Source organism: Phyllobates terribilis, unplaced genomic scaffold, assembly GCF_046119375.1.
Source record: "Phyllobates terribilis strain yellow unplaced genomic scaffold, ASM4611937v1 Scaffold_8__6_contigs__length_399053987, whole genome shotgun sequence".
Classification (NCBI taxonomy): Eukaryota; Metazoa; Chordata; class Amphibia; order Anura; family Dendrobatidae; genus Phyllobates; species Phyllobates terribilis.
In genome coordinates this window covers 69,026,112-69,170,290 of record NW_027362768.1, presented here as the reverse complement: position 1 = coordinate 69,170,290, position 144,179 = coordinate 69,026,112, and the positions used below count along the sequence as shown (strand labels likewise).

The following is a 144,179-nucleotide window of genomic DNA, read 5'->3' as shown; positions in this document are numbered from 1 at the left end:
ATAACGTACTGAGAATACAGGGGTGTGTGCTCACTTAAGCTGAGCGCTGTATGTATAACGTACTGTTTATACAGGGGGGTGTACTCATTTAAGCTGAGCGCTGCATATATAACGTACTGAGTATACTGGGGGTCTACTTACTAATGCTTAGCGCTGTAGATGTAACACACTGAGGATACAGGGGGTGTACTCACCTACACTGAGCGCTGTATGTATAATGCACTGTTAATACAGGAGCTGTACTCACGGTTAGTGCTGTATGTATAAGGTACTGAGGATAGAGGGGGTGTACTTATTTATGCTGAGCGCTTTATATATAGTGTACTGAGAATAAGGGGGGTGTACTCACTTACGCTGAGAGCTGTATGTATAACGTACTGAGAATACAGGGGTGTGTGCTCACTTACGCTGAGCGCTGTATGTGTAACGTACTGAGAATACAGGGGGGTGTACTCACTTATGTTGAGCACTGTATGTATAACGTACTGAGAATACAGGGGGGTGCACTCACTTATGCTGAGCGCTTTATATATAGTGTAAAGAGAATACGGGGGGGTGTACACACTTACTCTGAGAGCTGTATGAATAATGTACTGAGAATACATGGGGGTGTACTCACTTAAGCAGAGTGCTGTATGTATAATGTACTGTTAATACAGGGGGTGTACTCACTAACGCTGAGCGCTGTATGTGAAACGTACTGAGAATCCAGGAGGTGTTCTCACTTACGCTGAACGCTGTATATATAATGTACTGAGAATACAGGGGTGTACTCACGCTGAGCGAATACAGGGGGAAGTACTCACTTATGCTGAGCGCTGTATGTACAATGCACTGTTAATACAGAGGGTGTACTCACGCTTATCGCTCTATGTATAACGTAATCAGAATACAGGGGGTGTACTCACTTATGTTGAGCACTTTATATATAGTGTACTGAGAATATGGTGGTGTAATCACTTACGCAGAGCGCTGTATGTATAACGTACTGTTAATACAGGGGGTGTACTCAGTAATGCTGAGCGCTGTATGTATAACGTACTGAGAGTAAAGGGGGGTGTACTCACTTATTATGAGCGCTGTATGTATAACGTACTAAGAATGCACGGGATGTACTCAATTACGCTGAGCGCTGTATGTATAACGTACTGAGAATACATGGGGATGTACTCACTTAAGCTGAGTGCTGTATTTATAATGTACTTACAAAACATGGGGATGTACTTACTTGTGCTGAGCACGGTATATATAAATCACTGAGAATACAGGGGGGTGTACTCACTTACGCTGAGCGCTATATCTATGACGTACTGAGATTACAGGGGGGTGTACTCACTTAAGTTGAGTGCTGTATATTTAACATACTGAGAATACAGGGGGTGTACTCACTAATGCATAGCGCTGTATATGTAACATACTGAGAATACAGGGGGGTGTACTCACTTAAGTTGAGTGCTGTATATTTAACATACTGAGAATACAGGGGGGTGTACTCACCTACACTGAGCGCTGTATGTATAACGTACTGAGAACACAAGGGGTGTACTCATTTAAGCAGAGTGCTGTATGTATAACGTACTGAGAATACAGGGGGGTGTACTCACTTATGCTGAGGGCTTTATATAGAGTGTACAGAGAATACAAGATGTGTACACACTTACGCTGAGAGCTATATGAATAACATACAAAGAATATAGGGGGGGTGTACTCACTTAAGCAGAGTGCTGTATATAAAATGTACTGTGAATACAGGGGGGTGTACTCACTTACGCTAAGTGCTGTATGAATACCATACTGAGAATACAGGGGGATGTACTCACTTACGCTAAGTGCTGTATGAATACCATACTGAGAAAATAGGGGGGGTGTACTCACCTACGCTGAGCGCAGTACGTATTATGTACTGTTAATACAGGGGGTGTACTCACTAACGCTGAGCGCTGTATGTATTATTTATGTACTGTTAATACAAGGGGTGTACTCACTAACGCTGAGCGCTGTATGTGAAACATATTGAGAATCCAGGAGGTGTTCTCACTTACGTTGAACGCTGTATATATAATGTACTGAGAATACAGGGGTGTACTCACTTACGCTGAGTGCTGTATGTATAACGTATTGAGAATACAGGGGTGTACTCACACTGAGCGAATACAGGGGAAGTACTCACTTATGCTGAGCGCTGTATGTATAACGTACTGAGAATACAGGGGAAGTACTCACTTATGCTGAGCGCTGTATGTATAACGTACTGAGAATACAGGGGTGTGTGCTCACTTAAGCTGAGCGCTGTATGTATAACGTACTGTTTATACAGGGGGGTGTACTCATTTAAGCTGAGCGCTGCATATATAACGTACTGAGTATACTGGGGGTCTACTTACTAATGCTTAGCGCTGTAGATGTAACACACTGAGGATACAGGGGGTGTACTCACCTACACTGAGCGCTGTATGTATAATGCACTGTTAATACAGGAGCTGTACTCACGGTTAGTGCTGTATGTATAAGGTACTGAGGATAGAGGGGGTGTACTTATTTATGCTGAGCGCTTTATATATAGTGTACTGAGAATAAGGGGGGTGTACTCACTTACGCTGAGAGCTGTATGTATAACGTACTGAGAATACAGGGGTGTGTGCTCACTTACGCTGAGCGCTGTATGTGTAACGTACTGAGAATACAGGGGGGTGTACTCACTTATGTTGAGCACTGTATGTATAACGTACTGAGAATACAGGGGGGTGCACTCACTTATGCTGAGCGCTTTATATATAGTGTAAAGAGAATACGGGGGGGTGTACACACTTACTCTGAGAGCTGTATGAATAATGTACTGAGAATACATGGGGGTGTACTCACTTAAGCAGAGTGCTGTATGTATAATGTACTGTTAATACAGGGGGTGTACTCACTAACGCTGAGCGCTGTATGTGAAACGTACTGAGAATCCAGGAGGTGTTCTCACTTACGCTGAACGCTGTATATATAATGTACTGAGAATACAGGGGTGTACTCACGCTGAGCGAATACAGGGGGAAGTACTCACTTATGCTGAGCGCTGTATGTACAATGCACTGTTAATACAGAGGGTGTACTCACGCTTATCGCTCTATGTATAACGTAATCAGAATACAGGGGGTGTACTCACTTATGTTGAGCACTTTATATATAGTGTACTGAGAATATGGTGGTGTAATCACTTACGCAGAGCGCTGTATGTATAACGTACTGTTAATACAGGGGGTGTACTCAGTAATGCTGAGCGCTGTATGTATAACGTACTGAGAGTAAAGGGGGGTGTACTCACTTATTATGAGCGCTGTATGTATAACGTACTAAGAATGCACGGGATGTACTCAATTACGCTGAGCGCTGTATGTATAACGTACTGAGAATACATGGGGATGTACTCACTTAAGCTGAGTGCTGTATTTATAATGTACTTACAAAACATGGGGATGTACTTACTTGTGCTGAGCACGGTATATATAAATCACTGAGAATACAGGGGGGTGTACTCACTTACGCTGAGCGCTATATCTATGACGTACTGAGATTACAGGGGGGTGTACTCACTTAAGTTGAGTGCTGTATATTTAACATACTGAGAATACAGGGGGTGTACTCACTAATGCATAGCGCTGTATATGTAACATACTGAGAATACAGGGGGGTGTACTCACTTAAGTTGAGTGCTGTATATTTAACATACTGAGAATACAGGGGGGTGTACTCACCTACACTGAGCGCTGTATGTATAACGTACTGAGAACACAAGGGGTGTACTCATTTAAGCAGAGTGCTGTATGTATAACGTACTGAGAATACAGGGGGGTGTACTCACTTATGCTGAGGGCTTTATATAGAGTGTACAGAGAATACGGGATGTGTACACACTTACGCTGAGAGCTATATGAATAACATACAAAGAATATAGGGGGGTGTACTCACTTAAGCAGAGTGCTGTATATAAAATGTACTGTGAATACAGGGGGGTGTACTCACTTACGCTAAGTGCTGTATGAATACCATACTGAGAATACAGGGGGATGTACTCACGCTAAGTGCTGTATGAATACCATACTGAGAAAATAGGGGGGGTGTACTCACCTACGCTGAGCGCAGTACGTATTATGTACTGTTAATACAGGGGGTGTACTCACTAACGCTGAGCGCTGTATGTATTATTTATGTACTGTTAATACAAGGGGTGTACTCACTAACGCTGAGCGCTGTATGTGAAACATATTGAGAATCCAGGAGGTGTTCTCACTTACGTTGAACGCTGTATATATAATGTACTGAGAATACAGGGGTGTACTCACTTACGCTGAGTGCTGTATGTATAACGTATTGAGAATACAGGGGTGTACTCACACTGAGCGAATACAGGGGAAGTACACACTTATGCTGAGCGCTGTATGTATAACGTACTGAGAATACAGGGGTGTGTGCTCACTTAAGCTGAGCGCTGTATGTATAACGTACTGTTTATACAGGGGGGTGTACTCATTTAAGCTGAGCGCTGCATATATAACGTACTGAGTATACTGGGGGTCTACTTACTAATGCTTAGCGCTGTAGATGTAACACACTGAGGATACAGGGGGTGTACTTACCTACACTGAGCGCTGTATGTATAATGCACTGTTAATACAGGAGCTGTACTCACGGTTAGTGCTGTATGTATAAGGTACTGAGGATAGAGGGGGTGTACTTATTTATGCTGAGCGCTTTATATATAGTGTACTGAGAATAAGGGGGGTGTACTCACTTACGCTGAGAGCTGTATGTATAACGTACTGAGAATACAGGGGTGTGTGCTCACTTACGCTGAGCGCTGTATGTATAACGTACTGAGAATACAGGGGGGTGTACTCACTTATGCTGAGCACTGTATGTATAACGTACTGAGAATACAGGGGGGTGCACTCACTTATGCTGAGCGCTTTATATATAGTGTAAAGAGAATACGGGGGGGTGTACACACTTACTCTGAGAGCTGTATGAATAATGTACTGAGAATACATGGGGGTGTACTCACTTAAGCAGAGTGCTGTATGTATAATGTACTGTTAATACAGGGGGTGTACTCACTAACGCTGAGCGCTGTATGTGAAACGTACTGAGAATCCAGGAGGTGTTCTCACTTACGCTGAACGCTGTATATATAATGTGTAACATACCTGGCGGCGTCCTTGCATAGTGGTCCATCTCCCACTGTGCAAGAGCGCGCACTTGATCTCCTGTCCAGAATGTCTCTCTGGCTTCTCTCCATGCTGTCTGTTTGTGTCTGTTTCTGCTGCTTAAGGGCGGCGCCCGATCACTTCCTGCTTTTTGTACCTGCTGTGGGTCACACCTCTTGTGCGTCCTCAGCCTATTGCTGTCTGTCACCTGGTATATAGCTCAGCTGCGCCCATCTATTCCTGCCTGAGCATAGTGTTTCTTTCAGTGTGTGCTTGCACTCTGAAGGTGCCAGGTCCCGTTCTGTGTTCTCTTGTCTGCCTATCCTGGAGGCTGTATTTCCAGGCCTGTCTGAACACGCTCCTAGCCTGTTCCTCCTGCCTTCTAGGGGCCGATTACCTAGACCTGTTCCTGTATCTTGTCTGACCTGTCTGAACACGCTCCTAGCCTGTTCCTCTCGCCTTCTAGGGGCTGATTACCTAGACCCGCTCCTGTATCTTTTCTGTCCTGTCTGAACACGCTCCTTGCCTGTTCGTCCTGCCTCTCTGGGGGCCGTATTCCCAGACCTGCTCCTGTATTCCGCTGCAGTGTCGGTCTCCTCCGTACACTCAGTTCCAGTCTGAACTCTCTCCTATCCTTTACCTGTTTTGCCTCTATGTCCGTTCCCTTCCTTTTTCTGCAGAGTCTGAACTCGTACCTAACTCCTGCTTGTTGTCTCTGTACTCCCGTTTGTGAGTTTGTGGTCCACTCGCTACTTCACTGCAAGTACCCTGTGGGTGTCTGGCTCTGCCTTTCCCTTCCTGTCTGTTCCGTGTGAACAGAGCCCTGTCCCCCCTACTCAGCCTAGCCTGCTCTGACTCCTTTGCTCACCGCTCCGGCGGTTCTAGCCTGCTCTGACTCCTTTGCTCACCGCTCCGGCGGTTCTAGTCTGCTCTGACTCCTTTGCTCACCGCTCCGGCGGTTCTAGTCTGCTCTGACTCCTTTGCTTACCGCTCCGGCGGTTCTAGCCTGCTCTGACTCCTTGCTCACTGCTCCGGCAGTCCTGTCCTGCCCTGCTTCTGCCCGCTGCTCCGGCAGTCCTGTCCTGCCCTGCTTCTGCCCGCTGCTCCGGCAGTCCTGTCCTGCCCTGCTTCTGCCCGCTGCTCCGGCAGTCCTGTCCTGCCCTGCTTCTGCCCGCTGCTCCGGCAGTCCTGTCCTGCCCTGCTTCTGCCCGCTGCTCCGGCAGTCCTGTCCTGCCCTGCTTCTGCCCGCTGCTCCGGCAGTCCTGTCCTGCCCTGCTTCTGCCCGCTGCTCCGGCAGTCCTGTCCTGCCCTGCTTGTGCTCGCTGCTCCTGCAGCCCCGTCCTGCTCTGTTCTTGCCCACCGCTTCGGGCGTTCCCTCTCTGCTGTGGTTGTCTACCGCATCTGCGGTTCTGTGACCCAGTCTGTACTGGGTCTTAACCTTTCTGTGCTCCAGCCCGTCCTTTCGGCCAGTACCTCCCTGCCTGCATACTCGCCTGTATCCACCCATCTGCATACCTGTCATGCCTGCCTATACCCTCCAGTCTGTGCGCCAGCCTAACCAGCCTGATCCAGTAATCCCTGTGTGGGTCAACCCCCGTGTCCGGAGTTTGACCTGGAGTAGCACCTGGTCCCTCTGCCCGGTTTCTCCCTGGTGCACTGGCGTCGTATGCCGTCGTGCCATCTTGGTCGGATCGGCCAGATACTTAGTCACGCCCCTCCAGGCACTCTCCGGTTCATGGTCCAGTGGAATCACTACAATCACACGCACACGCCGCTCAGTCCGGGCGTGTGCATAACAGCATGCTCAGGCCTTGGTTCCCGTTGAGCCCCACGGCCTTCGCTCTCTGAGAAGTTTTCCAGCGAATGCATGCATTAAAATAAATAAATAAATATTTTTTTTTTCCTTTAGCTGAGTTCCAGGCGAATTACGCACCCATCCAGATGGATCTATCTGCTCTCGTTCCCGCGGATCCGCTACGTTATTATGGGGATCCTAGACAAAGTCGTGCATTTGTGGAGCAATGCATGCTACACTTCAAGTTCTACCCTCTATGTTTTCCCACCGATCGGGTTAAGGTGGCATTCATTATGTCTTACCTGGCGGGTGATGCCTTGGAATGGATCAACCCCCTATATGAAACACAGGATCCGATCCTCCTGGACCTAATGGCCTTCCTGGTGGCCTTTCTAATGGTCTCGATGATCCTAACCCGGAGGCTCCTGCTGAAGCTTCACTTCCCAATATCCCGGAGCAGCCCCAATGGGTAATGTGTGTGGGTAGCGCAATAGTCCTCCAGCCCAATGAGACTACTGCCCACCCAGAATCCTCACAGGGTGACTACGCTTTCCGGAATACTTCTCCCAACCTCAAGAGGCAGTCCAGACGTGCTAGACGTAGAGGCAAGCCGTCACGCCAGGGTCTGTCCTCCCTGAGACCTCCTGACCCCAACCTTGAAGTCCCTACTGAAGCTTCATCTCCCTGTATCCCGGAGAAGCCCCAACGGGTAATGTGCGTGGGTAGTGCACCAGTTCTCCTGCCCGAAGAGACTTCTGCCCATCCAGACTCCACACAGGAGAACTTCCTACACCCGGCATCAGATGCTTCACCCACTTTAACCGGTGTGCATGTCCAAGGATGCTCCAAAGCTGTGGTTACCTCAGAGTCTGTGCACCTCTACTACCTGGCGGAGGACCCCCTGTTGCCTCCTGAATCCTCCGGGATACCACTCGATGACAAATGGAGAGAGAATTCTCTACACCCGGTACTCGATACTTTGTCCGCTTCGTCCTGTGAGCCTGACAATGGGTACCCCGAAGCAGTGGTTACTCCCGAGTCTCTACACTCCTCTGACCAGGCGGAGGACCTCCAGTTGTCTCCAGAACCCTTCGGGGTGCCACCTGGTGGTAAATGGACAGAGACTTTCCTATATCCTGGATCTGATACCTCGCTTGCTTCGTCCAGTGAGTCCGACCTAGTGTACTCTGAAGCAGAGGTTACCCGTGAGTCTCTACACTCCTCTGACCAGGCGGAGGACTGCCAGTTGTCTCCAGAACCCTTCGGGGTGCCACCTGGTGGAGAATGGACAGAGACTTTCCTATACTCGGTACCCGATACCTCGCCTGCTTCGTCCAGTGAGTCCGACCTAGTGTACTCTGAAGCAGATGTTTTCTCTGAGCCTCTGCACTCTTCTGACCCGGCGGAGGACCTCCAGTTGTTTCCTGAATCCTCCGGGGTACCACCAGAAAACAAAGAGACAGTGACTTTTCCTCATTATGTACCTGATAACCCGTCTATTTCTTCCTGTGAGCTTGACAAGATGTACCTCGAAGCAGAGATTACCCCCAAGTCTCTGTCCCCCTCCAACCCGGTGGAGGACTTCCAGTTGTCTCCTGTACCCTCTGGGGTGCCACCTGAAAATATGTGGAGAGAGACTTCCTTGTGTGCTGTTCCTGGTACTCCACCCGTTTCGTCTGTTGCTAAGGGTGGCTGGATGGGAGGTAGCATCCTAGCTACCCAGAGGAGACCAGTTTTTCCGGTGGACAGGGGAAGTGATCTCTTCGAAGTGAAGAATTGGCCCTCGAATTCCCTGCGGAAGATTCTGGCAGGCCTGAAGAAGAGGGGGCGTAAGGGGGGGGGTACTGTAACATACCTGGCGGCGTCCTTGCATAGTGGTCCATCTCCCACTGTGCAAGAGCGCGCACTTGATCTCCTGTCCAGAATGTCTCTCTGGCTTCTCTCCATGCTGTCTGTTTGTGTCTGTTTCTGCTGCTTAAGGGCGGCGCCCGATCACTTCCTGCTTTTTGTACCTGCTGTGGGTCACACCTCTTGTGCGTCCTCAGCCTATTGCTGTCTGTCACCTGGTATATAGCTCAGCTGCGCCCATCTATTCCTGCCTGAGCATAGTGTTTCTTTCAGTGTGTGCTTGCACTCTGAAGGTGCCAGGTCCCGTTCTGTGTTCTCTTGTCTGCCTATCCTGGAGGCTGTATTTCCAGGCCTGTCTGAACACGCTCCTAGCCTGTTCCTCCTGCCTTCTAGGGGCCGATTACCTAGACCTGTTCCTGTATCTTGTCTGACCTGTCTGAACACGCTCCTAGCCTGTTCCTCTCGCCTTCTAGGGGCTGATTACCTAGACCCGCTCCTGTATCTTTTCTGTCCTGTCTGAACACGCTCCTTGCCTGTTCGTCCTGCCTCTCTGGGGGCCGTATTCCCAGACCCGCTCCTGTATTCCGCTGCAGTGTCGGTCTCCTCCGTACACTCAGTTCCAGTCTGAACTCTCTCCTATCCTTTACCTGTTTTGCCTCTATGTCCGTTCCCTTCCTTTTTCTGCAGAGTCTGAACTCGTACCTAACTCCTGCTTGTTGTCTCTGTACTCCCGTTTGTGAGTTTGTGGTCCACTCGCTACTTCACTGCAAGTACCCTGTGGGTGTCTGGCTCTGCCTTTCCCTTCCTGTCTGTTCCGTGTGAACAGAGCCCTGTCCCCCCTACTCAGCCTAGCCTGCTCTGACTCCTTTGCTCACCGCTCCGGCGGTTCTAGCCTGCTCTGACTCCTTTGCTCACCGCTCCGGCGGTTCTAGTCTGCTCTGACTCCTTTGCTCACCGCTCCGGCGGTTCTAGTCTGCTCTGACTCCTTTGCTTACCGCTCCGGCGGTTCTAGCCTGCTCTGACTCCTTGCTCACTGCTCCGGCAGTCCTGTCCTGCCCTGCTTCTGCCCGCTGCTCCGGCAGTCCTGTCCTGCCCTGCTTCTGCCCGCTGCTCCGGCAGTCCTGTCCTGCCCTGCTTCTGCCCGCTGCTCCGGCAGTCCTGTCCTGCCCTGCTTCTGCCCGCTGCTCCGGCAGTCCTGTCCTGCCCTGCTTCTGCCCGCTGCTCCGGCAGTCCTGTCCTGCCCTGCTTCTGCCCGCTGCTCCGGCAGTCCTGTCCTGCCCTGCTTCTGCCCGCTGCTCCGGCAGTCCTGTCCTGCCCTGCTTGTGCTCGCTGCTCCTGCAGCCCCGTCCTGCTCTGTTCTTGCCCACCGCTTCGGGCGTTCCCTCTCTGCTGTGGTTGTCTACCGCATCTGCGGTTCTGTGACCCAGTCTGTACTGGGTCTTAACCTTTCTGTGCTCCAGCCCGTCCTTTCGGCCAGTACCTCCCTGCCTGCATACTCGCCTGTATCCACCCATCTGCATACCTGTCGTGCCTGCCTATACCCTCCAGTCTGTGCGCCAGCCTAACCAGCCTGATCCAGTAATCCCTGTGTGGGTCAACCCCCGTGTCCGGAGTTTGACCTGGAGTAGCACCTGGTCCCTCTGCCCGGTTTCTCCCTGGTGCACTGGCGTCGTATGCCGTCGTGCCATCTTGGTCGGATCGGCCAGATACTTAGTCACGCCCCTCCAGGCACTCTCCGGTTCATGGTCCAGTGGAATCACTACAATCACACGCACACGCCGCTCAGTCCGGGCGTGTGCATAACATAATGTACTGAGAATACAGGGGTGTACTCACGCTGAGCGAATACAGGGGGAAGTACTCACTTATGCTGAGCGCTGTATGTATAATGCACTGTTAATACAGAGGGTGTACTCACGCTTATCGCTCTATGTATAACGTAATCAGAATACAGGGGGTGTACTCACTTATGTTGAGCACTTTATATATAGTGTACTGAGAATATGGTGGTGTAATCACTTACGCAGAGCGCTGTATGTATAACGTACTGTTAATACAGGGGGTGTACTCAGTAATGCTGAGCGCTGTATGTATAACGTACTGAGAGTAATGGGGGTGTACTCACGCTAAGCGCTGTATATATAATGTACTGTGAATACAGGGGGGTGTACTCATTTACACTGAGCGCTGTATGAATACCTTACTTAGAATACAGGGGGGTGTACTCACCTACGCTGAGAGCTGAATGTATAACGCACTGCTAATACAGGAGGTGTACTCACTTGCGCTTAGTGCTGCGTGAATAACATACTGAAAATACAGGGGGTGTATTCACTTATGCTGAGCGCTTTATATATAGTATACTGAGAATACGGGGGTGTACTCACTTACGCTGAGAGCTGTATGTATAACGTACTGAGAATACAGTGGCTGTACTCACCTACACTGAGCACTGTATGTATAATATACTGAGAATATAGGGGGGTGTATTCACTTATGCTGAGCGCTGTATATGAAACGTACTGAGAATACAGGGGCTGTTCTCACGCTGAGCGAATACAGGGGGAGTACTCACTTTTGCTGAGAGCTGTATGTATAACATGCTGAGAATACAGGGAGGTGTACTCACTTATGCTAAGCGCTGTATGTATAACACACTGTTAATACAGGGGGTGTACTCACTTACGCTTAGCGCTGTATGAATAACTTACTGAGAATATAGGGGGTGTACTCACTTATGCTTAGCGCTTTACATATAGTGTACTGAGAATACGGCGGTGTACTCACGCTGAGAGCTGTATGTATAACATACTGAGAATACAGGGGGTGTACTCACGCTGAGCGCTGTATGTAAAACATACTAAGAATACAGAGGGGATGTAATCACTCACGCTGACGGCTGTATATATAATGTACTGAGAATACAGGGGGGCAGGGGCGTACTCACCGTGGGGCAGGGAGGGGCAGCTGCCCCCCCCCTAGAAGCAGGGCCGCACGCCACACACCAGGGCCGGCGTGAGCACCCAGCACACCCGGGCAAATGCTGGGGCCCTGAGTAGGCGGGGGGCCCTCACCGTCGGGCACCCCGCGCGCTATGGGACCCGTGAGTGGAGGAGAGCGCTGTCTGCGCCCGCTCCCCCCCCGCTTGCTCAGGGCCCCGACACCCGGCATAATACTTAACACTCCCCATTCCTACGCAGCAGCTCCTGCGTCCTCCGCGGCTGCTGCATTGTGACGTCTCAAGTCAGAGGGTGCGGTGACGTCTTTACACCGCGCTCTCTCCTGAGCAGTCACAGTGCAGAGCGTGACATCCTGCATGGGGCATTATAAGGGGGGCGGGTGACATCCTGCATGGGGCACTATAAGGGGGGGTGACATCCTGCATGGGGCATTATAAGGGGGGGTGACATCCTGCATGGGGCATTATAAAGAGAGGGGGTGACATCCTGCATGGGGCATTATAAGGGAGGGGGGTGTGTGACATCCTGCATGGGGCATTATAAGGGAGGGGGGTTGTGTGACATCCTGCATGGGGCATTATAAGGGAGGGGGGTGTGACATCCTGCATGGGGCATTATAAGGGGGGGTGACATCCTGCATGGTGCATTATAAGGGTGGTGGGTGTGACATCCTGCATGGGGCATTATAAGGGGGTATGACATCCTGCATCGGGCATTATAAGGGGGGGTGAAATCCTGCACGGGGCATTATAAAGAGAGGGGGTGACATCCTGCATGGGGCATTATAAGGGGGGGTGTGACATCCTGCATGGGGCATTATAAGGGAGGGGGGTGTGTGACATCCTGCATGGGGCATTATAAGGGAGGGGGGTGTGACATCCTGCGTGGGGCATTATGTGTGGGAGAACAGCCTGCATGAGGCATTATGTGTGGGGAACAGCCTGCATGGAGCATTATATGGGGGCCAATATCCTGCATGGCGCGTTATATGGGGGCCAGTATCCTGCATGGAGCATTATATGGGGGCCAGTATCCTGCATGGAGCGATACATGGGGGCCAGTATCCTGCATGGAGCGTTATATGGGGGCCAGTATTCTGTATGAAGCGTTATATAGGGGCCAGTATCCTGTATGGAGTGTTATATGGGGGCCAGTATTCCATATGGAGCGTTATATGGGGGTCAGTATTCTGTATGGAGCATTTTATGGGGGCCAGTATTCTGTATGGAGCATTATATGGGGGCCAGTATCCTGTATGGAGCGTTATATGGGGGCCAGTATTCTGTATGGAGCGTTATATGGGGGCCAGTCTTCTGTATGGAGCGTTATATGGGGACCAGTATCCTGAATGGAGCATTTTATGGGGGCCAGTATCCTGAATGGAGCATTTTATGGGGGCCAGTATTCTGTATGGAGCGTTATATGGGGGCCAGTATCCTGTATGGAGCGTTATATGGGGGCCAGTCTTCTGTATGGAGCGTTATATGGGGACCAGTATTCCGTATGGAGCGTTATATGGGGACCAGTATCCTGTATGGAGCATTTTATGGGGGCCAGTATACTGTGTGGAGCGATTCGCCGGTTTCTGAGCTATTGTGGAATTTACAATAGATATCACTCATGTAATGTAAGAAGTGAAATCTTTGCATTGTACTATATATATATTTCTCTTCGGTATCTGTGACCATGGCTTGCCCCCCCTAGTTTTGAACCTGGGTACGCCCATGCAGGGGGGTGTACTCACTTATGCTGAGCGCTGTATGTATAACGTACTGTTTATGCAGGCGGGTGTACTCACTTACGCTGAGCACTGTATGTATAACGTACTGAGAATATAGATGGTGTACTCACGATGAGCGCTGTATGTATAACATACTGAGAATACAGGGGGTGTACTCACTCATGCTGAGTGCTGTATGTATAATGTACTGAGAATACAGGGGGGTGTACTCACTTAAGCTGAGTGCTGTATATATAACGTACTGAGTATACAGGGGGTGTACTCACTAATGCTTAGCGATGTAGATGTAACCATACTGAGAATACAGGGGGTGTACTCACCTACACTGAGCGCTGTATGTATTATGCACTGTTAATACAGGAGCTCTACTCATGGTTAGCGCTGTATGTATAACGTACTGAGAATACAGGGGGAAAGCGGTGAGAATTACAAGGTTCAACTGGAAACCCGGAGGCTTCTGTACTTTCAGGGTGCAGTTGCCACATCCGCACTCAAGTCGACAAAAAGGTAACCATATAGGATCCAGGGAACTCCAGGTTGCCCAGAAAGATCCGAGGATACCGGCTTGGGACATTGTTTGGCGAGGCGCAGGGCAAGAAGGGTGATGACCAGCGCAGAAAGACGGCTGAGAAGGTCATATAGAGCGGGGTCCTGTCAGGCACTCTTGAAACACCTGAGAGTTTGCTGAACCCCTGCTTGGTGAACACAGCGCGACGTGTGAGGTTGTAATCCGGACAGTACAACCTGAGGAACTTAACAACTGTGAGTAAACTCTGAAGACTGCACCCCACTGTCTCTGTGAAGTTATTGCTGTACCATCACCCCTGCACTACACAGCCACATCTTTAACATATACACTGCCCTGGAGCTAAGCTCTGCCTGTGGCGAGCTGAACCAACTCTGCTGCACTAACATCGGCTTCAGAGGTTCTGCAGTGCAGCGGCGGCTCCATATAGCCGCATACCACAGGTTAGCGTCACGAACCGTACATAAAAACTATAAATCCCCTGTAAATATCCCCTTTTGATTGACCGACCTGAGTCACGGACCGGGTCACCGCCACTGTGACATCTCCCCTAGCGACGACCGGCCCAGCACCAAGTACCCCACGGCCCAGGGGGCATGTCAATAACGTACTGAGAATACATGGGGATGTACTCACTTATGCTGAGTGCTGAATATATAACGTACTTAAAATACAAGGGGGTGCACTCACTTATGCTGAGCACTTTATATACAGTGTAAAAAGAATACGTGGTGCGTTCACACTTAGGCTGAGAGCTGTATGAATAACGTACTGAGAATACATGGGATGTACTCACTTAAGCAGAGTGCTGTATCTATAACGTACTGAGAATACATGGGGGTGTACTCACAAGCAGAGTGCTGTATATTAGTGTTGAGCCACCCCCGTAGTGTTCGAGTTCGGTTCGGTTCGTCGAACACCCGTATGTTCGCCGAACTGTTCGTCTAACTGTTCGTCGAACACCTTCGAACACCGTTAAAACCAATGGCAGGCAAACAAAAACACATAGAAACACATAGAAAACACATAGAAAACACTTCAAAGGTGTCCAAAAGCTGACAAACTGCTCAGAAGCCACAACTAACACATGGAAAAGTGACAAGTACATATAGTCATGAGAAAAGAAAAGAGGTGGAGGAGTAAAAGGAGGGGGAGACACAGATATAGGCATGTCATGCCCTTCTAAAACCAAAAAAGTGCGAAGCCGACACGGCCAGTCCGTTCCTGCCCGTGCGACCTCCGTGTCGCCGGGTTTGTGCCAGAGCCGTGGTGGACCCTGACGGCCAGTCCCCCTCTCCCAATACTGGTGCCTGTCCGCTGGTGGGTCGAGCGAGCCCCCTGTGGTGGAGGCAGGTCTAATCTTTTTAATTTAAATTGTCTCTCTAATTTGAATGAGTACACTTTAAATCATTTTACAAGGATCTATTGGAGGGCAAGTCTCATGCCAGCAGCCGCGGTAATTCCAGCTCCAGTAGCGTCCACTAAAGCTGCTGCAGTTAAAAAGCTTTTATAAGGATCGAGCTTGGCGGTCCACCGCAAGGCGTCCTACCGCCAGTCCCAGCCCCTGTGCCTTGGGGTGCCTCCCCGATGCTCTTCACTGAGTGTCCTGGGGGCCCGAACCATTTCCTTTGAAAAAATTAAGTGTCCAAACTACAGGTGGTGTAGCTTGCTTAACAGCTGGGATAATCCGCTGACCAGCAGACACTGCTACTAGGCACAAAGTATTTCCTGGGCTAGATGAAGTTAAAAATTTGTAATTAGATACTCTCGTTGGATGCTGAGAAAGCATTCCATAGAGTCTCCTGGCACGCCATATATTATTCTCTTAAAAAGCTTGGGGTAGGGGTCTAGGGCAGGGTTCCCCAACTCCAGTCCTCAAGGCCCACCAACAGGTCATGTTTTCAGGATTTCCTTAGTATTGCACAGATGATGGAATTATTGCCTGTGCAGGTGATGGAATTATTGCCTGTGCAATACTAAGGAAATCCTGAAAACATGACCTGTTGGTGGGCCTTGAGGACTGGAGTTGGGGAACCCTGGTCTAGGGGACCCTTTTATAGGCAAAATCACGGCCCTGTATCGCAATACGTCACCTAGGCTGAAGATAAATGGAACATTTTCATCACCTTTCATAATCACCAATGGGACAAGGCAGGGATGTCCTCTGTCCCCTCTCTTATACATCCTAGTGACGGAGCACCTGCTCTCATCAATTCGCCATAACCCCAATATTAGGTGGATTGAGGTGGGAGGCACCGAGTACAAGTGCTCTGCATTTGCTGATGATGTCCTAGTATATATCACTCAATCACATATATCCATCCCTGCTGTTATGGCTGCAATAGATCACTTTGTTACATGGTCAAATTTTAAAATCAATGCAGCGAAGTCTGAGGCCCTCGATGTCTCCCTCCCCAAATCCATACAGGATTCCATGCAGTCCAACTTTCCCTTTGCCTGGCCCTCACAGGGTATCAAATACTTAGGAATTTGTATTCATAGAGACCTCTCCCGTCTATGTTATCTTAATTTTGGGCCCTTTATTGAACAACTCCATACAGACCACGGTTGGCAAGTTAGAACTGTAAGATTCACTACGTGAACCACTGGTGTTTTGTGGAAAAGCACATGTACACTGTGTTCCAAATTATTATGCAAAAAGTGTTTAGGAGTGATAAGGGAAGAATTTTTTTGTTTGTCAGTTAAACTCATTGATGGTGATGTGTGTCAGGGTTCTTTATATCACTGTAAGCAATTGCAGACACCTGTGTTAATTAGTTTGGCAGGTGTGTCCAATGAAAGGCAAGACTACTTAAGAAGGCTGTCCCACATTATTAAGCAGCCTACATTTTCTGCCAAAATGGGAAAGAAAAAGGATGTGTCGGCTGCTGAGAAGCAACAAATTGTGGAGTGTTTAGGTCAAGGCATGACTACAATCAACATTGCCAAGACACTTCATCCTGATCATCGCACAATCAAGAAGTATGTAGCTGATTCACAGTACACACGTGTGCGTGCTGATAAGGGAAAATTGAGGACTCTTTCCTACAGGCAATTACGTCAGGTTAAAAGAACAGCGGCAAAACAACCTTGTCATAGTAGCAGACAAGTTTTTGAAGCTGCTGGTGCCTCCAACGTCCCCTGAACAACAAGATGCAGGGTCCTTCAGAGGTTTGCAGCTGTGTGTAAGCCATCCTGTCGACCTCCTCTATCCACTGTACACAAGCAGAAACGGCTCCAGTGGGCCAAACAATACATGAAGACAGACTTCAAAACTGTTTTGTTCACCGATGAGTGCCGTCCAACGCTCGATGGTCCAGATGGATGGAGTGGAGGATGGCTGATTGATGGACACCCCATGCAAACACAGCTACGGCGCCAACAAGGAGGAGGTGGAGTAATGTTTTGGGCTGGAATCATGGGGAGAGAGATTGTCGGCCCCTTTAGGATCCCTGAAGGGGTAAAGATGAACTCCATAATGTATGTGGAGTTTCTCAAACAGCACTTCCTGCCATGGTTCAAGAAGAAGAACAGTGTATTCCGCAGCAAGATCATTTTCATGCATGATAATGCACCGTCTCAGGCTGCACATAACACATCTGCATCTCTGGCTGATATGGGCATAAAAGGGGACAAACTCATGGTGTGATCCCCATGCTCCCCTGACCTCAACCCCATTGAGAACCTCTGGAGCATCATCAAAAGGAGTGTCTATGATGGCGGGAGGCAGTTCACATCTAAGCAACAGCTCTGGGAGGGTATTCTGTCCTCATGCAAAACAATTGAAGCAGAAACCATCCAAAACCTGACAAATTCAATGGACGAGAGAGTTCAGAAGGTCCTTTCGAACAAGGGGTCCTATGTGCAAATGTAACATCACCTAGAATAAAGTTTTGAGTTGAAGACTGTTTGATTTCAGTTTCTAATAACCTCCTAATGCTTATAATTTCAAAAATAACCATTTTTTGTTCTTTATTAAAATGAAAAGGTTGATCGAAGAGTGTGGGGGATCGAAGAGTCAGGATTATTTTGAATTCTGACAATCTGAGGGTCATGTTGCAGGTAGTGCAGCAAGAAGGCACTCATGTGTCTTGCGCATCTATGAGCCCCAAAATTATTTTCCGGGCTAGATGCAGCTAAAAATTATTATTAATTTGAAAGCTGGTGGAGCTTAGTATAGATGGCCTAATAGAATCAGTACTGCAAACTGCTACAAGGCCCAAATTATTTTCCAGCCAAGATACAGATAAACATGATTAGTAATTTTAAATCTGGTGGAGTTTAGTATAGATGGCCTAATATAATCAGTACTGCACACTGCTGCAAGGCCCAAATTATTTTCCAGCCAAGATACAGATAAACATGATTAGTAATTTGAAAGCTTAAAACGGTTAGTGAGGTGATTTTAACAAATCATCAAGCTTTTACTCTCCCCAGGATGACACAGGGGTAGAAAAGTCGTTTCGGATCCATGATTTGTTCATCTTTATGAACGTGAGTCTGTCTACATTATCAGTGGAGAGCCGCGTGCGCTTATCTGTCAGCACACCACCAGCAGCGCTGAACACACGTTCAGACAGAACGCTGACTGCGGGGCATGACAAGATCTCCAAGGCGTAAGTGGCGAGCTCCGGCCATTTATCCAGATTGGAAGCCCAAAAACAGCAAGGGTCCAGTGACACAGTCATGGCTTCAATGTTTACTTGGAGATACTCCAGTACCATCGTCTCTAGGCGTTGACTATGTGTCAGACTTCTTGTCTCCTGTGGCCTTGCAAAGGATGGGCTAAAAAAGTGGTGAAACGATTCCACAAAATTGATGTTACCAGCAGATACTGTGTTTCTGTTACGTTTTAAGTGCTGAACACTCGACGGTCCCACGCTTGGCAAGTTGGTACTGTGAGATTCACTACGTGCACCACTAGTGTTTTGTGGAAAAGCACATGTAAGATTCTGCAACAGTCTCTGCTGATACTCCTGCATGCGTGCATCTCTTTCTATGGCAGGAATAATTTCTGCAAATTTACTTTTGTACTGGGGATCTAACAGTGTGGCAACCCAGTAGTCAGGATTATTTCTAATTCTCACAATTCGAGGGTCATGTTGCAGGTAGTGCAGCAAGAAGGCACTCATGTGTCTTGCGCATCCAGGAGCACCAAGTCCCTGTTGTGTTGGTGGCGAGGTAACAATCATGCTTCCTTCCTCTGCCCTCTCCCCCAACCTCGCACAACAGAAATGTGATCAAGGTCTCCCTCATCTGATGAGTCTTCCATCAGTTCGTCCTCCACTTCTTCCTGGGCTCCTGCACCTTCCTCACTAGTTTGGCTGCTACCATGCGCCCTGGTAAAACCATCTCCCCCACCCTCACATGCCTGCCGCCTTGGTGCTGCCGACCGTCTGGACCTTGCAGATGTTAGCCCTTCCAGATACAACTCCTCCTCCTCTACTTCCTCCACCTCCTCTTGTGCCACCACCTGACTCCGAATTCTGTTTAACATGTGCTCCAACATGTAAATCACCGGAATAGTCATGCTGATAATGGCATCGTCAGCACTAAACATCTTCGTCGCCATTTCAAAACTGTGCAGAAGGGTGCATAGGTCCCTGATCTGAGACTACTCCTCCAGCGTGATTTGCCCCACCTCTGGATCTCGTTGGCCCAGGCTATACGTCAGAACGTATTGCACCAGGGCTTGTCAGTGCTGCCACAGTCGCTGCAACATGTGCAGAGTTGAATTCCACCGGGTAGGCACATCGCATTTTAGCCGGTGAAGTGGCAGGCCCAACGACTTCTGTAGAGATGTAAGTCGCTGAGCTGCGGGATGCGAACGGCGGAAGTGAGCACACAGCGACCGTGCCCTCTGCAGAAGGCCATCTAGTCTGGGATAGTGGGCTAAAAATTGCTGGACAACCAGGTTCAACATGACGCAAAACACGTGAGCCATAAAAGGCACGTGTGTGACATTGCCCCGGCGAAGGGCCGCACCCAGGTTTGCAGCATTGTCACACACGGCCTTCCCTGGTTTCAGGTCCAGTGGAGACAACCATTCATGAAACTGGTTCTCCAGAGCTGACCACAACTCCTCAGCTGTGTGACTCACATTTCCCAGACATTTCAAAATAAAAACCGCCTGATGACGTTGAGCCCTGCTGCCAGCATAGTAAGGAGGTGTGCAGGATCCCTTCTGCACAGTTAGAAAGATTGTGGCATGACCAGACAGGCTTTGGGTGCAGGTGGAGGACCGAGAGGAGGTTGAGGAGGCAGAAGCAGTGGAGGAACTTTGAGATAAAGAGGATTGACGCACAACTCGTGGGGACGGCAAGACTTGGACAGCAGCCCCTTGTCCTGCTGCCACCATAGTTACCCAGTGCCCAGTCAGCGACATGTAACGCCCATGTCCATGCCTACTCGTCCAAGTGTCTGTGGTGAAATGCACCCTGTCACACACAGAGTTTCTCAAAGAAGCGGTGATGTTGTGTGCGACATGCTGGTGGAGCGCAGGCACACCTTTCTTTGAGAAGTAGTGCCGACTGGGCATCTGGTACTGGGGCATTGTGACGGACATAAGGTCTCGAAAATCCTCTGTGTCCACCAGGTGGAAAGGCAGCATTTCTGTAGCCAAGAGCTTGCAGATGGTGAAATTCAACCTCTTAGCTTTCTCATGGCTAGGAGGAAATGGTCTTTTACTTGTCCACATCTGAGGGACCGAGGGCTGGCTGTTGTGCTTAGATGGGGTTGAGAAGGGTGTCCCCGGCAAACTGCCGGTCTGTGAGGAAGATGCAGGCGGACATGTTAGGTTGCCTTGATCCAAAGCTGGTGCTATTGATGTCAGACAGCGCTGAACACCAGCTGGTGTTTCCACCTCCAAAGAAAATGATGACCTGCCAATCACGCTGGCTGTTGCGGGTAAAGAGGTGGCAGGTCTGCGTCCCAAAACAGGTGTGACTGCTGTCCCCCCAGTCACAGAGGATGAAGGGGCCGCAGATGCACAAGATGTGGCAGACGGTGGTTGGCCCGGCCAGCTAGGCCGCATTGTAGCACAGTGAGCTTTCCACTGCAACTTATGCTTCATATCCATGTGCCGGTTCATGCATGAAGTACTCAAACTATGTATTTTTTGGCCTCTACTTAGCTTTTGCTGACAAATGTTACAGATAACATGAGTTGAGTCATCCTTATAGATCTGAAAAAATGCCCAGGCTATGCAAGGCTTAGCACCCATGCGACCTGAAGAGCCACCACGACTTGTGATCAGAGGCAGAGTTGTGTTTGAGGATGCAGTTGTTGACGTGCTTCCAGTACTACGTCTCTGTCCAGGAAGGAGCAACCTGACCTCGTCGTCATTAGCATCTGTGACGCCCAGCTGCGCTTTTGCATCACTAGCATCCTCCTCCACCTCCTCTGCTGACCTCATCGACTGGCTGACTGTGGGTTGACAGTAAGTGGGATCTCCAACCTCGTCATCATCACCCTGTGTGTTATCACACCCGTCGTCCTCAGAGCCAACCTCTTCCTGCCCTGACAAAAAACTCAAGTTGTCACTCCAATCAGGTATTTGAGTCTCATCATCGTCTTCCTCATTGTCTCCACCAACAGGAGTTACAGTTTGGGAACGAGGGTCTACATTATGGTCAGAACCTTCTGCGTCTGGTCCTGGGTCCGACTCAAAGATTCTGGGCATCAGTGCAGATCATTTCCTCATCTGGATTCACAGAAGCTCTGGAGCCGACCTCTGATTCCCAGGCTATAGTATGAGTAAACAGCTCTGCAGACTCAACCATCTGTTCTACCTCATACTCAGACGGGCAGCTGGAGATTTGGGAGCTGTGAGGAAGCAAGTGCGATTGGGGTGACACCTCTGAGGACTGGAGTATTTGTGATGTTTATGTGGAGGAGAGCCCACTTAAAGGAGCACTTGATATCCGTTGAAGCACCTGCTGTTTTTGTGCCTCATCTGGAATTTGTAGCGATTGGCGTGGCCGTAAGAAAGGGATCTTATCACATTGTCCGCTAAAAGAAGTAGACATCTTAGTTTGGCTGGAAGATGGTCTTTCTTCTGCAGATGTTACTGTTGCTTTAACACCTACCCCACGGACACAAACTTTTTTTCCCTTCCCAACACACCTATTCCCCTTTCCACCAGCAACAGGCCTTTTTCCACTCATTTTGGTGGTTAACTAATTCACAACTCTGGAGTTGTTTGCACAAAAAACAATGGATGGGAACCAAGCTAGGCTGAGTGGCCAAACTGTGGTATGAATCCAAAAGTATTGGCTGGGTTAGATGCAGTAAAACAGTTTTATTACATACACAGGTGGTGGAGGTTAGTATAGATGGACTAATAGAACAAGTCCCACACACTGCTACAAGCCCAAATATTTTTTCAGAGCTAGATGCAGATAAAAATTATTTTGTATTTGCAACCTGGTGGAGGTTAGTATAGATGAACTAATAGAACAAGTCCCACACACTGCTACAAGCCCAAGCCCAAATATTTTTTCAGAGCTAGATGCAGATAAAAATTATTTTGAATTTGAAACCTGGTGGAAGTTAGTATAGATGGACTAATAGAATGATGCTATGCCCAAAAGGTTTTACTTGGCTAGGTGCAGTAAAAAAAATTGTATTCTATACACAGGTGGTGTAGCTTGCAACACAGATAGGCTACTCCACTGACTAACACACACTGCAAGAGGCCAAAAAGGATTTGCTTAGCTAGATTTAGCCAAATGCTGTAAAAAAAAACTTGCACAGCACTGGCACAGACCTGCCTGGCAAAAAGTGATAGGAACTGATGTAACCTAGCCCTGAAAAGGACTGCAATTACAATTAGTCTTTACTCCCACAATCTATCTATTTAAGAGCACAGACCTGCCTGATAAAAGTCGTAGGAAATGATATAACCTAGTCCTCAAAAGGACTGCAATCACAACTATTCCCTACTCCAAAGCTATGTGTAGATTTGTGCGAATATTGGCTTGAAATTAACAAAGTATAGCGCACACAGCAACAGCGGTGCCGTCTAACATGCAGCTGCAGCAGTGAGAAAATGGAGACTACGTGGAAAATGGCTGAGTCTTCTAGGGCAAGACATGTGACATACACTGCCAATGACACATGCCCTTGCTTGTGTGAAAAAAAGCAGTTCGCTCTGTGTGCGCTCTGCTGATAGGCTGACAGATTGCACCTCCCCACTGTAAATGCGGGAAAGAGAAAAAAAATGGAGATCTTCATTATTTATGCAGAGATCCATCCCATGCCCCTCCCCCCGTCCCGCTGTACACTCAAACATTAATTTTCAGCATTACTGAGAAAAAATCCAGTTATGATTTTGGTGCACGAACAGTTATCAAACATAACCTCGAACAGCCAAATTTTTTTCAAATTGTTCGTGTTCGCCGAACGGCTCGAACACCGCCCAAAACAGCTCGAATTTGAGATTGGCGAACAGTTCGAGTCGAACACCGCTCATCTCTACTGTATATATAATGTACTGTGAATACAGGGGGGTGTACTCACCTACGCTGAGCGCTGTATGTATAATGTACTGTTAATATAAGGGGTGTACTCACTAACGCTGAGCGCTGTATATGAAACGTATTGAGAATACAGGAGGTGTTCTCACTTACGCTGAACGCTGTATATATAATGTACTGAGAATACAGGGGGTGTACTCACGCTGAGCGAATACAGGGTGGTGTACGCACTTATGCTGAGCGCTGCATGTATAATGAACTGTTAATACAGGGGTGTGCACACTTACGCTTAGCGCTGTATGTATAACGTACTGAGAAATCAGGTGGTGTACTCACTTATGCTGAGCGCTTTATATATAGTGTACTGATAATACGAGGGGAGTACTCACTTACGCTGAGAACTGTATGTATAATGTACTGCGGATACAGTTGGGTGTGCTTACTTACGCTGAGCGCTTTATGTATAATGTACTGAGAATACAGGGGGATGTACTCACGCTGAGGGCTATATGTATAACGTACTGTTAATACAGGGGGTATACTCACTTATGCTGAGCGCTGTATGTATAACGTACTGTTAATACAGGGGATGTACTCACTTATGCTGAGCACTGTATATATAACGTACTGTGAATACAGTACATGGGACTATACTAGCTTATTCTGGCATTTGTTTTATCTAATCACTATAGTGCTAGCTAGCTTGCAGGCAGAAATAGAAACATGCATGAAAAAATAACTGTTTCAATTATACCCATGGTCATAATCCAAATAAAGACACATGATAGGAGCATATAAATTTATTATTTTAGTTCAGAACTGAGATGATTTTTTTGAGTCTAAGATCCAAAAAGCATAGAAAAAAAAATTACATTATTAAAGCAACTGATAGTCGTCAATCTTCATCGAATTCACGAATTTCCATATACAACTCTCTTTCGCACCTCTTTCTCCAAGTCCAATACCTTTTCATAAAAAGAGCGGCTGCTTGTGTAATCTAGATCCATCTGAAGCGGAAAAGAAACAGTGTAAATATATTGTGACATGCGCATCGTATTTAGATTAAATTTCACAAAAACCCTGTCTTTTATTACATGTACCATATTACTTATGTGCCCTGTCCGATAAGTGGGAGTGACTTCTATAAAAAGGGTTGTTTTATACTGTAAAGAGGCGTGACCTAATGTGCAACAAAAATGCAGTAGTAAATTTTTGTCACCAAGCAAGTAAACTAATAGATGGTGTAAACTTAGATTATAAAGATGCGTCAGTTTATCAAACAGTATGAACCACCCAATAGGATAGACGAGAAAGTGCTAAAATACATCAGTTTGAGTTTTCACTGTCCAAGGCTACGTCCCCATGATGTGCTTGATGCGTTTTTGAATTTGCGCATTTTTGTTGCATCAAAAACACAGCATTCTACAGTTTCAGCGAAGTAGATGGGATGTATAGAAATCTCATGGCCATTGTGCTTTTATTTTACTTAGCATTAACTGACCAGCGGTCTGCGTTTCTAATCCACAACATGTCAATTTCTCTTGAGAGTTCACAGAGTTATGTGCAGATTTTTCCCATAGGCTTGCATTAGATGCGGAAAATCCACAGGTAAAAAACGCAGTAGAAACGCATGCAATGCACACATGACTATCAATAAAGTTGTCAAAGTCAAATACCAGAAAGTATGAAAAACTAAGCAGCTTTATTTAAAACATGACATTCTAAAAAACGCGAAAAAAAACTGGAGAGTCAAAAATGGGATAAAAGTGCACTAAACCCCCCCCCCCAAAAAAAAAATAAATAAATAAATGAAAAAACAAGTAAAATAATTTACTTAAGTGCAGAAAATCTGCAACATCAAAACTTACAAAAAAAACCTCTTCATCTTGGGAACGTAGTGAAAAAGTATGTTCACACATGACATATATGTATGTTCACATCAGGACATTACTGCCCTTACTGGTGTATGCGACCTGGACCCGGGTCTTCCTCTTTCGGCTTTTGCTCATCGGGCCCCAGCGGCAGGATTCCACTGTTTCAGTAACTAAACGTGTGTCCTCGGGAAGTCTATAATCACAGACCGGCAGCGAACATCGGCGCGCGTGCCACCGGCATAGGACATCACTGTCATGTACCGGCATCTCAGATGGATGAGGGAGAGGATACCGCTGAACGGCAGCCAGGTAAGGAGAAACTGTTTTTTCTAAAGCCACACTATTTGTGCAGTATGGAGACGACATGGTGGCAAAATGGGAGAACACAAGGGGCCTGGAATGAGACATGTGGGGTTCAGAATGGAGTACATATGGGACCAGGATGAAGGGCATTATCACTGCAGAGGCTGATTATGGATATTACTGCAGTGATGTATCTTATTTCAGTGGGGGTTCCTCTAACTCTTCGGGGGTGACACGGTCACTTTTAATTTTCTTCATCTGGTGTAGTGTAGAAGTTGGGGGAAAATTGGGGAATTTGCTCTGGAAGTGGTGCTCTAGATAAATGTCTGTTAATTTCTGCACAGACTGGTCCTGGCTGGAAGAAGTGGTACAAAATAACAACATTTCAGAAAAGGAACATCATACCAACAGTAAAATATGGTGGTGGTAGTGATGGTTTGGCGCGGTTTTGCAGCTTCAGGACCTGGAAGACTTGCTGTGGTATAAGCAACCATGAATTCTGCTGTCTACCAAAAAATACTGAAAATGAATGTCCGACCATCTGTTTATGACCTCAAGCTGAAGCGCACTTGGGTTATGCAGCAGGACAATGATCCAAAACACACCAGCAAGTCCACCTCTGAATGGCTTAAGAAAAACAAAATTAAACCTTTGCAGTGGCCTAGTCAAAGTCATGACTTTAATCCGATTGAGATGCTGTGGCATGACCTTAAAAAGGGGGTTCCTATTCGGAAAACCTCCAGTGTGGCTGAATTACAATAATTTTGCAACGATGTGTGGACCAAAATTCCTCAAGAGGGTTTTAAGACTCATCGCTAGCTTAATTACAGTTGTTGCTGCCAAGGGTGGCAGAACCAGTAATTACGTTTAAGGGGCAATCACTTTTTTTTTTTTTTTTTTTTTTACACAGGGCCCTGTAGGTTTGGATTTCTTTTTCCCTTAAAATTAAGACCTGAATTTCTTTGAATCGTAGCATGATGTCTAGCTTTAGAGGATATTTTAGTCTACTTAACTTTGTCAGGCAGGTCCTATTAATTTCTCCGAGTACTGCAGGAATTAAGTCATAGCTAGACCATTATTTTTAATCTTTAAAGATTCCATAATAACAGGGTCTGTACCACAGGACTGGCGTATAGCAAATGTGCTGCCAATATTCAAAAAGAGGACAAAAACCGAACTTGGAAATTATAGGCCAGTAAGCTTAACCTCTACTGTGGGTAAAATCCTGGACTGTTTCCTAAGAGACGCTATACTAGAATATCTGAAGAAGAATAACCTCATGACCCAATATCAACATGGGTTACGAGGGACGGTTCTTGTTAATCTGATCAGCTTTTATGAAGAGGTAAGTTCCGGACTGGACCAGCTTTTGACACGGTTCCACACAAAAGGTTGATACGAAAAATGAGAACAATGGGGACAGAGGAAAATACATGTATGTGGGTTAAGAACTGGCTCAGTGATAGGAAACAAAGGGGGGTTATTAATGGAAAAAACTCAGACTGGGTCACAGTTAACAGTGGGGTACCACAGGGGTCAGTATTGGGCCAGCTTCTTTTTAACATTTATTAATGACCTTGTAGGGGGCATACAGAGTAGTATTTCAAGATTTGCAGATGACACTAAACTCTGCAGGGTAATCAATACAGAGGAGGACAATTTTATATTATAGGATGATCTACGTAAACTTGAAGCTTGAGCTGATAAATGGCAAATGAGCTTTAATGGGGATAAATGTAAGGTAATGCACTTGGGCAGAGGAAAGAAAATGTATAATTATATGCTTAATTGTAAAACACTGGGCAAAACTGTAACTGAAAAAGACCTGGGTGTATTGGTGGACGACAAGCTCACGTTTGGTGGCCAGTGTCAGGCAGGTGCTGCAAATGCAAATAAAATAATGGGATGCATTAAAAGAGGCATAGATGCTCATGAGGAGAACATAATTTTACCTCTATACAAGTCACTAGTGCGACCACACTTAGAATACTGTGTACAGTTCTGGTCTCCGGTGTATAAGAAAGACATAGCTGAACTAGAGCGGGTGCAGAGAAGAGCGACCAAGGTTATTAGAGGACTGGGGGGTCTGCAATACCAAGACAGGTTATTACACTTGGGGTTATTTAGTTTGGAAAAACGAAGGCTTAGGGGTGATCTTATTACTATGTACAAGTATATGAGGGGACAGTACAAAGACCTTTCCATTGATCTTTTTACTCTGAGGCCAGAGACGGGGACAAGGGGGCATCCTCTATGTCTGGAGGAAAGAAGGTTTAATCAATCACAGACGCGGATTCTTTACTGTAAGAGCAGTGAGACTATGGAACTCTGAGGCATGATGTTGTAATGAGTGATTCATTACTAAAACTTAAGAAGGGCATGGATGCGTTTTTTGAAAAGTATACTATTACAGGTTATATACAGTTAGGTCCATATATATTTGGACAGAGACAACATTTTTCTAATTTTGGTTCTAGACATTACCACAATGAATTTTAAACAAAACAATTCAGATGCAGTTGAAGTTCAGACTTTCAGCTTTCATTTGAAGGTATCCACATTAAAATTGGATGAAGGGTTTAGGAGTTTCAGCTCCTTAACATGTGCCACCCTGTTTTTAAAGGGACCAAAAGTAATAGGACAGATTAAATAATTGTAAATAACATGTTCATTTCTAGTACTTGGTTGAAAACCCTTTGTTGGCAATGACTGCTGAATTCTTGAATTCATGGACATCACCAAACGCTGTTCTTTTTCCCTTAATAATAAAGACCTTCATTTAAAACTTCACTTTGTTTTCACTTGTGTTAACTTTGTCTAATATTTAAATTTGTTGTGTGATCAAAAACATTTAGGTATGACAAACATGCAAAACAATAAGAAATCAGGAAGGGGACAAACTTTTTCACACCACTATATACAGAGCTCCAGTGTATAATGTCACTGGTGATCACTGCATTACCTGTACACTATACACTGTATGCAGAACTCCTATGTATAATGTTACTGGTGAGTCTCTGTATTACCTGTACACTGACAGTAAAACACTATTCTATGTACAGAGCTCCTGTGTATAATGGCACTTATGATAATATTAGTAATGTGTTTTTTTTTTTTTACTAATGATCAGTATTGTAGGTACCATCACATACTGTAACTATGTGGTGGTAATATGTGGTTTGGTCATGGTGTAGCAGTATCTGTTCCTTGTATGTGGCATTATTCGCATTCGGTCACTATGTAGTGGTAATATGCGATCTGTTCATGGGGTGGCGGTATTTGTCACTTGGTTGTAGAATTATTTGGTCACTATGTGGTGGTAATATGTGGTCAGGCAATGGTGTGACCGTATTTGACCCTCGCATGTGGTATTATTGGTCGTGTTAAAAAATGTATGTGACACATCCCAATAAAAATGGAAAATAAATAAAAATAAACCTAAATAAAGAATATTGGATATTTTAAAAATGTTAATATATTAGAGTAAAATAGGGCCCTGCCTGTGTTTTATTTGTCGTGGTGGCAGGCTTAAAGGGGTTGTCCGGTACTTTTTTTAAGCTGCTCAATGTATTCAGCATGTAGGAATAAGTATCTCTGTAAATATCTTGTGTTGCAAATAATGCCTGTGAGGGGCGCTATCACTGGCTTATCACGGGCAACATGTGACCCCCGGCTGCAGCCGGCGCTGACATACGCTTACGTCACGACAAGTCCAGGCAGCAGCCGAGGGTCCCTCTTCCGCGTTCCACCAGTGGCTGCTGGGTTGTGGGTGGGGTTATTCCCCTGGGTCACACCCAGCATCCACCACGCGCTCTCCCTCTCCCCATTCAATGGGAAAGCGCGAGGTGGATGCTGGGTGTGACGTGGGAAATAACCCCGCCCACAACTCAGCAGCCACCGCGGGGACCCCAGCGCTGAGTCATGCCTCACTTGTCGTGACGGGGTCACGTGATGCCTGTGAGCGGCAACTGATAATGCCTGTAAGCGGCACTATCAGCAACATAAGGTATTAACAAATATACTTATGCCCACATGCTGAATACATTGGGCAATTAAAAAAAAAGTACCGGACAACTTCTTTAATAAAATTTTTTAGCCAAAACAAAAGCTGATGGCTAATTGATATGGTGTTCAATGAAATCTATTAATGTGTGATTGGCGAGGACGTGGTGCAGAAGTGGAGTTTTTCTAAGAGTGGGCTGTGGAAGGCTCAAGGGGTGGCCGTGAATCTGGGGTGGAGCCTGAGCGGAGTCTCAAGAGGGCCAAAAAATGTTGCAAGTATAGGGCCCTGAAATTCCTAGTGGCAGCCATGTGTTAAGACATTGCAGGCATTTATTTCTGCAGCCACAACCTTAACTCTTAGCAGTAAATACACTATCTAAAACACAGCAAAAAGCTCTATTTTGTAGGTGGAAAATTCCATTTGGGTTAATAAAAGAAGCATTGAAGACTTACGAGTGCAGTATTTATCAGCATCACTATACAAAGCTATCTTAGGCCATGACCGTATAATACCAGTACTGGAAAAAAATGGTACCGGTGTCAGTGTTTTGGATCAGTATGCCATCAGTGTTTTTCCGGTATGATTTAAGAAAAATCAATTCCAAAGCTTCTGCTATATTTTGCAATTGTAAACACGTACAGCACACATATATGCCATCCATATGCTGTATGTGTTTTATACTGACCCATATACTTGTATTAGCCTTTGTCATCCCTGCTGCTGGTAAAAAAAATGGACATGTGTGCAGCACTATAGGTTATAATGGTACGCATGGTATTTGTGAAAAAAATGGATGCCAGCGTACAGGAGACACATGTGAAGGGGGCCTTATAATTCTGAGGATATTCTGCTAAAACTTAGCACCGCCCACATTAACCCCTTCCCGACCCGTGTCACACCGTTTGTGACATGGAAAACAGTTCGTTCCCGACCCATGTCACAGCGTCTGTGACATGGAGGGAAAGACCCCCTGCAGCGCCTGCGAGCGGGGTCGCTCAGGTGTCACAGTTGCTACTGCAACTGGACATCCTGAAGTCGACCCCCCGGGGGGTGGATTAACCCCCCCGTGCCTGGGACCCCTCCGATTGGCAGTTTCATTAAAAGTGAAAATGAAACAGCCAATCGGTATGAATTAAATATTTCACCAATGAAAATTGGTGTAATATTTAAATCTGGGCATGGCCTGATGCTTACAGCATCAGCCATTGGCTGGGGGGAGTGTCACCTCTGTCCCCCCCTCCCCCCAGATCTGATTGGGGGGCTAGCGTCACATGGATACTAGCCCCAATCAGATGTGGAGGGAGTTTTTAATGATGGCCGCAACTGCCCGTCCATGGATCGGGTGCCGGCCGTTGTGGACCCTCTGCTGCTGCCTCCTGTGGACCCTCTGCTGCTGCCCCCCCGTGGACCCTCTGCAGCTGCCCCCCCGTGGATCGCCTGCTGCCGCCGCTGATCGCCTGCTGCCGCCGCTGATCTGCATCAGGTAGTATTGCCCCCGCTCCCCCCCGACCCTCCCTCCACTCCACCCTGCCCCCCCCTCCACCCCCGACCCCCCCTCCACTTTCATACCTGCACCCCGACCTCCGCTCCCTCTGCTCCCTCTCCCACGTCTTCATCCACCGGCTGCTGCTCTCCTTCTGACAGCCGGTGGACTGTGATCACAGCAGCAGCAGGCTCAGTGTAAATGCCCTGCTCCTGTGATCAAACCCACCATCCCCCAGTCCCAGTGATATCACCCCCCACCTCCCAATAATCACCCCTCCCCCAGTGTTCACCCCCCCTGTCCCCAGTGTTCACCCCCCCTGTCCCCAGTGTTCACCCCCCCTGTCCCCAGTGTTCACCCCCCCTGACCCCAGTGTTCACCCCCCCAGTGTTCACCCCCCCTGTCCCCAGTGTTCACCCCCCCTGTCTCCAGTGTTCACTCCCCATCCCCAGTGTGCACCCCCCCATCCCAGTGATCATCCCCCCCCCCCGCAAACCCAGTGATCACCCCCCTTGCTGCTGCCGGCTCCTGCCCCAGTGATCACCCCCCTTGCTGCTGCCGGCTCCTGCCCCAGTGATCACCCCCCTTGCTACTGCCGGCTCCTGCCCCAGTGATCACCCCCCTTGCTGCAGCTGCTGGCTCCTCCATCTCTTCAGCCCCCCCCCTACGCCTGACAGCCCCCCTACGCCTGACAGCCCCCACACGTGACTGCAGAAGGTTACACCAAGCACACACACACACGTACACTCATACTATAATAAAGTTTTGATTTTTTTTTTTTTTTTTTTTACACACGCACACAGCACACAAAATGTCCCGCCCGTCCCACTCATCCCAGTCTAGGGCGTACTCAGCTTAGTAGGCTATGTCAGACCAACCTGACATACACTACACAATGGTGTCCACTAACAAATTGGAACCATGTTGCGTTTGGAGAGTCCCTGTGTGCCCAAACATTGGAGCTCCCCAACAAGTGACCCCATTTTGGAAACTAGACCCCCCAAGGCACCTATCTAGATGCATAGTGAGCACTTGAAATCCCCAGGTGCTTCACAAATTGATTCATAAAAATGAAAAAGTGGAAAAAAAAACACTTTTTTATTTTTACGGATTAATTTGTGAAGGACCTGGGGGTTCCAAGTGCTCACTATGCATCTAGATAGGTGCCTTGGGGGGTCTAGTTTCCAAAATGGGGTCACTTGTGGGGGAGCTCCAATGTTTGGCCACACAGCGGCTCTCCAAACGCAACATGGTGTCTTCTAACAATTTGAGCCGACAATTTGTTAGCGGACACCATGTTGCTTTTGGAGAGCCGCTGTGTGCCCAAACATTGGAGCTCCCCAACAAGTGACCCCATTTTGGAAACTAGACCCCCCAAGGCACCTATCTAGATGCATAGTGAGCACTTGGAACCCCCAGGTGCTTCACAAATTGATTCATAAAAATGAAAAAGTGGAAAAAAAAACACTTTTTTATTTTTACGGATTAATTTGTGAAGGACCTGGGGGTTCCAAGTGCTCACTATGCATCTAGATAGGTGCCTTGGGGGGTCTAGTTTCCAAAATGGGGTCACTTGTGGGGGAGCTCCAATGTTTGGCCACACAGCGGCTCTCCAAACGCAACATGGTGTCTTCTAACAATTTGAGCCGACAATTTGTTAGCGGACACCATGTTGCTTTTGGAGAGCCGCTGTGTGCCCAAACATTGGAGCTCCCCAACAAGTGACCCCATTTTGGAAACTAGACCCCCTAAGGCACCTATCTAGATGCATAGTGAGCACTTGGAACCCCCAGGTGCTTCACAAATTGATTCATAAAAATGAAAAAGTGGAAAAAAAAACACTTTTTTATTTTTACGGATTAATTTGTGAATGACCTGGGGGTTCCAAGTGCTCACTGTGCATCTAGATAGGTGCCTTGGGGGGTCTAGTTTCCAAAATGGGGTCACTTGTGGGGGAGCTCCAATGTTTGGCCACACAGCGGCTCTCCAAACGCGACATGGTGTCCGCTAACAAATTGAATGGAAAATCGGCTCAAATTGTTAGCGGACACCATGTTGCGTTTGGAGAGCCCCTAATGTGCCTAAACAGTGGAGCTCCCCCACAAGTGACCCCACTTTGGAAACTAGACCCCCCAAGGCACCTATCTAGATGCATAGTGAGCACTTGGAACCCCCAGGTGCTTCACAAAATGATCTGTGAAAACAAAAAAGTACTTTTTTTTTCACAAAAATTTTCTTTTAGCCTAAATTTTTTAATTTTCACATGGGTAACAGGATAAAATGCATCCTAAAATGTATTGGTCAATTTCTCCTGAGTACACTGATACCTCATATGTGGTCGTAAACCACTGTTTGGGCACATGACAGGGCTCAGAAGAGAAGGAGCGCAATTTGACTTTTGGAGCTAATTTTCCATTCAAAAAGTAAAATGGCGCTCCTTCCCTTCTGAGCCCTGCCGTGTGCCCAAACAGTGGTTTATGACCACATATGAGGTATCAGTGTACTAAGGAGAAATTGACCAACAAATTTTAGGATGCATTTTATCCTGTTACCCATGTGAAAATTAAAAAATTTAGGCTAAAAGAAAATTTTTGTTAGAAAAATAAAAATGTTCATTTTTTTCTTCCATGTGGCTTTAGTTCCTGTGATGCACCTGAAGGGTTAATAATCTTCTTGAATGTAGTTTTGAGTAGCTTGAGGGGTGCAGTTTTTGGAATGGTGTCACTTTTGGGTGTTTTCTGTCATGTACACCCCTCAAAGGGACTTCAAATGTGATGTGGTCACTAAAAAAAATGGCTTTGCAAATTTTGCTGGAAAAAAGAAAATTTGCTGATGAACTTTGAACCCTTCTAACTTCCTACCAAAAATTTTTTTTTTTTCAAAAATTGTGCTGATGTAAAGTAGACATGTGGGAAATGTTATTTATTAACTATTTTGTGTCACATCACGCTCTAGTTTAGCAGAATAAAAATTCAAAATTTGAAAATTGCAAAATTTTCAAAATTTTTCCCATATTTTTGATTTTTTCACAAATAAACGCAAATATTATCGACCTAAATTTAATACTAACATGAAGCCCAATATGTCACGAAAAAACAATCTCAGAATCGCTAGGATCCGTTGAAGTGTTCCAGAGTTTTTACTTCGTAAAGGGACACTGGTCAGAATTGACAAAAATGCCAAGGTCTTTAGGGTCAAAATAGGCTGGGTCCTGAAGGGGTTAATTGGAAGCTGCACAGACCTCAATTTACACTACGTAGTTTCGTAGTATTGATGTAGCCGGGTTATAGGAACATAGGCACTAATTCACTGGCTCTGACCCTATTGTTTTCAGGAGGAGTCTCTGAGCATACTCTCATCTAGAAAAAGATCATTGTGAAGAGAGGATGAGGTGAGCGGTTACCAGCACCTATTGTGATAAGTAAATCTTGTATTATCTACTGTGTACAGAAGTTATACATGTCATTGTAATACTGTATCATAATGAGACTGCTTAAAAGTTATCTGGAAAGAACCGCAAGTATGAACCTAGTATTAGGCTTAGATGCCAGAGTGAATATATATACATACACACACAGTGGGTACGGAAAGTATTCAGACCCCTTTAAATTTTTCACTCTTTGTTTCATTGCAGCCATTTGGTAAATTCTAAAAAGTTAATTTTCTCTCATTAAAGTACACTCTGCACCCCATCGTGACTGAAAAAAACAGAAATGTAGAAATTTTTGCAAATTTATTAAAAAAGAAAAACTGAACTATCACATGGTCATAAATATTCAGACTTTTTGCTCAGACACTCATATTTAAGTCACATGCTGTCCATTTCCTTGTGATCCTCCTTGAGATGATTCTACGCCTTCATTGGAGTCCAGCTGTGTTTAATTAAACTGATAGGACTTGATTTGGAAAGGCACACACCTGTCTATATAAGACCTCACAGCTCACAGTGCATGTCAGACGAAATGAGAATCATGAGCTCAAAAGGCAATGCCCAAGGAGCTCAGAGACACAGTTATGGCAAGGCACAGATCTGGCCTTGTTACAAAAGAATTTCTGCAGTACTCAAGGTTCCTAAGAGCACAGTGGCCTCCATAATCCTTAAGTTGAAGAGGTTTGGGACCACCAGAAGTCTTCCTAGACCTGGCTGTCCAGCCAAACTGAGCAATGGTGGGAGAAGAGCCTTAGTGAGAGAGGTAAAGAAGAACCCCAATATCACTGTGGCCGAGCTCCATAGATGCAGTAGGGAGATGAGAGAAAGTTCCACAAAGTCAACTATCACTGCAGCCCTCCACCAATCGGGTCTTTATGGCAGAGTGGCCCGATGGAAGCCTCTCCTCAGTGCAAGACATATGAAAGCCCGCATAGAGTTTGCTCAAAAACACATGAAGGACTCCCAGACTATCAGAAATAATATTCTCTGGTCTGATGAGACAAAGATAGAACTTTTTGGTGAAAATTCTAAGCGGTATGTGTGCAGAAAATCAGGCACTGCTCATCACCTGCCCAATACAATCCCAACAGTGAAACATGGTGGTGGCAGTATCATGCTATGGGGGTGTTTTGCAGCTGCAGGGACAGGACGACTGGTTGCAATTGAAGGAAACATGAATGCGGCCGAGTACAGAGATATCCTGGAAGAAAACCTCTTCCAGAGTGCTCTGGACCTCAGACCTGACCGAAGGTTCACCTTCCAAGACAATGACCCTAAGCACACAGCTAAAATAACAAAGGAGTGGCTTCAGAGCAACTCTGTGACCATTCTTGACTGGCCCAGCCAGAGCCCTGACCTAAACCCAATTGAGAATCTCTGGAGAGAGCTGAAAATGGCAGTCCACCAACGTTCACCATCCAACCTGACGGAACTTGAGAGGATCTGCAAGGAAGAATGGCAGAGGATCCCCAAATCCAGGTGTGGAAAACTTGCTGCATCATTGCCAAGAAGACTCATGGCTGTACTAGCTCAAAAGGGTGGTTCTACTCAATACTGAGAAAAGGGTCTGAATACTTATGAACATGGGGTATTTCAGGTTTTTCTTTAAGAAGTTGGCAAACATTTCTACATTTCTGTTTTTTTTCAGTCAAGATAGGGTGCAGAGTGTACTTTGATGATAAAAAAAAAGTGATTTTTTTTTAGAATTTACCAAATGGCTGCAATGAAACAGAGTGAAAAATTTAAAGGGGTCTGAATACTTTCCGTACCCACTGTATATGCACACATACATAGTATATACACACACATATACATATACACAGTACAGACCAAAAGTTAGGACACACCTTCTCATTTAAAGAAATTTCTGTATTTTAAGGACTATGAAAATTGTACATTCACACTGAAGGCATCAAAACTATGAATTAACACATGTGGAATTATATACTTAACAAAAAAGTGTGAAACAACTGAAATATATGTCTTATATTCTAGGTTCTTCAAAAGTAGCCACCTTTTGCTTTGATGACCGCTTTTGGCTCTTGATGAGCTTCAAGAGGTAGTCACCGGAAATGGTCTTCCAACAATCTTGAAGGAGTTCCCAGAGATGCCTAGCACTTGTTGGCCCTTTTGCCTTCACTCTGCAGTCCAGCTCACCCCAAACCATCTCGATTGGGTTCAGGTCTGGTGACTGTGGAGGCCAGGTCATCTGGCATAGCACCCCATCACTCCCCCTCTTGGTCAAATAGCCCTTACACAGCCTGGAGGTGTGTTTGGGGTCATTGTCCTGTTGAAAAATAAATAATGGTCCAACTAAACGCAAACGGGATGGAATAGCATGCCGCTGCAAGACGCTGTGGTAGCCATGCTGGTTCAGTATGCCTTCAATTTTGAAAAAAATCCCCAACAGTGTCACTAGCAAAGCATCCCCACACCATCACACCTACTACTCCTCCATGCTTCATGGTGGGAACCAGGCATGTAGAGTCCATCCGTTCACCTTTTCTGCGTCACACAAAGACACGGTGGTTGGAACCAAAGTTCTCAAATTTGGACTCATCAGACCATAGCACAGATTTACACTGGTCTAATGTCCATTCCTAGTGTTCTTTAGCCCAAACAAGTCTCTTCTGCTTGTTGCCGGTCCTTAGCAGTGGTTTCCTAGCAGCTATTTTACCATGAAGGCCTGCTGCACAAAATCTCCTCTTAATAGTTGTTGAAGAGATGTGTCTGCTGCTAGAACTCTGTGTGGCATTGACCTTGTCTCTAATCTGAGCTGCTGTTAACCTGCGATTCCTGAGGCTGGTGACTCAGATAAACTTACCCTCAGAAGTAGAGGTGACTCTTGGTCTTCCTTTCCTCGGGCGGTCCTGATGTGAGACAGTTTCTTTGTAGCGCTTGATGGTTTTTGCAACTGAACTTGGGGACACTTTCAAAGTTTTCCCAATTTTTTGGATTGACTGACATTCATTTCTTAAAGTAATGACGGCCACTTGTTTTTCTTTACTTAGCTGCTTTTTTCTTGCCATAATACAAATTCTAACAGTCTATTCAGTAGGACTATCAGCTGTGTATCTACCAGATTTCTGCACAACACAATTGATGGTCCCAACCCCATTTATAAGGCAAGAAATCCCACTTATTAAACCTGACAGGGCACACCTGTGAAGTGAAAACCATTTCCGGTGACTACCTCTTGAAGCTCATCAAAAGAATGCCAAGAGGGTGCAAAGCAGTCATCAAAGCAAAAGGTGGCTACTTTGAAGAACCTAGAATATAAGACATATTTTCAGTTGTTTCACACTTTTTTTGTGAAGTATATAATTCCACATGTGTTAATTCATAGTTTTGATGCCTTCAGTGTGCATGTACAATTTTCATAGTCAAGAAAATACAGAAAAATCTTTAAATGAGAAGATGTGTCCAAACTTTTGGTCTGTACTAATTATTATTATATATATATATACGAGAGTGGATAGGTGGGTGAGCACGAGAGGGGGGAGATTCTCAACGCTGCAAAGCCTGCCCCCACTGTGACATTACCGCCCTCCCGATACTAGCTATATACATCTATCTATCTGTCCAGTGTTTTACAATTAAGTATATAATTATACATTTTATTTCCTCTGCCCAAGTGCATTGCCTTACATTTATCCCCATTAAAGCTCATTTGCCATTTCTCAGCCCAAGCTTCTAGTTTACATAGATCCTCCTGTAATATAAAATTGTCCTCCTCTGTATTGATTACCCTGCAGAGTTTCGTGTCATCTGCAAATATTGAAATATTACTCTGTATGCCTCCTACATGGTCATTAATAAATATGTTAAAAAGAAGGGGGCCCAATACTGACCCCTGTGGTACCCCACTGTTAACTGAGACCCAGTCTGAGTGTTTTCCATTAATAACCACCCTTTGTTTCCTATCACTGAACCAGTTCTTAACCCACATGCATATATTTTCCCCTATCCCCATTGTTCTAATTTTATGTATCAACCTTTTATGTGGAACCGTATCAAATGCTTTTGAAAAGTCCATATACACAACATCCACTGCATTTCCTTGGTCCAGTCCTGAACTTGCTTCCTCATAAAAACTGATCAGATTAGTTTGACAGGAACGGTCCCTCGTAAACCGATGTTGATATTGGGTCATGAGGTTATTCTTCTTCAGATACTCTATTATAGCATCTCTTAGGAAACCCTCCAGGATTTTACCCACAGTAGAGGTTAAGCTTACTGGCCTATAATTTACAAGTTCAGTTTTTGTCCCCTTTTTGAAAATTGGCAGCACATTTGCTATACGCCAGTCCTGTGGTACAGACACTTATTATGGAATATTTAAAGATGAAAAATAATGGTCTATCTATGAGGTTACTTAATTCCTGCAGTACTCGCGGGTGTATCCCATCCGAGTCCAGGGATTTGTCAACTTTAGTGATTTTTAGACGCCGCCGTAATTCCTGTTGGGTTAAAACCTACAAAAGACAAAAATATATCGCATACCCTACCATCATTATATATAAATGTAAAGCAAAGTTGCATAATAAATATAGGGTACTTAGTGAACTATTTTTGATCAAAAAAAGTATACAAGCCGTCCCACCAGCGGCAAGGTGACCCTAAATTGGGACGGTACCTATACTGTCTATATTAAAAACCTTACTGTATATCAAAGTTGAAGTAATGCATATAAAAGGGTAGACAAATAGGACCGGGTCCCAACTCCAGACCACCTAGGCCCGTGGTAAGCTACATATATACTAATCAGCTCAACAAAGGGGATGCCACACCCTTAAATTGCACAGAATGCAAACTCCTGTTTCTTGCATGTCTACCATCTTAGACCTCAGTTCACATTGCTTGGTTTTTTGTCTTTTTTGCATTTTGTGCAATTTAAGGGTGTGGCATCCCCTTTGTTGAGCTGATTAGTATATATGTAGCTTACCACGGGCCTAGGTGGTCTGGAGTTGGGACCCGGTCCTATTTGTCTACCCTTTTATATGCATTACTTCAACTTTGATATACAGTAAGGTTTTTAATATAGACAGTATAGGTACCGTCCCAATTTAGGGTCACCTTGCCGCTGGTGGGACGGCTTGTATACTTTTTTTGATCAAAAATAGTTCACTAAGTACCCTATATTTATTATGCAACTTTGCTTTACATTTATATATAATGATGGTAGGGTATGAGATATATTTTTGTCTTTTGTAGGTTTTGCTTCTTTTTGCTAGTGTGAACATGCTCCTGTTTCTTGCATGTCTACCATCTTAGACCTCAGTTCACATTGCTTGTTTTTTTTTCCTGTTGGGTTAAGCAAGTGACATTTAATGGAGGATTTTTGTTATCACTAATCATGTTTTCTGTCATGCGATTTTCTTATGTAAAAACGCTTAACAAAAAATCATTTAGCATATTGGCCTTTTCCTCATCCTCATCCACCATTTCACCCAGACTATTTTTAAGGGGGCCAACACTATCATTTTTTAGCTTTTTACTATTTATGTAGTTAAAGAATATTTTAGGATTATTTTTACTTTCTCTGGCAATGATTCTCTCTGACTCAATCTTTGCTGCCTAGATTTGTTTTTTACAGAATTTATTTAATTTTCTATATTAATTTAATGCCTCATCACTACCTACTTGCTTTAGTTCTCTAAATGCTTTCTTTGTGTCACTTATTGCGCCCCTTACAGCTCTATTTAGCCATAGTGGTTTCCTCCTATTTCTAGCATGGTTATTCCCATAGGGTATATATTGTACACAGGTCCTGTTCAGGATGCTAATAAAGGTTTCCCATTTGCTTTGTGTAGTTTTATGTCTCAGGATATCATCCCAGTTTATTGCACTAAGATCATCTCTCAACCGTTGGAAATTTGCCTTCCTGAAGTTTAGTGTCCTTGTAATCCCTCTACTACACATCTTATTAAAGGTTACATGAAAGCTTATTATTTTGTGATCACTATTACCCAAGTGACCCCCAACTCGTATATGTGATATGCGGTCTGGTCTATTGGTTAATATTAGGCCTAGCAGTGCCCCCCTTCTTGTTGGGTCCTGAACCAGTTGTGAAAGGTAATTGTCTCTCATAGTTGTCAAAAACCTATTACCTTTGCCTGAACTACAGGTTTCTGTCCCCCAATGTATTTCAGGGTAGTTGAAGTCCCCCATAATAATGACTTCTCCTTGAGTTGCTGCTTCATCTATTTGCTTTACGAGGATACTGTCCGCTGCTTCCATTATTTTTGGAGACTTATAACAAACCCCTATCAGTAATTTATTATTTTTTCCCCCTCCCCTTATCTCCACCCACAGGGACTCTACATTTCCATTAGATTCACATATATTCTCCCGCAAGATGGGTTTTAAGGATGATTTTACATATAAACACACCCCCCCCTCGCTTGTTTGCACGGTCATTTCTGAACAGACTATAGCCCTGTAAATTAACTGCCCAGTCATAGCTCTCATCCAGCAACGTCTCAGATATCCCTCCATGTCATAATTATTTTCCAACAAAATTAATTCTAATTCCTCCATTTTGTTGGTGAGGCTTCTGGCATTCGTGTATATGCATTTTATGTATCTCTCTGTACCTCTATTCCTTCTTACTTTATTGACTGTTCTAACCCCACCACCAATTTCTTTATTTGTGCCCAGGTCACTATCTGTACTATCTTCCCCACCTATAAAATGAAAACCCCCCCCCCCAATCCCTAGTTTAAACATTCCTCCAACCTTCTAGCCATTTCCTCCCCCAGCACAGCTGCACCCTCCCCATTGAGGTGCAGCCGGTCCCTAGCATAGAGTCTGTAGCCAACTGAGAAGTCGGCTCAGTTCTCCAGGAACCCAAATCCCTCCGTCCTACACCAGTTCTTGAGCCACTTATTTATCTCCCTAATCTTCCGTTGCCTCTCTGGCGTGGCACGTGGTACAGGTAGTATTTCAGAGAATAGCACCTTGGAGGTCCTTGCTTTAAGCTTGCAGCCCAATTCCCTGAAATCATCTTTAAGGACCTTCCACCTACCTCTAACTTTGACATTTGTGCCAATGTGCACCATGACCGCTGGGTCCTCACCAGCCCCTCCCAGTAATCTATCAACCCGATTAGCGATGTGCCAGACTCGAGCGCCAGGTAGGCAGCACACTGTTCGACGATCCCTGTCTTTGTGACATATTGCCCTATCTGTTCCCCTAATAATTGAGTCCCCCTGTGAGGAAAGCCGGCCGGTGGGTGCAGCTCTCTGGCGCCCCCTTACCTCTCAGGTCAGTCAAGGTACTGCACCTAGAGAAAGTAGTGCCAGGAAGCTGCAACCAGCGCAGGGAACCCGGTAGAGTGTTATCCCTTCAACGTCACTAAACCGTAACGTCACTACACAGCACAACTCGCTAGCGCCCTCTTAGCCTCAGGTCAGTCAGGGAACTGCACCTAGGATAAGCGGTCGCCAGAAAGACTGTCCTGTAACCTACTGGGTATCGGGGCCCTCTGTAGTGAGGGCGGTATATATATCTTCCTTGGCCGCGCCAGGAATATATATATCTGAACCTCCGACAGTCACTACCAGCCTTCCCCAATCCCCAGTTGGTATGCTGCCACCAGTCCCTATTTTAGATATACGCCCAGTCCGTGAATGGGCCTATATGGGGTCAGGAACCAACCCTGGGTAGCGTTTTTGGCTTGAGCCGAGCTCACACGGACGTGCGTTTGTTATGCAGAATAAAAGGCAGGCCCACAATTAATTGAGGTAATTGATTATAATAATACACTAGATACACGATATACAATTAAATATACACAGGTATAAGGTCAGGCTAAAAGATACAACAATGGAATACAACACACAGAATCACCACAGCATATCAGTTACCGGTTTGTTGATTTTCTTGTGACGCAGGGAGAGGATTCTGCGGCCGCAGGCACGGTTCTTTGTTACAGGCTGAGGCCTACCACCGCATGGTCAAACTGCTCCTCCCCTTGGTGGCCTCAGCTGGTGTTCAGATGTTCAGCACCCAGCTCTTGGGTCAAGACTGAGTGATCTCTTGTCTGTCCTGCTATCTTACCTGCCCCGTCCCGTCCACTCCTGGTGGGGTCAGCTGGCTCAGTCTCCACCCTCAGGTCTAACTTCGATCAGAAGCCCAAATTCTAAGGAACCCAATAACTTCTTCTGGGATGGTCTCATGATACCCCCAGGGGTTCCCATGGATTCGGGCCACCGTGACCGACCTTTTGATATCAATTATGATACCATACGGTCCTCAGGAATGGCTCAGCGCTATATCTTGGCTTCCAGAGCACGTACAAACGTCTACCGCGGAGGCTTGTGTGCGCAATGGCTCCGGGACGCGTGATATTTTTTATTGGCCCATCCCACGCAACATGCGTGTACTATTCATGTTTCTATATCTTATGCCTCCATGCTTGTGACAGACAAAGAAACTAGTCCTATGGGACAAATGGTCAGAGTTACAGATGGACTAAGCACCCCCCTGCTGGCTGTATTTCCTCTCGAAGTCTTTGAAGCTCCTAGCATTCAAGTGTTAAGTAGGCCCTGGGGGCTTCTTATCTCACAGGAGCCTGGATGGGGGAAACTATCTAGTTGACGTTTTAACAGAAGGTCCCAAGGGTGGGGGCTGCTGAAGTGTGGCCATTCCTGGATATGATTTATCATTACCAAGAAGGCGGCTACGGGTTCATCACACCTCCCCCTATACGAGGGCGCGAGGGGGTAGCACATTCCTGTGTTCCCCTGTGCGTCCTTCTGCACCCTCCCCTTGCCGGGATAACCCGTCAGCGTTACCGTGGTCACGGCCTCTTCTGTGGCGAATGGAGAAGTGGTACTGCTGGAGAGCGAGGCTCCAGCGTAGCAACCTGCCATTCGACCCAGAGACCGTGTGTAACCAGCTGAGGGGGTTGTGGTCCGTCTCCACGGTGAAATGGCTCCCGTACAAGTAGGGCTTACTGTGGAGTAAGCTACCTCCCGGGGCAGTAGCTTCCTGCTCAGGTACAAGACAGGATGTTCCTGGCCTGTCGTGTTGACCTGACTTAGCACAGCACCGAGGCCAAAGTCACTGGCTTCGGTCTGTACCACAAACGGCCGGTCGAAGTCGGCAGCTTGCAGTACAGGGGAGCTACTTAGGGCAGCCTTGAGTGCCCCGAAAGCTGTCTCGCAGGCGACTGTCCAGTCGACTGCAACGGGCAGCTTCTTCTTGGTGAGGTCCGTCAGGGGCTTGGCCAGGGTGCTATAGTGTGGGACGAACCTCCTATAGTACCCGGCGGTCCCCAAGAAGGACATCACCTGCTTTTTGATCCTAGGAGTGGGCCAGGATGCGATGGCATCCACTTTCCCAGGTTCTGGCTTCAGAACCCCCCCGCCTACCCGGTGACCCAGGTAGAGGACCTCACTCATGCCCAGCTGGCACTTTTCCGGCTTGATGGTCAAGCCTGCCCGGTGGATCCGACCGAGCACCTGCCGCAGGTGCTCTAGGTGATCCTCCCAGGTGGGACTGAAGACTGCAATACCGTCCAAGTACGCAGCCGCGTACCCTTCAAGTCCCTCAAGCAGCGTATTGACCATCCGCTGAAAAGTGGCAGGGGCATTCTTCATGCCGAATGGCATCACTGTGGACTCGTACAGTCCAAAAGGGGTGATAAAGGCAGAGTGTTCCCTTGCCGCGGGGGTCAGAGGAATCTGCCAGTACCCCCGGCTCAGATCCATGATGGTCAGGTACTTAGCCCCGGCCATCCGATCGAGCAGGTCATCGATGCGTGGTATGGGGAACGCATCGGTGGCCGTTACAGCGTTGAGCCCCCGGTAGTCCACGCAGAACCGTGTAGTTCGGTCCTTTTTTGGAACGAGGACTACAGGCGAGGCCCACGCGCTGTTGGATGCCTGGATCACCCCCAGCTTCAGCATCTCGTCTATCTCTTGGCGCATGTTTCCCTGCACCTCGAAAGAGACCCGATATGCTGAACGCCGGATCGGCGGGTGATCGCCAGTGTCCACGTCGTGGACAGCCATCTCAGTCCTTCCGGGCAGGCTGCTGAACAGCCCCCGGAAGGGGTGCAGGGTGGCCCCCAGCTGGGACCGTTGGTCCTCCGTGAGCTGGTGGCCAACCCCCACATCCTCGATGGACCCACCCGCCTTGGCTTGGGTGAGCAGATCCAGGAGGGTTTCTACCTCTCCTTCCTCGGGAAGGTTGCACACTGGGTGGGCAGTCGCTTCCCGCTCATGATGAGCCTTCATCATGTTCACGTGGAAGGCCTTCCTCCTTCCACGGGCGTGATCCAGGGTGACCAGATAGGTGACGGCGTTGAGTTTCTGGTGCACGAAGTATGGACCTTCCCAGGCTGCCTGAAGCTTGTTCTGTGGTACGGGGACCAGTACCCACACTTTTTGACCCACCTGGTAGGTCCTCTCACAAGCATTCTGGTCGTACCACTGCTTCTGGTCGGCCTGGGCCATATTGTCCTGCACCAGCTTTGCCAAGGCCATCATCCTGTCCCGGTGGCGCACGACATACTCGATGACCGACACCTCGGGGGTGGCTAAATCCCCTTCCCATGCTTCCTTCACCAGAGCCAGGGGGCCCCGTACCCGTCGCCTGTACAGGAGCTCAAAGGGGGAGAACCCCGTTGAGGCCTGCGGAACCTCCCGGTAAGCAAATAGGAGGTGTGGGAGATAACGCTCCCAGTCTCTCCCGTGGGAGTCGACCAACATCTTAAGCATCTGCTTTAAGGTGCCATTGAACCGCTCACACAGGCCATTAGTCTGTGGGTGATACGGGCTGGCCACCAGATGTTGCACCTGCATTTGCTTACAGAGGGACTCCATCAGCCGCAACATGAACTGGGTCCCTCGGTCGGTGAGCATTTCCTGGGGGAACCCCACTCTGGAGAACATCTCCAGTAAGGCGGTAGCCACCTTGTCGGCCCGAATGGACGACAAAGCTACCGCTTCCGGGTACCGGGTGGCATAGTCCACTACCGTGAGTATGAAGCATTTCCCGGAGTGGCTGGGAGTGGACAGAGGTCCAATAAGATCCACAGCGACCCTCGAGAAAGACTCTTCGATGATTGGCAGAGTTACCAGTGGGGCTTTGGGGCGCGGCCCCGCCTTCCCCACCCTCTGACAGGTGTCACACGAACGGCAGTAGGCACCCACCGCGGCTCCCATCCCAGGCCAGTAGAAATGCTGAGCTATCCTGGCCTTGGTTTTAGCAATCCCTAGGTGTCCGGCCATCGGAATCTCGTGTGCGATCCGCAACAATTCCGCCCTGAACGGATAGGGTACCACTAACTGTCGGTCCCTGGGCCACGCCTCCGGTGAACCCTGCTGGACCGTTACCCGGTACAGCCGTCCCTGGTCCCAGACCACACGCTCGCAGTCTGACTCCATGAGAGGCTGTGCCGCCTGTTCCTTGAGAGCTTTCAGGCTGTCTGCTTCCAAAGCAGCCTGAAATTCCTGACTCGATGTGGCCAGAATCGACGAAACTGCCACATCCTCCGTCAGCCCCTCCGGGCATGTCACCTGGCCGCTGTCTGACCCGGCAGCCACTTGGTCAGAAGTGGGGAAGCCGTCGGACCTCTGCAAGGCTCCTTGGGCTCCGGCGCTCCCACTCCTGGTGACAGCGGCTATGACCGCTGTGACCGTGGGTAGTGCCCGCTTCCCCTCTGTTTCTGACCAAGCCGCCCGATCAGGCAGGCTTCCTAGGCCTTTGGACATCTCGGATGTGGGGAACTCCTGCCCTGGGGTCTTACCTGGCAGCTCCTCTCTTGGGACACCCCCACCCCCCATGGCCTGTTCCTCCCCCTGCAGTGGGCCTATACTCAGCGGCCTGGATACCCCTGGGAGCCCTACACTGCCGGTAGCTGCCCCCCTCTCCATCCCTGAGCTTCCCTCTACAGAATCCTGCCCGCCCCCTCCCTCACCGGAGGACAAGAGGTCACGGCACGCCGGCTGAGCACCTCTGCGGGCATCCCCACACTCCCCACCTGCTCTCACTAACCCTGTTTGTGTTGTGTCTGTGCAGGTGTTACCCTCAGGTTTCACTCCCTCCTCCTCAGCAGGATGCACACTACATACAACATGGTTGGCATTAGCAGCAGACAAATCAATACACTCTTGGGGGGCCGAACTTGGGGGTTCAGAGGGTACATACTGCGATACTAGACGCCCCAAGTCGGTCCCTAATAAAACATTTGCGGGAATATTTGGCGTTACTCCCACCTCCCGCATCCCCCTCCCGGCACCCCAGTCCAAATACACCATGGCAACGGGAAGTGCCGGCTCCACGCCTCCAACCCCGGAGACAGAAAGTCTTTCCTGGTACCAAGTCCTGGGGGGACACCACCTCAGGCCGTACCAGTGTTCGTTCAGCGCCAGTGTCCCGCAGTCCCATGACCGCAGAACAGCCTATGGTGACGGGTTGGATGTTGTCCAGGGACCTACCACCACCCCCTCCCACACACAAAACATTGGGCGCTCTCTGGGACTGGGATGGGGTCTTTTGGCGCTGGGGACACTCCGCCCTAAAGTGTCCTGGTTTGTTGCATAGATGACAACGTCTTACGTCTGGTCCTTGCCTGGAGAGGGCAACAGGGGGATACACCCCTTGTGTTCTAGGGGCCGGGGAAACAGGGGCAGGATTGGACTTACCCCCTCTCCAGGTGCTGCTGGCAGACTTCTTCAGCTCAGGCGACCTGTTATTGGCATACTCGTCTGCCAGGGCGGCTGTAGCAGAAGCCCCTGTTGGTTTTCGGTCACGGAGGAACTGTCGGAGGTCCTCTTTGCAGTTCCACAAGAACTGCTCTGTGACGAACAGTTCCTGGACCTCCTGGCGGGTAGTAAGCGCTAGACCCGAGGTCCAGTGCTCTGCGGCTCTCAACAGCGCCCGCATATGATCGGTCCAGGTGTCCTTGGGGCCACGCAGCAGGCTCCGGAACTTCTGGCGGTACGACTCGGGAGTGAGGTTGTACTGCCGGATCAGGGCCCGCTTGATGCAGTCGTAGTCCTGTATCTCCCCGGCAGGTAAGTCCCCCAAGGCATCCAGGGACTTACCCCTCAAACGGGGGGTCAGGTATCTGGCCCACTGATCCCGGGCCAGATGGTGCTGAAGACAGGTCCTTTCAAATGCCACCAGAAAGGAGTCCAGGTCTCCATCCTTCTCCAGTAGAGGGAAGTCCTCAGCTCGGACTTTGGACGACTTGGTCTCCTGATGGGTTAGTTGCTCTAGCGGAAGCCCCCGCTGGGCCAGGTCCAGTCGGTGCTGGCGCTCCGCAGCTCGCTCTGCACGCTCCGCAGCCTCCCGGCGCTCTGCAGCTTCACGCTCCGCAGCCCGCTCCGCAGCCCGCTCTGCACGCTCCTCAGCCTCCCGGCGCTCCGCAGCTTCGCGCTCCTCCTCCGATGCTGCCAGGAGGGTTTTGTAGACGGCATCGCCATGAGACCGGAGACTTGCCATAGCCGCTTGTAAAAGGGCTTGTGATCTGGACAGGCTGGGCTGGGTAGGTGGTGGGCAGCCCACTGCGGGACCGTATACTGGGGACTGGCTCCCTGAGGTGCCCGGGCTGGACTCCTCCTCGCCATGCGTAACATTGTCCTCCCCTCCTGCCACACGGACCGTAGCATTAGCCACCTGCAGGGTCTTGCTCCTGGTGCCCTCTGCCATCTTGGTAACCGACACCGCTGCAACCCTGAGTTTGCACACACCTTGTTATACTTTTAGCCTGACCGTCTAGCGTTGGGCTGACCTTAGACTCCAGCAGTGGAAGTTACCACTGGCAGTCTTTAGTGCCTGGGAGTAGGGGTCCCACAACACTATTATTCTGCAATCCCACCGCTCTGCCACCAATGTGAGGAAAGCCGGCCGGTGGGTGCAGCTCTCTGGCGCCCCCTTACCTCTCAGGTCAGTCAAGGTACTGCACCTAGAGAAAGTAGTGCCAGGAAGCTGCAACCAGCGCAGGGAACCCGGTAGAGTGTTATCCCTTCAACGTCACTAAACCGTAACGTCACTACACAGCACAACTCGCTAGCGCCCTCTTAGCCTCAGGTCAGTCAGGGAACTGCACCTAGGATAAGCGGTCGCCAGAAAGACTGTCCTGTAACCTACTGGGTATCGGGGCCCTCTGTAGTGAGGGCGGTATATATATCTTCCTTGGCCGCGCCAGGAATATATATATCTGAACCTCCGACCGTCACTACCAGCCTTCCCCAATCCCCAGTTGGTATGCTGCCACCAGTCCCTATTTTAGATATACGCCCAGTCCGTGAATGGGCCTATATCGGGTCAGGAACCAACCCTGGGTAGCGTTTTTGGCTTGAGCCGAGCTCACACGGACGTGCGTTTGTTATGCAGAATAAAAGGCAGGCCCACAATTAATTGAGGTAATTGATTATAATAATACACTAGATACACGATATACAATTAAATATACACAGGTATAAGGTCAGGCTAAACGATACAACAATGGAATACAACACACATAATCACCACAGCATATCAGTTACCGGTTTCTTGATTTTCTTGTGACGCAGGGAGAGGATTCTGCGGCCGCAGGCACGGTTCTTTGTTACAGGCTGAGGCCTACCACCGCATGGTCAAACTGCTCCTCCCCTTGGTGGCCTCAGCTGGTGCTCAGATGTTCAGCACCCAGCTCTTGGGTCAAGACTGAGTGATCTCTTGTCTGTCCTGCTATCTTACCTGCCCCGTCCCGCCCACTGCTGGTGGGGTCAGCTGGCTCAGTCTCCACCCTCAGGTCTAACTTCGATCAGAAGCCCAAATTCTAAGGAACCCAATAACTTCTTCTGGGATGGTCTCATGATACCCCCAGGGGTTCCCATGGATTCGGGCCGCCGTGACCGACCTTTTGATATCAATTATGATACCATACGGTCCTCAGGAATGGCTCAGCGCTATATCTTGGCTTCCAGAGCACGTACAAACGTCTACCGCGGAGGCTTGTGTGCGCAATGGCTCCGGGACGCCGTGATATTTTTTATTGGCCCATCCCACGCAACATGCGTGTACTATTCATGTTTCTATATCTTATGCCTCCATGCTTGTGACAGACAAAGAAACTAGTCCTATGGGACAAATGGTCAGAGTTACAGATGGACTAAGCACCCCCCCTGCTGGCTGTATTTCCTCTCGAAGTCTTTGAAGCTCCTAGCATTCAAGTGTTAAGTAGGCCCTGGGGGCTTCTTATCTCACAGGAGCCTGGATGGGGGAAACTATCTAGTTGACGTTTTAACAGAAGGTCCCAAGGGTGGGGGCTGCTGAAGTGTGGCCATCCCTGGATATGATTTATCATTACCAAGATGGCGGCTACGGGTTCATCACACCCCCACTACCAGCACCTGCCTGGCCTGCCCTGCTCTCCTATTTCCCTCCTTACTGGAGCTGACACTCCTCCGGCTTTCAGGGGACATGCCTTGCTGCAGCAGTGCTACCCCTGTACCGTCACCCCCCTCATCTGCCAACTTTGCAAACTTATTGGGGTGTGCCAGATCAGGACTAGCCTCCCTGGCACGCTTCCCTCTACCCCCCCTTCTATCACCCAGCTAGCGGCCTCACTGTCCTGCAGCTCCCTACTACCACCCTCCCCTACATCTACCCCAGTGAGCAGCTGCTCAGTGAGCAACAGACTTCTTTCCATATTGTCAATGGATCTCAGTGTTGCCAGCTGCTCATTTAGATCCAGTACCTGGGCTTCCAAACGCACAACGAGCACACATCTCGCGAAGCAGTATGCAACCCCGACCGGCGGGTCAGGGATTGCATACATGTGGGAAGATGTACACTGGATAGCATTGCCAATAATGTAGCTCATTTCCTAATGGGGATTGCACTAGACAGAAATGTTAAGGAAAAAGAAATGTACAGAATTAATAAAATACAGACAGCAATTCAGTCCAAATTCCTCCCTTCCAAACTCCCTGAATCCAAAGTCACTGAAAAACAAGTCACACACTTACTACCGTTTGCACTTACGCTCCAGTTACACTCAGCTTGTTCACATTCGCTAAGGAAGAAGATTTAAAGAGTTTTTTTTTTCCCTCCCCTTTTGCAGCAATGCACCCTACAGCTCAATGCACTTCCAAAGGCAAGTGCAGGAATTGCTGACACAATCCAGCCACGAGGCCTGGCATTGTCCTGCATTAGGAGGAACCCAGGGCCAACCCCACCAGCATATGATCTCACAAGGGGTCTGAGGATATCATCTCGGTACCTAATGGCAGTCAGGCTACACTCTGGCGAGCACATGGAGGGCTGTGCGGCCCTCCAAAGAAATGCCATCCCACACCATTACTGACCCACTGCCAAAAAGGTCATGCTGAAGGATGTTGCAGGCAGCAGATCGCTCTCCACGGCGTCTCCAGATTCTGTCACATGTGCTCAGTGTGAACCTGCTTTCATCTATGAAGAGCACAGGGCGCCAGTGGTGACTTTACCAATCCTGGTGTTCTGTGGCAAATGCCAAGCATCCTGCACAGTGTTGGGCTGTGAGCACAACCCCCATCTGTGAACGTCGGGCTCTCATACCACCCTCATTGAGTCGGTTTCTAACAGTTTGTGCACACACATGCACATTTGTGGAGGTAATTTTGCAGGGCTCTTGCAGTGCTCCTCCTGTTCCTCCTTGCACAAAGGCGGAGGTAGTGGTCCTTCTACTGGGTTGTTGTCCTCCTATGGCCCCCTCCACGTCTCCTGGTGTACTGGCCTGTCTCCTTTTAGCGCCTCCTGCCTCTGAACACTATGCTGAAAGACACAGCAAACCTTGCCGCAGCTAGCATTGATGTGCCATCCTGGATGAGCTACACTACCTGAGCAACTTCTGTGGGTTATAGGGTCCGTCTTATGCTACTAGTGTGAAAGCACAACCAACATTCAAAAGTGACCAAAACATCTGCCAGAAAGCATTGGTACTAAGATGTGGTCTGTGGTCCTCACCTGCAGAACCACTGCTTTATTGAGTGAGTCTTGATAATTGCCAATAATTTCCATCTATTGTCTTTTCCATTTGCACAACAGCATGTGAAATGGATTGTCAATCAGTGTTGCTTCCTAAGTGGACAGTTTGATTTCACAGAAGTTTGATTTACTTGGCGTTACATTCTGAGATTTTGCATGGTGCCCCAGATCGATGTTGATTGACAGTCATTTTGTACTTCTTCCATTTTCTTACTATTGCACCAACAATTGTCTCCTCCTCACCCAGTGTCTTACTTATGGTTTTGTAGCCCATTCCAGCTTTGTGCAGGTCTATGATCTTGTCCCTGACATTCTTAGAAAGCTCTTGTCGATGTTGTAGAGGTTACATACAGAGATAAAGGTTATGTAGGTTACATACAGGGATAAAGGTTATGTAGGTTGCATTCAGGGATAAAGGGGGCCATACATACCGGAATGAGGGGAGCCATACATACCAGGATGAGGGGGGCCATACATACCAGGATGAGGGGGGCCATACATACCAGGAAGAGGAATGAAGGTACCATACATACGAGGAAGAGGGATGAAGGTGTCATACATACCAGGATGGGTGTGAGGGGGGCCATACATACCAGGAAGAGGAATGAGGGGAGCCATGCATACCAGGATGGGGGATTGGGGTGCCATGCATACCATGATGGTGGATTGGGGTGCCATGCATATAAGGATGGGGATGAGGCCACGTATAACAGGATAGTTGATATTAACAGAATTGGGGGACAATACCCCTATAACAGTGTCAGCAGCAGACCCCCTTCCCCTTAACAGGGTATAATGACCACATTTTTGGCTTAATTTTTTTTTCTATGTTCCTCCTCTAAAACCTAGGTCTTATGGTCCGGTGCTTCTTATAGTCCAAAAAATATTATTTCCTTCACTATGTATGGTTGTCCAAGCTCCTTCCTTTGAGGGGCTAAGGGGCAAGTTCTCTTCATGTGTCCCACCTTCCCGCAGTTATAGCAGGTAACTCTGGGTCTCTGTGCATCTGTATTTCATGGAGGATTTTGGGCTACCAGCAGACTTGTGCGAGTGGGTTTGGGTGCCTTATTCTGCTTTACCCCCTCTAGCCACTTTGTAAAGGGTGTCCATATCCAGTCTTCGGTATTAAGGTCTGGTAGTCGGCAGCTGTTTCTATATAGGCTCATGGAGACCTTGAACAAAAGCTTGTATTCAGATTTGCTGATGGGACTTCTCATGGTTTTAGAATCCGAGATCCAGGAACATCTTCTTCAATCTGTGAAAGAACTTCTCCACAGTCTCTCCTTTTTCTTCAGTGATATCTTGTAAGGTTGTGGACTGGTCCACTAAGGCCACGTGCACATGTTGAGAGTTTGGAGAGTTTACCTCAGTATTTGTAATCCAAAATCAGGCGTGGGTGATAAATACAGAAGTGGTGACGTGTTTCTATTATACTTTTCCTCTGATTGTTCCTCACCTGGTTTTGGCTTACAAATACGGAGGTAAAATACTGACTAAATACTAAAGGTGTGCACGTGGCTTAAGCGTTCCTTTGCCCAGACAAATCTTTTTAAAAAAACTTTTCCTGAGTTGTGTGTTTGATACCACTCGACTTTCATCATTCCATAGGGCTCCAGGGCCTGTCACATTACTGGCCAGAGGGAATCTCCTGCTTTAATTTGGGTGAGCCACTCTAAGTCTGTCTGTCCATGAGGCAGAGTGCGTCTTCTGTTTCTGACTCCTCTTCCAGTAAAATGGCATGGTGTGTTGCTCTGGTAGACCATTCATCAGAGTATTTAACTCCTGGGGTTTCCAGGAGACATAGCGGCCTTGGGGCTTGCATGAAAAGGATGAGGATGACGAGGACCATGTCCCCTCATCATGCAGTGGTAGACGTTGGATCTTGTTCATGGGGTGCTGGGGAGTGTCAGTCTGAGCTGCTGATTCCCATCTTCCCTGTTCTTCCTGGTCCTGTATTGCTATGTCATCCTAAGCCTCTGCTTCAGTACCCTTTGTATAGATTCCGGTAACTATTGGAGCTAAAATGGTCACTGGGCAGGAAGTGGCATAGGTCGTCCCATCTACATAAATGACAGGGTATAGGGCAGGACTCTGTCGGTTTGTTGTATCACAGCAGAACAAGTGTCACGGCGGTCTGGGTTCTGCTTTTGACAGTATATGCATGTCCAGTCGTCCGGAAAATATAGAGGAGGTCTCAGCTGTTCAGGTGTGGCTGCTACAGCTGGTGCCATTTTCTCGGGTGGTGGCTAATAGGTATAACATTCAGTAACATCATCATATTCTGACCAAAGCCGGTACCAGAGTGAAAGTGAATCTGTTCAGAATATCTCCCTGTCTTTTCAGGCTGGCTAAGCAACATTCACGTATACCAACAGTACAGACAAATAAAACATGTAAGGCAGACAAATAAGGAAACTGTGTGACCGGGTTCAAGAGCTATGACTTATCAGCCTTTGGTCACTATGTCTGAGAGTCTGAGGCCTACTGCCTCCATCTTTGTACGGAGACACAGGAGGGTATTTAGGTAAGATAAAATAAAATAATTTTCTTATCTATTTTGGAGTTGCACAATCTCCTACCTAAAGTGTGTTCCGTTCTGAGATTGGAGGTCCTGTGTCGCGGCTGATCATCCCTGGACGTCTCGTCCAAGCCCCACATTTAAGACGCCAACTGTAAGGGCACCCTCAAAGGGTGTGCTCGATCCTCTTAATTGTCTGCTGCCAACTTGAATATTAGGATGTACGGCCGGAGAAATCACAAGAGATGACTACTGGATAGTCATAAGTGAATTCTGGGTAATTCATCAGAATGCATAACATTATATACCAAAGATTAAGGGAGTTTCCAACATTGGCTTATCTTCATAATTATCGCTGACATCTGTTACCCACGTCCCATTACATTCATGATCACGGTCAAGTTAACTCAAGCATTGCATGTCAAGTTCAAAGTTCAATCAATATGGTCAGTTACCTTTATGATTCTGTTATTGGTTCTAAAGCAATGAAATCTATTAGCAACGTCTGTATAATCAGATTAATTTGTTAGTGTAAGCAGAAGTATAGGTATTTTCCATCTGGTCATGTTGTGTAGCATGTAGACCTTTGACCAGGATTCAGTGACTGGTACGAGATGGTACAATATGCAAGGGGTCATTTTGGATGTCTGCAATTCTTAATACATATATTGGTTTAAGTTATATATCCATATAACTTCAACAAATATACATATATTTATATCCTTAACACACTAGATTGATATATCTATCTATACATTGTATATTAATCCATGACATGTACAATATGTCGTTATGACAATACAATAGATAGATACAGTACAGACCAAAAGTTTGGACACACCTCATTTATGGATTTTTCTGTATTTTCATGACTTAAAATTGTACATTCACACTGAAGGCATCAAAACTATGAATTAACACATGTGGAATTATATACTTAACAAAAAAGTGTGAAACAACTGAAAATATGTCTTATATTCTAGGTTCTTCAAAGTAGCCACCTTTTGCTTTGATGACGGCTTTGCACACTCTTGGCATTCTCTTGATGAGCTTCAAGAGGTAGTCACTGGAAATGGTTTTCACTTCACAGGTGTGCCCTGTCAGGTTTAATAAGTGGGATTTCTTGCCTTATAAATGGGGTTGGGACCATAAGTTGTGTTGTGCAGAAGTCTGGTGGATACACAGCTGAATAGACTGTCCTATGGGACACCCATGGGTGTGGTGAATATTCATGGACTTTAATAGCGGGCACGCTGACAGCCGAGCGCAGCAGGAGCCGTGCTGCGGTGACAGTGTGGTTGCTATTAGGGAGAATGAATGGTCACTGCTCCCCACGCACGCAGTCCCGGCGTGGGGAGAAGTTACTATTCCGGCACAGAGCAGTACACAGTACTGGAGAAGAGAGGAGGTGAGTATAATTGTTTTTCTTTTCTGTGCAGCGGGACGGGGATCAGGGGGTGCCAAACATACCAGGATGAGGGGGGCCATACATCCAGGGATGAATGGTGCCATATATACCAGGAAGAGGTATGAGGGGGGCATTACATACCAGGATGAGGGATAAGGAGGGCCATACATACTGGGATGAAGGGTGCCATACTTACCAGGAGCCGCGCTGCAGGCACAGTGTGTCGGCTATTAAGGAAAATGAATATTCACGGCTCTCCATGCCCATGGACGTGGGGTGCAGTGAATATTCATTTTCTTTAGTAGCGGGCATAGTATAGGCTGCAGCAGGCGGCTGCTGCCTCCTGTGCCCCGCTCATCCCCCCTTAGCCCCCCCACCACCTACAGCCAAACATATGTTTGGACTATAAGACGTACCCCCCACTTTCCTCCAAAATTTGAGGAAAAAAGTGTGTCTTATAGTCCGAAAAATACGGTATATAGCTACCAATCTATGTATCTAGCAAACTCTTCATTATCTTTTATTAGCTTATATAGCTGCTAGCTATTGCCCATCTTCACTAATAATAATTTTTTATTTTTATAGTGCCATCATATTCCACAGCACTTTACGTTTTAGAGGGGACTTGAACAATAAAAGACATTACAGAATAACGATAATCACATAAATCAACAGATACCAGAAGGAGTGAGGACCCTGCTCGCAAGTCTACAATCTATGAGGAAATAGGGGAGATACGAAAGGTGGATGGTAACAATTGCTTGTATTGTACGATCAACCATCAATGTAATAAAAAGGGTATTCACATAATGCTAAATGAACCAGTCACCAACCAGTATTGGAACAAGTACAGACACAGTAGTCTTAAGTGATGGGGTGTGTAAACAGAAGATAGGAGGGACCTGATATTTGGAAGGAAGTTTTGTATGGGGGGGGGGGGGGGGGGGAGGGGTAGTTAGGTAGGTGAGGTGATGGGCCAGTCTAAAGAAATGCGTTTTTAAGGCACGCTTAAAACTGTGGGTATTGGGGATTAATCGAGGAGTCCTGGGTAGTGCGTTCCAAAGAATTGGTGCAGCACGTGAGAAGTTTTGGAGGCAGGAGTGGAAGGTCCAGATTATTGAGGATGTTATTCTTAGGTCATTAGAAGAACGGAGGGCACTGGTAGGATGGTAGACTGAGACGAGAGGGGAGATGTAGGTCGGTGCTGAAGCATGGAGCGCTTTGTGGGTGAGGGTGATGAGTCTATATTGAACTCTGTAGCGGATGGGTAACCAGTGCAACGACTGGCACAGGGAAGAGGCATCAGTGTATCGGTTGATAAGAAATATGATCCTGGCTTCTGCATTTAGGATAGATTGGAGAGGGGAGAGTTTAGTAAGAGGGAAACCGATTAGTAGAGAGTTGCAAAAGTCCAGATGAGAATGAATCAGTGTGACATTAAGTGTTTTTGCAGAGTCAAAGGTAAGAAAAGGTCAGATCCTAGAAATGTTTTTGAGGTGTAGATGACATGAGCGGGTGAGTGATTGGATATGGAGACAGAAGGAAAGATCTGAATTAAGTATAACCCCAAGACAGCAGGCTTGTTGCTGGGGAGTAATGGTGGAGCCACACACGGAGATGGCAATATTGGACATAGGTAGATTAATGGAGGGAGGAAACACAAGAAGTTCAGTTTTTGATGGGTTCAGTTTCAGATAGAGGGAGGACATGTTGTGAGAGACGGTGGAAAGAAAATCACTGGTGTTTAGTAATAATTCAGGGGTGAGGTCAGGAGATTATGTGTATAATTGGGTGTCATCAGCATAGAGATGGTACTGAAAACCAAATCTACGGATTGTTTGTCCAATAGGGGTGGTATATAAGGAGAAGAGGAGGGGCCTAGGACCGATCCTTGAGGAACCCCAACAGTAAGGGGAAAAGGGGAGGAAGAGGAGCCGGCAAAAGACACAGTGAAGGAGTGGTCTGATAGGTAGAAGGAGAACCAGGAGAGAGTAATGTCTTTGAAACCGATAGAGCAGAGCATAGTGAGGAGGAGCTGGTGATCTACAGTGTCGAATGCTGCAGAGAAATCCAGGAGAATCAGCAATGAGTAGTGACCATTGGATTTAGCTGTTAGCAGATCATTAGAGACTTTAGTGAGGGCAGTTTCAGTGGAGTGTAAAGAGCGGAAACCGGATTGTAGAGGGTCAAGAAGAGTTATCTGAGAAAAAGCAGGTTAGACAGGGGTGGACCACACGTTCCAGGAGTTTAGAGATGAAGGGAAGTTTGGAAACAGGTCTGTAGTTAGCAGCACAGTTTTGGTCGAGGGATGGTTGTTCAAGCAATGGATGTATGCTGGAATGTTTAAATGAGGAGGGAAAGATAGCGGATGAGAGAGAGAGATTAAATATTTTAGTTAGGTGAGTGGTGACAGCCGGGGAAAGGGACTGAAGGAGATGTGAGGGAATAGAGTCACTGTTGCAGGTGGCAGGGCGAGAAGATGCAAGGAGCCTATCTGTCTTCATGCTATTTAGTGTCTGATGAATCCTATATTAAAGATCTATCTATCTATCTACACAGTACAGACAAAAGTTTGGACACACCTTCTCATTTAAAGATTTTTCTGTATTTTCATGACTTTGAAAATTGTACATTCACACTGAAGGCATCAAAACTATGAATTAACACATGTGGAATTATATACTTGACAAAAAAGTGTGAAACAACTGAAAATATGTCTTATATTCTAGGTTCATCAAAGTAGCCACCATTTGCTTTGATGACTGCTTTGCACACTCTTGGCATTCTCTTGATGAGCTTCAAGAGGTAGTCACCGGAAATGGTTTTCACTTCACAGGTGTGCCCTGTCAGGTTTAATAAGTGGGATTTCTTGCCTTATAAATGGGGTTGGGACCATCAGTTGTGTTGTTCAGAAGTCTGGTGGATACACAGCTGATAGTCCTACTGAATAGACTTTTAGCTGCTTTTTTCTTGCCATAATACAAATTCTAAGTAAAGAAAAACGAGTGGCCATCATTACTTTAAGAAATGAAGGTCAGTCAGTGCGAAAAATTGGGCAAACTTTGAAAGTGTCCCCAAGTGCAGTTGCAAAAACCATCAAGCGCTACAAAGAAACTGGCTCACATGAGGACCGCCCCAGGAAAGGAAGACCAAGAGTCACCTCTGCTTCTGAGGATAAGTTTATCCGAGTCACCAGCCTCAGAAATCGCAGGTTAACAGCAGCTCAGACTAGAGACCAGGTCAATGCCACACAGAGTTCTAGCAGCAGACACATCTCTACAACAACTGTTAAGAGGAGACTTTGTGCAGCAGGCCTTCATGGTAAAATAGCTGCTAGGAAACCACTGCTAAGGACAGGCAACAAGCAGAAGAGACAAGTTTGGGCTAAAGAACACAAGGAATGGACATTAGACCAGTGGAAATCTGTGCTTTGGTCTGATGAGTCCAAATTTGAGATCTTTGGTTCCAACCACCGTGTCTTTGTGCGACGCAGAAAAGGTGAACGGATGGACTTTACATGCCTGGTTCCCACCGTGAAGCATGGAGGAGGAGGTGTGATGGTGTGGGGGTGCTTTGCTGGTGACACTGTTGGGGATTTATTCAAAATTGAAGGCATACTGAACCAGCATGGCTACCACAGCATCTTGCAGCGGCATGCTATTCCATCCGGTTTGCTTTTAGTTGGACCATCATTTATTTTTCAACAGGACAATGACCCCAAACACACCTCCAGGCTGTGTAAGGGCTATTTGACCGAGAAGGAAAGTGATGGGGTGCTACGCCAGATGACCTGGCCTCCACAGTCACCAGACCTGAACACAATCGAGATGGTTTGGTTTGAGCTGGACCGCAGAGTGAAGGCAAAAGGGCCAACAAGTGCTAAGCATCTCTGGGAACTCCTTCAAGGTTGTTGGAAGCCCATTTCCGGTGACTACCTCTTGAAGCTCATCAAGAGAATGCCAAGAGTGTGCAAAGCAGTCATCAAAGCAAAAGGTGGCTACTTTGAAGAACCTAGAATATAAGACATATTTTCAGTTGTTTCACACTTTTTTGTTAAGTATATAATTCCACATGTGTTAATTCATAGTTTTGATGCCTTCAGTGTGAATGTACAATTTTCATAGTCATGAAAATACAGAAAAATCTTTAAATGAGAAGGTGTGTCCAAACTTTCGGTCTGTACTGTATATATATATATATATATATATATACACATATACATATACACACACATACATACATACACACACACATACATACATACATACACACTATCTTACCCTCTCTAAGTAGCCAGCCAGAAAATTAATATTCATTATACATTTTAATACATTGGTGACACAGTGGGGTTGAACTCATAATTTTATCAGTGCGAATACAAAATCTCCTGTGCGTGTTGCGTTGCTATGTGCAGCAGTGACGATATTCTCTTCTTGTGCGCGCTCCCGCACTGGTCCTTGGAGAACACAGGTGGCAGCGCTTATGCAGATTGAGAGTAGCGCTTGCAGATATATGCTACTGCACATGCGCTGCCGCCAGCGCCATTTTGTTGAAGCCAATTTTTTTTGGGAAAACCACAATATTAAATGCTCAGGCGCAGTATTTAAAATAGGAGGTTATGATGATGGTATGGCCAGAGCATAGAAAAAAAGACTCGCCCACAGGTCCGCCCCGGAGCACAAGCATCACATTAACTGAAAACAGATTAAACAACCACAGGATAGATTACTTCAACCCAGGTATCTTTTTAATCAGTAACAGCGCCAAGCTGACAATGCTTGTAGTTTAGTTAGCAAAATCCTGATGACAGGTTCGCTTTAAAGGCAGATCATGAAATCTTTTTATTCTAGTTTGTTTCTATTTTGTAACACAAGCAGCTGCTAGGCTCAGACTGAACATTGCTTGCAAGTTTTCTTCTGTTCAGCCAATCTAGTATTGCTGCCCAGTAGAGGTCACTACCCTATTTATGCTCATCTGGGTATCTTGATATACTCAAGCACAGAACTGCCTAAAATTTCTGATCTACAAAACTTTTGTTTCACTGCTTTTGCATTTAAGTTACATTAAACTACAAAAACCCGTCTTCAATTTTCCCCCATAAACAGCATCACACTTGCCCTTGGGATCCTTCTAGAAGTTCAGACAGACACATTCAAGTAAATGGAGCCGAGCTACAATACCATACACAGACCATGCAACCTCATTTTCTAATGTAACAGACTTCTATATACACAATGAAAACCATTTCAATGTTTTTATCATTTCACTTTCCATTTTAGAAAATTTCTGTATACTAACCTTTAGTGGCACAACATAATTGTTTCCTAATCCTGATGTGCAGCTGTGATATTTTGATAATGGATCAAGAGATTCGGGTTTCTGACTAAAAAGCCAAAGCTAAAATAAATAAATGAACACTTAAAATACTTCTTAAATTCATACAACATGACTTTCCGTTTTCTACAGTTTCCTATTCAGTATTGTCAAGCTTAATTGGAAATATCAAAAGCCTTCACAAGTGTTACTGAATGTGTTTACACACCCCATCTGCTACAGACATTTCTGCACCAAAAACAGTGTCTCTAGGCAGGAGAAGAGCTGCATAAAATAGTCACCTTTGTTTATGGGCGCTTTTGGAGGTTTTTTTCTTCCCATTCTTTTGAATGGAAAAAATGCTGCAAAAACGCTAAAGGAATTGACATACTGTATATTTTAAACTGCAAGGAAAAAATAATCAGCCTGTGGATGACATTTCAGAAATCTCATTCACTTTGCTGGTACAGTAAAAATGTAGCGTTTCATGGCAAAAATGTGTCGTGTTCTCAGGAAGGATAAACCAAGATGATGAAATCTGGACTCTTTGCATGCATAATGGAGGGAAAGAAATAACAATTTGATCAATACAGGTCTTTGATGTGGGGGTAGGGGGGCGGTGGGGGTAGGGGATAAGACATAGCTAGCAGCTAGCATCCCAAAAAGAAGTATAAAAACTGAAGTGTGGCACAGAGAGGGGAAAAGTAAGAAAAGACCTTCATGGAAGGTTCACTGGAGCGGAGGGGGAGTATTCAGGATGTAATCTCTAAAGGAGCACATCCCTGGGTAAGGAGTCCAGGAAACAAGGATGAGGCACTATCAAATACCAGAGAGAGGACGTTCCAAAGAGATAGCAGGACCAAACCATGATGGCACAATGAGGAGGCACAAAGAGAGATACCAATAACTCAACAAACTAATGGCAAGCAGAGTGTGAAGGGTTCTTTTTTTTATAATTATGACATTGTGGAAACATCTGGAAGCTTAACTACTAGTGATGAGCGAATGTGCTCGCCACTAGTGATGAGCGAGCATACTCGCAAGTACTCGGTACTCGCCCGAGCATCTCCGTACTCGAGGTTCTCGGAGCTCGCCGAGTACTTGCGAGATGCTCGGAGCTCGCCGAGTATTTGCGAGATGCTAGGGTGGCTGCTCGGGTCCCCTCTCTGCATGTTTGGCGCTCTAAAGAGCGCTAATCAACATGCAGGGATTACCTGTCACTCATTGTAATGCCGCAGCAATGGTGGTTGTGGCATTACAGTGACTGGCTGGCCGCACATAGTCATCAGGTCTATATCAGACATGGCACAGTCATGCTTGTCACAGTCACTCCGGAATCAGGCAGAGTAGGGAGAGGTGCTGCTGCGTCAGGGAGAGATTTGCTTGGTATTAGGTAGTGTGGGGAGAAAAACCGTACATTACACATATCCATCTTAACAAACAGTCCTTCTGAGGACTAATCCATCTGCAGAGATATCAGGCAGGCAGGGTATATAGGAAGGCAGTGTATATAGCAGACTGCAGTGCATATAGCACAAGAGGTTCCATTCCAGTTCTGCCTTCTGCTGCTGTTAGATTTTTCTATACAAAGGCCCAGGTCTCAGGGGACAGGAATACTTTTTTTTTTATCTTAATCCTCATTATTTGCATAAAAAGCAATCCAGAGAACACCGTTTTTCTGCGCCATTTGCTTGTTGGCACTGCAGAATACAGCCAGGTCCTTTCCATATTACAGCGCTAGAAATCCAGCTAAACATCTAAAACGGTGTTTTCTCAGTCACACGGAACACATACACGTTGTCAGAAAATACTGCCATTTCTGGCCTCCATTAAAAATTTCTTTCAGTGTGTGAGTGAAGCAATTCACACCAGTTTGATGTTCAAACTAGCTACCTACAGGCCAGGTATTTAAAACTCTGTTTTCTCCGTCACACGGATCACATATAAGTTCACTCCAAACTCAGTCATTTGTAATGAGCGTGGAAGATACTGTCCTCAATTTAAAATGGGCAAGGCACGTGGCAAGGGACGGGGAACTAGACGTGATGGTGTTGGTGCATGCAGACGCTGAGGACAAGGCCGTGGGTAAGCTGAAATAGTGCCACAACAAACAGCCACATCTTCTCACCCGACCTTCCTGTCCCAATTCCTTGGGGACTGCAGCACACCACTACTGAACCCAGAGCAGTGTCAAAAGGTTGTTGGTTGGATAGCGCATAATGATTCCAGTCAATTAGCCACCACCACCACCCTGTCTTCCACACGTTCAAGTCTCAGTAGCCGTGAGTCTGGACCACATATTGCTCACCCTGATCCTCCTTCGTCCCACCATGCAGAGTCCCCGGAGACAACTGATCTCACACTTTGACACCCGGAAGAGCTGTTCACTTTTCCATTTATAGAATTGGGCCTCTAGCCCGGTCCACTTGAAGCGGGGCAAGAGGAGATCGCATTTAGCGATGGCCAAATATTTGAGCAGCCATGGTCACACGAAGGTGACGGTTGGAAAGTGTCACAAGAGGTGGACGATGATGAGACACAATTGCCAGAAACTGAGGAGGATGACTAGGGTGCGGAAGTGGAAGACGAGTTGGTGGATGATATAGTAACTGTCCCAACCTGGCAGCAGGACATGCAGAGCGAGGAGAGCAGCACACAGGGGGAGGGAGGCAGAGCACCCCAACAGGCAAGAAGAAGGAGTGTGGTGGCCACAGACAGAAGGAAGGCAACCATTCCCCGTAGCACCAACACGAAGGAAGTTGCCAGTACAACTATTAGGTCTTCCCGAGTCTGGTTGTTTTTTAAAGACTCTGCCGATAACCCCAAAAAGGCCACTTGCACCACCAGCCAGGCCAGCATCAGCAGAGGTGGCAAAACGACCAGCCTGACCACCACCAGCATGATCAGGCTCATGGCAGCAAAACACCCGACTTTGTGGGCCGAACCACAGGGTCCAGAAACAGTGTCTGCGGGTGGCACCATTGCTTCTTCCGCTGTCGTGCATGCAAGCCAATCCCCTGTCCATGGTACATGCGAAGATGCCTCTTGCCCTACATCTGTCGTTGCACACTCTCAAGTAGCAGCATCAGGAAGCATGTCCACGTCATTGTCCCAGTGCAGCGTTCAGGTGTCCATACCCCAGTCCATGGAACGCAAGCGCAAATACGCAGCCAACGCCCCACAGGACACACTACTAAATTCTCACATTTCACGACTGCTTGTGCTCGAAATGTTGCCTTTTAGGCTCATGGAGACTGAAGCATTCCGCAACCTGATGGCGGCGGCAGTCCCTCGGTACTCGGTCCCCAACCGCCACTATTTCTTCCGGTGTGCCGTCCCCGCATTACACAAGCACGTGTCCCACAACATTAGCCGTGCCCTCCACAGCGCAGTTACCGGTAAAGTCCACCTAACCACGGACACGTGGACAAGTGCTTGTGGGCAAGGACGGTACATCTCGCTGACGGCACACTGGGTTAACATAGTGGAAGCCGGGACCCAGTCGGACCTTGGGACAGAACACGTCCTCCCGACGCCAAGGACTGCGGGCCCTAGGTCAATCAGGGTTGCCCCCACGGTCTACAGATCCTGCACCTCCTCCTTCTCAGCCTCCATCTCCGAAATGACCACATCAGTCACAAGCAGGAAGCACTGAAGCACAGCCTCGGCCAAGCGGCAACAGGCTGTGCTGAAGCGAATATGCTTAGGTGACAAACCGCACAATGCTGAAGAGCTGTGGGCAGCTCTGAAAGAGCAGGCAGATCTGTGTCTCACACCGCTGAACCTACAGCCAGGCATGGTCGTGTGTGACAATGGCCAGAACCTGGTGGCGGCTCTGAGGTGAGGCGAGCTCACACACGTACCATGCCTGGCCCATGTGCTTAACCTTGTGGTTCAGCGGTTTCTCAAATCCTAACCGGAGCTGCTTGTTAAAGTACGCTGCCTGTGTGCCCATTTTAGAAAGTCACCTACAGCTACGCCCTTGCCGTGTTTCAGCAGTGTTTGCAGCTTCCGGCTCACAGACTGGTGTGTGATGTCCACACACGTTTGAACTCTACACTGCAGATGTTGGGAAGGATTGGCGAGCAGAAGAGGGCAGTTGTTGAGTACTAGCATCAACAAGGCCGTCGGTATTCAGTTCAGACTCCACAAATAAGATCTCAGGAGTGGACATGGATGTCAGACATATGTACCATCCTCCAAAACTTTGAGGACTCCACAAAGATGGCGAGTGGCGATGACGCCATAATTACCATCACAATCCCGCTTCTCTGTCTTCTGAAATGCTCTCTGCTCACAATCAAAGAGGATGCATTGCAGGCGGAGCAAGGAACCATACAGGGTGATTACACACAGCCCAGCCTCATCTCATCCCAACGTGGATTGGGTGACAAAGAGGAAGAGGAGGAAGAACAGGAGCTAGTTTCATTTAATATAGATGGTACTACCTGCACAGCTGTCATACCATCTGTTCAGCGTGGATGGCCAGAGGACAGAGAGGAGGAGGAGGAGAGCATAGTCAGTCATCCTCTTGGTGAGGACACGGAAGTCTTGCCTGTTAGTAGTCTGGCACGCATGGCTTAGTTTATGTTACACTGCCTTTACCATGACCCTCGCGTTCTCAAAATTTTGGGTGACATTCATTTCTGGTTGGTGACACTTCTAGATCCACGCTACAAGGAGAACTTTATATCTCTTATTCCTGAGGCGGACAGGTCTACAAAAATGGGGCTGTACCAGAAGGCCCTTGTTGCGGAACTATTAAAAAAATTCCCATCTGAAAGCGCTGGCGGCAGAGGTCACAGTTTGTTGGACAACCGAGGAGTACAGGCGAGAGACACACAAATCCAATCCAGCAGAGGCAGGGGAACACTGTCAAAGTTCTGGGAGAGTTTTCTCAGCCCCTCCCATCGCACAGGACCTGAGTCGTGGGTACTCTCACAAGGAGTGCAAAGTTTGGGAAGATGCTGAGGGAGTACCTTGCCGACCGTACCACCGTCCTCTGTGATTTCTCTGTGCCTTATAATTATTGGGTATCCAAGCTGGATACGTGGAATGAACTGGCTCTCTATGCCTTGGAGGTCCTGGGCTGCCCTGCCGCTAGTGTTTTATCAGAGCGGGTTTTTAGTGCTGCTGGTGGAATTATAACTGATAAGCACATCCGCCTGTCTACTGAAAGTGCCGACAGGCTGACTCTTATAAAAATGAACAAGGACTGGATTGGGCCAGACTTCTCAACACCACCGAATGATAGCAGCGTAACAAACTCAAATACAGTGTCTTTTCTTGGGAGGTGTATTCCCATGCACCTTTTCAAACCCAGGCATGAGTATACGCTTTCTGACTTTGGCTATTTGCTCTTGTCCTCCTCCTTTTCCTCACCCTCCACCACCATATCACCAAGGTGACCGTGGTCCGTGATGCAACACCCACATAATTTTTTTAAAGGGTGTTTATGATGCCCGTAAAAAATGTTTTTTTATACAGTATGTTCATGTATACCACCCAGGGGTAAATGTTTGTCAGCCCATACACTTAGTGCATGGGCATTACAAGTATAGGAGGCCCGCTCCTTTCTAATGGGAACATTTTTTTATGAGGCCCTCCTCCACGTCTCTTTCAAGGGGCATTGCAGTGCATCAAAATTTTTGGCAACCCTTGCATTCACTGCATGGGCAAACACAATGGGAGACCTACTTCCTAATAATGGGAACATTTTTTCATGAGGCCCTCTACGTTTCTTCCAAGGGGCATTGGAGTGCATCCAAATTTTCAAAGTGGTATTGGGGTGCGTCCAAATTTTGGGCAGCCCTGGAACTCACTGCATACACAACAACAGTATAGGAGACCCACTCTTTAGTAATGGGAACAATAAAACACAGCCGGCTGATGGCTCTCTAAGAATAGTGAGGGTCGACTGCTGGCCCTTTAAGAATAGTAAAGGCCACCTGATGGCCCTATAAAAATAGGCTTTGTGACTTTCAGAGTCCCTCCTTCATAAATGAAACCGATGTGTCTGATGATGTGTCACACACCACATGGCCAGATAAGGTTGTAAAATGTTAAAATGACATTTCCTGGTGAATGCATTTGTCATGGTTGAAAGCCATGCAAAAGTGAAAAAACGCATCAAAAACGCTACCTGTGAACATAACCCAAGGTGTGGAGGAGCATTTTTGTTTTTGGTTATTTATTTTGCTTTATATACAAGTCATTACCCTGGAAAGGATGTTCCTTAACATATTTCCCAGGAAAATCCATTTTGGTTTTGTTTTGGTATGTTTTATTGTGAGTCCGTAAAAGTGGCATAATACCTCTGACAACGTTGTTGACAGCAGTGACCTGGGAGTCATAAATGCTTGGAGGGGTCTTCCCCATGCTGTTCCCATGTCATTTGAGCACTGTTCCCATCAATTTGGGCAATTTTAGGCCCTATGCAGACAGCTGGGGGGAGCCGCCTGAAAAATGCTTGAGTTTCCCATAGACTTACATTGGGCTCGTTGCTCGGGTCGAGCACCCGAGTATTCCAATGTGCTCGACCCGAGCATCGCGCACCCTAGCATTTTAGTGCTCGCTCATCACTACTCGCCACTACTTGGTACTCGCCAGAGCATTACAGTGCTCGACAAACTCGGCGAGTATTCCTGGCTTGCTTGGGCAAGAGCTCGGGTCCCCGCACTGCATGTTTGGCGCTCTTTAGAGAGCCAGTGAACATGCAGGGATTGCTTGCCACGCACTGTAATGCGGTAGCCATGTTTGTTGTGGCATTACAGTGATTGGCTGGCCGCATATTGTCATTGGGTCTATTTAAGACCCAGTGAGGCTAGGCTCATCACAGTCTTCCCCGGAAACAGGCAGAGCAGGGAGAGCTGCTGCCGAGTCAGGGAGAGATTTGCTTGTTTATTAGTTACATTTATCTATATATCCAGCTGAACTAGCAGTCCTTCTGAGGACTAATCCAGCTGCATATATTCAGTGGTGCTAGCAGGAGTTAGGCAGGCAGGGTTTGTGGCAGACAGTGTATACAGCACAAGAGGGTCCATTGCACGTTCTGTTACAGATCTATGTAGACATGGCCCCAGATATCAGGGGCCAGGTCTAATTTTTTATTTTATCATAATCCTGATTATTTGCTTACACAGCAATCCAGAGTACATCATTTTTCTGCTCCATTTGCTTGTTAGCAACACAGAATACAGCCAGATCTTTTCCATATTACAGCGATAAAAATCCAGAAATTTGTGGTATAAAATATTGACCTCCATTTACAGTTTGTTGCAGTGTGTCAGTGAAGCTATTCACACGTGCTCTCTGTGAATAGGAAACTACAGGGCCGCAATTTAAAACCGTGGTTGTCTGTCAGACTTATCACATAACTGAGGTCCAAATTTAGCCATTTATAGTGAATGTGGAAAATACTGTCCTCCATTTAAAATGGGCAAGGCACGTGGAAACATTAAGGGAACTGGAAGTGATCGTGAGGATTCATGCAGAGGCCGAGGCAGTAGTCAAGCTGAAATTGTGCCACAACAAACACCCACATCTTGTCGCGCGACCTTCCTGTCCCAATTACGAGGGGACCGCAGAACACCACTATTGAATCCAGAGCAGTGTCAAAAGGTTGTTGGTTGGATAGCAGATAATGCTTTTAGCCAATTTGTCTTCCACACAGTCAAGTCTCAGTATCCGTGAGTCCTCATATTCCTCACCCTAATACTCCTTCCTCCCACCATTCCAAGTGCCCAGAGACAACTGATCCCACATTTATAGATTTGGGCCTCTTGTCTGGCCAGCTTCAAGCAGGGCAAGAGGAGAATGCGCCCAAATATTTCAGCAGCCATGGTCACATGAAGGTGACAGTGGGAAAGTGCAATTACTGTTGCAAGAGGTGGATGATGATGATGAGACAATTGCCAGAAAGTCAGGAGGAGGACCAGGGTGCGGAAGTGGAAGACGAGGTGGTGGACGATATAGTTACGGACCCAACCTGGCAGGGGGATATGCAGAGCGAGGACAGCAGCACAAAGGGGGAGGGAAGCGTAGCACCACAACAGGCAGCAAGAAGCAGTGTGTTGGCCACAGACACAACGCGGGCAAGCGTTCCCCGTAACACCAACACGACGGAAGTTGCCAGTACAACTGCTAGGTCTTCCAGAGTATGGTCCTTCTTTAAAGACTCTGCCGATAACCCCAAAAAGGCCATTTGCTCCATCTGCCAGGCCAGCATCAGCAGGGGTAGCAAAACTACCAGCCTGACCACCACCAGCATGATCAGGCACATGACAGCAAAGCACCCAACTAGGTGGGCAGAACACCAGGGTCCAGAAACACTGTCTGCGGCTGACACCACTGCTTCTTCCGCTGTTGTGAGTGCATGCCAATCCCCTATCCATGGCACAAAGAAGATGCCTCAAGCTCTGCACCTGTCATTGCAGACTCTCAAATAGCACCATCAGCAACCACGTCCTTGTCTCCACGCAGCGTTCAGTTGTCCCTACCCCAGTCCTTGGAACGCAAGCGCAAATAAGCAGCCAATGCCCCACAGGCCACACTACTTATTGCACACATTTCGTGAATGCTTGCGCTCTAAATGTTGCCTTATAGGCTCGTGGAGATGGAAGCTTTCCGCAACCTGATGGCGGTGGCCGTCCCTCGGTACACGGTCCCAGCTGCCACTATTTCTCCCGGTGTGCCATCCCCACATTACACAAACAAGAATTCCACAACTTTAGCCGTGCCCTCAACAACGCAATTACTGGGAAAGTCCACCTAACCACGAACACATGGACAAGTGCTTGTGGGCAGGGACGGTACATCTTACTGACTGCACACTGGGTTAATATAGTGGAAGCCGGGACCCAGTAGGACCTCGAGACTTTTAGCTGAGATAAATCTGTGCTAAAGTAAATTTATCACTTAAACATGAGCCAGGTATGAGGCAGTCAGGAGTCGGCGTAGGTGTCATAGAAATTGTGGAGTCTGTGTCAGAGGTCTGGCTTACCGACTCCACAGCTCTGATTGCAAGCGGAGGACGATGAGATGGAGCAAGGAACCATACAGGGTGATTACATACAGCCCAGCCTCATCTCATCCCAATGTGAATTGGGTGATAATGAGGAAGAGAAGGAGGAGGAGGAGGAATAGGAGCTACTTTTCTGCGCTATAGACAGTACTACCTGCACAGCTGTCATACCGTCTGTACAGCGTGGATGACATGAGGAGAGAGAGGAGGAAAAATAACAGAAGCTAGTTTCCTGTGCTATAGATGGTACTACCTGCACAGCTGTCATACCATCTGTTTAGCGTGATTGGCCTGAGGAGAGGGAGGAGGAGAATGATGAGGACGAGAGCACAGTCAGTCATCCTCTTAGTGAGGACATGGAAGTCTGGCTTGTTAGCAGTCTGGCACACATGGCTGAGTTTAAGTTATGCTGCCTTTCCCGTGACCATCGCGTTTTCCAAATTTTGGGTTACACTCATTTCTAGTTGGGGATACTTCTAGACCCACGCTACAAGGAGAACTTTATAGCTCTTATTCCCCTGGCAGACAGGTGTCCTAAAATGGGGAGTACGAAAAGGCACTTGTTGCGGAATTATTGAAAAAATTCCCTTCTAAAAACGCTGGCGGCAGAGGTCACAGTTTGTTGGACAACCGAGGAGTACAGGCGAGAGACACACAAATCCAATCCAGCAGAGGCAGGGGAACACTGTCAAAGTTCTGGGACAGTTTTCTCAGACCCTACCATTGCACAAGCCCTGATGCACGGGGTAGTCTCACAAGGAGGGAAACGTTTGGGAAGACGCTGAAGGAGTGCCTTTCTGACCATACCAACGTACTATGTGATTCCTTTGTGCCTTATTATTATTGAATATCCAAGATGGACACGTGGCATGAACTGGCTCTCTATGCCTTGGAGGTCTTGGCCGGTCCTGGCCTGCCTTGCGGCTAGCATTTTTTCAGAGCAGGTTTTTAGTGCTGCCGGAGGAATTATAACTGAAAGGCGCATCCGTCTGTCAACTGAAAATGTTGACAGGCTGACTCTTATAAAAATGAACAAGAGCTGGATTGGGCCAGACATCTCAACACCACCTAATCATGGCAGCGTAACAAACTCAAATACAGTGTCTTTTTTTTGGGAGGTTTAATTCTATTCCCATGCACCTCTGTCTTCACATCCAGACATGGGTATACGCTTCCTGATTTCGTCTATTTGCTCTTGTCCTCCTCCACCACCATCATATCACCACCATATCTACGTCTCTTGCAAGGGGCATTTGAGTGCCTCCAAATTTTTGGTAACCGTTGCATTCACTGCATAGGCAAACAGTATGGGAGACCCACTTCCTAATAATGGGAACATTTTTTTCAAGAGGCCCTCCTCTACGTCTTTTCCAAGGGGCATTGGAGCGCGTCCAAGTTTTGGCAGCCGTTGTACTCACTGCATACCCTATAACTGGATAGCAGAACTGCTGCTTTCTAGGAATATGTCATTACCGAGGCCCACCTCTATGTGTCTTCAAATTGGTATTGGGTTTTTTTCCCCAAATTTTGGCAGCCCTTGCAGTCACAGCATGGGCATTACCACTATAGGAGACCCACTCCTTTATAATGGGAACATTATTTTTACTTAGGCCCTCCTGTATGTCTCTTCAAAGGGGTATTGGGGTGCGTTCAAATTTTTGGCAGCCCTTGCAGTCACTGCATATGCAATAACAGTATAGGAGACCCACTCGTTAATAATGGGAACAACAAAGCGTAGCTGGCTGATGGCTCTCTAACAATAGCGAGGGCCAACTGCTGGCCCTTTAAGAATAGTAAGGGCCGCCTGATGGCCCTATAAAAATAGGTTTTGTGACGCTCAGAGTCCCTCCTTCATAAATGAAACAGGATGTGTCTGATCATGTCTCACACACCACACGGCCAGATAAGGTAGTCAAATGTTAAAATTACATTTCCCGGTGAATGTATGCATTTTTCACCATTGAAAGCAATGCAAAAGTGCAAAAACACATCAAAAACGCTACGTGTAAACATAGCCCAAGGTGTGGAGGAACATTTTTGTTTTTGGATATTTATTTTGCCTTATATACAAGTCATTACCCTGGAAAGGATGCGCCTTAACATTTTTCCCAGGAAAATCCATTTTGGTTTAGTTTTTGTATGTTTTATTGTGAGTCCGTAAAAGTGAAGTAATACTCTTAAAACATTGTTGACAGCGATGACGTGGGAGTCAGAGATGCTTCCAGGGGTCTTCCCTATGAGGTTCCCATGTCATTTCAGCACTGTTAACATCGATTTGGGCAATTTTTAGGCCCTCTGCAGACCGCCTCTTATTTTGTTAAACTTTGATCCATGGCTCACAGGAGACTAATGCAAAGACTCCCTTTTCCAAAGAAATGGTCAGTTTCCTGCACTCTCTCTCTCTGTCAATCTTCAGTACATGCATCAGTCACTTGACTGTGACATGTAAGGTGTTAATTGAGTTGCTTAGGAGCATTGACAGAGTTTATTGCCTGCTGTGTGCTAGCAGCAGGGAGCGAGTGCTGTTAGGCATAGGGGGTCCAAAGTCACAATCCCAGGTGAAGATTCACTGCCCTTTCACATCCTAAAACAAAGTGGCACCTTTTCACTTTGGACATCCTGCCAAGTGCTACATTGAACCTGAGAGCATTTAGCCTTTTACTGTCTGACTGCAGGGTGTATTTTAGGGACTAGTGACACAGTTTCTTTGGCGATTGGTGACACTGTGTTGTGTACCTGGAGTATATGGGCTGTGTTGCAGTGTGATTTATACCCAATTTGCAGCTTGAGGTGTGGCCTGTGCTGCAGTGTGATATATACCCTATTTGCAGTGTGATTATACCCTATTTGCAGCCTGAGTTGTGGGCTGTGTTGCAGAGTAATCCTTTGTAGTTGCACTCAAAGTGGTCAGATGCTGAGAATTGTATACAATTGTGAATAATTGAATTATTCTCAATCAGGCTCAGACATTGGGAGTTCCATTTCTAGAATTAACTAAAAATGTTTAAAACTAAAATTATTGCATTCAAAAATACTTATCTTTATAAAAAAAATCAAAAAAAAACTTACCAATGCTTCAGCTCCATTATATGGTGAAATGGTGAAAGAGTTTATGAACATACGAATCTGAAGGATTAATTAAAAAAAAATACATAAATATATTAAATGAATAGTTGTTTTTCAGGTGTTCTACCTTACATACATATATAAATGTTATTCATTTTTTAAATGTTAATCATCATAAATGTAATAACTGCTTACTTATATTTATCATTTACAAGCATGCATTTATTACAATAACATTAGGAGATTAACTACAGGTTTTTGTTGTGTGATTAAAGGTGTTAAAGTATAACTGTCATTTTGCTCAAATATTAAATAAAAGCATGTACTTGTACTGTAGATATCACTCTAAGGAGTGTTGATTTGCAGCTCATACCTCCCCCCAGAGTGCCCCAAACTCATTACATTTCTAGTGGTGTGTGCACAACTGTACATGCTACCACTTACATATGGATGACTGACCCGACCTAAAAAACTGCTTCTCTGATAGCCTTACACAGGAATATGTGCCCACGATGCAGAAAAGCTCCAGATTTTTTCCTGAGCGTTTCTGCATCTCCGTGGCAGAAAAAACGCATGCGGATTTTACAAGCGTTTTTCTGCCAGGGACAAGCGGATGTCCCGTGTTTTTCACATGCGATTTCACATGCGGCTTGTCAAGCGCTTTCCCAAACGATTTTAGCATCACTTGGAAAAGTGTTTGACAACTTGGTCACACTATATAAATCCATGCAGCCGGCATGGATTTATATAGAGTGACCAAGTTAATAGTTAAAAAGAATGGTAAAAAATAAAAAATAAACATTATACTCACCTTCTGATGGCCCCCGGTCTCCTTAGCGATGCATCCTGGCTACCCAGCGGCTCGCAGTGGTCTAAAACAGGGTTCCCCAACTCCAGTCCTCAAGGCCCACCAACAGGTCATGTTTTCAGGATTTCCTTAGTATTGCACAGGTGATGGAATTATTGCCTGTGCAGGTGATGGAATTATCACCTGTGTAATACTAAGGAAATCCTGAAAACATGACCTGTTGGTGGGCCTTGAGGACTGGAGTTGGGGAACCCTGGTCTAAAAGAACCTTCCATGACGTCATTTAGTAATGTCGGCGGTCGCATGACCTGTCACATGGCTAAATGACGCCATGGAAGGTCCTTTTAGATCATCACGAGCCACCGGGGAGCCAGGACGCATCGTTAAGGAGACCGGGGGCCATCAGAAGGTGAGTATAATGTTTATTTTTTACTTTAAATTCTTTTTTTTACAGGTACTATGGTATCCAGGTCTGCAGGAGAGTCTCCTCTTTTCCAGACCCAGGTACCATCCCATCCGCACATTGAATCGCTTAATATCCGTATGTGCACATGTAGTGATGCGGATATTATGCGATTCAATGCAAGTCAATGGCGGCGAAAACGTTGCGATTACGCAAAATTAATGGTAGTGCTGCGGATTTTTCCGCAATGATAATCCGCAGCGGAAGTTTCTGCAGCATGTGCACAGCACATGCGGATTATCATTTGGGAACATTGCAGACCTTCTACCAAACGTTTTTAAGTGTTTCCACGCCGGAATTGCCGCTGCGGAAACGCTTAAAAAACGCATCGTGGGCACACAGCCCTACAGACAAGAAAACAAGAGCAGAAGGACAAAGATCTGCCCTCAGCTCAGTAATCTATCATGGCATGTTTGTTGCTAGAGACAGATTATACTTGAGAACAGGTAGTGGACATGAAAGGGAAAACGTCAGTATGATCTACCTCCCCTAAGCTGTGTACATTGTCACATATCACAATGCAAGAAACTGTACTAAGTAACTGCATTGCTTGCCCCTGATGACATTCTGTTTCAGGAGGGGCGGTCTATATTCATAATCTTTACTATTGTCCAGGATATAAAAACATACATAGTGTGGCTGCAACATTATGGTGTCTAAATGATGACATATCTCTCTGATAAAAGTTAGTGCAGATCAATTTACAAGACCCAGTCTAGCAGCCAGGTCAGTAATCTGTAGCCACTGGATGGAAGCTCTGAGAATGGCCTCCTACCTCCTAGCATATGTGGCTCTACTTTGGCGCAAAGTCACATTCACATCATGCTACAACGATGACATTGCACCAGGCTGGCTAATCACAAGAAGAGCTGCGGGTGCCAGGAGATATGAGGCAGTTCTCAGGACGACAGAATACTAACATGGCCACTGGACTGAGTCCTGCAAATCAATGCATATCAATTCTGTTAATTGAAATTCCGATACACAACCATCAACCCTGACATAAGGGTGTTTTCCATGACTATGCAGTAATGCAGAGTATCTTACCCTAGGCAAATAATCTATATCGCCAATTTTCATCCACCCACCCTGACCTTACTATGAAATAAAACTCCAAGTACATCACAGCCATAGGCAGATGCCTCATACAAGGTTCATGAAGAATAAGTACGTTAGAAGAATATAGGAATGTTGGACAGAAGAGAAACATTTTGTTGTAAATTACATTTACATTGTATGTATTGCATTACAGTTGTGGTATGGTTATAAAAGCCCCAAAGAAGAATAAATATGTACTTACCACCCACATAATTGGCTTGATTAACATCCAGAAGCAAGATGGCAAGATTCCATAGGTAAGATTTGTCATAACAAGACCTGGACATACCACGCTGGAATATAACCCCTGTATGTGAAAAATACATAATCTATCAATCTAGGTTCTCAAACCGTGGCACATATCATTTCTTTAGGAGGCAACTGTCAACATACTGTGCTCATAAAGAGGTTATCCCCCTTCAGAGAATGTTCTTCTAAGAAGTCATAATAAAAAAAAACAAGCCAAATATTATTTGCCCTTCCTGGGTCCAGCGCTAAGTCTTAGCCACTCTCCTAGTCTCCACTGCTTGTCTGCAATGCTGATGCCAGTGGACAGCGCTGTGGTCAGTCAATCACTGAGCTCAGAGGCTCTGTCCATGTAGATGGCACAAGCTGCAGATTTCACCGTTTGGCTGCAACACTATCAATATTAAGTCAGCATTGCCTACAAAATAAAGAGACATGGCCTGCTGGGGACACTCAGCACTGAACCCAGGAAAAGGGAATAACACTTTTTTTTTATGATTACAGCAACTTATAGAAAATGATGATTATTTCCGGTAATCAGATTTTCCAGAACCATGACAGCACCATGGAGAGAGGATCGGCCCCCAAGGACAGGAAACTCTACAGCTTTAAAAGGTTGAGCCCTCTAGTACGTTTCAGTGGTTTACAGAGCATGAGAGGAACTCCGTTCGGTTAGTTTAGTAGACATAAATATATACAAGTTTGGCAATACATGTTAAGCCCATGTTATACCACCATACCCCGTGCACAAATATATCCGTAATTTTTCCTTTTTTTGTGACACCCTGTGAGTCAAATCTAAGCAATCATCATTTTTCCCATTCCCCATGACAGCACCATGGAGAGAGATTACAGAGGAATCCCCAAATGAGGGACCATCGCTTGTAAGCCTTTCCTCTCAAAAGTAAGATCCTCAGCACCTAAATTCAACCTATAATGCTTGAAAAAAGTGGAGGGTGAAGACCATGTGGCTGCCCAACAGATTTCTTCCAGAGAAGAGTTAGCCCTCTCTGCCCAGGATGTAGAAACAGTCATTATGGAGTGTGCTTTTATGTTTCCAGGGGGAGGGGGTGGGGAACCTCCCGATGGGTCAGGACAGGGATTGCTTTGGCGTACACATCTGGCAATGGATACTTTGGACACTGCCTGGACTCTCGTGGGACCCTGAAAGAGAACAAACAGGAAGGTAGACTTTCTGAATTCTCTGGTTGACTCTAGATATTCTAAGAGGCATCTCCTACAATCTAGGGTGTGAAATTCTCTTTCCCCCTCATTTTTAAGGTTATCACAGAATGATGGCAAAACTATTTCCTGGGACATGTGAAAGGTTGTTACTACCTTAGAAAGAATGTTTGGTTCAGGAATCAGTATGACCCTATCCAGTAAGAATCGTTTAAAAGGCTGATTTACTGACAGGGTGTATAGTTCACCCACCCTTCTCGCCCTAGCTGATGTAAGGGCCACCAGAAGGGCAGTTTTCAGTGTCAAAATATTAAGTCGGACAGTCTAAGAGGTTCAATTGGAGATCTGGTTATTGCTTTAAAGACCAAGTTTAGTTCCCAAGGAAGGGCTCAGGGCTGAGGAGATATACCGGAGCGTCCGACCGCTTTAAAGAATCTAACTATTAAAGGGTGATCAGAAATTTTCTAGTCAAAAAGGGCCCTTAGCGCTGCAGCGTGGACTTTAAGGGTACTCTTTTTCAACCCATTCTCCTATCCTCTTTGTAAACACTCTAGAATACATACTCAGGGCACCTGGCTGTTTAAGTGGGTCTGACCCTGAAAAACTTAAGAACTTTTCCCATATTCTAGAATAAATATCAGTCGTGATTTTTTTCCTGGATTTCATGAGGGTGGAGATTACATTTTCTGAGCATCCTCTACCCGCTAGACGTTTCCGCTCAAACGCCATGCCATCAAATAGAGACCCCCAAAGTTGGGATGTAGTATGGGTCCCTGGGATCTCCGGAAGTATCAATGGGTCTCCCACAGCCAATCAGCGTAGCCAGGTGAACCAAGTTCTCCTGGACCAGAAGGGAGCTATTAATATCACTTCGGCTTAGTCTGTCCGAATTTTCCTTCAAATTGTCGGAATTAATGAGATTGGGGTTTCCACCAGGGATTGACAATTTTCTGGAATACCCCCGGGTTTAAATACCACTCAATCTGGTCTATCAGGAGACGACTGAGGCGATCTGCCTCAGAGTACTCGTCTCCTTTTAGATAACTTCGTTATTATCTTACTTGCTTCTGTCATGAGATCTCTTGACCTTGTGCTTCCCTGTTTGTATACGTATGCCACCGCTGTTTAGCTGTTCGACAGAATTTTCACATGGTGGCCCCTCATGACCGGTAGGATTTCTAGTAGAGCCAGCCTGATAGCTCCTTCCTGCTGAAAGATGAATCTAATAGCTTTTCGATTTTGAGACCATCCACCTTGAAGGATTTTTCCCTCCGTGTGTGTGCTCCTCAGCCAAAAGGACCTGCATCTGTGGTGACTAATTTTGGATTCCGGATCTCCCATTGGGCTGTCAGAGATTTCTTTCGTATTGCCACACCTTAAGGATTCTTTTGTGCCTCTTGAAATAATCCTTTTGTCAAGGTTTCCTTCGGATTTTTCTCCTACTTTCAGAATTTCCCACTGAAGTTTCCTGAAGTGGGACTGTCACGGCAGAGATGCAAGAAGTCAAGGTCCCCAGGATGGACATAGCCCTTCTTGGGGTGGTCACCAGGTTTTTGATGAATTCGGACAACAATCTACACACCTTTAATTTTTCTTCCGGAAGGAAAGAAGTTCGACTTTTTGAATTTAACAAAATCCCCAAGAATATTTGCATCTGTTCTAGCATTACTTTTTTTTTTTTTTTAAGTTTATTATCTACCCCAGAGCACACAGTATGTCCCTGACTTGATTAACTGCTTGTTCACACTCTGCTTCCGATTTCACTACAATCAGGAAGTCATCTAAGGGATGAATAAAATGTTCTCTCTTGTGAGCTGACATTTCTACCACTATGTTTGTAAATGTCCTTGGGGCCATAGGTAGGCCAAATGGGAGGACCTTAAATTGTGTGTTAAGCATCCCTGAATGTGGACTGCTACTCTGATGTACTTTTGCTGGTTTTGATAAATAGGCACATGGTAATAGGCGTCTCTGAGGTCTAAAGTGGCCATAAAACATACTGGAAATAACAGTTTTACTGTTGACTCAATCATTTCCATTTTGAAGTGTTTGGGAACCAGATTAGATTTATAATTGTCCTGAAAGGTTGGTCTGGTTATTGTTCTTAGAAAGAGGAGACTGTAGAACCCTTTCCCTTCTCTGCCTTTTGGTACGCAGATCAGTGCCTCTACCTCCCTTCTCTAGGGCTCTTTGATTTGCCCCTGAGCACTGACCTCTCAATCACATATTTCTAGGGGGAAAGTAAGAAATTCTAGTATTCTCATATCCATGGGCTTAGGGAAATCCTTTCCCAGGCAGGAAGAAACTGTCTCAGCCTTTCACTTACCTGGGCTCTGGGCTTTAGAGAATTTAGTTAAAAACTGTCCCCTTGCAAGGTCTTTCCTTCATTCCTGGACCCCTTCCATTTTGTGTCCCTTTGCCTGGGAATCATCCCTTGTGAGTTCTTTCTTGATGTACGAAAAGGTCTTTTGAATTTTTGGGTGCCAGTTTAGGGGAAACGGAACCTTTCCTTTGAGTTTACGGCCTTATCCAGAATCTCGTCCAATAATGACCTGAAGAGATATTCACCCTCAAAGGGAATGTCACAGAGCCTAGACTTAAGAGTGGAAGTCTCCAGTCAAACTTTTTTAGCCAAAGGGCCCTTCTCGCTGAATTTGAGAAGGCATAGGCACGCACCATTATCTGGACAGAGTCCGCCGAGGCGTCTGCCAGGAAATCTGCAGCTTCTGCCACGTTTGGAAGACTGCAAAACAGTTGATCCTTTGACCATTTGTTTCTAATCTGTTCTTGTAATTGGCTAAGCTACACATTCAGGGATCTCACCATACATGTGGCTGCTATATTTGGTTTAAAGGCTGCTGCCCCAGATTATCAGGCTTTCTACAGAAAGCTTTCTGCTTTTCTATCATGTGGGTCCTTTAGAAGCCTTGCATCGTCAAGCGGGAGCGCCGTATTACAGAGCACCTTGCATACCGCGACGTCTATCTTGCGTGGTTATAGGAAGTTTCGCCCCCAGCAATTTGCCCCCCAGCAGTTCGCCCCATCATTCGCCCCCAGGTACATTTCGCCCCCACACAATTGGGCGAACTGCTGGGGGCGAAACATCCGGGGGTGAACTGGGGGTGATATGTGCGGGGGTGAAATGTGCGGGGGCAAAACATCCTGGGGGCCAAATGCTGGGGACGAAATGTGCGGGGGCCAAATGTACTCGGGGGCGAAACATCCAATTTCCATCTTGCGTAATCCTGTCCCAGATTTCTGAATTTTCTATTTCGAAAGGGTACTTCCTTACAATCTCCTTCAGGATAAAAGTCTTCTTGTCGGACTTCTTCCACTCTTTTAGAATTAGTGAGGCTATGTTTTTATAGACAAGGAAACATTTATGCTTTCTGACCTCCAGTCCCCCGATCCTGCATGGATCTTGGCTCCTTAACCTTCTCTATCTTCATTGTTGCCCTAACTGCCTTCACCAGTTTGCTGGCATCTTCTGCCGGAAAACCAGATGGATTTCTGCTACGGTTGGAAGAGAAGGATGATGATGATGAGGCATCTGTATATAGTAAACGCCTAACTCTCCATCTTCTATTTCTTCCTCTGAAATAGAGTTTACGCTAGTCAATCTTGCAGAGGTGCTGGCTTTAATCCCCTTTAAAGATTTTTTCATTTCCACCCTGATCATGGTTTTCATATTTTCCATGAGGGAAGGGGACTCTTCTGTCAGGGTTCTTTCAATGTATTCTTCATACAGTCTCTTAGGGTATGTGCCCATGATCCAGAACCGCCTGTGGCCCAGGCGGTGAGCAGCCACGAAGCTTCCGCCCTCATTTATGCAAATGAGCACCGCAATTTTATTTTATTTTTTCACATGAGGACTTTACTCATTGATGTTAATTTATGGGGAAAGTCCACATACGGACCCGCAAGACAAACTGACATGCTGCTGGTCTGAAAGACGCGCCTCATGTCAGTTTCCATGGGTGATCCACAGGTGCAGAGATGCATAGTGGACATGGAATTTCTAGAAATCTCATCCACTATGCTGTAACATCGGGTCGCTGTGAGTTTGACGCTGCATAAACACATCGCTTCAAAATCGCATCAGCTCCTGATCGTGGGCACCTAACCTTAGCGTAGGTGGCCGCTAATCTACCCTTGGATGAAGCACATTTCTTGTGCTTAGTTTTAGATTGCGCTTTCCTAGGCCTGTCCTATAAAACAAATAAAAATACAGGCATGTAGGACAATTTTATCCAGGGAATAACCCTGACTCACTCCACCTAACGTAGGACTACCAAGGTCGGAGAGATGGCTTCTGTAGGTTCTCTAGGCTGACTGTTGTCCTCCATCTGGAATACCTCCCGCAGCATGGTCTTGAGGTGGAGGGAAGTTTTTATTCTCCACATATTACCACATCCGCCCCGGATCAAGTTAGGGGTAGGGAATGCGCTCCTATCCCGCCCTTTTCCTCTGGATCCTGCCGCTGCTATTCCAGGCCATGCCCCTGAAAGAATCCCAGCTTCATTTCGGGACGCACCTCGCCATACCAGGCCGTGCCCCTGGAAGCACCGTGCCACCAGCAGTGATGTCAGACGCTCTGCTAGCTTCTGGGAAAGCACTGGAGAGATGTAGGGTCTCCTTCAAGGATAGGAAACCACTGAAATGTACTAGAAGGTTCCACCTTTTAAATCTGTAGGGTTTTCAGTTCTTGGGAGGGCGGATCCTCTCTCTCCATGGTGCTGTTGTGTGGAATGGAAAAAAAGGTTTTCTGAAAGGGAATATCAAATTTTCAGCCCCACTCTAGTTGCACTAGCACCATGTAATGGCTTTTGAACGCTGACAGATTGCTGTGCGTTTCTGAAGTCACTTTTCTCAACACAACAGAGCCTCATTCTGAAGACTTACATTTTTACATTAAGACTTAAGATTTTTAACCCTCCGTCACATACAATATCGGTTCTAACGAGTTCACATACAATGTGACTGTCAGGCGCAGGCTAGAAAAATACCTATAATATCTAATGTTTGCAATTTCAGTGCTCTAAAAGTGATCAGTGACCTTCATAGGAATGTAATAAAAGAGACTACACATAATCAGGTGCAAAAAAAAACCATTTACTTAACATAAAACTAATAACTCTGAAATACAAACATTTCAAAACTCCCGCCAAATAGTCCCCAGTTCGACTCTGTCAAAAAACTACAAAGAAAATTTATGGAAACAAACTTAATTTTAAGGTACCTTAAGTACTATTAAACACATATTCAATGAGAATTAGATCCTGAAGTTTCCCCAGAAAAATTACACTTGCAGAGCAAAGAGCAAGAATTACACATCATTTTTGCATGTGTCAGGCAGATTGCATTATGACATTTGTGACATTCATAATTAGAAAGCCTTCTGATTCCGCTTTCCATGGTGCAGGTGGTGCATCTCCTTCTTTTGGGAGGTGGTGCAGGTGGTGAATTTTCACTATCATCTTCTGGGCGGAATCTTTTGAGCTGAACTTGAAGGCGAGAGGGGATACCGATTGTTTTCATACTTCTCCTGTGTAGCTCTCCAAGCACTAGTTCATGGGCCAATTTTTTCAGATAGAATCATCTACGGAGTGGTTCAAGCTTGTTTTCAAGGTAAATGACTTGTGAATTTATACCACCCAAATTCAACATAGCAAAAAATATGACCATTGGCCAGTGTTTGGTGTTTCTGCTGACGTTGAAAGTTGAGCACATCTGATCAGCTGTATCAACACCCCCTTTGGTTGCATTACAAAATGTAATTATCTCCGGGTTTTTTTGTGCCTCAGTCCCAGGATCGATGGCATCATCATCATGAAGTGTTGATAGAAGTACAATTTTTTTTGCTTGTGGTACATAGGAAACCAAAACCTTTCCATTATGGAATGCAAACATACTGCTGTACTATTGTCTCCCTTTCACACTTACGAACTGTGTAGGCAATTCTTTTTTATTACAGTTCCGACATATGAAAGCTTCTGCATTTTCAGATAATCAATCAGATCACAATTTGAAAACCAATTGTCAGCTGTTATATTGCGACCCGATCCAAATAAGGGCTCAGCCAGTCTTTTTACAACATCACTGGGTTTGTTGCTGACACAGTAAGGACCTTCTGGTTGTTTTCCTGCATAAACTTCCAGGTTGTAAGTGTAGGTCTTACTGGCATCAACAAGGGCATACATTTTTATTCCATATTTGTTAGGCTTTGAAGGAATATATTGACGAAAGGCACATTTACCACGAAAACCAGGGAGCATTTCGTCAATAGTGAGATTCTCCCCAGGGCAATAGCTTTTTTTACAGTTTTCAACAAATTTTTGGAATATATCATGAATTGGGGCAAGTCGGTCATGTGTTTTACGTTCGGTTCGGGTAGTTCTGTCGTCAAACCGAAGGCAACGAATTAGAAGCTTGAATCTGTTTATGGACATAAGACCAAATTTTTCAACTCCATCCCCATCTTTACTCCAAAGTTCCTCCAAACTTTGTCTATTTGCCCTATAAGCTCCTGCAAGGTATAATAATCCCAAAAAAGCACGCAGTTCTATTTCATCTGTGGCCTTGATGGTTCTGTTGCAGATGAACTTGTCCTTTATAATGTCTATATATTGGTTGGTATATGTGACAATATAGTCCAGAATGTCATCTGTGAATAAACTATTCCAGCATTCAACTGCAGTTTTTGCATTACTTGCAGTTCCTATAACTGCAGGAAGGTGAGTAATAATGTTTTGAGGTTCCCTACGTTTTTTCTGGAGTGGCTTCTTGTTCCATTGTTTTTTTTTATCTTTTCCCATATAATAAGATTCTACATCTTCATCCTCATCACTGTCACCATCTTGCTCTGTTTCAGAATCCACTTCACATACTTTCACCTCATCATGAGAATCAATCTCACTTTCCTCTCCTAAATCCTCATTCAGTGTGGGGTCTGCATCATCTAACAGCATGTTTGTTACTTCCTCAACATCAAGGTTTTTTGATAAATTGTACATTTTCCTCTCCATTTCAGCAGATAATCTGAAGCAAGAGATGGAATATGTGTTAGGGAACTACTGTATATGCCTGAGCAGCACACTTTCTTTTTTAATCTGCCTTATTTCTATGAAATATCCTCACACTTTGTGCTATGCATTCATAAAACAAGCTAAATAAACAATTGTGATGAATAAAAACATAAAATACCAACCTTATTGAGTGTGACGTGTTCACATACAATGAGCCTGAGAGATTAGCGCAGTTATATCTGTCCTCCTGATGCTCTGCAATCCAACTGTGGTATGAGGTTTCACAGAGCTGCTAGAGACAGGAGACTACCTGGAGGGAGGGGATTTCCTCACAATCTGGTGAGGAAGGAGAAATGAAAGTAAAAGAGATGTGCCTTTCAGGCCTATTGTATGTGACGGAGGGTTAAAAAAAAGCGAGCTCCTCTTCACACAGCAATCACTGTATAGTTTGACAGGTCACAACTAACAGTCACGTGGCGCTGGAGTGGAGCCGAAAACAGTTGAAGACGGCTGCTGGTGAGTATGAAACTACACCCATTACACGCACTTATGTGAAAAGTAATAGAAATAAAAGTACAAGTCACTAGATTGACAACTCAACTTTAGTGACCAGCGCCAGACAGCTGCTGCCAAGACAAATACAATTTTGGGATGCATTAAAAAAGGCACAGATGTACAGAGCAAAACTATGTTCTTGTCATGAGCAAGTCACTAGTGTGGCCACACTTAGAATACTGTGTACAATTTTCTCCTAAAGGTTATGAATAAAGAAGAATCACTTCGAAACACGACAACCAGGACTTTGAAATATTTCCTTTGAGACTTTCTCCTCGAATTATACATTTATCCATTTTAAATAATGTGGATTTTCCTTTGAATCAGGTTTTCACTGGTGGATTACTAATGGGATAAAGTTTGCATTTTCCTGAAGTGCTGGATTAACTCTCTTTTTTGTGGACGGTCTTTCTTTGGATTTTGGATCCTGTGCATTTGTGGACGGGTGAGCTGACCTGATGACATCTTTTGTGTTACTGTGTACAATTTTTTTTACCAGTGTATAACAAAGATGTAGCTGAACTAGATCGGGCACAGAGAAGAGCAACCGAGGTTAAGGGACTGGGATGGACTGCAATACCAAAATAGGTTATTAAACCTGGGGTTGTTCAGCTTGGAAAAACTAAGGCTTACGGGTGATCTTATCATAATGTACAAATATATGAAGGAACAGTACAGAGATCTTTCAAATGAACATTTTACACTTAGGCCTGCAGTGGGGATAAGGGGACTTCTTCAAAATCTAGAGGAAAGAAGGTTTAATCATAATCACAAACACAGATTCTTTACTGTAAGTGAATCAGTGAGACTGGACCTCTCTGGCACATAAGGCTATAAAGGTTCATTCAGTACAAAATTACAAGGAGGACTGGATGCCTTTCTGGAAAAATATTACAGGTTAGGGGTATTCAATTCTGTGATTTGACGTTTATTCAGGGAAGGTGTGAAGGAATTTTTCACCTAATACGGGGCAACTAGAATCTGCCTCATGGGGTTTTTCCCATCCTCTGGATCAACATTACATTTTATGCTGAACTTGATAGACTTACCCATTCTGACAAAACGTGAGCAACCTCACACAGTTCAAGTGAATTGAGCGAGGCAGCACACATTTAGTTGGAATGTGGCGGTAAAAAGGCATACAACAGACTTACGGTCACATGAGCGTGTGTTATGTGAGGATTCACAAATCTGCACTCACATAGACTGACTGCAAACCTGGACAACCCCTTTAAAAAACTATGAAACTTTAGAAATGATGAATCTATGAAAAATGTTCCTTTATCCATATGTGTGTTGTAGGTTGTACAGGGGTGATATATGACTTTCTTCCTGAAGTTACTACACACTCCCTCAACCAGCAAGCAAAACCTTTCATCCAGCAAGCCAAAGTTAATGAGGGGTAAGTCCGACAGGTATCACTTAGCTTTCAAATTATATCAGGTAGAATATTCCAAGATTCTGGGCTTTATATGGTATATAAATACTAGCCCTAGTATTCTACCCACAGTGTGCTTTTGAAGTCCTGATAGGCAAATATCTTCTCTAGGTGGCATTAGAGTTCAAGTTACGTTCCTCTCTGAAGAGGATTTTTCCATAATTAAACTCCCAGAGGAGCACTGCATGGCATCAAAGTCACCTTACGTCAGCTTAGTACTCTCCACAGGGTGAAATGATCACCCTTTGATCTAAAGTAACAATGTATTGCATATGTAATTGGTAGTGGTGGTTAAAAGGTGTAGCACAGTGTAGAGTTTAAAAGGTGTTTGCCTTGTTAGAATATGTCATCACTTTATGATCAATAATAGTCTATCCACTAGAGCCCAAACTAACCCTGAAAATAAAAGGGCTTCAGCACTGGTGTGATAAAAGTTGGCTGTTCTACATTCTGGCCCATTAAGGGGGTCCCAAGCGCAGGACACACCAGCAATACATTTGTCCTAAAAAATGAAAAATCCAGGTAATTACAACAGCATAGATCTGCTATGGGAACCAGACACCAAGACACAAAGACTGGCATTCTTTTACGTAGAGGTGGAGAAGCACACTTCTGAGGTAAGAGCTTCCTCTGTTCAAAGGTCTTGTCTGAGACACTTTGGAGCCAGTGGTCAGTGATGAATATTAGGGTTTACATTGATACAATATTTATGGGAGATATATTTTCTGTGTTGTAGCGAAGCACGAATATAACACATTAAGTCATATCACTGCAATGCCATTCTAACCTCTACAACTTAATATCAGCCGGATGGATGATGCAATCCAATGCCATGTTTCATCTATATAGAAAGGTAAAATCACAATTGGAAACATGATGACAATATCTACCGCCTGGGACGAAGATATCCTGAATTTTGGGATCTCAAAGTTCTAAAATACGTAGCACATACCACAACCACCACCCACTAACCAAGGGGATGTATGTGGGCATAACCTTGATCTAATAAAAACCAGAGTTTGAGGTTCTGTCATTGTTCATTCTGGAAGACACGGTTCTCTTCGAGCATTTTACTAATTGGAGTGCTTTCCTCCAGAAAGATAAGAGCCATTCCTGCAACATCAAGTTTGGTACTTCTCTCGTTATGACTTTTTATTTGATGTAATTGTACATACTATATTGTTTGTTCCCATTTTGTACATTTCTATAAACCCTGTCTACCATTCTGGTTTAAATATATAAAATTGAATAGCTCTGTTTCTCTTACTCTGCAAATCTCCCAAAAATACGGTGTGTGTGTGCGCGTGTGTGTGTGGGTGGATGGATGGATATACATATATATATATATACACATACATATATACATACATACATACACACATATATATATATATAATATATATGTATATATAAATATAGATCTAGATATATACATATAAGCACACACACACAGTACAGACCAAAAGTTTGGAAACGCCTTCTCATTTTAAAGATTTTTCTGTATTTTACTGACTATGAAAACTGTACATTCACACTGAAGGCATCAAAACTATGAATTAACACATGTGGAATTATATACTTGTAGTACCGGCGTCTCTGCCCCGTGATAGGGAGAGACGCTGTCCCTCTTACCGCCGCGCTCCCGGCGTCTTCCAGCTCTCCTGCTGCTGCCGGCATGCGCCGCTTCCCGGGCACTGTGCTTAGGGCGCGAGCTCCCCACCTCTTAAAGGGGCCGCGTTCGCCGTCCTAAGGAGTCCCCAGCCAATGGCTGGAGGACCTCATAAAAAAGGCACCTCCTCCAAAATGGAGGTGCCCGTGCAAGGTTGTAGCTTTGTGTTCTAAACTCTGCTTCAGCCCTCATGTCCTGCTTCTAGTCTGACTACCAGTCCAGTCCGCCAGCCGGACTACCTGTCTCCGCCAGCCAAGTGTACTCTCCAGCCCGACGGTCTGCCTACGATACAAACCAACTAGTCTGTCTATGGGCCTGGCTTGTCTGCCTACCCGGAAAACGTACCAGTTACCTGCCGTGCCTATCAGTCAGCCTACCTGGAGGCTCCTGTCAGTTACCTGCCGTGACTACCCGGAGGTTCCTGCCAGTTACCCGTGGGAGTCACCTGCTCTCATACAAGGACAAGCCCAGAGTAGCACCTGGCCCCTCTGCTCGGTCCTTCCCTGGTTCACAGAGTCGATTAAGCCACCGTGCGACCTTGGTCAGTCGGAGTTGATATCTAGTTACGGCCCTCTGGTCCCTCCTTGCACCTCAACACAGAGGTTCCACCACCCGGATCCGTGACAATACTTAACAAAAAAGTGTGAAACAACTGAAAATGTGTCTTATATTCTAGGTTCTTCAAAGTAGCCACCTTTTGCTTTGATGACTGCTTTGCACACTCTTGGCATTCTCTTGATGAGCTTCAAGAGGTAGTCACCGGAAATGGTCTTCCAACAATCTTGAAGGAGTTCCCAGAGATGCTTAGCACTTGTTGGCCCTTTTGCCTTCATTCTGCGGTCCAGCTCACCCCAAACCATCTCGAGTGGGTTCAGATCTGGTGACTGTGGAGGGCAGGTCATCTGGCGTAGCACCCCATCATTCTTCTTCTTGGTCAAATAGCCCTTACACAGCCTGGAGGTGTGTTTGGGGTCATTGTCCTGTTGAAAAATATGATGGTCCAACTAAAAGCAAACCGGATGGAATAGCATGCCGCTGCAAGATGCTGTGGTAGCCATGCTGGTTCAGTAAGCCTTCAATTTTGAATAAATCCCCAACAGTGTCACAAGCAAAGCACCCCCACACCATCACACCTCCTCCTCCATGCTTCACGGTGGTAACCAGGCATGTAGAGTCCATCCGTTCACCTTTTCTGCGTCGCACAAAGACACGGTGGTTGGAACCAAAGATCTCAAAGTTGGACTCATCAGACCAAAGCACAGATTTTCACTGGTCTAATGTCCATTCCTTGTGTTCTTTAGCCCAAACAAGTCTCTTCTGCTTGTTGCCTGTCCTTAGCAGTGGTTTCCTAGCAGCTATTTTACCATGAAGGCCTGCTGCACAAAGTCTCCTCTTAACAGTTGTTGAAGAGATGTGACCTGGTCTCTAATCTGAGCTGCTGTTAACCTGCGATTTCTCAGGCTGGTGACTTATCCTCAGAAGCAGAGGTGACTCTTGGTCTTCCTTTCCTGGGGCGGTCCTCATGTGAGCCAGTTTCTTTGTAGCGCTTGATGGTTTTTGCAACTGCACTTGGAGACACTTTCAAAGTTTTCCCAATTTTTCAGACTGACTGACCATTTCTTAAAGTAATGATGGCCACTCGTTTTTCTTTACTTAGAATTTGTATTATGGAAAGAAAAAAGCAGTTAAAAGTCTATTCAGTAGGACTATCAGCTGTGTATCCACCAGACTACTGAACAACACAACTAATGGTCCCAACCCCATTTAGAAGGCAAGAAATCCCACTTATTAAACCTGACAGGGCACACCTGTGAAGTGAAAACCATTTCCGGTGACTACCTCTTGAAGCTCATCAAGAGAATGCCAAGAGTGTGCAAAGCAGTCATCAAAGCAAAAGGTGGCTACTTTGAAGAACCTAGAATATAAGACATATTTTCAGTTGTTTCACACTTTTTTGTTAAGTATATAATTCCACGTGTTAATTCATAGTTTTGATGCCTTCAGTGTGAATGTACAATTTTCATAGTTATGAAAATACAGAAATTTCTTTAAATGAGGTGTGTCCAAACTTTTGGTCTGCACTGTACATACATATACACACACACACAGATATATACATACACACATAATATAACGGGAGATGCGTGTCTCTGTCTGAAGCCTTTATAGACTGCGCAAGCGCGAAACGCCTGCGCAGTCTGGCTCCAGCCAGAAGCACGCATGGAGCCGTTACAAGTAAGAGGAGTGTATGGCGTCGGAGATCGCGGTATGCGTAGAAAATGAACGCATACTGCAATCTCCGGCCGTGAGGTGGCATTTCTTTGGAGGGCTGCACAGCCCTCCATTTGCTCGCCAGAGGTAGCCTGACTGTCATTAGGTACCGAGATGTATCCTCAGACCCATGTGAGACCATTTTCTGTGTCTGTCAGCGTAGTGTCCAGAGGCTGGAGGCGCTACCAGGAGACAGGCCAGTACACCAACAACCCAGCAGCAGGACCACTACCTCCTCCTTTGTGCAAGGAGGAACAGGAGGAGCACTGCCAGAGCCCTGCAAAATGACCTCCAGCAGGCCACAAATGTGCATGTGTCTGCAAAAACAGTTAGAAACAGACTCCATGAGGGTGATATGAGGGCCCGACGTCCACAGACGAGGTTGTGCTCACAGCCCAACACCGTGCAGGACGCTTGGCATTTGCCACAGAACACCAGGATTGGCAAAGTCGCCACTGGCGCCCTGTGCTCTTCATAGATGAAAACAGGTTCACACTGAGCACATGTGACAGACGTGACAGAGTCTGGAGATGCCGTGGAGAGTGATCTGCTGCCTGCAACATCCTTCAGCATGACCGGTTTGGCAGTGGGTCAGTAATTGTGTGGCATTTCTTTGGAGGGTAGCACAGAGCTCCATGTGCTCACCAGAGGTAGCCTGACTGCCATTAGGTACCGAGATGAGATCCTCAGACCCCTTGTGAGACCATATGCTGGTGCGGTTGGCCCAGCGTTCCCTCAATTGCAGGACAATGCCAGACCTCACGTGGCTGGAGTGTATCAGCAGTTCCTGTAAGATTAAGGCATTGAAGCTATGGACTGGACCGCCCGTTCCCCAGACCTGAATCTGATTGAGCACATCTGGGACATCATGTCTCGCTCCATCCACCAACGTCACGTTGCAGCACAGACTGCCGAGGAGTTGGCAGATGCTTTAGTCCAGGTCTGGCAGGAGATCCCACAGGAGACCATCCGCAACCTCATCAGCAGCATGCCCAGGCGTTGTAGGGAGGTCATACAGACACGTGGAGGCCACACAAACTACTGAGCCTTATTTTGACTTGTTTTAAGGACATTACATCAAAGTAGGATCAGCCTGTAGTGTGTTTTTCCACTTTAATTTTGGGGGTGACTTCAAATCCAGGCCTCCATTGGTTAATAAATTTGATTGCCATTGATTATTTTTGTGTGATTTTGTTGTCAGCACATTCAACTTTGTACAGAACAAAGTATTCAATGAGAACATTTCATTCATTCACATCTAGGATGTGTTATTTGAGTGTTCCCTTTATTTTTTTTGAGCAGTGTATAAAATACGTCAGCAGAGCAATCAGCCACTTTCTACTGAAATATATATATTATATATATAAAAAATACGACAGCAGAGGAATCCAGCGACTTTATACTGAATATATACAGGTGCATCTCACTAAATTAGAATATCATCAAGAAGTTAATTTATTTCAGTTCTTCAATACAAAAAGTGACACTCATATTATATAGTGTTATTACAAACAGAGTGATCTATTTCAAGTGTTTATTTCTATTAATGTTGATTATTATGGCTTACAGCCAATGAAAACACAAAAGTCATTATAAAGTATTCTAATTTACTGAGATAACAACAGCTTGAAAAATGATTTTAAAATCCAAAATGTTGGCCTACTGAAATGTATGTTCAGTAAATGCACTCAATACTTGGTCGGGGCTTCTTTTGCATAATTACTGCATGAATAGCATGGAGACGATCAGCCTGTGACCCTGCTGAGGTGTTATGGAAGCCCAGGTGGCTTTGATAGTAGCCTTCAGCTCGTCTGCATTGTTGGGTCTGGTGTCTCATGTTCCTCTTGTCAATACCCCATAGATTCTCTATGGGGTTAGGGTCAGGCAAGTTTGCTGGCCAATCAAGCACAGTGATACTGTTGTTTTTAAACCAGGTATTGGTACTTTTGGAAGAGTGGACAGGTGCTAAGTCCTGCTGGAGAATGACATTTCCATCTCCAAAAAGCTTGTCGGCGGAGGGAAACATGAAGTGCTCTAAAATTTCCTGGTAGACGGCTGCGCTGACTTTGGTCTTGATAAAACACAGTGGACCTACACCAGCAGATGACATGGCTACACCAGCAGATGATTGAGGAAAGTTCACACTAGACCTCAAGCAGCTTGGATTGTGGCCTCTCCACTCTTCAGCCAGACTGTGGGATCTTGATTTCCAAATGAAAATTGGAACTCTGGAACCTTGTGGAGAGTGTCAATGACTGCCTTCTGGACATCTGTCAAGTCAGCAGTCTTCCCCATGATTGTGGAGCCTACTGAAACAGACTAAGCGACCCTTTTAAACGCTTAGGAAGCCTTTGCAGGTGTTTTTTGTTAATTATTTTAATTTACTGAGACAATGACTTGTGTTTTCCTTGGCTGTAAGCCATAATCATCAACATTAACAGAAATAAATCACTCTGTTTGTAATGACTCTATATAATATATGAGTTTCACTTTTTGTATTGCAGAACTGAAATAAGTTAACTTTTTGATGATATTCTAATTTAGTGAGATGCACCTGTATATAAAATACGTCAGCGGAGCAATCCAGCCACTTTGTACTGAATATACAGGGTGGTCCAAAAGTAGGTGGCCAGAAAATGGTAACATTTATTTTGATTTCTATATAAAATTATATTTACTAACACAAGCATAACATTGACAATTAAATTTTATTCTGAACAATAATACAAAAGCCCTTCAATTTTATCAACGCAGGTGCTCAAACTGTTTTCCATTACAATTTGCACAGCTTTGAATTCTGCCTCTTACGCTTCGACAAACTTTTTTGCACAAGTCTCTTTGGGTATTAATTTCTTGAAATACATCTCTTATGTAATTTTTCAAATCACTGACACTTTTTGGTTTTCGACTATAAACTTTGCGAGGAATATAAAGTGGAATCTGATTGGTTGCTAAGGGCAACTGAGCCAGTTTCACTTTACACCATGTTTGATAAATCTCCCCCTTCATAACCTTATTACACTTTCTGTCCACCTACTTTTGGACCACCCTGTATATAATAGGTCAGCGGAGGAATCCAGCAACTTTCTACTGTAATATATATATATATATACACACAGTACAGACCAAAAGTTTGGACACACCTTCTCATTTAAAGATGTTTCTGTATTTTCATGACTATGAAAATTGTACATTCACACTGAAGGCATCAAAACTATGAATTAACACATGTGGAATTATATACTTAACAAAAAAGTGTGAAACAACTGAAAATATGTCTTATATTCTAGGTTCTTCAAAGTAGCCACCTTTTGCTTTGATGACTGCTTTGCACACTCTTGGCATTCTCTTGATGAGCTTCAAGAGGTAGTCACCGGAAATGGTTTTCACTTCACAGGTGTGCCCTGTCAGGTTTAAGAAGTGGGATTTCTTGCCTTATAAATAGGGTTGGGACCATCAGTTGTGTTGTGCAGAAGTCTGGTGGATACACAGCGGATAGTCCTACTGAATAGACTGTTAGCTGCTTTTTTCTTGCAATAATACAAATTCTAAGTAAAGGAAAACGAGTGGCCATCATTACTTTAAGAAATGAAGGTCAGTCAGTCCAAAAAATTGGGAAAACTTTGAAAGTGTCCCCAAGTGCAATTGCAAAAACCATCAAGCGCTACAAAGAAACTGGCTCACATGAGGACCGCCCCAGGAAAGGAAGACCAAGAGTCACCTCTGCTTCTGAGGATAAGTTTATCCGAGTCACCAGACTCAGAAATCGCAGGTTAACAGCAGCTCAAATTAGAGACCAGGTCAATGCCACACAGAGTTCTAGCAGCAGACACATCTCTTCAACAACTGTTAAGAGGAGACTTTGTGCAGCAGGCCTTCATGGTAAGATAGCTGCTAGGAAAACACTGTTAAGGACAGGCAACAAGCAGAAGAGACTAGTTTGGGCTAAAGAACACAAGCAATGGACATTAGACCAGTGGAAATCTGTGCTTTGGTCTGATGGGTCCAAATTTGAGATCTTTGGTTCCAACCACCGTGTCTTTGTGCGACGCAGAAAAGGTGAACGGATGGACTCTGCATGCCTGGTTCCCACCGTGAAGCATGCAGGAGGAGGTGTGATGGTGTGGGGGTGCTTTGCTGGTGACACTGTTGGGGATTTATTCAATATTGAAAGCATACTGAACCAGCATGGCTACCACAGCATCTTGCAGCGGCATGCTATTCCATCCGGTCTGCGTTTAGTTGGATCATCATTTATTTTTCAACAGGACAATGACCCCAAACACACCTTCAGGCTGTGTAAGGGCTATTTGACCAAGAGGGAGAGTGATTCGGTGCTACGCCAGATGACCTGGCCTCCACAGTCACCAGACCTGAACCCAATCGAGATGGTTTGGGGTGAGCTGGACCGCAGAGTGAAGGCAAAAGGGCCAACAAGTGCTAAGCATCTCTGGGAACTCCTTCAAGATTGTTGGAAGACCATTTCCGGTGACTACCTCTTGAAGCTCATCAAGAGAATGCCAAGAGTGTGCAAAGCAGTCATCAAAGCAAAAGGTGGCTACTTTGAAGAACCTAGAATATAAGACATATTTTCAGTTGCTTCACACTTTTTTGTTAAGTATATAATTCCACATGTGTTAATTCATAGTTTTGATGCCTTCAGTGTGAATGTACAATTTTCAAAGTCATGAAAATACAGAAAAATCTTTAAATGAGAAGGTGTGTCCAAACTTTTGGTCTGTACTGTATGGTACCGGGCATGGATAGAGGAAAAGATAGTAGTTAGACGGGTACCAGCAGACGCCAGAGTGGCATCGCAAAAGTGGATAGAGAGTGACAGGGGAAACTGGCAGCGAGTTGTGACAGGAACAGAGTATTGCCAAAGACTGTCTCTTGCCCTATATAGTTAATGACAATCTAGTTCCCCTTCCCTTCAGTAGATAATTTTAAACTACCAGCCCCATGTATTCTAGTGTATTCTGATATTTTATTCTGTTATGTGATCTCCTGCTTATTTTACTGTCAAACATTGTAAAGAAATTGTTACCATATAATACATGTTTTACAATTAGTATTAGTTGTTAAATAAAAGAAATATACTGTTGTTTCGCCCGTGTCTCCGCTGTAGCATTTTAGTACCTGCTTATACAAGGGTAGTAAAATATAGCAGAAATCTGCTCCAGCTCAGAACTGGTGATTTCTGATTCTGCTGCATGGACAGACTGAACATGATACTTAATCAAAACTGGTATTTCTTATGCCAGAGTAAGTCTCCGCAGTTTTTAATCTTTGAATCTTAAGCACTATCCATGTAAAATACCAGCAAAACCTCCAACAATATATCCAAGTATATTTAACAAAGGAAAACAACTTAGGCTATGTTCACAGGTCCAGTAATGATCCGTTGAAACGGATCCAGAAACAATACATTAGCAAAAAAGTTGTACAAATAACTTTTTAGTCTGTTTTTCAAAAACTGAGCTCAGCTGGATCCGTTTTTTTAAGACTGATGTCTATGGACAACAGATCTGTTAATTAGCCATGTGTTTTTGTCTCATTACAAACGAATCCATTTTTTTGCTTGCTGGATTTGTCAGAAAAGGAAAACCAGATGGCTAATTTAAGGGATCCGTTGTCCATGAACGTCAATGTTAAAAAAAAAACAAAAAAAAAAAAAACAGATCCAGCTGGGATCAGATTTTGAAGGACGGACTAAAGTTGGGTCTGCACAACTATTTTGCCAACGGAATGATGCTGGATCCATTCTACTGATTACTACTGGACATGTGAACATAGCCTCAAAGTGTTAAGAAAAATCCAAACCTTTTTATTGTAATTTCTGTTTAAGGCAACGCTAAGCAAGTCGGTGGCGTATTTCGAGGAGCTGTAAGATTCCTGCCCTTGTCGATGTTGATAGTCCGAGAGACTGAATGCAGATCTTCTGGCATTGCTTGATGATGTCCAGATAAGTTGGGAAGGATTATCTGTGTGACACAAAAGTGGTTCGAGTTCTTTAATCTGTAACATAAAAAAAAAGTCATGGTACGTCGTATGTTGTGTCTGAGGAGGTGATATATTGTTTTCTAAAGAAACAAAAAATTAAAAAGGACATGAAATGTAGAAAATAAAGAGATTACAAAAATCACACAATTTCCTGACTTTCATTCCATTGTTCATATTTTATCTTTAAATTGACAAAACTTTGAGAAATCCATACATCATAACTGTTTACATGATTCAGGAGATCAGTTTCCAACGTTTTATTCTCATAATCCATTTTCTGTCTAAAAGTAAAATACATTGTACAGGATTAGAAAAGCAAGGCTCCCTTCTCCTCAAATCGTGCCTCGCACACTTGTATGTGGCACAGCTTGTGTGGGGTATTGTAGCCCCGTCCCATTCACTTTAATGGGACAGAGGTGCCACAGCAGCTTCTGGATGAAACAGCCATATTTTTCGAACCCCGGAGAAACGCAATTTATACTTTTTACAACTGCTCTGTCTGTAACAGGAGCCAAGGAATGACAAATGGGAGAAAATAGAACTGCAGGATCAGAGGATGAACAATTTTCTTGCTGTCTTTTACCAGACACATTGCTGTAGAAATTCAAATGAAGGCCTGTTGCCAAATTGTTCTACTTTTTATTTAATCGTATCGAGACAAGAAAAAAAAAAATGGATGCAAAAAGTAGACATAGCCTTAAAAAAAAGGGTTTGTCCTATCTAATATACAGTTATATGAAAAAGTTTGGGCACCCCTATTAATCTTAAGCTTAATGTTTTATAAAAATTGGTGTTTTTGCAACAGCTATTTCAGTTTGATATATGTAATAACTGTTGGACACAGTAATGTTTCTGCCTTGAAATGAGGTTTATTGTACTACAGAAAATGTGCAATCTGCATTCAAACAAAATTTGACAGGTGCATAAGTATGGGCACCTCACCAGAAAAGTGACATAAATATTTAGTAGATCCTCCTTTTGCAAAAATAACAGCCTCTAGTCGCTTCCTGTAGCTTTTAATGATTTCCTGGATCCTGGATGAAGGTATTTTTGACTATTCCTCTTTACAAAACAATTCCAGTTCAGTTAAGTTTGATGGTCGCCGAGCATGGACAGCCCTCTTCAAATGATCCCACAGATGTTCAATGATATTCAGGTCTGGGGACTGGGATGGCCATTCCAGAACATTGTAATTGTTCCTCTGCATGAATGCCTGAGTAGATTTGGAGCGGTGTTTTGGATCATTGTCTTGCTGAAAGATCCATCCCCTGCGTAACTTCAACTTTGTCACTGATTCTTGAACATTATTGTCAAGAATCTGCTGATACTGAGTGGAATCCATGCGTCCCTCATCTTTAACAAGATTCCCGGTGCCGGCATTGGCCACACAGCCCCAAAGCATGATGGAACCTCCACCAAATTTTACTGTGGGTAGCAAGTGTTTTTCTTGGAATGCTGTGTTTTTTTGCCGCCATGCATAACGCCTTTTTGTATGACCAAACAACTCAATCTTGGTTTCATTAGTCCACAGGACCTTCTTCCAAAAAGAAATTGGCTTCTCCAAATGTGCTTTTGCATACCTCAGCCGACTCGGTTTGTGGCGTGCTTGCAGAAACGGCTTCTTTTGCATCACTCTCCCATACAGCTTCTCCTTGTGCAAAGTGCGTTGTATAGTTGACCGATGCACAGTGATACCATCTGCAGCAAGTTGATGCTGCAGCTCTCTGGAGGTGGTCTGAGGATTGTCCTTGACTGATCTCACCATTCTTCTTCTCTGCCTTTCTGATGTTTTTCTTGGCCTGCCACTTCTGGCCTTAACAAGAACTGTCCCTGTGTTCTTCCATTTCCTTACTATGTTCCTCACAGTGGAAACTGACAGGTTAAATCTCTGAGACAGCTTTTTGTATCCTTCCCCTGAACAACTATGTTGAATAATCTTTGTTTTCAGATCATTTGACAGTTGTTTTGAGGAGCCCATGATGCCACTCTTCAGAGGAGATCCAAACAGGAGAACAACTTGCAAGTGGCAACTTTAAGTAGCTTTTCTCATGATTGCATACACCTGGCTATGAAGTTCAAAGCTCAATGAGGTTACAAAACCAAAAAAAGTGCTTTAGTAAGTCAGTAAAAAGTAGGTAGGAGTATTTAAAACAAGAAAATGATAAGGGTGCCCATACTTATGCACCTGTCAAATTTTGTTTGAATGCAGACTGCACATTTTCTGTTAGTACAATAAACCTCATTTCAAGGCAGAAACATTACTGTGTCCAACAGTTATTACATATATCAAACTGAAATAGCTGTTGCAAAAACACCAATTTTTATAAAACATTAAGCTTAAGATTAATAGGGGTGCCCAAACTTTTTCATATAACTGTATATATAATTGTGTTATCCTAATAAATATAATTGTCTTATCCTAATAAATATAATTGTCTTATCCTGTCTGTCCGTCTGTCTAGGAAATCCCGCGTCGCTGATTGGTCCGGCCGCGGCCAATCAGCGATGCGGGATTTCAGAAAAAAGATGGCGGCCGTTAGCGGCTCATCTGCGGCATGGAGGTCAGCGGCGATGCAGCCGGGAGATAACCGGCGCCAGCCGGTCACCTCTAGAGATGAGCGGTGTTCGACTAGAACTGTTCGCCAATCTCAAATTCGAGCTGTTTTGGGCGGTGTTCGAGTTGTTCGACGAACACGAACAATTTGAGAAAAATTCGGCTGTTCGAGGTTATGTTCGATAACTGTTCGTGCACCAAAAGCGTGTCCTGCATGTCTGGTGCTATTTAGAGCACCAATCATGCAGGGATTTTCTGCCACTCACTGTAATGCCACAGCCATGGTGGTTGTGGCATTACAGTGATTGCCCAAATCGATGGGAACAGTGCTCACAGTGAAACATGAAAAGCCGGCAATTCAGCAGCGGCATACACCGGTACCCGACAATTTAGAACAGAAAGAATAGAGAATCACACATAGATTAGATAGATAGAAACATTTCAGTCACATATATATGAAGTACAGTGACAGTGTTGCTTACTGTACTTGTCATTTAGTGTAAAGGATTTATTAAAAAAAATAATAGTGTTTTCATGCACCGTCTCTTTAAAAAAGCCGGCCGGCATTTCAGCAGCGATACCCGACAATTTAGAATAGAAGGAATAAAGAATCACACATAGATTAGATAGATAGAAACATGTCAGTCACATATATATGAAGTACAGTGACAGTGTTGATTACTGTACTTGTCATTTAGTGTTAAAATAAAGGATTTATTTAAAAAAAAAATTGGCGTGGGGTTCCCCATAATTTTAGGCTCTAGAGGAGGTTAAGCAGATGGCTGGGGCAGATGTTTGAAGCCTGGGAAGGGGGTAATACCCACGGAGCTTCCCAGGCTACTAATATGAGCCCCCAGCTGAATACCTAGCCTTTACTAGCTATTAAAATGGGGGACCCCCCAAAAAATTGACATGGGGTCCCCCCTATTTTAATAGCTAGTAAAGGCTAGGCAGACAGCTGGGGGCTGATGTTAATGGCTCAGGAAGGGTGCCATGAATATTGGCCCCCTCCCAGGCTAGAAACACCAGCCGTCAGCCGCCCCAGAAATGGTGCATCCATAGGATGCGCCAATTCTGGCACTTAGCCTCGCTCTTCCCACTGACGTGTAGCGGTGGCAGTGGGGTAATAGGGCTGGGGTTGATGTCAGCTTATAATGCCAGCTGACATCAAGCCCAGGTTAGTAATGGAGAGGCGTCTATAAGACACCCCCATTACTAACCCCATAGTCAAAGTTAAAAGAAAACAAACACCCAGAATAAAGTCCTTTAATTGAAATAAAGACACAATTCTTTATTGTTCTAAATTAAACCATACTTACTGTCACGCCCATTCCAGCTGAAGCCAACGATCTCCTGCAATAAAAGTAAAATAATAAACCAACATCATCCTTACCTTTCCATGGTTCCCACGACGGCTTCAGCTCTGCTACATTCATATAACAGGCTGGATCGCAGCAGAATGCTGCCATCCAGCCTGTCATCCCACGGACACTGAGAAGAGCAGGCATGCTTACGCTCCTCAGTGTCTCGCTGTGACGGCATAAAGATGAGCCGAGTTCATGTCCAATGAACGCGGCTCACATCAGGCACGTCACCGACAGCGTGGGAAAATTCTCCTGCACTCAGCGCTTCAGCCTGAGAATTCTCCCACGCTGTCCGTGATGTGCATGAGGTGAGCTGAGATCATTGGACACGAGCTCACCTCATGCACGTCACTGACAGCGTGGGAGAATTCTCACGCTGAAGCGCTGAGTGCAGGAGAATTTTCCCACGCTGTCAGTGACGTGCATGAGGTGAGCTCATGTCCAATGAACTCAGCTCACCTCATGTATGTCAATGACAGCGTGGGAGAATTTTCACGCTGAAGCGCTGAGTGCAGGAGAATTTTCCCACGCTGTCAGTGACGTGCATGAGGTGAGCCGAGTTCATTGGACATGAACTCGGCTCATCTGGATGCCGTCACAGCGAGACACTGAGGAGCGCAAGCATGCCTGCGCTTCTCAGTGTCTGCGGCATGGCAAGCTGGATGGCAGCGTTCTGCTGCGCTCCAGCCTGTCATGTGAATGTAGCAGAGCTGGAGCCGTCCTGGGAACCATGGAGAGGTAAGGATGATGTTGCTTTATTATTTTTCTTTTATTGCAGGAGATCGTTGGCTTCAGCTGGAATGGGCGTGATGGTAAGTATGGTTTAATTTAGAACAATAAAGAATTGTGTCTATTTCATTTAAAGGACTTTATTCTGGGTGTTTGTGTTTTCTTTTAACTTTGACTATGGGGTTAGTAATGGGGGTGTCTTATAGACGCCTCTCCATTACTAACCTGGGCTTGATGTCAGCTGGCATTATAAGCTGACATCAACCCCAGCCCTATTACCCCACTGCCACCGCTACAGGGCAGTGGGAAGAGCGAGGCTAAGTGCCAGAATTAGCACATCCTATGGATGCGCCATTTCTGGGGCGGCTGATGTTTCTAGCCTGGGAGGGGGCCAATATTCATGGCACCCTTCCTGGGCTATTAATATCAGCCCCCAGCTGTCTGCCTAGCCTTTGCTAGCTAATAAAATAAGGGGGACCCCACGTCATTTTTTGGGGGGGTCCCCCATTTTAATAGCTAGTAAAGGCTAGGTATTCAGCTGGGGGCTGATATTAGTAGCCTGGGAAGCTCCGTGGGTATTACCCCCTTCCCAGGCTTCAAACATCTGCCCCAGCCGTCTGCTTAACCTCCGCTAGAGACTAAAATTACGGGGTACCCCACGCCAATTTTTTTTTTTAATAAATCCTTTATTTTAACACTAAATGACAAGTACAGTAACCAACACTGTCACTGTACTTCTTATATATGTGACTGACATGTTTCTATCTATCTAATCTATGTGTGATGCTCTATTCCTTCTGGTCTAAATTGTCGGGTACCGGTGTATGCCGCTGTTGAATTGCCGGCCGGCTTTTTTAAAGAGAGCGTCTTCTGAGCAGTTTGTCAGCTTTTGGACACCTTTGGAGGTGTTTTCTGTGTGTTTCTATGTGTTTTTGTTTGCCTGCCATTGGTTTTAACGGTGTTCGACGGTGTTCTAAGGTGTTCGACGAACCGAACCGAACCCGAACACTACGGGGGTGGCTCAACACTAGTCACCTCCCGGCTGATCGCAGCAGAACTACCCCGACCGGTGGTGCCGCTGACCTCCATGCGGCTACCGTCGGGAGATCAGCGGCTAAGACCGCTGATCTCCCGACGGTAAGTGTGAAGGGAGGACCGGGGAGAGGAGCCGCCGGTCGGGATGCTTCTGCTGCGAGTAGCCGGCCATCTCCCAGCTGCTCGCTGCGGAAGTACCCGCACAAGCAGCGCCGCTCCCGGGCCCACACTAATACGACGCTGAACGACCTGTTCCGGAAGAGTACCTCTGCCAACACCCTCCTCCATGCTTCATCACAGCACCCGAAACATTTGATCAATAACATACCGGTTAGACAATTTCTTAGGGCCAGAAGGATATGTTCCAGTATTCCTCTTTTCGAAAAACAGGCAGATGATCTATACAGATGGTTTCAAGACCGGGGATATGGAAAGAAGTCCATTTGTAAAGCCTATACAAGAGCTCGCCACAGTGAGAGAATTGATCTTTTAAAGAATAAACCACGCTCTGTTGCTTCGGATTCAAAGGTACGCTGTGTCTTTGATTATAACTTCCATAGCGAGGATGTATATGCAATTATGCAGAAACACTGGGGTGTCTTATCATTGGACAAAACCATCTCCCAATGTATCGACACAAAGCCATCTATTGCATACAGAAGAGCCAGGAATCTACATGATCATTAGGTTCATAGCTATCATAAGGGACCTGGAACAGAATTCATCTTTGGCTCAAAAGGTCCAAAATGGGGATGCTGACCATGCAACAAATGTGTTGCCTGTAAGAATGTGGATACAGCGGAATATTTCCTTGATTCCAAGGGTGCAAGATACAGAATCACCTACAATATCAATTGCACCACCAAGGCAGTTATCTATCATGCCACATGTCCGTGCGGTCTTATATATATAGGCATGACGACACGTGAATTCAGGAGGCGAATTCGTGAACATGTCCTGGATATTGAGGGGGCTGGACAAGTGGATGATTTATCTTTGTTGAAACCAATCCCACATCATTTTAAAGTGACCCATAATTGTGATCCTACTGGGTTGGTCTTTAGGGGTATTGACCGGGTTTTTTTTGAGTTCTAGAGGGGGTAACTGGAAGAAATTATTGGCTCAAAAAGAAACAAAGTGGATTTATAAGCTAAATACCACATCACCACTTGGATTAAATGATCACAATAGCTTTGTGCCCTTTCTCTGAGTTATCGTGTCCGTATATATTTATACATGTGTGTGTGTACATACACATGTTTGTTCTACTCTTGGGTTTTACTTTTTGTCCACCTTTTGATCTGAGTCCTAGTCATGCTGGTTTTAACATCATGTTTTTTTAAATTGTCTTGTTTATATGTGCCACTGATCATATTTTTGTTTAGCTGGTCCTGGATTTGTCTTGGCCTTCTGCGAGGATTCCTCCCTTTTTTTTTTTTTTTTTTTTTTTTTTACATTTAGTGTTGTTTACACATTTTATTTCATGCCATGTATGTAGTTGGTGCACATGTCACTTTATTATCACATATCTGGATATATATATATATATATATATATATATATATATATATATATATATATATATATATACACATACATATATACATACACACACATACTGTTTGATATTTATTATCATCTATCTTCATATCTAATGCACATGACACTTTATCATTATACACTTTGATAAACGTTTTTACACCCTTTGTTTTTATATATATATATATATATATATATATATATATATATATATATATATATATATATATATATATATATATATTTTTTTTCTATGCCACATATGTAGCTTGTGCACGTCACTTTATTATCATATATTTGATATATAATATTTTTAATCATACATTTTCTTTCACATTATATAGTGCACATAACACTTTACTATCATCATATATTGTATATATATATCTTTTTTGATATATCTTTTTTTTGGTATAATTTCTTATCACATCACACATTTATTGTGTTAAAATATTTATTTTACTGTTTTATCATGCACAATATTATTCACACACGTGGTGTTTCTTTTGTCTCACATGGTATGTAATGTGGTTGTTTCTTTCTCTTAATAATAAAAATAAAAATATATTTTGCTGCTTTCTTTCTGGTTTTCTCTGGTCTCTTTCATTTTTCCTGTGTTTTATTTTCACATTTTTCACTTGCACAATTTTCTGTGCTTTACTTCACTGGTATATCATTTTTGTTCATTTCTTTTTCTTTCTATTTTTATTTTTGGTGGTTATCCTTCAGGGTTCCTGTCTCCTTTATATTTACCTTTGTGTGCCTCGGCGATTTGGCTTTAGTTTAAATGGACGAAGCATTTCCTATGCGAAACGCACGTCGGGTGTGTGGTGGGTGCCTGGACTATTGATCTATGCTCTCTGGGTAATTATGGCTACTTCTTAAACCATCTTGGGTTATTTTCAATGATACTGGTTATCTATATATGCAGCTATATTGACAATGTATTTACAGAGGTTATCTAATTGTTCATATATTTATTTACGTATCTTTTAGGCAGGGTCACTACATATATTGATATATTGATCTTACTAGTACTATGTGATCTGCCATTTATGATATTAATATATATGCGAAATATCTTTTTGATAACTTCATTATTTTCCATACAATATATTTTTTGCAGCTTTTTGTATTTTATGCCCTTGGTTTCATATTATTATTACATACTACCTGTGGGAGCTATATGCCAGATAACAATGTCATCCTTTATACTATTTAGTCCAGGCACTTTACTTTTTCCATCTGTGGTGTGTCTTTGATTTTATTATTTTTGTGTTAATTTGCTTTTATGCGTTTCTATTAAAGTATTGGCAATTTTCAACATGGGCTGTGTAGTTGTTTATTTGCCTTATTTACATTGAACAGAGAAATAGTAACCACATGCAATTCACAGTATGATAGACCGTGAGCAATTCACGGTCTATAGGAGTACTGGTCAAACTTGCTCACTATCACTCCAGTCACACAAGGGTTTCAGGGCCAAATGTTCTTGGAATCATTGGGGTCTAAAATAGGTAAGGAATTCAGGCTCTGGGTGGGCAGGCATTTAATTAGAGAAACAGCCTTTCAGAAACTGAAGACAATTTGTTTGCGAGGTTAGTCACACAATTTAAGAGGGTTACCCAGGTTTTTACATTATTATCCTATCTGCAGGAGAGGCCATCAATATTAGGTTGGTAGGGATCCCACTGTCAGCACCCCTGTAAATCAGCACTTTGAAGGGCTGCAGGACTCTTGGAAGGACTACAGCCTCTGCAGCCTGTAAAAACACTTGCAGGTTGGTTCATACTTGCCAGCAACATATTTTTTAATAATAATAATAAAAAAAAAAATAATCTTTTTATTTACATAGTTCCAACATATTCTGCAGCACTTTACAATTCAGACAATTTTACAGACATTATCAGCACTGACCCCATTGGGGTTCACAATCTAGATCAGTATGTCTTTGGAGTGTGGACGGAAATCTGAGAACCCAGAGGAAACCCTCGCAAACACGGGGAGAACATACAAACTGCTTGCAGTGATTCAAAATAATGAAACGTTATCCCATTCTCCCCAATGGACAACGCTAATAAAGTGAGCCACAGGCAAGAATCCATTGTTACAGAGAAAACATGGGCAGCAAGAAGTGAAGTTGCGGTGCAACTCCGTATACACATGGTTCCTAGCGATGAAATACAGGGAGGAAGTGGGGAGAGAACCTTAGTTTTGCGCACACCGGAGGTCACTGGAGCGGAGTTGCAGTAACTCACCTGCGCACAAGATCACTGCAGTACAAGGCCAATAGATGGGAGGAAGAAGTGCGCCTTGTGTAAAGATTGAAGTGTGCAGGCGCAGGAATTGGCCAACGCAACTTCACATCACAGGGCACTGTGACGTGCAGGGGAGGGGGGAGCTATTATAATTAACACAAGAGGCGCGGATCTCTTACGGGCCTGTGGCCTGGAAGGCATCAGTAACATGAATGAATAAAATGAAATTTCACAGCCACAAGACCTCTAATATAAGGCATACAGGTAGGAATAAATCTACATTTCTATCACCTGCATGCCCATATTAGTAGGTCATATAAATCCCAAGGGGGTGACAGATTCCCTTTAATAGACAACAGATCTTACTTACTGTACTCAGTTAACTTGGACTGTACCACAGAATGAGTGGAGCAACAGGTCACAGTTAGCTCTGCTATACTCATTACCTGGAACCCTGTGATGCATAGCTCTACTATGTACAGACTGCAAACAAAGCTCTGTGATGTTATCTCAAGCATTCATATCTCTGCGGGGAATATAATATAAGTAGACAATTTGCTCTGTAGATACATTACGTGAGCAGCTTTGCTATGCACACATTACATACATTCACACATCTCTTGTCAACAACCAGTGGGAAATGGGAATTTTTGTTATACAGTACAGACCAAAAGTTTGGACACACCTTCTCATTTAAAGATTTTTCTGTATTTCATGACTATGAAAATTGTACATTCACACTGAAGGCATCAAAACTATGAATTAACACATGTGGAATTATATACTTAACAAAAAAGTGTGAAACAACTGAAAATATGTCTTATATTCTAGGTTCTTCAAAGTAGTCACCTTTTGCTTTGATGACTGCTTTGCATACTCTTGGTATTCTCTTGATGAGCTTCAAGAGGTAGTCACCGGAAATGGTTTTCACTTCACAGGTGTGCCCTGTCAGGTTTAATAAGTGGGATTTCTTGCCTTCTAAATGGGGTTGGGACCATTAGTTGTGTTGTTCAGTAGTCTGGTGGATACACAGCTGATAGTCCTACTGAATAGACTTTTAGCTGCTTTTTTCTTTCCATAATACAAATTCTAAGTAAAGAAAAACGAGTGGCCATCATTACTTTAAGAAATGAAGGTCAGTCAGTCCGAAAAATTGGGAAAACTTTGAAAGTGTCTCCAAGTGCAGTTGCAAAAACCATCAAGCGCTACAAAGAAACTGGCTCATATGAGGACTGCCCAAGGAAAGGAAGACCAAGAGTCACCTCTGCTTCTGAAGATAAGTTTATCCGAGTCACCAGACTCAGAAATCGCAGGTTAACAGCAGCCCAGAGTAGAGACCAGGTCAATGCCACACAGTTCTAGCAGTAGACACATCTCTTCAACACCTGTTAAGAGGAGACTTTGTGCAGCAGGCCTTCATGGTAAAATAGCTGCTAGGAAACCACTGCTAAGGACAGGCAACAAGCAGAAGAGACTAGTTTGGGCTAAAGAACACAAGGAATGGACATTAGACCAGTGGAAATCTGTGCTTTGGTCTGATGAGTCCAAATTTGAGATCTTTGGTTCCAACCACCGCGTCTTTGCGACGCAGAAAAGGTGAACAGATGGACTCTACATGCCTGGTTCCCACCGTGATGCATGGAGGAGGAGGTGTGATGGTGTGGGGGTGCTTTGCTGGTGACACTGTTGGGGATTTATTCAAAATTGTAGGCATACTAAACCAGCATGGCTACCACAGCATCTAGCAGCGGCATGCTATTCCATCCGGTTTCCATTTAGTTGGACCATCATATATTTTTCAACAGGACAATGACCCCAAACACACCTCCAGGCTGTGTAAGGGCTATTTGACCAAGAAGGAGAGAGTGATGGGGAGCTGCGCCAGATGACCTGGCCTCCACAGTCACCAGACCTGAACCCAATCGAGATGGTTTGGGGTGAGCTGGACAGCAGAGTGAAGGCAAAAGGGCCAACAAGTGCTAAGCATCTCTGGGAACTCCTTCAAGATTGTTGGAAGACCATTTCCTGTGACTACCTCTTGAAGCTCATCAAGAGAATGCTAAGAGTGTGCAAAGCAGTCATCAAAGCAAAAGGTGGCTACTTTGAAGAACCTAAAATATAAGACATATTTTCAGTTGTTTCACACTTTTTTGTTAAGTATATAATTCCACATGTGTTAATTCATAGTTTTGATGCCTTCAGTGCAAATGTACAATTTTCAGTCATGAAAATACAGAAAAATCTTTAAATGAGAAGGTGTGTCCAAACTTTTGGTCTGTACTGTATGTGCATAGCAAAGCTGTGTTAGCAATGTATAGACAACAGAGTTGTGTGTGGTTGTGACAGGTTTACAGAAGAAGCAAAAGCATGTAGTGTGCAAAGCAAAGCTCTGTTTTCAGTGTGTACACAAGAGATAAATTTGATAAATTTAAGTAAATTTATATATAATATATGCAGGGTGTTAAGGGTAACAGTGAGCAACGACAGTATAGAGAATTATGACACAATCAGACTGCAGCAATGGAGCCAAATAGGATATCTATACAACATTTATATCATACATACACAGACCTTTATCTTACAGTTAGTGGACTGTTTATCGGTAATGCCTAGTCAAAATACCCCAGCCTAACGCGGGTCACTCTCAATACTGGGATCATCACTATTGTCTTTTCTCTAGGAGGCTAAAAATGTTCCACAGGCCATAACGTTTACGCTGCAAAAAACTGCTCCCACGAACGCCCTCTCTGTGGCCAGGTAGTCTCTCTCAGCCCTGCATCAGCTCACTAGATTCACTCTCTAAGCTCTGGTCACACGGACCTGGTTACTCTGTCCTTCTCCCGCATCGGGTTATTCGGTTCTCCACTCGGACCTTATCGCTCAGTCCTTCACTCGCAATGACGGCTAAAAGCCAATTCTACTGCACCACATGTCCGTCCTGTTACAGTTTCAGGCGCCAAGTCACCCCGCCCCCCCTTTACCGTCCCGTGCTTTTTATAATTATTAACTGGATCACAACTGTCACCTGACCCGATGTCCCCTCTAATTTTCTCCCTCTGGGGACGTGTGTTCCACTCTTCAGTTCCTACCACTGTCATCTCTCCTCTTTCTCCATTTCAGTCATCTTTAGTCACCAGATGGCAACATTTTGCTCACACTCAGCTTCAACACCATTGTGTGTACCTCCACACTCAATCATCCCCTTACACATCTAAAGCAGTCAGCTTAAGGAAGCTGACCAGACTGGATTGGTCTTGAAGCTGAAAAGAGAGACAGGCCAGAATCCCTCTCTGAGAAAAGTCTGCACAGGCTATGTCCAGAGAAGCGCAAGTAATTAGTGGTTGATATAAACTATAGCTGTTTTTGACCAAGCTGGGACTTGCTCAGCCATGTATGAGTAGCCAGGGTCTGTTCTGTCTAGTTAGCACCAAGAAAAAGCTAGGGATTTATGTTTATGATGTTGCTTTGGTGCTGCGCAACCTGTGGTAAGCAATAAAAACTGCATGTGTTTGGACCAAAACTGCATTGCCTATGTGAACGCTACCCCTAATGCTTACCAGAGTGAAACCCTAATATATATATCACATATACACACAGTAGAGGTAGGCATCCATGTAATGAGAACACAGCTGTGTTTGCAAAGTGGACCGAGCACTGAAATTATTGGCACTCCCTTGTTGCCTGCTGTTACAACTTTAAAAAAAAAGTGTTCAGGGAAGTGCTTTTACTATCTGGAGCCTGAAAACTTTCTTGTAAAAGCTCTGGAACCCTTCTCTGCTTCATATTACAGACAGGCAGCACGTCCCTCCCACTCATAGGGTACACAAATCTATGGGCACCAACAAAGGTTGCTTGTAACCTTTTTGGGTTTTTTTTTTTTTTTTTTTAAACTTGAAGCAATAAAGATTAGAATCAACCTTTCCTGGTGCTAGCTACATTCTTTCACCCTGTTCTATCCATGCTTGTCTAAATTTCACCTCTACACAGAAGTCCAGTGCACATTACAAGGTCACATGGATTAGCACAGACCTGTATATTGTGAAGAAGTCATTTTCCCAGCTGCACTCAGCCTGACACTAGGTCCTTATGTAGCTGTCTGATCCCCCAGCATACTCAGCACCTTTCTGCCCCCTCTATTGCTGCTTTGCCCCAGCTCTGATATTAGCCCCGCCTACTGTGAGGCGTTACAATAGAATTCACAGTTCTGATAAAAATCAGAGCCCTGTGACTTTGAAGAGGGAAATAATCCAATTGATTGGAATAATGCCCTAATTGAAAGGCTTATTCCAAGAATATTAAAAGCAATAGACTTGATATGGAAAATTTTAAGTAAAAGAGGTTTCACTGGCAAAAACAAGAACCTGTGAACAGTACCGTTTTCTTCGGACTATAAGACACACCCCAAATTTTGGGGTGGAATATAGGAAAAAAAATATTTTTTATAAGATGGTGGTCTGTCCTATAGTCGGAATAGGTACCGCATCTTACCTGGGGGGCGGTGGAGCGAGGGTCACAGGAGGCAGGGTCCTTCAGGAAGCCGGTGCTCCAGCAGCGGGGAGTTGAGGTGGTGGTGGAGCAGGATCGCAAGGCCCTCCGTTCCCTCCCTCAGAAACCTAGCAACTGCAGCAAAAGAGGTGAGATGGCTGACGCCCCCAGGGCCCGGCAGGCGCCCCCGGGGCCTGGCTGAGGACCGGTGCCAGGGTACAGATCGGAACCGGTGTGCGGCAGAGCTGCATGTGCGGCCATCTTCCTGAAGCTGTGATCTACAAGAAAACGGCTGTCCGAGCTACAAGTATGCGCATGCGCTGGCTCAGGCTGCTATTTTCCTGTAGATCACAGCTTCAGGAAGATGGCCGCGCACAATGGAAAGCCGCGCCTCTCACCGGCCCAAGCCAAACACTGGCCCGCAGCATCTCACTTCTGCTGTAGCCGCCACCATGTAAGCGATTTTCCTTGAAAGTTAGCTAGCTTTAGAAATTAAATGTACTGATATGTCCCAAAACAGTTTACACCAGATATGCAAAATGTTACCAGTATAAAATGGCCAAACACGTTGGTCTCGAAAACTTCTTGCAGGTCATCTTCAGTAACACTGTCCTCCTGGGTCAGCAGTCCTTCTCCTGTTGCAAACATGCTGAAGGCTTTCCTGTATTGAAACAAAAGAAAAGCTCACCAAAGAAGCTTGGTCTGGAGAGACGGATCTCAAATTTCATGTTCAGAGGTGTAATTTTTTTTCCACACTTAAACACTGTCAGCGAGAGCAAATGTCCACATACAAGATGCAGACAAATCCATTTCAACCAAATATAATCCAACAACAGCTCCAAATATTATGCAATTGATAAGTGTTAAAACAACATGACATGTAGACATTACTAATGCTTGGCTTTCTTCTTATTTCACAAGAGGATTTTTCTACACATACATACTTATGCAATGAGAGATCACACAATTCTGATCTCTGTCGGTCCAACTACGCGTCATTATTAATCCTGACAATGGGTGGCTGGCCCATGTTCCATGTGAGCTGTGTACTCAATCATAGTGAGGGGGAGATTTAAGGCTGTGTGCCCACTATGCGTTTTTTAAGCGTTTCCGCAGCGGCAAAAACGCTGCAGAAACACTTAAAAAACGCATGGTAGAAGGCCTGCCATGTTCCCCAATGATAATCCATATGTGCTGTGCACATGCTGCAGAAATTTCCGCTGCGGATTATTATTGCGGAAAAAAACGCAGCACTACCAATTATTTTGCGGAAGTGCTGTGTTTTTGCCGCCATTGACTTGCATTAGAACGCATGGATTCCGCATCACTAGATAAGGACATGCGGAATGCATGCGTTCAATGTGCGGATGGTACCCAGGTGTGGAGGAGAGGAGACTCTCCTCTGGACCCGGGTACCATAGAAAACTGTAAAAAAAAAGAATAAAATAAAAAATAAATATGATACTTACCTTCTGATGGCCCGCGGTGGGCTCGTCCTCCCATGTCGGCAGATTGCGATGGACTGGAGGACCTGCACTGACGTCATAGTCATGTTACGGGTCACGCGACGCTGATGTCGGCAGGTCCTTCAGTGTACAGCTGCCGGCAGCCAGGATGGAGTGAAGCAAGACTGCGGGGGCCATTGGAAGGTAAGTATAGATTTTTTTTTTTTTTTTTAAACATTCTTTCGGTCACAGTATATAAATCCATGCCGTTTGCATGGATTTCTATAGCGTGACCAAGTTGACAAGCACTTTCCAAATGATGCTAAAAATCACTTGGAAAGCGCTTGTCAACCCGCATGAGGAAATGCATGTGAAGAACGCTTCACATCCGCATGTCCCTGGCAGGAAAACGCATGTACAATCCGCATGGACAATCCGCATGTACAATCCGCATGCGTTTTTTTTCTGCCAGGGAGATGCAGAAACGCTCAGGAAAAATCCGGAGCATTTCTGCATCGTGTGCACATAGCCTAAAGGTAATCTGTCACCACATTTGATCTATCTAAACTATTAATAAGGACGTACACGTTAGAGACTGCTGAAAAAAGTCCTACCTGTATATCTCATATCAGATGCTTTGTTGTTGATAAATCTTCTTTTACCACTTTATGTAAATGACCTCTTACAGGCTATGGGGAGGACGCTGCCTGGAAGATAACTGCCCCCAAAGCTTAGTGAACATGAAGGGGGAGTCACCAGTCTGATGTGTAATGGCCGCTCTCTGCTCTTATGTTCTCACTGCAGAGCTGTGTGTGATTATACCTGACACATCTGCAGGTTCCTCTCAGCTTTGCTTCCATCTCACAAGCAGACAGGGTTATAAAATTGTTGCATATTGCAATACTGCAGAGCCCAGGGAGCAGCAGAAAATGTGTTTGCCAGAAGACAAATTTAATTTCTCCTGTTCTGTGTTACTTGTCCCACACTGCTAACTCCCCCTTCATGTAAAAGAAGCTCTACAAGCAGAGTTATCTTCCAGACATTGTCCTCCCCATAGCCCGGAAGGTCATTTACAAAAAGTGATAAAATATGATTTCTCCACAACTAGGATTCTGATATGAGGTATACATGTAGGATTTTTCAGCATTCTATAGCCTGTATGCCCATATTAATAGTTTAGTTAGGTCAAATGTGGTGACAGATTCCTTTTAAAGGGAATCTCCAGCCAACTATTTATATTTTTAAATTACAATAGAAGTAATACACTCCTTACAAACACCCCAGCAATTACTAGCTGTATGGATGACATCAGTGAGGTCACTGTTGTGATTGGCAGCAGCTTTCACTAACGGACTGGAGCAGGAAGAACAGATACCAGCTGTGTGATTGGCAAGTTATTACTTTTGTTATTTTATAGCTTTTTCTGCAGTTTTTAAAAAGTGGTTTCAGTTGCTGTACAACCCTTTTACCAAAAGCATAAGCATTAGGCTATGTGCCCACGATGAAGAAATGCTCCGGATTTTTCCTGAGCGTTTCTGCATCTCCCTGGCAGAAAAAAAACGCATGCGGATTGTACATGCGGATTTTACATGCGTTTTCCTGCCAGGGACATGCGGATGTGAAGCGTTCTTCACATGCATTTCCTCATGCGGGTTGACAAGCGCTTTCCAAGCGATTTTAGCATCACTTGGAAAGTACTTGTCAACTTGGTCACACTATATAAATACATGCAACCGGCATAGATTTATATAGTGTGACCGAAAGAATGGTTAAAAATAAAAAAATGAATCTATACTTACCTTCTGATGGCCCCCGCAGTCTTGCTTCGCTCCGTCCTGGCTGCCGGCAGATCGCGGTACACTGCACTGAAGGACCTGCCGTCACATGACTATGACGTCAGCGCAGGTCCTTCAGTCCACCGCGATCTGCCGGCAAGGGAAGATGAGCGCAGCGGGGGCATCAGAAGGTAAATATAACATTTATTTTTTATTTTATTCTTTTTCTCACAGGTACGGTACCCGGGTCTGGAGGACAGTCTTCTGTCCTCTAGACCTGGGTACCATCCGCACATTGAAACGAGTGGAATACGCATGTACAGATGCATAATCCATGCGTTTCAATGCAAGTCAATGGCGGCAAAAACGCAGCGCTTCCGCAAAATAATTGGTAGTGCTGCGTTTTTTTCCGCAATGATAATCCGCAGCGGAAATTTCTGCAGCATGTGCACAGCACATGCGGATTATCATTGGGGAACATGGCAGGCCTTCTACCAGGCGTTTTTTAAGCATTTCTGCAGCGTTTTTGCCGCTGCAGAAACGCTTAAAAAACGCATTGTGGGCACACAGCCTTAAAGAGGAAATTAAAAATAACTGTCTAAAATAATAAAAGTAATAAAACTCAACTCCGGCTGATGGAAACATTCAGGTGAGGAGATCTGCTGTCTTCATATAGGCGCCGACGTCATGACGGGCGCTCTGGGGGCGGGACGGTCTGACGATCCCCGAGCATGCGCCGTTTATGCCTTCCGGTCAGCGGCCATTTTCTTCCGGTCACACACATCCACATGTGACTCTGTTTGGGGGATATTTAAAAAGATGCCGGCGTCCCCACCATCATGCCTCTTGATAAAGCGGAGTCGCGAAACGCGCGTCGAGGTTCGCAGGTTCCATCTCGGTCTGCTCCTGCCTTGTCCCCCGGCCCCCCTCTCCTTCCCCTCCCCCCTTCTTTGGAGCGTCCCTTGGCTACTCTACGGGTGAGTGTATTTGACATTAGGGACTACATCTACTCTGACCCCGTTTGGGGGATAATAAGGGATATGTTTCTATCTTAAGCACTGGTATCCTTGTGCATATATCTCTCCCATTTTGCCATCTGATATGTTTTAGCACACAGTTTTACGGGTCGCTCTTCCCTTTCCTTCCCCTCCCCTCTTCACATGATCCTGTTATTATGGTTAACTATGGATAACCGTGTTGCATTCTCATGGTCTTGTATTGTCTCCCCATTTGTATCTATTTTTTATAGATGTAATATGACGTATTTATATTTATACTTCTACTAATAAAGCTCTTTTCTATATGCTGCACACTCAGCTTTCTCTTGTGTTTCTCAGTTTTATCGTGAGTTAGCAATTTCTTATGTGACTATGGGGTGCGAGCTGTGAGTCTTCCGCACTCCATATTCGTGATTCGTATTATGTTGGCCGAAGTGTTTATCATTACTCACCTCTGTGTTTTCACAGTTTTTCATAGGCCAAAGATGGACTTTCGAGCACGGGACGATACCTGGCTTGCCCAACTCAATGATATATCGGGTGACGGTGCAGACCAAGCAGATGGGGACCTGGGGACACAGCAGGGACTACAGGACAGCATTGCAAAATTTAAATCACTCCTGAGGCGCAGGACACGCACATGGTGGAACAGGGCCTTCCTAGCCAAATATATTGAGAAGGCCCTAATTCCACGTGGTCTGCGGGTGCAGATCTTTCCCTCATTCCCTATTGAGGATGCGGTTTTTAAAGATAAATGGGAGGAACTAGCTAATACTTGCGCTTTTGGCTTCCTTAGCCTCTTGAAGGATCTGAATGACTCATCTCTTGACACAATGGAAAAGGAGATTGAGTCGATCCAAACGCAAATTAAAAAAGAACTGGACCCAACCAAATTGAGGCAACTGAATGATGAGATGGACCTGGAGTGCCAGAGATGGGCGAAAGATATCCACGCCAATAAACTGAAAAAACTTCAACGTGATATTCACGATAAACAATCAAAAAGTGTATATAGGTGGCGGATCCCCTTAGATAGATCACGAGTTAGGTCTCATAACGACCGTCTCTCGCGCTCCAGGTCCTCCTCACTTGCCTCGACAGCCTCTACTAGTGAACAGCCGTCTTCTGATAACCTCACCACCCGACGGGTTTCTGAGGCCCAGCAGATTTCGAGGATTAAGACGAGACCCTTCAATAGGAGGAAGCCTACCACCCCCTATCAGGTGAGTGGGTCCAAGGGAGGGCTCCGTGTTACTAATTTATCATCACATATTCTGACCCGGGCACAGATGGATGTCTTGAGTTTAGGTCTTTCTTTTTCACCTACCAATTCTTTTGATTATTTTATTGCCCTCAAGGACCTCCATCTGTTTGCCCGGAAATTAATATTACATAAATTACATTCTAGAGCACCTGGTGAGGGATGTTCCCTGACTGTGACAGAGAGGGAGGCCTTACGCAACCTTGAAGATCTTCTATTGGAGCAGGAGGAACCATCTAGTACAGGTACTCAATTGCAATCTCGGTATCCCAGATCAACGAAGTTCCCTCCTCTGTCCCTAAGTCCGGCAGTTGAGATCTTTGTTCGTTTGGTGGCTGAAGAGTTGAGGCACCTCCCTACACGGAGACGCCGGGATAACCTCACGTTCCACCAGCGTACTGCACTTCACCAACTACGATCCCTGCCGGACATAGTTATTAAACCGGCAGACAAGGGAGGGAACATCGTTCTATGGCCCTGCTCTCTGTATGAGAGGGAGGCTTTGCGCCAATTAAGAGATACCTATACCTATACCAAGCTGCCATACAATCCCACGGCCTCCTCTGCCACACTTCAGGGTATCCTTGGGCGGGCTTGCAACATGGGTATCATCGATCAACGTACAGTTGAGGCATTAACGGTCCGCTTTCCTAGGACGGCGACCTTTTACCTTTTGCCCAAAATTCACAAGGACGCCCTCAACCCATCGGGATGTCCGATCGTGTCAGGAATTGAGGGGCTTTGTGGCCCCATTTGTCAGTATATTGACTGCCATCTCCGACCTCTTGTAAGCACTCTTCCTTCCTATGTCAAAGACACGACGGACGTCCTTACACGGGTTGACGGCGCCCTTGTGACAGATGGTACCCTTATGGTCACGGCCGACGTCGAGAGTCTGTACACATGCATCAGTCATGATCTGGGCCTGTCTGCGGTGCGCCTCTTCCTGGGGGGCTCGAACTTGGACGGATCTTCCAGGGAATTTATCCTTGAGCTCCTCCATTTCGTCCTCACCCACAACTATTTTCTTTTCAATGACACGGTATATCTCCAGAGATGTGGCACGGCCATGGGTGCGGCCTGTGCTCCCTCGTATGCCAATCTCTTCCTGGGTGCGTGGGAGAGAGATATTTTTGGCGACGAGGGAGTGCAGGGCGCAGACCGGGTCGTGTCATGGATTCGATATATAGACGATATCCTGTTTTTCTGGCAGGGGACGGTGGAGGAGCTCGACGATTTTATGTTAAGACTCAATTCTAATACCCAGGCAATTAGGCTTACCTATGCCCATCATTCCACCCGGATTGACTTCCTGGATATCACCCTTGAGGTGGATCCGGATGGCCATATCCAGACTGATGTGTATAGGAAGCCTACTGCAGTCAATTCCCTGATACATGCCTCCTCGTCTCATGATCACTCTACCATCAGAGCCGTTCCAGTGGGACAGTTCCTCAGGATGAGGCGTATTTGCTCCACCAACTCCAGTTTTGAGAAACAGGCGACAGATCTTGCTGACCGCTTCAAACAACGTGGTTACAGCAATCGATGCATTGGCCGTGGCTATAAGAGAGCTCGCACTACGCCCAGGGACCATCTTATTTATCCCCCCCCGGTGCCTAGACATGTGACTCCTGAGAGGATCCGCTACATATCCACATTCAACCATGAGTGGGGATCGATGCGGCGGATCCTCTCTCAATACTGGAGTATTCTTCACACGGAGCCCTCCCTTCGTGACTGCTTAGGAGACTTTCCTCACATGACGCCACGACGATCGAGGACGCTAGGGGACGTTCTGGTTTCCAGCCACTACGTCCCCTCGCGCCCTAATTTCTTTGGATCCCGCGGCCCCACGGTGGGCTCTTTTCCTTGTGGCCATTGCATCGCATGCGACAATGTCCTACGTTGTACGTCGTTCCCCAACTCTGATGGCTCCCGCCAATTTGACATTCGTCATTATATATCATGTGGCACTACACATGTGGTTTACTTTGCCACATGTGAGTGCCAGTTAATCTATATAGGATTAACTAGCAGGGAGCTTAGAATCAGAGTTCGGGAGCACGTCCGGGACATTGTCGCTGCTCGCACCACCACGGACCCCCGGGAGCTGAAGACATTACCACGGCATTTCAAGGCCGTCCATAACTGTGACCCCCGCTCACTTAGAGTACGGGGGATCGATAAGGTATGCCTTGGCTCCCGGGGGGGTAACGCCAAACGCCTCCTTGCCCAGAAGGAGGCGAGATGGATCATCACCCTTAACACCTTGGCGCCGCGGGGTCTGAATGAAAATCTGGGCTTCTCACCCTTTCTATGACACATTTTTGTGCTTTTTAGTCCTGCGCCTCCCCCCTTTTTTGAATGACAGCCACCATGGCTCACCTTTTTAGTGCCATGGAGGAGTCATTTCTGTCAACATGCGTTTATGACTATCCCCTTTGGGATGTTATGTAGCTTATGCTCCTTGTTTGCATGCTCTCCTGTGGCCCCTCCTGTTCTGATCATCTTATGGCAGTGAGCTTTTTTGTCCTAGTTTATTTTATTAGTTTTGAGTTATCATTTTTGCTCTCTAATTTTTTTTGCATATTTTATTGTTATTATTTTTTATCTACTTTTCTGTGTGTCTGTTCATTCGTTATTCTTTACTTTTTTCTTTATGTGTATTTATAGCACTTCCCTTTCTGGACCCTTTCTGGACCCTGTACCTATTGTCACGCTGGCTCCTTGTGTTAAACCCCCCTCCCTCCCCCCCCACAGCTGATTCGACCGGAGACAAGAAAATGGATTCACCACTGACATCTCTGGATACTGCCTTGAGATTGCCGTCATATTATGGACACAGCTACCTCTCACTCTTTATATTTGCAATTTCTGCTTTGATGTATTTTTATTTACGTTGCTGTTTGTACCTATATATGTGGAATGCGACATTTACGCATTTTATTCAGGGGGATTTTATACATTTGTATATATGTGTATTATGGTATTTTCATTTGGTCTCCCATTGTGGCAGTGCGCATGCCCAGGGCTACTCGCACTCCCTGCCTACCCAGGCGCCTGTCTCCGTGATGTCGGAGCTACCCCGGACTCTGCTTCTTTGCATTTCCGGGTTGGCGCCGACGTCATGACGGGCGCTCTGGGGGCGGGACGGTCTGACGATCCCCGAGCATGCGCCGTTTATGCCTTCCGGTCAGCGGCCATTTTCTTCCGGTCACACACATCCACATGTGACTCTGTTTGGGGGATATTTAAAAAGATGCCGGCGCCCTCACCATCATGCCTCTTGATAAAGCGGAGTCGCGAAACGCGCGTCGAGGTTCGCAGGTTCCATCTCGGTCTGCTCCTGCCTTGTCCCCCGGCCCCCCTCTCCTTCCCCTCCCCCCTTCTTTGGAGCGTCCCTTGGCTACTCTACGGGTGAGTGTATTTGACATTAGGGACTACATCTACTCTGACCCCGTTTGGGGGATAATAAGGGATATGTTTCTATCTTAAGCACTGGTATCCTTGTGCATATACCTCTCCCATTTTGCCATCTGATATGTTTTAGCACACAGTTTTACGGGTCGCTCTTCCCTTTCCTTCCCCTCCCCTCTTCACATGATCCTGTTATTATGGTTAACTATGGATAACCGTGTTGCATTCTCATGGTCTTGTATTGTCTCCCCATTTGTATCTATTTTTTATAGATGTAATATGACGTATTTATATTTATACGTCTACTAATAAAGCTCTTTTCTATATGCTGCACACTCAGCTTTCTCTTGTGTTTCTCTGTCTTCATATAGGGTAAGGGCATATTCTCAAGCTGAAGGTTCTTGTAACATGAACTACATTTATTTGCATGCATTACCATGCAGATTTTAACATGCATAAATTTGTAAGTAATATGTATGAAATCCATAACCTGCCTAATATGGCATGTTGCAGAACAGAATTCTCATTGTATGTTCTACACTGTTTTTGTAGCTGTAGAAATGGGAATTGGATTTTCTAAAGCCTGAATCAATTGCTTTGTACTATATTATAATTGAAAATTTCAGTGAAGGATCCACACGAAAAACGAATCAGAATAAGAAGGAAACAAACAATGCCATAATGTTTATAGAATTGAATAAGAATCACTAGCTGAAATTGCTTTGACATTTTAAATCATTTCATAATTGGATCTGTATACAAGAGAGAAAACTATGTTAGTTTTTACCTAGGACTGCACTATAAACATCTGTGCTTTTATCTGCATGCATATATATCTATACAGCTAAATAAAATGCTGACAACTATGGCAGCACCTTATCTCCCATAAAACAAAAGGATCTGGCCTTTTAAAATCAGTGTAGATCGTTGGCTAGTTGTGTCAACACACATGAAATTGGTCATTCATCCAACAGCTTCTTGGCTGACCAATCCCAGTGAGATTGGATGAAACTTTATTAAACATGCCAATGTGTGTGCCGTCCTTTACCCTAATGATTTTAACACCCAGCTTGAGCTGTCACCTGAAGGTAAAAATCGCATGAATGCAGTGTTAGTTTAGCAATATTTGTGTTGAAGGTGTTGTCGCAACATGAGCTTCTCTTTTCAAAGCTTCCCAGCAGCAACAAATGAACAGGAAATTGTCAGCCATACTTCACATGTAATGGCTCAGTCTGCTAGAGTTCAACACGGTCGGTATTAGAGAGAGAAACTTCCCTATGTAGTACATGTCACAATAGGGCAAATAGATAGGGATCGGCAATAATAATTTGGTGTACAGCATTTTAATTGAGGCTAATATACAAAACAACCCTGTGATTTGAAGGATAAAAACAGGCAAGGTTAAAAAACACTTCACTCACATTTGAGATTATTACATCCATTTTCTAGCCATCATCATTAAATTATACAGTGGCATGTAATAGTTTGGGCACCGGTGATCATATGAAATTTCCGGCGCCATCATACCTTAGGGTAGATCGCGCCGTCATCCTGGGAGCCATCCTGGGAGCCAATCACAGCACTTCTCACTGTTTCAGGCAATCAGATTGCCTGAAACACTGATGTGTAGCCTAGGATCGGTGCTCTGAAAGCACCAACCCTAGGCTGTTGCTGGCAACGCCAGACCTGGCCCCAGCACGCTCTGATTGATGTCATCGTCGTTCGCATCAATCGCACCAATTAGAGTGCGTGACCGAGCGGTGACCAGCCTGTGACCTGGCTTGTCACCGCCCTATCACTCCCCTGTGACCGCCCCACATCTCCTCACAGTTGGTGAGAATTTGTACAGGGCGGTTACACTTCTGATCGCTGGTGTGCTGGGCCTTGTGGTGCTACAGACACCTCTGTGACACAAGACCTTTCTCCTACCTGCTCCGGTCTGATCCTGATCTGGCCTGCTGCTGCTGAAGGAAGAACAGAGAAGACTTTGGTAAGTCCATCTCTGATCTTCTCCAAACCCCCCTCTTTTTACCCCTCTGCCCACCACGCCTTTCTGCCACCGAGCGCTGATTAGTACTTGATCGCTCGTTTTTTGGCAGTTTCTTTTTTTTTCATGCGTCCTGCAGCGGCCAAGCGCTGATCAGTGACTACATCACTGATCAACGACCGTGCTCGCTATTTTCCAGGACTTTATTTGTCCCTGTCCATTTTTTTCATCCCCCTCCCCCCACTTTGCACCACCTCCATCCGTGCATCCAACGTTGATCGGTGACACAAATAACCGATCAGCACTCATACTTGCTATTTTACAATTTTTTTTCCACTGCGGTAGCGATGTCCGATGGTGCGCCGTGCTGGGCCTTGCAGTGCCACACAAGCCTGTGACACCACAATCGCTGCTGCAGAAGAATGAAGACATCAGACAGAAGACAACTTTAAGTAGGATTTTTTGATCCCTCCTCATCCACCCTTCCCATCCCATCCCCCTTTCTGACACCAAGTGCTGATCAGTACTTGATCGCTCGACTTATATCAGTTTTTTTTTTCGTTGTGCTTCCTGCAGCAGCCGAGCGCTGATCAGTGACCGTAGATCACTGATCTGCACTCGTGCTCGCTGTTTTACACTCAACCCCCTTCCTTTGCACCACATCCCGCAGCCGACGAGCGTTGATCGGTGACGTAGTTCACTGATCCGCACTCGTGCTCGCACCACCTATGGTTGTTCCACATATCAGGAATCCGTTCCAAAAAGGGGGCACTTCTTGGGTATTTCCACTGTTTAGGCACATCAGGGGCTCTGAAAATCTGACATGACGCCCACAGCCCATTCCATCAAAGTCTGCATTCCAAAGCGTCACTCCCTCCAGTCCAAGCCCTGACATGCACCCAAACAGTAGTTTTCTCCAACATATGGGGTATCAGCGTACTTAGGGAGAAATTGCACAACAATTTTTGGGGTTCAATTTCTCCTGTTACCCTCGTGAATATAAAAAAATTGCGGCTAAAAGATCGCTTTTGTGGAAAAAAAAAGATTTTTTTTTCACGGATCTACGTTATAAACTTTTGTGAGACACTTGGGGGTTCAAAGTGCTCACCACACATCTAAATAAGTTCCTTAAGGGGTTTAGTTTCCAAAATGGGGTCACTTGTGGGGGGTTAACACTGTTTAGGCACATCAGGGGCTCTCCAAACGTGATAGGGCGTCCGCTGTCAATTCCAGCGAGTTTTGTGTTGAAAACGGCAAACCGTGCTCCTTTCCTTCTGAGCCCTGCCGTGCGCCCAAACAATAGCTTTCCCCCACAAATGGGGTATCGGCGTACTCAGGAGAAACTGCACAACAACTTTTGAGGACCAGTTTCTCCCGTTACCTTTGTAAAAATAAAAAAATTGGGATCCAGAGTAAAATTTTTGTCAAAACACACCAAGATTACTTACCGGTAGCCGGTTTTTCCAGAACCCATGACAGCACACCTTGAGAGAGGGATCTGCCCCATCAAGGACAGGAAGCCGTCTGAAATGAAAGGGCGGCACCTCTCCCTCGCTTCAGTTGATTACAGAGCATTGAGAGGACCTCCAGACAAATGTTAGGCACATAATCATCACCTACATCACACACAAAGCACCCAATTAGTGTATACCAAAGGCATGAGAAAATACAGGTGCTGTCATGGGTTCTGGAAAAACCGGCTACCGGTAAGTAACCTTTGTGTTTTCTCTTCACCCATGATAGCACACCTTGAGAGAATTTTGGAGAATGAAAGCACCCTAGGGAGGGATCACCGCCTGAAGTACCCTTCTCCCAAAGGTGAGGTCAGCAGGGGAGGACAGGGCCAATGTATAGTGCCTATAAAAGATGTAAGATGCAGACCAAGTAGCGGTTTTACATATCTGGTCGGTGGAGACCTCTGCTCTCTATGCCCAGGAGGTTGCCACGGCCTTGGAGTGGGCTTTGATACCGACTGGGGCTGGAACTCCCGCAGATATGTAGGTTAAACTGATGGCTTCCCTAAGCCACCTGGCAATAGTACCTTTTGACAGCCCGTGACCTTTCCTATTCCCCTGGTAGGGTAAAAACAGGGAATGATCCTTTCTCCATTGCTTAGTCACGTCTATGTACTATAATAAGGACCTTCTAACATCTAAATTAAGAAACTTAGATTCTCCCGGGTTTTTAGGATTACTGCAAAAAGAGGGCAACACAATCTCTTGGTTACAGTGAAATCTGGACACAACTTTAGGGAGGTACGCCGGGTCTGGGCGTAGGACAATCCTGTCATCATAAATCTGGGTGTAAGGAGGATTAAATCGAAAGAGCCTGCAGGTTGCTCACCCGAAGGGCCGATGCCAAAGTCACCAAAAGAATCGTTTTAAGGGTGAGTAATTTCGGAGAGATAACCTTCAGGGGTTCAAACGGTTCGTCAGAGAGATCGTTCAGGACTAAATTTAGGTCCCAGGGAGGAATTCTAGGGGTTCGGACTGGTCTGGCTCTAGCACAGGATCTAATAAACATAGAAACCCATCTGTTTCCGGCTAAGTTACAATTATATAGTGCTCCTAATGCCATTACCTGAACCTTAAGTGTTCCCGTAGCTAACCCCAAATCGCATCCTCTCTGTAGGAACTCCAGGATCTCCTTAACAGGAGGTTTATCTGACAAAGGGGTTTTAAGAAAATCCAGGAACTTTCCCCAAATTTTACTATAAATCTTTGTTGTTATGGGCTTTCTACTACGTAAGAGTGGAAACTATGGCCGGGGAAAACCCTTTACTACTCAATAACAACCTCTCAAATTCCATGCCGCAAAGTGTAATCCCCCAGTATGCGTGTAGAAAACTGGCCCCTGACTGAGAAGGTCCGGCCTGTCCGGAAGGATCCAGGGGTCTGATATCGACATTAACTGGAGCAGGAAAAACCAAGGTCTCTTTGGCCAGAAGGGAGCTATCAGAATTATTCTTGCCTGATCCTCCTGTACTTTCCTCACCACTGCTGGAATCATCACTATTGGGGGAAACGCACAAGCCTTCCTGAACCTACACGGAATATGGAGAGCATCTACCACATAAGGATCTTCTGACGGGTCTAGGGAGCAGAATCTCTCAACCTTCCTGTTGGCCTTGCGGGCGAACAGAACTATGTCTTGTAAAGCCCATAGTTTGACAATTTGCTGAAAAACTGCCGGACTCAGGGCCCACTCCCCCTGGCTTAATGTATTGTGGCTCAGAAAGTCTGCTTTTGTATTCTCCACCCCCCTTATGTGTAGCGCACTGAGGGATGGGAGATTCTGTTCTGCCAGCTGTAGGATATTGTTTGCCACTACTATAAGGGAGCAAGACCTCGTGCCCCCCTGGTGGTTTATATATGCCACTGTTGTCCGGTTGTCTGACCTGACGTGAACGTGGTGACGTTGAACATGGGGGAGAAGGCCTAACAAGGCTCTCTCTACTGCCCAAAGCTCCTTTAGGTTGGATGATGCTCCCTTCTTGTGATCTGCCCAGAGCCCCTGAACCGAGTGATCCGCCAGGTGACCCCCCCCCCCAGCCGGAACCGTTTGCATCAGCTGTAATAAGGTCGACCGGTCTGGACAACTACATGCCCGAGGATAAGTTGTCTGTCTGTCCACCAAGATAGGGAGGATACAGTCTCTCAGGAAAGAACTAAATTTTCTTTCTAAATGTCTGTTTAAGGCTCTCTGTGCTGACAGGACCTCCCACTGCAGAAGTCTCATATGACCTTGGGCCAATGCGACTGCTGGGAGACAGGATGTCATGGATCCCAGGAGTGACATTGCTTCCCTCAAGGACATTACCGGAAACCTGATGGCCCTTGTTGCCAAACTGATTATCTGGCATATTCTCTCTTCTGTGAGAAAACAGGCCTGGAGCTCAGAATCCAGGGTTAGACCCAGAAAGACCTGAGCCCTTGAGGGGGATAAACTTGACTTCTGAAAATTTATCAGCCAACCTAGTTGCTGTAAAAGTGTCGTGATCTCGAACACCTGAGTGAAACAGTGACTCTCAGATTTCCCTACCACAAGAAAATCGTCTAGGTAGAGGACGATCACCACATTCCTGATCCGCAGAAAAGCTGTCACTCCTGCAATAAGCTTCGTGAATATCCTCGGAGCTACTGAGAGACAGAAAGGCAGGGCCGTGAAATGGAAGTGGCTCAGTTCTCCTCGTATAAACAAAGCCACCCTTAAGTACTTCTGGTAGACTGGATGGATAGGGACTTGGTAATAAGCGTCATTCAAATCGACTACTGCCATAAAGCAATTGAGGTGGTGGAGCTTTACTGCGGAGTTCACTGATTCGATCTTGAATGTCTGGTACTCCACTGGCTGGTTTAGGCTTCTGAAGTTGATAATGGTTCTTCAGGACCCATTTGTTTTTTTTATCAGAAAAAGGAGGGGGGGGGGGGGATAAAATACCCTTCCCTTTTGCATCTCCGGAACCTCGAGAAGAACTTGTTTTTCTGTTAAGTTTAAAGGGAACCTGTCACTAACAAGCTTTTTCATTAAAATCGGTGGTAGTATAATGATTTTATAACTTTATATATACTTAGATCCTAACTGCTCATTCAGTCATAGGGGTGTAATTCTCATATTCAGTCATGAGCTGGCGCAGCATTCAGCCACTGCTGGCGTCGCCCACGTATTTCAATTTTGCATCTAGATCGGAGGTGATTTTTTGAGGCCCTCACTCCAGCAACTACGATCTAGTCTCCTCAGCAGCGAAATGTCTAGATCGGAGGTGATTTTTTTGTGCTCCTCACTTTAGCCACTCTGATCTAGACGTTTCACTGCTGAGGAGACTAGGTCGGAGTTGCAGGAGTGAGGGCCTCAAAAAATCCCCTCCGATGTAGACAGTTCAGCACTGACACCACTAGATATGAGTTGATTGCAGGATCCTCATACTAACTGCTGTCTAGTCGCCTCTACTGGCTTTTTAATGCTTTTCTTATGCAACTGCTCATGTTTTTAATGGAGCAAACATCACAAGTCAAAAAGGATTTTTTTACACTGTTATATAATTTATGTATTTTTACACTTATATATTTTATGGATTTTGGCAAAAATTCTTTTTTTTCTTGATTAATGAAACTTACATATTTTATTGTTGCTTTATGTAATATAAAAAATTCCCCTTATCGGTGATTGTTAAGTTTTGCCAGAATGTGACTTTTCCTATTTGTCTACAGTCCTGTCCGCAGCACCGAAAGCTCAGTCACTGGCTTGTGGACATTCAGGAAAATTTGAATTCTAGCAAAACTTAACAATCAGAGCTATGTGTAATTTTTTATATTACAGAAAACATTAAAAAAAACTCACTTTATTTCAAATAAAAAAAATACACTAAGTGGAAGAGCTTTCTCCCTCTCACCCTTCATTAAAGGGGATATCCAGGACATTATGAAAAACAAGACGTGTGCCTAAGCACTAACAGGCAGGTAATTGCTACTTGACTGCCTGTTGTGCCCGACGGCGTTCTTCCCAGACACAGAGAAGTCACAAACCATTCCTGTCGGGGATTCAGTTGCTTCTGCTGACGAGGCTGAGAGTGATGTCTGACTCATTCTGATGGACAGCCTTCTCCACCCGTTAGACAGTGGGAATCCAACTGTCAATCAGAATGAGGTCGTCACAGTAGAGCGGAAAAGAAGCCTCCGCTCTGTCGACGTAACGTCAGCACAGGCAGCTGAACGACAAGAACGGATATCCCCTTTAATGAAGAGTGAGAGGGAGAAAGCTCGGCCACTTTGCGATTTTTTTTTTAATTAATAAAGTGAGATTTTTAAAATTATCGCTTTCCGTAATATAAAAAGTTTACACATAGCTCTGATTGTTCAGTTTTGATAGAATTCAAATTTTCCTATATGTCTCAGCCAGTAAAGGAGCGCACCCGACAGAATCATCAGCATGTACAGCACAAAAGTGGCATAAATTATAACAGTTTCCAGAGATATATACATACATACAGTACAGACCAAAAGTTTGGACACACCTTCTCATTTAAAGATTTTAAGGACTATGAAAATTATTGATTCACACTGAAGGCATCAAAACTATGAATTAATACATGTGGAATTATATACTTAAAAAAGTGTGAAACAACTGAAAATATGTCTTATATTCTAGGTTCTTCAAAGTAGCCACCTTTTGCTTTGATGACTGCTGTGCACACTCTTGGCATTCTCTTGATGAGCTTCAAGAGGTAGTCACCAGAAATGGTTTTCACTTCACAGATGTGCCCTATCAGGTTTAATAAGTGGGATTTCTTGCCTTCTAAATGGGGTTGGGACCATCAGTTGTGTTGTGCAGAAGTCTGGTGGATACACAGCTGATAGTCCTATTGAATAGACTGTTCGAATTTGTATTATGGCAAGAAAAAAGCAGCTAAGTAAAGAAAAACGAGTGGCCATCATTACTTTAAGAAATGAAGTCAGTCAGTCCGAAAAATTGGGAACGCTTTGAAAGTGTCCCCAAGTGCAGTTGCAAAAACCATCAAGCGCTACAAAGAAACTGGCTCACATGAGGACCGCACCAGGAAAGGAAGACCAAGAGTCACCTCTGCTTCTGAGGATAAGTTTATCCGAGTCACCAGCCTCAGAAATCGCAGGTTAACAGTAGCTCAGATTAGAGACCAGGTCAATGCCACACAGAGTTCTAGCAGCAGACACACCTTTCAACAACTGTTAAGAGGAGACTTTGTGCAGCAGGCCTTCATGGTAAAATAGCTGCTAGGAAAGCACTGCTAAGGACAGGCAACAAGCAGAAGAGACTTGTTTGGGCTAAAGAACACAAGGAATGGACATTAGTCCAGTGGAAATCTGTGCTTTGGTCTGATGAGTCCAAATTTGAGATCTTTGGTTCCAACTACCGTGTCTTTGTGCGACGCAGAAAAGGTGAACGGATGGACTCTACATGCCTGGTTCCCACCGTGAAGCATGGAGGAGGAGGTGTGATGGTGTGCGGGTGCTTTGCTGGTGACACTGTTGGGGATTTATTCAAAATTGAAGGCATACTGAACCAGCATGGCTACCACAGCATCTTGCAGCGGCATGCTATTCCATCCGGTTTGCATTTAGTTGGACCATCATTTATTTTTCAACAGGACAATGACCCCAAACACACCTCCAGGCTGTGTAAGGGCTATTTGACCAAGGAGGAGAGTGATGGGGTGCTACGCCAGATGATCTGGCCTCCACAGTCACCAGACCTGAACCCAATCGAGATGGTTTGGGGTGAGCTGGACCGCAGAGTGAAGGCAAAAGGGCCAACAAGTGCTAACCATCTCTTGGAACTCCTTCAAGATTGTTGGAAGACCATTTCCGGTGACTACCTCTTGAAGCTCACCAAGAGAATGCCAAGAGTGTGCAAAGCAGTCATCAAAGCAAAAGGTGGCTAATTTGAAGAACCTAGAATATAAGACATATTTTCAGTTGTTTCACACTTTTTTGTTAAGTATATAATTCCACATGTGTTAATTCATAGTTTTGATGCCTTCAGTGTGAATGTACAATTTTCAAAGTCATGAAAATACAGAAAAATCTTTAAATGAGAAGGTGTGTCCAAACTTTTGGTCTGTACTGTACATATATATACACACACACACACACACACATACATTATATACTAGCTATTGAGCCCGTTCTACGCCCGGGTGGCGAGCATTTTTATTGGTATATGCCCCCATCCCTATCCTGGTATGCATGGCGCTTCTCATCCCGGAGTGCGTGGCCACCCACCCCCCAAGCCCTGGTGTGCGTGGCCCCTCCCCCCTCATCCCCCAATCCCTGGTGTGCGTGGCCCCTCCCCCCTCATCCCCCAATCCCTGGTGTGCGTGGCCCCTCCCCCTCATCCCTGGTGTGCGTGGCCCCTCCCCCCTCATCCCCAATCCCTGGTGTGCGTGGCCCCTCCCCCCCTCATTCCCCAATCCCTGGTGTGCGTGGCCCCCCTCATCCCTTTCACGCTGCACACATACAAAAAAAAAAACAAAACAGTTATACTCACCTTTCCTCCCTGTGCTCCAGCGCTGCTGTGTCCTGTTCTGCCGGAGGAGAATTGTGGTGCCGGAGTACGCGCGTGCCAATACCGCGCTGTCCGGCGCCATTTTGCTGAAGACACACTGCAAATGTTGTTTTCAGTAAAATGGTGCTGGATAGCGCTATGTGCATGCGCCAATTCTGACGCCTACATTCCTGCCCTGGTCTCCAGTGAGAAGAGAGGCGCCGCGGCAACGCTCCTCCCGGTCAGGTAAGTATGGCACCGGAGATCGCGGTATGTATTCAGTGTCTACGCATACCGCGATCTCCGGCGCCATACACACTCCTCTTACTTGTAACGGCTCCATGCGTTCTTCTGTCTGGAGCCAGACTGCGCAGGTGTGTCGCGCTTGAGTAGTCTATAAAGGTTTCAGACAGAGAGAAGCTTGTAGCGTTATGTTATAGATATTGCCTAAAATACAAAGGAAGTGTGTTATCTTTAAGCTTTAGGCCTTTTAGAGATCTTCAACTTACTTAACTGTTCACAATTACAGTAATTTTGACCAGTGATGCCCAAACCTTAACATAGCAATGTAAACATGAAGGCATGATCCCAGACAGATTTATATATAAGAAAAAAAAAAAACATTCTAGTACTAATTTCTTAAAGGGAATCTGTCAGCCCCTGGGACTTATCTGACCTACTAATATGGGAATACAGGTGATGGGTATAGATTTACATTTCTACCTGTATGCCTCATACTAGAGGTGTAGTTGCTGTGAAATTACTTTGTATTCATATAGGTTTCTGATGCTTGCAGGCCTAGGGCCCGCAAGAAATTTCCGCCTACTGAGTTAATTACAATGCTTCCCCCCACCTCTGCACGTCACAGTGCCCTGTGACTTGCAGTTTAGCCGGCCAGATCCCGCGCCTGCGCACTTCTTACTCCCTTCTATGCTCATACAGGTGGGATCTTGTGAACAGGTGCTGGAGAGTCACTTTGACTTACGACGTACACAACACTAAGGTGCTCTCCCCACTTCCTCCCTGCATAGTCATCGTTAGGAACCATATGTATATGCATATGGTTCCTAACAATGCCAATGCAGGGAGGAAGTGGGTAGAGCACCTTAGTGTTGCTCACACGGGAGGTCACTAAAGGCAACTAGTGAATATGAATAGCGGTACCAGAGCGCCAATAACAGGGCAAAAATATTAAAAGGACTGATTTATTAATACACACAACGCGTTTCGGTGGACACAGCCACCTTCATCACCTGATGAAGGTGGCTGTGTCCACCGAAACGCATTGTGTGTATTAATAAATCAGTCCTTTTAATATTTTTGCCCTGTTATTGGCGCTCTGGTACCGCTATTCATATTCACTGATTGTCCCTTTCCCCCTGTTGGGGTGCGGTAGAGCTGCCTTTAATTTATTGTTCTTTCACCTGTGGGAGGAATTTAATTAGAATCACTACCCTGGTTTTCCAAGCTGCGCTGCCCTAACCCCTCCGGAGCGCTGCCGGGGGTGTTGGTGAAGCTGGGCGTCCATCTCGGCGTTACATGCAACTAACCTGACCACGTGATCCACCACCGAGAGATCAGGATCTGTGAACGCCGCTGGAAATAGATGACAGCCACCAACAGAGCGGAGCTTGTGGAGCTTTACACTGGGGTTGTGCAGAGGTGCACAACTTCATAAGGTTAGTAGCCATTCCCACACCCCTCCTACAATTGCAATACTGAGTCACTCACTGTGCCTTGTTCTCTCCTCTCTTTACACTAGAGGCAACTAGGTAGGTATAGATTTACATTTCTATCACCTGTATGCCCATATTAGTAGGTCCTAGAAGTCCCAGGGACTGACAGCTTCCCTTTATATGGTATTGCAGCATTAACGTTACAGAGTTTACATGTCCTTCCTTTGTTTGTGGCAGTCTAGAAGCATACCGATAGGTCAAATGGCTACCTATGACACTGGCCATGTGTACACAGAGGGCCCAATTCATCAAAACCAACAATCTTCATATTGGTCTTGATGAGGGGTATAGTGGAGTGTGAGGCTCCTGATTAATTAAGAGGCATGTCTCTTAATAAATCAGGAGCATCTGATGAGTTGTGTCTGCCTCCATGCTCCTTGCCACAATTCTTACTCCTATCCCTAATAAGATTTGTGGGGTAGCGAACACCGCCCTGTGCCACTCCAGCTCCATCCACTTTGTCAGAGCTCAGCAAAATGATGTGAAGTTTTAGTGGAACCAAAATGTATGACTTTTACAATAATTCTGGCATAAAAGCTTTGATGATTCAGCCCATTAGTCTTTTAGCTGAGTTTTTGGAGTGGAAACTGAGCAGCAACTCCAAGTGTTTGAAGAGGATTTAGAGAGCTCCTTCTTCAAAAACTTTGCTACACCCACTCAAATAGTGGCGATTCTTAAGCCAGAAACGTTACTCCAGTTCCCGACTATAGTAACATTTCTGACGAGGCGCACGTCACTGGTAAAATGCGCCAAATTCTTTAAATCGCATGCACCTCTTAATAAATTTGGCCCATCTCATTCTTGCAAGCCCCTCATTAAGACTAGCGTATGAAACTCCAGTTTTATTGACTTGGAGCACTACCTAAAATGTGGGCACTATACAAGCAAAGAAAAAGAATACTGGGTTACATTACCTGGAAAAAAGACCCTTTACGAAGGCTTTATGGTTTATTTGAGGATTTGGCATTACACCAGCATTTAGATACAAATAGTCAATATGTTTATACCTGCAGAAATAAAAAAACAAAACCATTTAAGACAATAAGTATGAATGTTTGAACTACAACTTACTAATGTATCAATATGATCTGCCATTCTCAGAAAATAATATATTTTACTATTTAATGAATATTGAGACTTAGATCTATTTATTGTTTTAGTTCTCATTCCCATGGAGCATTTGTACATTATCCTCGGCTTACCTGCTGAGATATTTTACAGTTTTAATCAGTCATAAAACCTTATCACACTGGCAAAAGTAGATGAATAAATGATGAGATGTACCAGAACAAAATAAGAACATTCTCATTCGTGTAAAATACAAAAATGCAGGACATATATTTTAATATATTTTATTTTGTAATATCATGAATTTAATTGTAGGCACAAAACGTGATGATGGGAATCTCCATCAGGAAACAGCAGCCTGCAGACAGCAGAAAGACAGGCCGTTATCGAATCACTGGTACCTCTTGGTGTTTATGATTTAATACCTCACTGTTCCCCTAAGGAAGCCACATCCTGTGGAGATGCCCGTAGGGGCCTCATTCCTGTATGAAACTTTTCCTATGAGCCAATGTACCTGGGTGACTGCACATTGCACTTTTTGCACAGGGTTACTGTTGACCTTTTAATATTCTGTGCATTATTTATGTATTATCTGTACATTTGCACATTTTTTCTTTATTATATATTATCTGACACCACTTTAGAAGAAGTGTCTATTCATACCCATTTTAAATATCCATTATATTTAGATGGTTCTATTGGTTTTCATGCTGGTCATATGGGTTGCATCCTAGTGCTAGTTTTTGGCCTAGGAAACAGGTTCTGGTGCAATGGTGCATTTTAAAATATTTTTGTATGTTTGTTACATAATAATTACTATGTTTTTCAGACCATAAGACACACCTCACCATAAGACACACCTCACCATAAGACACACCTCACCATAAGACACACCTCACCATAAGACACACCTCACCATAAGACACACCTCACCATAAGACACACCTCACCATAAGACACTCCCCAGGTTTAAACGGGAAATAATAGAAAAAACATTTTTATTATTAGTTAAAACTTCCCTGGTAGTATAAAGTGAAGAGGTCATTATCACTAATTTTAATGTACGAGGGTAGAAGAAGGAAGGAAGTCATAAATCTGTGTTAGGCCAGGTTCCCACGATGAGCTTTTGGTGCGTTTTTGATGTTGCAGAATTTTCTGCACCATTTTGAGCCTATTATTTAAATTAGATTAATTGCATTTTTGTGTGCTTTTTTAACATGCATTTTTACCTCTTGTTGGTGTGTCATGCTTTAAGTAAAGCTGCTTTGTTTTTGAAACTACTAGGTATTTGGCTTCGACAAAACTTTGATATACCTAGGTGTGGATTATATGCGTTTTTGATGCCCAGTCGTGGAAACGAACATGCGGTTTTTACTTTCGAATTACACACCTAATGCAAATTTATGGTGAAAATCCACACAGAAAAAGCAGGGTACCCACAAGAGAAATTGACACTTTGCCGATTTGAAAAACGCACTGCAGGTAAGTTTACGAGGCGTTAAAAAGAAGCATGGGTATGAGATTTCTATAAATCCCATCCACTTTGCTGGAACTGCAAGACGTTGCTTTTTTGAAGCAGCAACAATATGCAGCGTCATAAATGCACCAAAAGCTCATCATGGGAATGTAGCCTTAGTGTCTATTACACACACAGCTCCACTACATGTACATTTACAGACATTATGCACACACAGCTCTCCAATATGCACATTTGCGCGCACACACACACAAAGCTCCTTGACGTGTACAGTTACACACTATACATTACCACCTCTTGCAGTTCCTGATGGGACCTGAATGGAAGCTGCATGAGCGGAGCAGCTGAAGGACCTTCTACTCGATTAACTCAAGGACCTTTCAGGTCATCTGATCAGTCAAATGAGCTGATAGGTCCTTACGTTTTTCTGGTGGCAGCTCCCTTCAGCTTCAGGTCCTGGTGGCTTCCTCTCCTGCTCCGTACTGATCACATAGATCAGTGTGGGCAGGAGGAGAGAGGGCAGCTCTTTCTGTGATCAAGAAGGATGCTGTGTCAGCGTTCTCCATCACAGGAAGCTGCCTCCAGTCTAAGATATCTAAGGGGTAACATTTCTCCTTGTGGGGAGTGACATGTTAAGCATGTCACGGTGAGGAGACTTTTAAAGCCGCAATGCTCCTCTAGGAAATATGCAAATTGTCTCTTCAGAGAGGAAGAGGACCAGAACTCTAGTGCCACCTACAGGAGGAAGTAATCTTAAAAGTCAATAGTGACCCTTTAAGGAGCCTTATCACATGACTTAGGATATAAGCCAGAACTAGAAACTTAATTTGCAGACACTGTTTCCAGTCCAAGAGGCACACACTCTTTAGCAGGAGTTTTACTTGTCAAAAAGTGTGTTTTAAAATCCAAAAATATAGAAAATTGTTTAAATTCAGGTAGAGCAACCGACCTTTTGTGTGTGCCTTACTTTTTTAAATTAAATATATTGGTTTGTGTCACCATTTTGTTGAGATCCAGATTTTTTTTTATTTTTACATCGATGGCCCTGTATTAGGGATCACTTACAATTTTGCTTTGCATACAAGGTCTTGAACACTTTTTATATATTTTTTTTGCACAGATACAGTGACTGAACAAAATAATATTTCTAGAGCTTCACAGATGCGGTAGTGTTGAATGTTTCTTTCTTTTTTAAGTCTTTGATCCCAATTCATCAAAGCAGTTGCCAGAATTCTGATAACAATTGCTCCAAAAAGTCACAGAATTTTTATGCAACAGGGAGCAGCACAAAAATTGTGCGACTTGGCATTTTCATGCTAGTTTCAACCAGCTTTGCTCAAACGGGTGGAGTGGGGCACGATGAGCTGTGACGTGGCTTACACCAGAAATCTTACTCCAGTCATTACTGGAAAGAAATTTGTGATTAGGCACACACCACTTGTCAGACACTCCTGATTCATTAAGAGGTGTGCACCTCTTAATGAATCAGGAGTGCCTTATTCCAACACACCCCCACATCAAGACTGGCGTAATTAACACAGGCCTTGATGAATCTGAACCCTTATTTTTAATGGGGATAAAAATAGGTGATTCAAAATTAAGTTAATTATAAACATGTTTTTATACTTTTTACAGCTTCATACGAGTACCAACTTGGTAGCCACAAAGGCCTTCTGCAGGCAAAAGCAATGTGGTGGGCCCAATGGACTCCTGGAATAATGTGACACTAGGACCATTTGCTTTAAATACAGCTCTCAGAGAATGACAGCACCATTTAGGTGGTTAAGGCTAAGTGCCCACGATGCAGAAAAGCTGCAAATTTTTTCCGCTTCTCCCTGGCAGGAAAAATGTATGCGGATTTTACATGCGTTTTTCCCGCCAGGTAGAAGCGTTTGTCAAGCGTTTTTGCATGCATTTCTGCATGCGGGTTATCAAGCGCTTTCCAAGTGATTTTAGCATCACTTGGAAAGTGCTTGACAACTTGGTCACACTATATAAATCCACGTAACCGGGATGGATTTATATAGTGCGACCAAGTAATAGTTAAAAAAAAGAAAAAGAATAAGAATGGTGAAAAATAAAAAATAAAGATTATACTTACCTTCCGATGGCCCCAGGGTCTCCTTCTCAGCTCCGTCCGGTCTCCCCGGTGGTGTGAAGGACCTGCGATAAAGTCATTGAGTCATGTGACAGGTCACGCGACCGCCGACGACAGCGGTCGCGTAACCTGTCACATGACTCAATGACGTCATGTCAGGTCGTCACACCACCACGAGCCGCCCAACAACACCGCACGCATCGCTGAGGAGGCCGGGGGACATCGGAAGATAAGTATAACTTTTATTTTTTATTTTAAATTCTTTTTTTTACAGTTTCTATGGTACCCAGGTCTGGATGAGAGTCTCCTCTTCTCCAGGCCTGGGTACCATGCGCACAGTGAATCGCTTCATATCTGCGTGTGCACATGTAGTGATGAGGCTATGAAGCATTTCAATGCAAGTCAATGGCGGCAATTACGCTGCGTGTTCGCAAAATTAATGGACATGCTGCGTACTTTTCCGCAATGATAATCAGCAGCGGAAATTTCTGCAGCAGGTGCACAGCACATGCGGATTGTCTTTAGGGACCATGGGGTACGTATTACCAAGCGGTTTTTAAGCGTTTTCGCTGTGGAAATTCCGCTGCAAAAACGCTTGAAGAACGCATAGTGGGCACACAACCTAACTGCCATTAGAGGCAAAAACTAGCTTTGTAATACATCAGGCATCTGCTCAAGTGTGGTGCGGGCTCAGAACCCAACTTGTACCATAAAGTGGTTGTCAGGAAGGGGGTAAAGATGAGAATAAATGTAATATGCACATCACAAATTGCTCCTATTAGGAAAGAACTTGCCCTATCTTTCATACACATCCATGCATTTTATACTTGCCTTTCTTTAAGTATCTTTGCTCCTTTTAACACTGACTTTATGCTACCAAAATCGACTTGCACGATGCTGACATCAGCTGACGAGTGAGAAGATAGAAGAACAGAACGTGCAACTTCTGCTCTCTGCATATTTCGGCAGGCCAAGCACAAGAGGATCTGGTCATCTTGAGAAAGAAGCCGCTCACACAGGGACAAACCAATGCCACTGAAATACAGAACACAAAATATATGATACTGTGCCAGGAAAAACACTTTCCTCAAAGGGGTAGAAAACATACTGGTTATTTCATTATCCATCAACACGACTATAGATACAGTGATACTCTGTAGTATGATGACATTATGAGGCCGCTGGCATGGGACAAGATCCGGTGATGAGAACTTTGCATTCGTACTGATATGTTTCAGGGCCATAGATTGTGAGCTCACGTGATAACACTTCATACTGCGCATACTATGTACATACCACACAGTGATGTGCTGGCCACATGAACTCAACATCTATCAGCCAATGATGCACACACATTCTCGCATCTGCACAACATGTGAACAGAAGTCTAAAGGGCCCCTCATTCCTGGGCTTTACTATGAAGCTCTATGGCATCTTATTTGTTCCACTGTACATGCTTCCTGCTGATCTCGCATGCGTTCTGACAGGTATCTATCTGCACCTAACGCTGCTGAACAAGTCACTGCACACTGAAGACTTGATGTGGATTACTTTCCTTATCACATTAGCACCGTTTCTGTCAGTTTAGGTCTGAAAAAGAAAGCAAAGCTTCATTGCAGTCACTAGTTTTTCTTGATTTAAAAGTAGCAAATTCCCCTGAGTCACTCAATAGGGTAAAACCCATGACAGTAAAAACCTTGAACATAAGATGACATTTATCAAGACATTTCTGACTGCTCCAAGCAATGTTCAAGAGGTCATCTGAATGTTGGTTTAGGCTATGTGCCCACGATGCAGAAATGCTCAGGATTTTTTCCTGAGCGTTTCTGCATCTCCCTGGCAGAAAAAAAACGCATGCCGATTGTACATGCCAGGGACATGCGGAAATGAAGCGTTTATCACTGACATTTCCGCATGTGGATTGACAAGCTCTTTCCAAGCGATTAGCATCACTTGGAAAGTGCTTGTGACAACTAGGTCACACTATATAAATCCATGCAACCGGCATGGATTTATATAGTGTGACCCGAGAGAGTGGTAAAAATAAAAAAAATACATCTATACTTACCCTCCGATGGCCCTCGGTGTCCTGCTTTACACTCCGTTCTCCCTTGCCGACAGTGGTAGATTGAAAGACCTGCTGACGTCAGCGTCGCGTGACCCGTCACATGACTCTGATGTCAGCGCAGGTCCTTCAATCCACTGCAAAGTGCCGGGAAGCAAGTAGGAGCGCAGCACGGGCCGACAGAAGGTAAGTATACAATTTTTATTTTATTCTTTTTTTTACAGAGTTTTTAATGGTACCTGGGTGTGGATGAGACTCTCCTCTCTTCTACACCCGGGTACCATCCGCACATTAGAACGCTTGGATTATGCATCTACATATACAGTGATGCGTAATCCATGCGGTCTAATGCAAGTCAATGGTGGTGAAGACGCAGCACTTCCGCAAAATAATTGGTAGTGCTGCGTTTTTTTCCGCAATGACAATCCACAGCGGAAATGTCCACAGCATGTGCACAACACATGCGGATTATCATTGGGGAACATTGCTGCCCTTCTACCATGCGTTTTTAATGCGTTTCTGCAGCTGCAGAAACGCATTAAAAACGCATCGTGGGCACACAGCCTTAGGGTATGTGCCCACGTAGCGTTTTACAAGCGTATTTGATGCGGAAATTCCGAAGCGGAAACGCTTGTAAAACGCTTGTCAATCCGCACCCCATGGTCCCCAATGAGAATCCGCAAGTTCAATGCCCATGCTGCGGATTTTTCCGCACCGTTTTTGATGCGCACAGAAATCCGCAGCATGTCAATTAATTTTGCGTTTCCGCAAGCAGAATTGCCTTTGCAATGCAATAAAAAACGCAAGGCAATTCCGCATGTGCAAAACGCTCGAAATACGCGCGAAAAACGCATGTGAAATTCCGCATGCGTTTTTCTGGGAAAGGACATGCAGAAATGAAGCGCAAATTTTCCGCTTCATTTCCACAACGTGGGCACATAGCCTTACAATCTATTTTTTTTTTTAGCACAAGTTTTATTTAGAATTCTAAACATACAAGCGCAAAGAAATATTAACTGTATACATTATAAATATTCTGCTGTGCAGAAATAAATGGTTTGCAAAACATTAAGTAACTACATGTCTATAAGTCAGATCCAACAAGTACTTGCAGACATGACTGGCTCCAGAGCAGTCACAGGCAGTGAACAGAAAGATAATGGAAATGGCACCGGAGAACTGCGCAGGTTCCACCTGCAGCGCCATTATATTGAGGTCCTGCACACCGGCTCCCACTGAGCAAACCATGATGGCGACGGCGGCACGTGAGATGGGGGGCAGAAAAAGATTAGAGGACCCTGCTCCCACATACCGCCCTGAAGCACACAAGATGTCATCTTCTGAAAACTTCATATGGTATTAAACAACCACTCAGCAGATCCCTTCACATCAGCATCACATTAATCAGCATCACAGCGCCTTTATAGCCATGCCGTTAGCTTATAGAGCTAAATCCTGATGACATTATTCCTTTAAGGCCAAGTGCACACGTTCAGTATTTGGTCAGTAATTTGCAACAGTATTTATAAGTCAAAACCAGGAGAGGAACAATCAAAGGAAAATTATTAGAGAAACGTGCACTAATACATTTTTCACCCACTCCTGGTTTTGGCTTACAAATAATGGTGCTAAATAATGACCAAATACTGAATGTGTCCTAACGTTTTCTGTACAGTCCAATGATGCCGGCTGCACTGGCCCGAATCACTATGGTCACAGGGGAGGCTGAGGGACCACAAAAAAGATGTACGCAGCCTCCCCTCGGACACGCACCCCGCAGCCCCCTCCCCTCGGACACGCAGCCCCCTCCCCTCGGACACGCAGCCCGCAGCCCCCTCCCCTCGGACACGCACCCCGCAGCCCCCTCCCCTCAGACACGCACCCCGCAGCCCCCTCCCCTCAGACACGCACCCCGCAGCCCCCTCCCCTCAGACACGCAGCCCCCTCCCCTCGGACACGCACCCCGCAGCCCCCTCCCCTCAGACACGCAGCCCCCTCCCCTCAGACACGCACCCCGCAGCCCCCTCCCCTCGGACACGCACCCCGCAGCCCCCCTCCCCTCGGACACGCACCCCGCTCCCCCCCTCCCCTCGGACACGCACCCCGCTCCCCTCGGACACGCACCCCGCAGCCCACTCCCCTCGGACACGCACCCCGCAGCCCACTCCCCTCGGACACGCACCCCTCAGCCCCCTCCTCTCGGACACGCACCCCGCAGCCCACTCCCCTCGGACACGCACCCCTCAGCCCCCTCCTCTCGGACACGCACCCCGCAGCCCACTCCCCTCGGACACGCACCCCGCAGCCCCCCTCCCCTCGGACACGCACCCCGCAGCCCCCCTCCCCTCGGACACGCACCCCGCAGCCCCCCTCCCCTCGGACACGCACCCCGCAGCCCCCCTCCCCTCGGACACGCACCCCACTCCCCTCGGACACGCACCCCGCAGCCCACTCCCCTCGGACACGCACCCCTCAGCCCCCTCCTCTCGGACACGCACCCCTCAGCCCCCTCCTCTCGGACACGCACCCCTCAGCCCCCTCCTCTCGGACACGCACCCCTCAGCCCACTCCCCTCGGACACGCACCCCGCAGCCCCCTCCCCTCGGACGCGCACCCCGCAGCCCCCCTCCCCTCGGACACGCACCCCGCAGCCCCCCTCCCCTCGGACACGCACCCCGCAGCCCCCTCCCCTCGGACACGCACCCCGCAGCCCCCCTCCCCTCGGACACGCACCCCGCAGCCCCCCTCCCCTCGGACACGCACCCCGCAGCCCCCCTCCCCTCGGACACGCACCCCGCTCCCCTCGGACACGCACCCCGCAGCCCACTCCCCTCGGACACGCACCCCGCAGCCCACTCCCCTCGGACACGCACCCCTCAGCCCCCTCCTCTCGGACACGCACCCCGCAGCCCACTCCCCTCGGACACGCACCCCTCAGCCCCCTCCTCTCGGACACGCACCCCGCAGCCCCCTCCCCTCGGACACGCACCCCTCAGCCCCCTCCTCTCGGACACGCACCCCGCAGCCCCCTCCCCTCGGACACGCACCCCTCAGCCCCCTCCTCTCGGACACGCACCCCGCAGCCCACTCCCCTCGGACACGCACCCCGCAGCCCCCTCCTCTCGGACACGCACCCCGCAGCCCCCTCCTCTCGGACACGCACCCCGCAGCCCCCTCCTCTCGGACACGCACCCCGCACCCTCCGCTCACCTGTTGGCTCCAGTGACTACAACAACCTTCCTCATTCCTACGCTTCCTCGTACTGTCAAGAATGGACACTACACAGGCTGCAGTGGGCGGGCCTGGTCGGCACATGGGCGGAGTCAGCAGCACAGCTCCGCCCTACAGGGAGGACAACAGAATAGCGAACACGGCCGGAGCGCACGTGTGAGGAGAGAATCGCGAGATGGGCGGAGCTAACGATAGCATCAGCCAATGAGAAGCGCTGTACGATGGTCAGGCGTCAGCCCACTCTCACAGGTGACACTTTTCGAGTATATAATTGTTGATGCTGCGCCTGGTGGGAAGTCGTGAGTGGTGTGTGGGTGTTATGTTCTGCATAGGAATGTGGAAATGGCGAGTAATGAGTCTGACAGGCGAGAAGCAAAAAGAACAGTTTGTCCGTTAGTCACACATGACGTGTCCAGGAGAGAGGATCTGTTCTCGCTGTAACAGCTAGCCAGAGCTCGGCGCATGCGTGCTGTTGTGGCTGTGGCTAACTCCTAGTGGGCTACTAGCCCCGGCCCCTCTGTCCGCTGGGACTCGGCAAATGTGTGGAGTTCGCTATTTGCCAATGGGCAGGGGGAGCGGGCCCTTCGGTCCACTAGTATTTAGCCGGCGCTAGGTAAGGAAGCTAGAGCCACATCCTAGTGGGAACAGGTACCTACAGGACAGAGGGACCAGGTCTGTTAGCCCAGTAGGACTGAGCCACAGTCCCATATAAGTCCTATAGGGAAAAAGGAGCGGGTCTCTATGTGTTACTACTGAATATAGTGGGATAAAAGGGCGGGTCCTTCTCATACCACACACTTGCCCCTAATAGAATAAAGCAGCGGGTCCCTATGAGTTTTTTAATACTGGATCAAGTGGGATAAAGCAGCGGGTCCCTATGAGTGTGTTAATACTGGATCTAGTGGGATAAAGCAGCAGGTCCCTGAGACTGTTAATTCTGGATCTAGTGGGATAAAGCAGCGGGTCCCTATGAGCTTTGTTAATATTGGATCTAGTAGGATAAAGGAGTGGATCCCTATCACTGTGTTAATATTGGATCTAGTGGGATAAAGCAGCGGGTCCCTATGAGTTTTTTAATATTGGATCTGGTAGGATAAAGGAGCGGGTCCCTATCAGTCTGTTAATAATGGATCTAGTGGGATAAAGCAGCGAGTCCCTATGAGTTTTTTATATTGGATCTAGTGGGATAAAGCAGCGGGTCCCTATGAGTTTTTTAATATTGGATCTAGTAGGATAAAGGAGCGGGTCTCTATCAGTCTGTTAAAACTGGATCTAGTGGGATAAAGAAGCGAGTCCCTATGAGTTTTTTATATTGGATCTAGTGGGATAAAGCAGCGGGTCCCTATGAGTGTGTTAATACTGCATCTACTGGGATAAAGCAGCGGGTCCTTATGAGTTTGTTAATACTAGATCTAGTGGGATAAAGCAGCGGGTCCCTATGAGTCTGTTAATACTGGATCTAGTGGAATGAAGAAGCTGGTCACTATGAGTTTATTAATATTGGATCTAGTGGGATAAAGCAGCGGGTCCCTATGAGTTTTTTTTATATTGGATCTAGTGGGATAAAGCAGCGGGTCCCTATCAGTCTGTTAATAATGGATCTAGTGGGATAAAGCAGCGAGTCCCTATGAGTTTTTTTATATTGGATCTAGTGGGATAAAGCAGCGGGTCCCTATGAGTTTTTTAATATTGGATCTAGTAGGATAAAGGAGCGGGTCCCTATCAGTCTGTTAATACTGGATCTAGTGGAATAAAGCAGCGAGTCCCTATGAGTTTTTTATATTGGATCTAGTGGGATGAAGCAGCGGGTCCCTATGAGTGTGTTAATACTGGATCTAGTGGGATAAAGCAGCTGGTCCCTATGAGACTGTTAATTCTGGATCTAGTGGGATAAAGCAGCGGGTCCCTATGAGTTTGTTAATATTGGATCTAGTAGGATAAAGGAGTGGATCCCTATCACTGTGTTAATACTGGATCTAGTGGGATAAAGCAGCGGGTCCCTATGAGTTTTTTAATATTGGATCTAGTAGGATAAAGGAGCGGGTCCCTATCAGTCTGTTAATACTGGATCTAGTGGGATAAAGCAGCGAGTCCCTATGAGTTTTTTATATTGGATCTAGTGGGATAAAGCAGCGGGTCCCTATGAGTGTGTTAATACTGCATCTACTGGGATAAAGCAGCGGGTCCCTATGAGTTTTTTAATATTGGATCTAGTAGGATAGAGCAGCCGGTCCCTATGAGTTTTTTAATATTGGATCTAGTGGGATAAAGCAGCAGGTCCCTATGAGTTTTTTATATTGGATCTAGTGGGATAAAGCAGCGGGTCCCTATGAGTGTGTTAATACTGCATCTACTGGGATAAAGCAGCGGGTCCCTATGAGTTTGTTAATACTAGAACTAGTGGGATAAAGCAGCGGGTCCCTATGAGTCTGTTAATACAGGATCTAGTGGGATAAAGCTGCAGGTCCCTATGAGTTTGTTAATACTAGAACTAGTGGGATAAATCAGCGGGTCCTTATGAGTTTGTTAATACTAGATCTAGTGGAATAAAGAAGCTGGTCACTATGAGTTTATTAATATTGGATCTAGTGGGACAAAGCAGCGAGTCCCTATGAGTTTTTTTATATTGGATCTAGTGGGATAAAGCAGCGGGTCCCTATGAGTGTGTTAATACTGCATCTACTGGGATAAAGCAGCGGGTCCCTATGAGTGTGTTAATACTGGATCTAGTGGGATAAAGCAGCGGGTCCCTATGAGTGTGTTAATACTAGATCTAGTGGGATAAAGCAGCGGGTCCTTATGAGTTTGTTAATACTAGATCTAGTGGGATAAAGCAGCGGGTCCCTATGAGTCTGTTAATACTGGATCTAGTGGAATAAAGAAGCTGGTCACTATGAGTTTATTAATATTGGATCTAGTGGGATAAAGCAGCGGGTCCCTATGAGTTTTTTTTATATTGGATCTAGTGGGATAAAGCAGCGGGTCCCTATGAGTGTGTTAATACTGCATCTACTGGGATAAAGCAGCGGGTCCGTATGAGTTTTTTAATATTGGATCAAGTGGGATAAAGCAGCCGGTCCCTATGAGTTTTTTAATATTGGATCTAGTGGGATGGGATAAAGCAGCGGGTCCTTATGAGTTTTTTTAATATTGGATCTAGTGGGATAAAGCAGCGGGTCCCTATGAGTGTGTTAATACTGGATCTAGTGGGATAAAGCAGCCGGTCCCTATGAGACTGTTAATTCTGGATCTAGTGGGATAAAGCAGCGGGTCCCTATGAGTTTGTTAATATTGGATCTAGTAGGATAAAGGAGTGGATCCCTATCACTGTGTTAATAATGGATCTAGTGGGATAAAGCAGCGGGTCCCTATGAGTTTTTTAATATTGGATCTAGTAGGATAAAGGAGCGGGTCCCTATCAGTCTGTTAATAATGGATCTAGTGGGATAAAGCAGCGAGTCCCTATGAGTTTTTTATATTGGATCTAGTGGGATAAAGCAGCGGGTCCCTATGAGTGTGTTAATACTGCATCTACTGGGATAAAGCAGCGGGTCCCTATGAGTTTTTTAATATTGGATCTAGTAGGATAGAGCAGCCGGTCCCTATGAGTTTTTTAATATTGGATCTAGTGGGATAAAGCAGCAGGTCCCTATGAGTTTTTTATATTGGATCTAGTGGGATAAAGCAGCGGGTCCCTATGAGTGTGTTAATACTGCATCTACTGGGATAAAGCAGCGGGTCCCTATGAGTTTGTTAATACTAGAACTAGTGGGATAAAGCAGCGGGTCCCTATGAGTCTGTTAATACAGGATCTAGTGGGATAAAGATGCCGGTCCCTATGAGTTTGTTAATACTAGAACTAGTGGGATAAAGCAGCCGGTCCCTATGAGTTTTTTAATATTGGATCTAGTGGGATAAAGCAGCGGGTCCCTATGAGTGTGTTAATACTAGATC

The 144,179-nt window shown here is 45.7% G+C and overlaps 1 protein-coding gene across 4 annotated transcripts; it reads right to left on the bottom strand.

Moving 5' to 3' along the window:
- Positions 1-24,320: 24,320 nt before the first annotated feature.
- Positions 24,321-140,357, bottom strand: HSD17B7 (hydroxysteroid 17-beta dehydrogenase 7). 4 transcript variants are annotated; one of them, XM_073643026.1, is made up of 9 exons: positions 140,205-140,357; positions 135,761-135,964; positions 131,201-131,293; positions 110,192-110,306; positions 95,502-95,696; positions 75,495-75,599; positions 72,927-72,983; positions 60,821-60,919; positions 24,321-24,542 (listed from the first exon to the last, which is right to left on the bottom strand). In XM_073643026.1, exons 1-9 carry the CDS (start codon positions 140,237-140,239, stop codon positions 24,447-24,449), a joined length of 999 nt encoding a protein of 332 aa, XP_073499127.1. In that variant the 5' UTR covers positions 140,240-140,357; the 3' UTR covers positions 24,321-24,446. The 4 variants fall into 4 exon arrangements, with proteins under 4 accessions (XP_073499127.1, XP_073499128.1, XP_073499126.1 ...); XM_073643027.1 differs by lacking the exon at positions 60,821-60,919; XM_073643028.1 differs by lacking the exons at positions 24,321-24,542; positions 60,821-60,919; positions 72,927-72,983; positions 75,495-75,599 and adding an exon at positions 83,472-83,758.
- Between the last annotated feature and the right edge of the window lie 3,822 nt (positions 140,358-144,179).

Coding starts and splice junctions, on each gene's coding strand:
- HSD17B7 (XM_073643025.1), bottom strand. CDS start 83,745: ATGGAGAGGAAAATGTACAATTTATCAAAAAACCTTGATGTTGAGGAA.